The sequence below is a fragment of the Acipenser ruthenus genome, chromosome 2 (genome assembly GCF_902713425.1).
Source record: "Acipenser ruthenus chromosome 2, fAciRut3.2 maternal haplotype, whole genome shotgun sequence".
Classification (NCBI taxonomy): domain Eukaryota; kingdom Metazoa; phylum Chordata; class Actinopteri; order Acipenseriformes; family Acipenseridae; genus Acipenser; species Acipenser ruthenus.
This window is the reverse complement of record NC_081190.1, coordinates 98,070,207-98,192,102: the sequence shown is the minus strand read 5'-3', so window position 1 is coordinate 98,192,102 and position 121,896 is coordinate 98,070,207. Positions and strand designations below refer to the sequence as shown.

Below are 121,896 nucleotides of genomic sequence, written 5' to 3'. Positions count from 1 at the left end.
GGATGGCACTGAGCCTTCTTGTGTCTGACAATAGGGTCACAAGAGACCAACCTTCACAAGGGTACGGTATACATAGTATTTGTAGATTACCATGTGTCGGGTGTGTCAGAAATCGCATATATTGGCTTCATTTTCACTAGTCATCACTGTTATGCCTCGTTTCCACTGCCTTTCCCCAGGTGTAGCTGAGCTGGATGGTCTGGGAGGGTTGTAATTGGAGGTGGCAGTCTACGTTCCAGTGTCATTTTGTCATATATAGCTGACCAAGGAAGAAGAACAGGTGTGGCAGTAAAAGGTAATGTTGTTATTATCTTTAATCTTTTTGTATTTATTTTTCAAATGTGTTTTTTTTAAACCTCTACACTGCATATCAGTGCAATCGATCACCTGCTGCTGCAGAATGTCCACGATTTTGTCAAACACTTTTAAATTTCTAATTGTGCCCAACAGCTGGTCTTGAATGTGGTTTTTGCACAGCTGTAATTTCTTCTGCGTCCCATGAAGCAACAACTTTGTCGGTTTGTTTTGAACACAGCCTTCGCTTATAGCCACCATTGTTGAAAACAGTTTGTCTCTTTACCACATGCCTTTCGATGACGTACTTCCATACAGAACAGTTTGGCCCCGTACGAGATACAAAACTGTACTGTCTGAGGTGTAGCTGAGGTATATTATTATTATTTATTTCTTAGCAGACGCCCTTATCCAGGGAGACTTACAATTGTTACAAGATATCACATTATTTTTACATACAATTACATTATTTTTTACACATTATTTTTACATACAATTATCCATTTATACAGTGGGGTTTTGACTGGAGCAATCTAGGTAAAGTACCTTGCTCAAGGGTACAGCAGCAGTGTGTCCCCCACCTGGGATTGAACCCACGACCCTCCGGTCAAGAGTCCAGAGCCCTAAACACTACTCCACACTGAGTGTAGCTGAATAGCTGAGTGTCAGTGGAAACACCTTCCAGCTACACCTCACGCAGACTGTCCAGCTGAGCTATACCTGGGGAAAGGAGGTGGAAATAAGGATTATTATTTGTTTATTTAGCAGACGCCTTTATCCAAGGCGACTTACAGAGACTAGGGTGTGTGAACTATGCATCAGCTGCAGAGTCACTTACAATTACATCTCACCCGAAAGATGGAGCACAAGGAGGTTAAGTGACTTGCTCAGGGTCACACAGTGAGTCAGTGGCTGAGGTGGGATTTGAACCGGGGACCTTCTGATTACAAGCCCTTTTCTTTAACCACTGGACCACACAGGCATTAGATTGTCCAACCATTATCAAAATAAATAGTTCAGACAAATCAAACATGAAACATATAAAGCCTGAAACCATTCTTGTAAAATAAGTAATGTATTCATTTTGATCGTTACTATTAGCTTAAGAAAAATAAATTCCACACACTGTACATGCTCATGATAAGAAAATAAAAAGATACACGTGAACTGTCTATTTATAGATCTTTGCTTCATATAAAACCAGTAAGAGCTTAAACTATGTTAGTCAATGTGAGGTGTCTTACACATACAGTACACGATTACAAAGGAACTTAATTCAATGACAAACATTTCAAGTAGAAATATTGGAGACATTCATAAAGACATCTATTTGAAAGGTTTGTCATCGAATAACAATACATTTTAGTAATTTACAAAACAAAGCACTATCAAAAGCTAGTGAGAATGTCAGCATTTGATTGACATGTGGTGACATGCTGGGCTGCAGCAGAGGTCAGGAAGGCCAATCGGATGGGGTTCCACTGCATGAAGCACCACCCGCCCCTGTGGAAGGTAGAAGAGTAAGTCGTCTCAATCATGCATTCATTGCTCCACAGCTATGGCCATCACACAAAGACTCCTGTTGTCTGGTGTTGACGTCCATGATATCTCATTTATTTCTCATAGACCCAGAGTACCCACAGCTTGATGTCTCTTGAGCATTTAAAGAAAAGTCACTTTGGGGCTTTCCGAATGAACAGTTTATTAAATAGGAGCACTAAACCATTTCATTGGCATCCTGATAGTCTGATGTATCAAGTATTTGAGCTTTATGAAAGACATCTCACGGGGGTGGGGGGTAGGGCAGACCAATAAACCACAAGGGAAATAATGTATGTTGTTTCTAAAGTATCCCCCACCCCCCCACCTAAAGGAACTGTCACAAATATTTCAAAATCCTATTTTCATCCTCTCACTTCTAAAAGCTTACTGTGGAATACCATGATAAATCATCCCTTTGTTTCAGCGTCTCATTTATGGTTCAGCTTCGTAACTTTAAATACCTCTGAAAGTACAACACTGGTGCGTTGGTATCTGTGTCCTGAATGAGGACATATTGAACTCTGTTATTGACGTTTCTAGGCTCTCGCTGTCAAAGAAATCACAGGGGACCAACACAGAAGAGAGGTTAGAATTTTTACTAGCAAACACTGTCTTAAAAAGTGGGTTTAACTGCACTCTAACTCTACTTACACTGCAGTTCTAGCTCTCTGAGACAGCTCTCACCAGCTGTCCTCTGACATCACCAGCAGTACCATTAAAATCATTATGGTAACAGGTTGCCTTGACATCCAGATTCATTGAACAGCATTTTGGAAATGACAAGAATGTATTTTGTACTGTTTCTAGTAATCCGAAGAATCCCGACACAGTGTCTGTGCAGTGAATTGGTGCCTGGGAAATGCAGTCTTATGTTTTAAGCACGCCACACAGAGCAGGCAGTATATGCAGGTATTGTGGTACTTGTATGAGCTTGTCAAGAAAAAAAGGTCAAGAATCTGAGGGCTCTTTTTTAACATATCAATTTGCAAGTCTGCTTCAGTCACTTACTGCACTAAATATTTTATCCAGTTTTAGACCTGGTTACTACATACAGTAGGGCTTTTTTTACTCTCAATGCTTTTTAGAACTATACAATTTCAATTCTAAGACATTCAAGAAACATTGCTTTCAAAGCTTGTAAATGTATGACTATGGCTATAATGGCTATAAGAGAGCAGGTTTAGAGCAACTGGATTCCGTTAAAGTGTTAAGAACTTTCTTTAAAGTAGGGTTCATGTTGGGTAAAGGAGGGGGAACTGCAGGTGAGTAATGGGACATTTTTCTTCCAATCCTATTTGCTTAAAAATATATATTTAAAAAATACACATCAAAAGGCATACAGTATATTGAAAGGGCTGTGTGTGAAAGCCAGATAAAGCAGTTTGGTAAATGATAAGTTTGATAAATGATAAATGACATACTGTAAGCAGAGAAACTAAAAGGAAAGGTGTTCTTGTGTAAGGTATCAATAAAATGTCTTCATTGCAAATACCCAGAAGCAAACAAATGTTTAGAAAATCCCAAACGCAACCCGTTTCCAGTCACATTTAGTTTTAGCCACATTTCTCTAGTGTCTTGGGTGGCAGAGCCTTCAATGAGCATCACTATATCTTGACGTAGAGTGAGCAACTGAAAACTGGCACAATCAAAGTGTTCTGCAGTTCTGGAACTACACCAGATAATAGGATGCTTGTATGACGCAAGTTCATAATTCATGCTGATTGCGACTGGAGAGTTTATTGACACCAGGGTAATCTGCTCAGGGTAATCAGCCCCTACGGGGTCTCTAATATATGTATCTGGCACATATCTCTCAGTCCGTCATTTCATCTGTATCAATGTGCTAGTGAAACCCTACTGACGCAGAATAATAATAATAATAATAATAATAATACTGTAATAATAATGATCTGCGTGTGTCGCACACTGCCTGATTGTGTGTGTGTGTTTGCATGTGTCGTTCATCGTGAAAACAGGATTATTCTAATATATTTCACGTGAAATGAGGAAGTGTGGAAAGCTTCTTATACCCACAGGGGATTAATAAGGGAAACGCTGCAGGAAGAAACAGGGACTCGGGTCAGCGCCGGCTCATTTTTCTTCTGCACGGTTTATGAGGGGCCTGGGGAGCTGGGGAGCCAGGCTAAGGAAGCTATTCAAATCCCCCAGGAATTGTAAATTCGTAGTTAAAAAATGCTAAGCGGAAATCCACCTGTGCTGGAGCTGGCCTTAGTAGGACTAAACAGATGGTGTTCTATATTATTACTGCATCTGTTAGGACCACTCCTGTAACATTATTAGTATTATTTATATGCCCTGTACTAACGTGTCATTGACGCATTGACAGGAATTTGTTTGTTTGTCTTTAGAATGAAAGGAGGAAATGCTTGTTATTGTCAGTCGAGGGAGATTGTGAGAGAATTACCATATGGTTGATCTAGATCTACAATGAGATCAGTCAGTTCCATAGGTCCTAGAATGGGGTTTATTTAAGCGATAGCTACAGGGCACATCCAGTGTACTAGGAGATAGCAGTCTTCCATTTGAATAACATCTGAAGCAGTTTATCCTAACGAGGGAGGCAGCTGCTCTCTGGTTACAGCTATTTTGTGGCAAGTGCTTTGGTTTTTGAATGTGCAGTTTCAGCTTTCATGTCAACAGAATCAGTCATTCAGCAGCAGGCTGTGCTGCGAATGAGAGCCTTTGTGATGTTTGTCCTATTGAAACTTTATCCCGCTATCGCAAGAAACCGGATCTGGAATCCCAATGGAGTTAATGGTTCAAGGAGAATCCATGTGTCATATAAAACCAATTCTATATGTGAAATATTTACACACTAAGGAGCCTTCACTCTCTCCCTCAGTGTAGCAAAGAAAACACCCAGTTGTGATAAGACTGATTCATAATAGTCCCTTTTGTAGTGACTGACTACGCGATTGCAAGAGGTAAATATATTTCAGCTGTAACTACTCTCTACTTCCGATCATTTCCTGGTAGTCACAAGATTTAAGTATGAACCAACCAGTAGCAGTTTGGATTGCAGGACATAACTGTCATGTAATAACATTGTAATAACTGGTTCATTACATGGAAATGTGAACAGCATTTTGTTAACATTGCATTGTATGATTTGTGTCATACGTGGTAATACCATGACACATGTTATTTCCATGTAGTTGCACACTTATTCCACCAGTAGTTATCATTTAAGAACATTATTATTATTTGTTTATTTAGCAGACGCCTTTATCCAAGGTGATTTACAGAGACTAGGGTGTGTGAACTATGTATCAGCTGCAGAATCGCTTACAATTACGTCTCATCCGATAGACGGAGCACAAGGAGGTTAAGGGACTTGCTCAGGGTCACACAATGAGTCAGTGGCTGAGGTGGGATTTGAACCGGGGACCTCATGGTTACAAGCCCTTTTTTTAACCACTGGACCACACAGCCTCCTATATACAACATTTGTAGTTATATAGGTATTACCAGGTTATTACATGGCTATGTACACCATGTAATCTGGAGTGCTACCAACCAGCCTTTATAAATGTGAGGGCCATTCTTTCCCATGCTGTGACACTCGTCAGAGAAGATCAGCAAGCGCAAAGACTGGTAGCACTGGATGCATCCATTATCTCCCCATTCTGTTAACAATGGAACAATTCCTCTAGACCACAATAATAAATATAAACTTCCTTAAATTGGCTGCATGTACCTAAGCATATCACCTGTGACCCGGTGTAATAATTCTGATTTTAGTGGGGATCCATGCTTTTGTTTGTTTTAAATATATTCATATTTATTTTAAAAGATTAATTTCACTTTGTACTGTAGCCGTTAAGACATTAGTAGCGATAACGAACTTGAAAAAAACGGTCTGACAAACAGGTTATCTCCTGGTCCAAATCTAAGACTATACTTCCTACAATTAGAAACTATTGCTACATACTCTCACTGTGTCAGATTTAGACCTTTCCCTGAACTTTGAAAGCTTCTGAAGCTAACAGGGGCCACCTTTCAAAAAAAATGCCAGCTGTGTACAGCTGAAGATTAGGAAGGATCATCTTCTTGGGTTCGTTCACAGCTGTAAAATGTTGCTCCCAAATGCCTTTTGGAGATGTCAGTAATGGAGAATTAAGTTTTAAGCAATATTCTGGAGTAATATTCACATTACATTGTGCCACTGGGCAGTGGTGGTGAAGTGGAGGGTTTTTACTTTTGTTCATAAAAATGCTAGTACTGTATTTAACCCTATTTCTATATTCCTGTATTCTCTGTTATCATTCCAGTGTGGATCATTCAATTATAATTGAAAGCCCATAAAAGGTAAATAAAAACAAGGCCAAATTTCAGTGCTCAACATTTAAGAATGAGAGGAGGCCCTTTGGCCCATCAGTGCTCTTTCCACAGTCCACAGTGTCAGATAACCCATTCCATACACTCAGTCGCAGAGATCATCCAATGCAATGAAAAGTACTATTCACCAAAGACGCCTGTCCAGAGAAGCACACAGTATGCAGTAAGTAGCACTGAAAAACCCCAACTGGTTACTCAACAGAGGACTCATCCTCAGAACCTATTGTGAAGTATCTTCTGCAACACACTTCACTACTGTGAAGTGTGTTGCAGAAGATACCATAAATCAGATGTCTCATTTCATGACTTTTGCAGCTGTGACATATTTAAATATGGACTGAGTTTTTCACTGAATGCATTCAATCGTGGTGTGGTGAGAACTACAACGCAGCTAATGCAGGAGGTACTGGGTTTTTAAACATTCGACAAAAATTGGCTATGCCTGTAAATCACACACACAAAAAACCCAGCTGTTCACTGAGAATGAGATGATTTCAGTATGTACAGAATGTACACGTCAGGCGCGTGATTATCTCATTGTAGCCATTATAACTTCCAGTCATCAGGCTCATCCATTGACACCAGGTGTTACGTCCCAATGGAATTATTATTTTACTAGCAGAGATATTATTCCAGATAAAACCTTTCCGAGACGTCGGACAACAGCATTCCTTATCAGTTACATGGAATATTATATTAGTATGTTAAATGAATAGAAAAATCAGTATAAAATGAGAAATTGTTAATTCGTCCAGTATGCTATGTATACCAAAGTGGAGGCTGGGCGCAAACTGCTGACCCTGTGCATCGCAAGCGAGTGCCTTAATTACAATGCAAAAGAGCCGGGCTCGTCTGCATTCATGGTTTTAGAGCTTTTAACCTCCTCTCATCTCACTGTCAAGGGACATAATCCGTACCTGCAGTACATCACACAACACTGCCCGTTACATAATATATATTTGAATAGCAATGTTGAGGTTAAGGTTGTAGATGCTCCTAGAAGTGGGGATGTTTCTGGGGGATTTAGCACTGGACAAGTCAACAACCTGGAACTAGTCATGCATCACAAATCATAAAGATGAATGACACAGTATGATTTATTGTATGTTTCTCCATTCCTATTGCTGCTTAGTTAGAGGTCCCAATTGAAATGAAACAGATATTATTGTCCATCCCAAATGACTTCTTGTAAACAAGCAGTCTTGGGTCCTTTAATGAATTCCAGTGTCAGTGAGATGAGATTAAAATCTCTATAACCACGAATGTAGACGAACCTGGATCTTTTGCATAGTGGTTAAGACACTTGCATGCGGTATGCAAGGTTGCGTCTGCCCTGTTACACCTATATCAACTGTTTCTAACTATTTGTTTCTTATTACAAGCTGTGATGAGCTGCTTCACAGACCCAGGTTTGCAGTGGTGGATAGAAGGACGCAGAGGCATAAGCTTTCAGCAAGTGCTTGGCTTTATTGAAGTGGCCCAGTAGCCTTAGTCACACATAACAAAAGGCAGGCAGGTTTCAGGCATAGATGCCATATACGTTTACCAAACCCTGGACACTAAGGCCTAGCCCAGGGGTGGAACCTGTTCTCTCACACTCCTCCCTGCTCATGCAGACCTGGACTCAGTAGCTACATGTAATCAACTCCTACTAGAACTAGAACTGAACTCTTGGCGCGCTCTGTGCATGCCCATTTCGCTGAGTGGTTAACTATAGGCTTACAGATACCATAATACTCTTAGTATACAGCTATGGACAAAAGTTTTTCATCACCCTAAAATTTTAGGATTCAGACATCATTAAAAAAAAAACATAATTATATTAACATAGTTTAGATCTTTTATTTAACATCATGTAATCAAAGAAACTACAAAATGATATCACACAAGTCTACCGGAAGCCATAATAGTAGTACTTAGTATTTGCACTGTATTCCATTATGTTTTAAGACTTCTTTAATCCTCTCAGGCATGAACTCAATGAGGCACTGAAGGGTCGAGTTATCTTTAGACGTATTATTTCAATTTACATTTTATAACAGACTGGTATATATACTTGAGATCACATATTGTATATTATGAAAGGAGGGTAGACGCACATTTTCGACGACAGATGAAGGCAAAGTAATCTTACAAACTGAAAGGCATTTTGGTTCTTGTAAAGGTGAAGTTCCTATTTCCACTAGACACGTATGGCAGGTTCTTCAGAAAATGTGTCACTAAATGATGAGCCAATAATAATCTACTTCCTCGGAGGCCATCCATGTGCTATAAACATTTGATACATTAAGGAAGTGAAAATATTTAGACTTTGAAAGGACTATGAATATCTCATTCATTCTTTAGAATGACTTACAGGAGGAAGAGGTAAAGTTTTTGACCCCTTTTGGCGCCCAACAATGTCCGGATTCCGCTCGTCAGCAAATCCTTGGTGGTCACCGTGCATCACAACTAACAGCTGCCCGTTTGGAACAAGGGCCATCATTTTGTGTGAATGAATCAATGTAAACTCTCAGGATTATCACGATTACAATGTGTTTGTATCGGGTTACATAATGAGCAACAGAAATGCACAGCCTTTCCTCAGTCTAACACCGACAGCTGTGGCTGGTTGAGAATCATAAATATCTTGCATTCTCAGGAAGGTTGAAAACACAGTGTCCCCTATGCACACGGGCTCTCTTCTCCAAGGGCTAATGCTCCTTAAGTGGGTGTTGTGTGAGGAGACGTTTAGTGGACCACAGGGGCTGAGTTCCTGTTTCCCCAGCTGGAACCCGCTGTGGCCAATCTGCTCCAGAAAGAGAGCACTAAGCAGCATACTTCCCTGTTAACCTTTTTCTGGGATTACTCGCATGGAATCCAGCCCTGTGTGCCTTTTCCAGATAGCACTGTGTAGGAGGTTATTTATTAATTTATATACAGGGTGTACATTAACATCCAGAACTTCAAGCAACTCAATCCCAAATTCCAAAGGTAAACCTTTAACAAACTACACTGTAAGACGTTAAGTAGGGCTACCGATTTTCCACGATCGTGGAAAAAAAAAGTTGAGTTAATTCATCATGTTACTTCACTCACGTGTCTCTGGCGGCTGCACCAACGAAGAAAAAAAAATGCAATGGTTCAGTCAAAGACAGAGCTAAAATCTGATTATCTATATGAGATACTATTCAAGCTTTGCTGTCATTCGATTGATCATGTACGAGTCAATACCGTTAAGATCATGTTGCCAGTCATAAACACGTAGAGAACAAGAAAGCAAATAAGATGTCAGCAATGGCAAAGCACTGCATTCTTCTATGCTGAAAAACTAACAGCTAAGATACTGCGCTCAAGACAGAGCTTTCCTGAAGTAAGCCACATTAATTGCGTATTTAATTACCTGCCTTTAATAAAGATATAATTAGCAATGCCAGTTAGCAGGCCTTTCTTAATTAAATGATATGATCTGACAATAGAGAAACAAGCTCAAAGCTATTTTTTTAGCTATACATTCCTTAAAGGAAACTGATTGCTTTACTGTGTGGGTATAGTTACTAAACTACACACCATTTGTTTCATAAAGACATTCTGGGAGACACCTCTCTTGTTAACTCTTGCAAATAACAAGGCAGAATTAGCAAATGAACAATTGGGAAGATTAATTATGCGTTTACATTAAAAGGGGCGCTATTTAAATTATAACTGGTAATACACAGCAGTGAACCTGTTTAGAGCAGTCCACGCCTTTTTTTTAATCAGTTTTTCATATTTTATCCTAGTTATTGTAATGCAAGTAAAACGCTAAACTTAATTTGTGAAGTACTGTAAATACGATTACTCTCACATGACATTGCTGGACTGTTACTAAACTGTTTAATAATGTTTATTGTAATTATAATGTCAGCAATAAGATAAACAGGTCTTTTCAAAACACCTTCATTTGTAGACAGTGTTAGTGGAAGACTAAATATTATTCTGACAACAGTGCTGGACATTTGTTTTCTAAACTGGTATAATATAATTAGGTTTTCCTGCTTATTTTAATGCCATCAATGAACCAAGTGCTATTTATAAACATTATGACAGGTTTGAAGTGTCTGCAGGCACTTTAATTACTATTACAGCAACAAGAGTCTTATTGAAAATCAGATAAAGTCTTTCGGAGACTTGTGGTAATATTTATTCATTAGCTTATTTTAACTATCAACTTTATATTTATGTTCAAATGTCATGTTTAATTATCAATAAGTTGACAAAAAGTAGTGACAAAACTGAAAAAAATAGAATTGGCCATTTTTTGAAAATAAAATAGAATTTGCTATTCCCAAGAATGGAAAATCAGTAGACCTAGTTAAGTAGAATTTTTTGGCTGATGCTTTTATCGGTGTTTAGTCGTATCTGTGATAGACAATGTAAATACCTGTTTCTCTTCTGTCATACAGGCCTTTTAGTGGGGTAGTATTTTTACCTAAGGGTCTAAATTACTTTGCTATAGTGTCCTATACTATAGCCTGTGGGGTTGCAGGGTGTAAACACACCACAATGTGTTTTACACCCCATTCTGAAAAACTGCCCCCAACAAAACTTGTGAGGTGTTTGTTTTTGGTTGTATTTTTAATAGAAATTAGAAAAATAAAGCTGTCCCTTTATAAACAAAAAAAAAAACATAAAACATAATGTTTTATGACTTTTCCTTCCATAAAGCCAGTCACTGTATTGAGTCTGAAAATCTGCTTAAATGAACTGGAGAGCCTCCAATCAGCAATCTCATACATGGGACCAAAACCAGAGTATGAGATGCAGCAGTAAATTCAAATCCAAATTAAAAGCTGTACAAAAAAGTGGAAGAGCATTCTTTAAAGACAGAGGAATGCACTGCAGGCAATGCTGGCAGAGTTTGAGAGGTGCTACTGTTGTCCACGTATTGTAATGATTCTGTACTTTAAGAGTTTATTAATAAGAATGGGTGCCCCTCCCCTCTGGTTATAAAGGTTGGTTTCTTACCCAGAATGCCAGACAATGACGTTGACGCTAACTGTGAGAAGGATAAGCTTGTCTGGACTCAAGCCGGGTACAGACCCAAACATAAACAAACCCTCTACACTGTATTTACAGAACCATTGCAAAGTATGTTGAGTGAACTGTATGCAACTCTGCTCTACTGTGTTCACCTAAATAAACATAACTCTGCTTCCAAGTTTTCATACAACATTATACCATTGTAAGAAATAACCACACAATATACACATTAAATATGTAGGCTTTTTCTGATAAACACTCACCCTGCACAGGGCGGTGTGCACATTTTTCTGTTCCAGTTAAATGGCACAAGCCCTTATTGTTTCATCAGCCGTTTGTTACTTTCCATTATGCAACCCTTGCTTATGTGCCCCTTTAAATGGCAGAGGAGTGAGAAATCATTGTGCGATTTTCCTGTGTTTAATGTAAAGCTTTTTGAACCACTGTTTAACATGGCCCAAATTTGTGAAACATGCAACTCTGCACATACACACTTTACACCCACACTGTTTAATAAGACCAAGATGAACTGGTAACCTTGGGCCCGGTTTTTGTTTGTCACAAAATGTTATTGCTTTAAAAGCTGTTTCCTATTGCAACTTTTCTACTGAAAAACCACAAGCCTGTCTGATAAAACCAGACATGCAACTTAGACTCCTGCTCAAAAAGCTATTTGTGATTGTATGGGCAAATCACAAACTTCTATTTAAATGACACAATATAGTAACAGAACTCTACCTCCTATCAGAGGGGGTGGTCGGCTTTGCTTGCTCTGCTATTGGTATGAATTATTAGGCTACACCTCTTTTGGGTTGGAACCCCACATCCTGTGGGATGTAACCAGTTCTGTATATCAATGGTTGAAACTATTGTTTTGGAACTCAAACACCACCTGTCAGGACCTGTAAATTGACCTGGAGCTCTATTGCACAGAAATACCATCTCTGTACCAGGGCAATTCAAATACCATCTGAGACCTGCAGGTTTACGTACTGTATTGTTTTACTTTGTTCCTGTTTTACTGTGTTCCTGAATAAACTATTTTGATTGAAAGTACCTGGCTTATTATTTTTAAGAAGAAAACGAACCTTACACCATGATCTCCCTTTCTGTAATTAGTCCTGTTTCATCACCTTACATATTCCTTCAACTCTTAAATAATATTTATTTGCATATGCCCTTTATTGTGGGATATTTAACTGAAATATTATTTTCAACAAAACTTAATAATATCATTTACGCTTTTTATGTCGAGTTGCTTTGATTCTACCAAGTTTAGGTAAGACTTTACATTAAGTGTCTCTAATTACTGTGTATTCACCTAGTAGTTACTTAGTAAATACATGTCTATGTACACAGAATTACAATGTTAGTATGCATAGTTACACAATTGTGTCAGGAAAGGGTTAGGGTTAGGGTTAGAGGTAGGGTTATATAGTGCAAAAAAATGTACACATTATGGAAATTGTAACTATGTATAATCACGTTGTAATTATGTTTAAGTAAACATGTATTTACAAAGTAACTACTATGTAAATGCACAGTAATTAGAGACACTTAATGTAACGTGCTAACCCAAGTTTAATTAGCAGTCGGTACTGTCAATTGCATGAGTTCATCTCATACATTATATGGTGATTTGAACCATGCGAACCTCTGTGTACAATTGCACCGACATGATTAATGAGGGCAGTTGGTGTTCAGCACAGAAAGGAATCTGTTTATGATCGTCTCAGGGTACCTCACAGAAACAGCTTCTTTTTGTTTTGTGAAATTCCTGAATGCTGACTGTCTAGGGGGGGTTAATGGTTTGACGATCCAGGGTGCTTATGAGAATGAGTATGAGCAACAGTCTCCTTTGTCTTTTATCAGATGCTCTATCGGCTATGCTTATTAACCAGAATCATAAAATTCTTGACATGCTTATAGCTGATGGAGTGATGGCCCAGTTTACTAAAAAGGCGGGTGGTCCCACAATCAAGTTTAGCACTTGAGGTCGTTTTCTTAACTAGACTACAAGCAGTCAATTACTGTACATATTACCCTGCTGTGTTTCTGGGCTTGAGTCATGTGCTGCTACCCTCCTGCAAACCAGGGAGAATTCCAAACTACCCACCTGCAAACCAGGGAGAATTCCAAACTACCCTCCTGCAAACCAGGGAGAATTCCAAATTCTGTGATTCCCGGCCAATTCCAGAATACCTGAAAATCCTGGGGATTGTGTACAAACAAACCTATTTGAAGTAAGAAAAAAACTATTTCACAAACTGCTGGTTTGGCAGACCCTAAGCTAACCTTCATAAGGTCCAGTGCTAAATGGGATCTGTGTAACCAGCCGTAACACATAAAACCCCCCAAAAAACTAGTGTAGTCTGCATTTGTCCAAGATGGTGCTGCTAAGCCTGAGTACATTCCCCAGGCATTTTGGTATGTGAGCAGAATACAAGAAAAGATTACTTAAAACAAATACACACACTTTGTATACATTTTTTTGTTAATGACAGATTGTATGCTGAAATGGTTTGATTCAAGATGCAGGACAAATAATACTGTTCTTTTTTACATTGAATATTAAACATCATGGTTGGACAAATACAATTCAGATACGCAGATTTCCGTAAATCTACCAGCCCCAGTGTGGATGCCACGTTGTAAAAATGGTTTGTAGTATCTTGTACTATAGTATCATGACATAAGCTTCAGTTAGCATTAAGTCGTGCTATGTAAATATGAAAATAATGTGTGTATTTACATGGCGGTTTTAATCCCTTTTAATGGGTTACAGTAGGACAGTCATTGTGCTGCTTCCTGCCCAAAACAACCATAACCATAATAATAATGGCTGTAGGCCGCAGTCAGTAGCAGGACTGGAGCATCAGGATACTAGACCCCTTTGGGCCAGAGTGAAAGCTGTGACCACGTTGCAATAGAAACACATTTTCTACATTGGAGAGCGATCCATGAAAGAAGGGTTTTGTCATGATTTATTGAAGACAGAATGCTGACGACAGAAAATGTGCTACTAGAAACTCTTCCCTTAACAAAAAACACACCCATTCAGTTCACCCTGGAATACTCACTGTGCCCCCTGCTTTGCTACAGTACAGTGCTGTGCTTGGATGAGTCAGGCTTGACATTTATCTTTGGCACAGCCACAGCACCTATCATCTCTGTCCTCCATAAACAAAAATCCTTGTGGACATCCCATTGAGGCCCCCTGTGTGGCAGAGTAAATTGAGGTCCTGACATTTCCAGAGACTGGAAGCTGCCACATACAGTAGTGCATAATAGTTTTTGACACATTCCTGAATGCCATAGTGTTCTGTGTTTGTGATATATACCTGTACACATGACCGGGCGCCAATTAACCCCATCCCTGCCAACCACCACCAAAACACATAACACCCACACTTTATTTACAGGCAGCTCTCTGCCACTATATATATATATATATATATATATATATATATATATATATATATATATATATATAGTACGATTGTTGCTACAGAACCATATACTATCCATAACTATTAAACACTTAATAGTTATAGATACTAAAAGAAACTTAATAAGTTTAATGACAAATGTTATGACTAGTGTTTAAGTCTTCAAACCCTATACTAGTATACATTACAGTAATTGAAGCATGCAGTACTACCAGTTTCTTGTAAGGGTTTTCACTTCTCTGAAGACTTCTAAAGGCCAAACTGTTCTCCTTTGAGTCCATTCCTCAGTGGAAAGATTCAACTTAAATATGGAAATTGACAGCTAACATATGGCCACATTAATATTTCACTTAGCTCTGTCAGGACTGTGTAAACAGCCTCTCTGTCAGGATACATATCATTCAATCGCTAAAGGCAGAGGCTGTACCTCTGAAGCAAACATAAATCCGTTGGGCAGCCAGTACAAAGTCTGTCTGGGCCCTAGATTTTAATTTAAACTGTTATAATGTAGCTTAGAGCATCAACACTCCTAATCTTCCAGCTCGAACTCTATGTTTGGATTCCCCCTGGGCTGAACGAGAAGTAACTTGTCAATGTGAGGACTTACTAGAAGCACTTCATTGTTCCATTTATTAAGTGAACCAGTTCCTGCGGTTTTATAAAGGCGGCTGTAAGATTTACAGTAACAACATGCATAAAAAGATGAAGAAGATAGATAAATAAAAAATACATAAAAAACAACAACACTGACTGGCAATTGCTAGTGAATGTAACATTGACTTACAGCTATAAGTCGCCTTGGATAAAGGCATCTGCTCAATAAACAAATAATAATAATAATTGACCACATTGTTGGAATCTGGTAATCCTCTGAACTGTATTTAACATTTGGGTTTCCTGCTTCTGATCTTATTATTAACACTCATATGCAAATTATAAACCCTTTCATGATGCAAATAAGCAAATGCATTTGGTAACGTCATAAGGTGCAAGTTATTAGACTAAAAGGGTTGTGATACTTTGTTACTGGCTCAGCAGCTACATCTCATGCTACAGTATTTATTAATTTCAGGAGGGGATGCCTGCCAGTGCACAGATGCCGTTAAATAACTCAGTAAACAACACTATTTCAGACTTTCTTTTTTCACTAACCAAGGCTTCATAACATCAGAGCCACCACCATCTGATTTACTTAATTGTTTTTCACTGCACCAGTGCATCTCAAAGAAAGCTATTTGCTTCAGCTCAAAGCTTGGAGACCTTTGTTAATGGAACCCATTCAACCAAACAGTACTGCAGTTGCTACTACTGAAGCTGTGGCTGGGTTGAAGAGCAAGCACCTTGAAACTGAATTTACTATATTTTCTGTCCCCTTATTTTCTTATGCTGTTTGCAATCATTCTAAGTAGTTTTTATTATAATTACTTTTTTTATGTTTGTGTCAATGTTTTTTCACCTGAGTTCAGGAAGTAGCTGCAGTTCATTTCTAGTTGCCTGCCATATAAAAATATAACTTAGACTAAATCAGCCACAGTGTCATCATTGAAGTAAGAGCCAGCGCCATCTAGTGTCCTGCCACTTTGGCTCAAGGTGCCTTTTGTTTTGCTGGCAATACACAACAGTGCTCTAGATGGCGCTGGCACTGGCACTTACTAACATAAAGGCACTAATAATAATTATGGTTTCACTAGTTCCATAAGCAGTTTTAATTAGGGGTGGTAAGTGCTGTGTTGTAATTGCATTATTGTATTAGTTAGTTAGCATTATTGCTAACTAACTAATATTAATTGGTAACGCATTCTACATACAAGATGCTGACAATAATGTAATTAAAGTCAAGTTAAATGATTCAAATGATTTTGCAATTTTGACAGTATATTTCGACTCCCATTCCAGCCGACAGTTGCAAAATCTACACATCATTATTTTGTCACTGTCAACTGCATACATCTTCTCGCGCTAAAATAATTTGCAGCGTTGTTTAATTGTTAATTCCCAAAAGAACAACCCGCTCCAAATTATACAGCTTCCGTTTCCCTTCAGACTGCGTCTATAGTAATGGCTGAACCTTGACAACTGATATTTATTTAAAGTATTTTTTGTATAAACCTCCCAATTTAAAAATATAATTCTGTTTGTTTTATAATGATTTTTTGTTTTATTTCATTTTATATGTTGCATTTTGTTTTATGTTGTGTTATTTGAATTGCAAAAAAACAGTGATAAAGTTATTTGGTAACAGAGCTAGATTAGTAAAACCTTAAAGATGAGACTTTCAAAACAGTCAGAATTTCAATGGCTGGGGTTTAGTTGAATCCTCAATTACTTTTTGATATTCACAATAATAAATTAATTCTCTGGAAAATTGACATTTTGTATAACAGTAACGCATGCAATAGTAGTTTGAAAAATGTCTGTTATCCAGTTAATATTACCACATATTGATATGTAAAAAGGCTTTTAATTTAATGCTGCAAGCACCAAGGCTCAAAGAAAAAAAAAGTGTTTTGTAAATTGTAAGTTTACATGCTCTTAAAATATACTGTATTTATCTATTGCTCTATGTTATCTCTCTGTCTGTCTATCTACATGATCTTACTATCTGTCTGTCTATTCACACACTGTATATCTGCCTCATGGCTTCAAAGCTCCGCTCAGCTCCATTCACAATGACAGAATGAAAGTGAGAAAGTCCCCCGAGGGCAGTGGGGAGTTCATGGCCGGGAGGTCGGATGGTCAAGTGTCCAGATTATCCCCCGCAGCAGGTGTCGGATGTTTGTGAAGGGGGACTGCGCTGAGGGTAGCAGAGTGCCAGATGCAGTAATTGTTCACAGCTGGGAGGGGGGAAGGGAGGGTTGCCTTGCTAACCCATGGTGCGGACTGGAACCAGAGAGCTGGCAGAGGAAGGATGGCAGGAAGGAGGTGCCGCCCCCTTTAGCTTGGTCCTGCACTCAGGAAGTCATGGCTCAATGGGTTCTATTCACTGGACCCTGCTGGATCACTAGAACTGAGCAACAGTTGTCTGGGAGAGAGAATCGAGAAGACCCCAAACAGTGATGTGCCAGGGCGAGCCTTTCAAAGTGTTTGGAAATCATAATAAATTCACTGAAAGCCTTAGGCATGGCTCAGGAGCTGCAGGCCCAGAGGACTAATATCTGTCTTGTAGTTGGTTCATAGTATGTTTTTTCTAACTAGCCTAGTTCTAAATTCTAAAATGTGTTAATTGACTAATGTACTTTTTTTTTTGCTTTGCTTCACATTGGCTAATTGTTTACATCTATAGTCCTTCTAATAACATTACTCTGTATTCTATAACCTTGAATTCAAGGGGTTTCTAAGCAATTTTCTAAAATAGACCCCCGTTCATTTTTGGGGAGATGTGCAATATCTTTTCAAGAGCAGCATTATCTCAGTCTCCAGTTCACAGAAGTGAGCTTTTCAAAATAACTTGAAGGTCTTTTGAATACTGGCATGAAGACAGAGAGGGCACAACAAGGCAATCGGGAATGGAACAAAGTTGATTATGTTATCAGCACACTGTTACTTTACATCGACTGTGAGTCTCAATTCCTGCTCCAGTGGTGCTGAAAATAGAAAACAACTCTCCTCCTCTGGTCCGCTCAGTCATGCCACCCACCCTAAGACTCCCTCCACCAGGCATGCTCCACAGACAAAGTGAGAGATGGTGGGCAATAAACAGCAAGGTGGGCAATAAACAGCACGGTGGCTGACAGTCGTGATTGGAGCCTATTCACAAGTGTTTATGTTTAGGGACAACTTGATTCAAACATGCACAAAGTCATGAAGAAGTGATGCAATTGTTTATTTATTGTAACAGTGCTTTGATTTTACTCTGGATAATGTCAGGTTGACATGGGATTCAAAGAGGATTTGCTAGATTTGATTGAGTGTAGAATCGTTCAGCTTCAAATTGTTTCTTTCCACGCACTTTCCTTTGAACTTGCCTGCTCATTTGTTTTGGATGCCTCATGGCATTGTACTGGTTTCCAGCTGGTGAAAATGATATGCTACAGTACATGCGGCCAGAGCTGTCCACTACCAACATTCAGAGCACTGCATGACCGTTCCTTTGTTATCAGTGCCCAAGTTAGGGGTGAATGACCCATGTAGACTGCTTCAATAGAAACATCAAAAGCACCTGCCAACCACATGCCCGCTATCAGACATCTTGTAGACTTTGTCAGATCTGCTGTGTTGCCCATCATGAAGGGAACAGGGAGATGCAGCTTCAAAATATTACAATTACACATCTGATGATTCAGTTATAAGACGGGCAGCCCATTTATACAAAAATATGAGCTGTATATTATTGCATATGTCTCTCTAAAGTAAGTCCTGTGTGGTACAAGCAGGGGTTAATTTGTAAACAAAAATGTACTGGATCTTATAATTAAGAGGGATAGAATGTTTGTTTCTATACCTAGTATACTGCTATGGATTTACAGTAGCATCCATATATACTTCAAGTTCTCCTCTGCTTGTTGGTTTCATGTCTTATTGTTGGTGTTGGTAGTTGCATGTTGACCTTTGCCTAGCCACGTTTTAACATCATCTTCAGGTTTGTACAACACGTGGCGGGCCGATACTCTGGTGAACAGAAGCGACAAGCGTTCGTTTTTTGGCATTTCATTATAGTACAGTACACTTTTGTCACTTTTGTCAGGAAAGCATTTTTTTACTGTACACGTTATGTATATAAAGTTATTTTTTACAACAACAACAAAAGAAAGTTTACTTTCATGCATCATTTGCAAACTGTATAATTCTCGCCTGTCTGACAAAAAGGTACCGGATCTGGGATCCAGTTCTGTAATGTCGTGACTCCATTCCATTAATGTTTAGGTTCCAGTTCACAGTTGCCGTTTAACACTGTTAGTGATGCTACTATAGAGGGATATATGTGTAACAGATTAACACAGTAGTTTTTGTGCGTGTCATTATTTTGTCTGCATCGCTGTACTGCAGGTGCGTTCTGGCACAAATGAACCCCGCAGTGTTAGTATTTTTTATTTGCTACCAGAGTAATGTCTCTGCTTGTACAAAACATGCTGCCACTCCTCTTGGGTTCACACACTAAAAGTGTCAAACTTTGATGATTTTGTAATTAAAATAATGACCAGCTGACAAAAGACAACAGCAGGTCCTGTCTGTTCTTTGTTTATATAAGCAGTGGGGAAAATTCTGGGCCTGTGTATGTGGAAGCATTTTACTCCTAATGGTGCGTAATTTAACAGCAAATAAGTCAATCATGCTTATAAATTACACACCGTTTAAGATGGGTTTCAAACTGCTGCATTCCGTAAAGTAATTCCTTTGTCGAATTGTAAGATAAAGTTCAAACAAAGGTTGGCTATTTCATATTTTTCCAAAACGAAGTAAAAATCAATCCAGGATCCGGAAGCAATTAATTTCTACTGGTGTTCTCTTAATGGTGAATTTTTGTTTCACTGTTCAAAATAAATTGGGTTGATCACCCTATACCCCACTGGGATAAGCCACAACTGGATTTTCTTTAGACTTTTATGGTTATCCTTGAATAGGGTACATTGAATGCAGTTTTTTAGGAGGACAAACTCAATAAATTTGAATTTCCACACACCCACAAATCTGAAGACCTAGTCTAGCAGCTGATTTCTTGAATAGGTTCGTGTTCACATCCACATTTTATCATTCCACTAATAGTCAACAAAATATGTTTTGGTTAAGCACAGTTAGTTCTATATTGTTCAGAAAATCAGGCCCAATGAAGCGGCCACTGGCATCTGCTAATTACTGCTTTAGATAGTTAACTGTCGCGAGGCAAAACAAAGAGGTTTAATGAACCAATATGTTCCCTTTCTCAGCTTAAGAGGTTACTAGTTTTTGTTTTTTGTTTGTATTTATTCAATTATTTCAACAATTTTGAATGTCTATGACCACTCACTGAAGCAACTCCCCACAACAGCTCAGGAGAACTAAAGGTCAGAAGGGATCTCGACATCGGATGTCTGCAAGCTGTCCAGTAGGAGGCGCTGTTGTGCGGTGCAGAGATTCATTCTCTGTTGATTTTGCCTCCTTAACCTACAGGAGCACCAGAGCCATTGTAACAATCCCTGTGAAATCCTAGTGAAGAACTGCAACTTGGCCTAGCAGTTTACTTTTATAAAATGAAAAAAGAGAAAACGAAAAACTGTACTTTTATTTGCGTTAAACGGCAATTTCAGTATAATAATGATGTTGAACTACACCACAAGGCTGCCCAAATAAAAACCCCAAATGAATTCCAGTTGGTATTTTTGGCAATGAAACACTGGGCTTTGGTTCTGGATGGGCAGCTGGTTTTACAGCTTCAGTCAAGACTTTTATTTAAGTGTTTTGGATTTCGGAATCTAAATTAGGAGAAAGTGTGATACATAAAGCAAGCTAGGTGAGTTCAACCCCCATCTTAAACACTCGATGATGGCATTTGAGAGACACTGAAACACACAGGTAAATCACCCTGTCCTGTATGGTATTTTCTTTCGAGCATTTTCACCAAACAAGCTGCTTATCGTCTTGCATTAAATAAATCCTGTATCCTTGCTGACTGGTAGCAACATCTGCTCTCAGGTTCCTGGGTGTAAAAGAGGAAGCTGGCTTGGCTATGGGATTGAAGGACGCCCACTGAACCTTCAGTTCACTTGAGCTGTGCGGGGAACTGCTGGGGTGAGAGGAAAAAAATAATTGGAAATTCTAAATTAGGGAGAGAATTGAGGGTAAAATTATAGAACACACAAAATTATCTATCTATCTATCTATCTATATATATCTATATATATATCTATATATATATATATGTATATATATCTATATATATATAAAATATATAAAAACTCAACGGCTATTGCAGCAGTGAAAAAAAGCTTGAAACAGGGTTGTGGCAGAGCAGGGCTTTGTCCTTATAAATATTGGCAGGGAGGCCTCAGCTCCTCAGTAGAGAGAGGTGGTTGAGGAAGCAACACAAAATACCTACTTGCTTCCTCAGCTACCTCTCTCTACTGAGGAGCTGAGGCCTCCTTTTATGTCATGTGGCTGGGTGCTAATTGATTACTAATGATTCCCACCTGACACAATAAACTTGGGCAGGGAGGAGAATTTAACCCCATCCCTGCCAATATTTACAATTTCAGACTTGGGTTTTGTGACAGAGAGAGAAGGTAGTCGAACTGCTAACCTCCCTCCTGACCAGAAAAGGCTATGTGAGGTGGGTTGTATGCTTCCTCCTAGACTGGTTGACTCAACGGTAGGTGTAAACCGGCAGTCGGCCATCTTAGAGGGGTCGTGCATCTGTCCGTATGAGAGGGGTATTGCTGCAGAACGAAGGCTCCCACAGCGTAGCTCTCGCAGGGTTGCTCACACAGGGTAGTGCTGCATGCGCAACTCGTAATAGAGTCATCATTATATGCTGAATTTAGGTAGTAAAACAAAGTTTATTTCATAACAATAACCTAACCCTAAACCTAAGGTTCGTGGGGTATTGGCCATGGATCACCAATTAATTCTCACAGGGTAATCACTATGTTCAATGTTTTCCCCCTCCCACACCCTGTTTATCGTCATGTGGTAGCGGTGTTGAGGGTGAATGAAGCACGACGGAAATTACAAGAACTACCCTGTGTGAGCTACCCTGCGAGAGCTACGCTGTGGAAGTATTCATTCTGCAGAGATATACTCTTGGTCCGTATGCAGAACGACCTCATTGCAATCAGCTGTGGTCCAGGCAGTGATTGGATAAGCCCTAGCACAGGGCTGATCGAGGGGAGGAGATGGGTGAATACTTCCCTTTACACAGATGGGTGAATACTTTCCTTTACACTGACTGAATAACAAGCTGGAGCTCTGTATGTTTTGTTTTGTTTTTGTTGTTTATTGCAGAGTACTGAGAGCCAGCATCACCACCCATTACACTGGAAATGCACTGCACAGCACAGCACGACGAACACCACACCGGAGAGCACTTGCAGTGCACTAAGCAGACAAGGTGGATTATTATTATTATTATTATTATTATTATTATTATTATTATTATTATTATTATTATTGTTGTTGTTGTTGTTTTGGGACTGCAATTCCTGCCGTATACTCCTGGTACAATTGATGGTAGAGTGGGCAATTATTATTTAATTATTTACAAATAAATACGGACTGTTTTGGGAGATTGAAATATTGTTTGGACCTTGTTTATTTACACGCATCACTCACATCCTGACAGGTTTACTTTAACCTTTGCTGCTCATTTTTTAAAGGTGCTTAAAAAATGAAAGTGGGAGGAATGTTCTCATGTTGTGTTCTTTTTTTGGCTTTCAGTTTTCAGGTCTCGTCTCATCTCGGTTTCCTTTATCCCCGCCTGAGGTCATTCAGAGCTGCCTATGGTGAGCGCCTGTGCCAAACATGTGTTTAGTCCCTAACCCAGTCCTAAGGCAGTGTTTGATAATCTCAAACTTGGCACTCGGTACTAATGACAGTACTCCAAACTGGAACTAGCAGGGGCCTTCACATGCTACACACTCCCTGCCCTGGACTCATGCTGTTGCTTCAAGATCAGGCAATTAGTGCATGGTGTCCTTGCAGCTATTGAGATTAAAACAAAGATTCTCCTGTGTTGGAAGGCCAGAACGGTATGTACCTGGAATAAGAGAACGAGCTGCATTTAGGACAGAAGGTAATCTTCAAGGTATAATGTACAAAATAAAAATAGAAGAATGCATCACTTCACACTGACGGCACCATGACATACAGTCTAAAAAATGCTAAGAATTGGATAAGTGTAGTAGGCTGAAGGCATGGCTGCAAGTCAATGTGGGCCAGCTCACGTTGCAACTGACTTTGCTATACTGCTTCTGGTTCCAATTGCGAGCCACTTTTCAGGAGAAACAATGACCCCCACCCCCTCCTCAAACTCAAACTGGTGATGTTGCAATTCATTCTGGGTCTTAAAGGTTCCCAGTGATTCATAATCAACACGTCTGCTGAGTGACTTGGTAACCTAAAGTATAGGTTAAGGTTAACTTTATCAACTTTTAGCATTAAAAGCAACCAAGGCTTGTGTTTCCAAGAAAGAGAAAACCCTGCTGCCACAATTTAAACAAATAGCTGTGTATTTTTAGCAGCTGCAGCAGCACTTGGTCAACTTTGAATCTGTTGACGCATTTGTTCCAAGTAATTGGAGCTTGAAAGTATACTTTTTTTTCAGATGGGTGAGTGCATCCTGAGAACAACAGTACTACAGAAGAAGACTATTGTGGATTTGTTCAATTATTAAAAAGTAGATAATTGATAAGTTAATGCAGTGATTAAAGCTACATACTGTACAGCAACTAGCAAAACGTAGCATTCATCCTCCTACCACACCTATAAATTCAAAATTAGAGATATCAGTAGCATAAAGAAATTAGACCACTATGAATTATTAACTATATGCACGATATGCACCTGTGAAAATGTAAGTTAGACATAAAGACAATTCCTTCATATACCCCCAGATTCGGATGCACTCAATAGCATGACCAGACCAAGTTTCACCAGAATTGAATCAGTGCTTCGCACACTCTTAATAACAAACATACTGTACAGACAGACAAGCGGCTGGACAGACAGACGGACAACCTCCATAAACCTACAAATTATGTTGCGCTCACTAACTAGAGCTTATCCAGATTTCTTCGCAGTGAGGCCTCACTTCCAGTTTACTTACGTGGATACACAGAGACCAACAATTATCACATCTGGTGCCAACTAGGCCAGCCTTGCTTGGCTCAGCAGCTGTTTGGAAAGTGAAATCACACATCGCTGGTTGAAAGCTGCAATTATAACTAAGGCAAGAGATTGACTTCTTAACTAACAGGTGTGGGTGTAGCAAAGCTGAATTACATTCACAAAGATGCACTTCAATATAGTTTTGGTTCCTTTTCCAACAAACTTAAAAAAACCATTCCAGGGCTGCGCGGGACCTCAAAATCTCAATGTATACAATTGGAGTCATTAGGAAATGGAGAATTTCCTTCGCAGTGCATAGAAACATTGGGCTGCAGACCAAATCAGGTAACCAGAAGATTGCTTGAGGAAAAATAGTTGATCTAATGGCTACAGAACCTGTGTGGTTAGCTTAATTATAGAAACCCTAATGGACAAAGCTGCAATTATTCTCAAGAGGAAACAATTCATTAAACTGTTAAACAAACCATGCTGCTGCTATTTGGGCAGGCTTTTATATCAGTCCTAATATTAGTTTATGTTATTATTTTACAGATGTTTTGATGCAAGCTGGTCATTGATGCAAGGCTTCCTGCTTTCAAAGAGGCCCTAGTCTGTCTACATGCTGTGACAGGGAGATTTGCTGATTTATTTAAAAGGTTAACCCGGAAACTCTAGCCCAGGGAAAGTTAACAATTAAAGGTAATTTCCAATCCGACGACTGCCACTGTGAAATCCATTCTATTTCCCCTGCAATTAAGGAGCCACTTTTCCATAGAAAGAGATTACAATCTGTATACAGTTTAAATTTAAACCTCCATGTCTCCTGTATTAGTCAAAACAGAGTTCTTGCAAAGTAAAGGTTGGTTCATACTTCAGTTTCTGGTCGGAGTGGAGGGTCTCAGACCCTGTGCGACAGGTCAGAATGACGTGTGTCCGTTTTGGAAAGTCGTACAGCCTTTTCTCATGCGTCTGTGACCTGAAATGTTAAAAAATGTCCACATTTGCTGCATGGTCGGGGTGATGCTGCACAGCTTTTATAGCTGTCTGCACCTGATGTATCGCATTCATCTGTGACAGAAGTATGAACCAGCCCTAACACTTTATTTGAAAACAGGCAGTTGCTATGCGTACGGCTGCTGTACATATTAGAAGAATTCTATTTTTCCGGCAATGTGTCACATGACTCGAAATTACATCATTATTCTCCTGGAAGGCTAGGGGGTAGTTTATTAATACGGCTACAGCAGCTGGAACAATAATATGCGTACAACTGCTGTACATATTAGAAGAATGCTGATGTGCCACACTATAGCTACAAATCTTACATTGAAGCGCCACCTGATGATGATACAAATGTATACACATGGTGTGTAAATGGTGTTTATTATTTATCACTCAAAGGGATGTGGTAATAACACATTTTAATAAAGACTTAAGTCATTCAAACAAACATATTCTGTAACTTTTTTTTAATAACCCAATGCCAGGCAGTTGTGGATTCTTTGGCATCCCAGGAGCAGGCAGTGGTCCTGTTGGTCCCATCAATAATTTATCTATAAATATGTTTACAATTTTAATTATGAAAGCTCAAAGTCGGCAAAGACTTAAAAATAAAATCCAAGATGGCCGCTGGATGAAAGTTAAAGCAAAATTTGGTCTGTAAAAAAGTATTTTTAACACGTTTACATTTTTTGTGTGTGTTTTTTTATTTCAGATATGTTTAAGTTAGATGAAAATCAGAAATTATGTCTGCCCACCCTACTGTAAGTGGATAGCTACCAAAAGCCAGGACTGTGTCTTAGCTAAGTCGACACCATCTCACTCTCTCGTCACACTCGCACTCTTCCCAACCCACCCACGTCACGCGAGCTCCACGTCCCATGTGACCACCTACGGGAAAAATAGAATACTGGGCATTTTTACCGGTGAGCCGTACCTAGAGATACTTTGTTTAAAATATGAACAACTTTGTAATGGTGTACAATAACAATGATTGGTTTTTAAGTGCAGTGAACTTGGAGGGAAAGATTCTAAATTCTAAAATGAACAACTGGGTAGGCCTTGTTTATTAGAATTCACTTTTTAATGAACTAATCATTAAAAATAACAACAATATGTTAGTAAGATATTTTTTAATAGTTAACAAAAAAAGTGCATGCTGCATCTACTAAAGGTCAAAGCACCCATAACAAAACATACCCTATGATTCATTAGCTTTAATTTGAATGTAAACACTCTTTGTTGACAGTGTGTTTTGGGGTAGATTGTCACTACATTTCTGTATCCTACTATAACCTGACACATACAGCCTGTCCCATAGGGAAGGACCGGAGTACTGCCTTATATCACGCGGTAACTCAATACAAGCCAAGTCTAGCGCTGGGATCCGGCGGTGCAGCGAGAACAGAGTTCCCTGGATGGGCTGGTCTGACAGTTCTTTCCCAGGATTCAAGGGAAGTTGGCCAGCCAGGAAGGAGGCGAGAATCCGTTGCAGTAACGCATTGACCCGGAAGGGAAACAATGTGGCAGCTACAGATTGGAGAGGCGGTTGCACTCGTTTATCAAGGGGTCATGTGTGACAGCATAAAAGGGGACAGAGAATCGTAATCTGTTCCTTTGCATTTGGTTTTTGCATATAAACTAAGAAGGACTGTGAGAGACCCCGAAAAAGAATGCAGTACTGTGAGTGTTTTTTTGTTTGTTTGTCTGTGTAATGGAATTATTGGGAGAGAGCTCAAATTGCAGTTCCAATGTCGTCGTCCCCCCCCCCCCCCCATTACAGAAATTCTGAACGGCAATTTGTTGTAGCCATTCTGAAGCAGTGACATTTGGTCTCATTAAAAAAAGAAGAACTTAGCCTTGACCTCTTTGGTTTCTGTCATATTGAAATGCTTAATTCTGTTCAATGCACCAAATGGAGACACTTTGTAAATATACTCAGCCACACAGCCCATGTGTTTAGAAGACTAGAAATAATTCAAACCCAGCTTGGCATCACTTGAAATGGTCCTGAGCCACAGCTATTATAATGACTATACTTTCTAGCACCAGAATGAGGTCACTCGGCAGACGTTCTCCGTCTCTCCACTTTAAACAGCTCTTTTGGATGCTCTTTTCCAGCCAGTGTTGTTCAACTGTTCAGTTAGGAAGAGCACATTGAAATAGAACCGCACCACTTTCAGAAAGAACAATGGTGAGGAAATAAAACATTGAAAAGGTAAATTGTCAATTATTTTTGTAAAATAAAGTAACAAAAAGGCACTGTTTCTGTTTACTGGTTTATAATCACAATGAAACCCTGATTATTGGACATTACCTGATAGTAGTTGATGGTAGTGCTTACCATTTCAACGTGGTCAACTATGAGATGGCAATGCCTACTAGGGTTCTATGTATATATATATAGAGAGAGAGAGAGAGAGAGAGAGAGAGAGAGAGAGAGAGAGAGAGAGAGAGAGAGAGAGAGAGAGAGAGAGAGAGAGAGAGAGAGAGAGAGAGAGAGAGAGAGAGAGAGAGAGAGAGAGAGAGAGAGAGAAAGAGAAAGAAAGAAATAGAGTTGTATAGAGAGTTGTATAGGGTGCTGGGCATTACAAGCTGATATCCACCACAAGTGGCTTTCTGGTTGCTCTGACCTTGAGTGGGACTTTTACCTTACAAGACTCTATACTATATATTTTATAATATATAGACAAATAAGAATAATTAAACTGAATAGGAATTCAAAGGAGACTTACAAATTGAGTAGATGTATAAGTTACAGAACACCCAGCAGTGTTTACAATAAATACATTATTCTACCTTACACACAGAGACCAGGGGGTGAACTCACAACTGCTGCTGCACTCACAATAGGATCTCGGTTTTATGTCACAAGGAGGTTAAGCGACTTGCTCAGGGTCACACACAGTGAGTCAGTGGCTGAGCTGGGATTAAACCAGGAACCTCCTGGTAACAAGTCCCTTTGTTTAACCACTGGCCCACCAAGCCACCTTTGCTATAATCCTGTGCTGTATGTACCTCACTTAAAAGAAGAAAAAAAAACGTAATAGCTTTTGAAAGTAATATATATATATATATATATATATATATATATATATATATATATATATATATATATATATACAGTACTGTGCAAAAGTTTTAGGCAGGTGTGAAAAAATGCTGTAAAGTAAGAATGCTTTCAAAAAAAGACATGTTAATAGTTTATATTTATCAATTAACAAAATGCAAAGTGAGTGAACAGAAGAAAAATCTACATCAAATCAGTATTTGGTGTGACCACCTTTTGCCTTCAAAACAGCATCAATTCTTCTAGGTACACTTTCACACAGTTTTTGAAGGAACTCGGCAGGTAGGTTGGCCCAAACATCTTGGAGAACTAACCACAGTTCTTCTGTGGATTTAGGCAGCCTCAGTTGCTTCTCTCTCTTCATGTAATCCCAGACAGACTCGATGATGTTGAGATCAGGGCTCTGTGGGGGCCATACCATCACTTCCAGGACTCCTTGTTCTTCTTTACGCTGAAGATACTTCTTAATGACTTTTGCTGTATGTTTGGGATCGTTGTCATGCTGCAGAATAAATTTGGGGCCAATCAGATGCCTCCCTGATGGTATTGCATGATGGATAAGTATCTGCCTGTACTTCTCAGCATTGAGGAGACCATTAATTCTGACCAAATCCCCAACTCCATTTGCAGAAATGCAGCCCCAAACTTGCAAGGAACCGCCACCATGCTTCACTGTTGCCTGCAGACACTCATTCGTGTACCGCTCTCCAGCCCTTCGGCGAACAAACTGCCTTCTGCTACAGCCAAATATTTCAAATTTTGACTCATCAGTCCAGAGCACCTGCTGCCATTTTTCTGCACCTCAGTTCCTGTGTTTTCGTGCATAGTTGAGTCGCTTGGCCTTGTTTCCACGTCGGAGGTATGGCTTTTTGGCCGCAAGTCTTCCATGAAGGCCACTTCTGACCAGACTTCTCCGGACAGTAGATGGGTGTACCAGGGTCCCACTGTTTTCTGCCAATTCTGAGCTGATGGCACTGCTGGACATCTTCTGATTGCGAAGGGAACTAAGCATGATGTGTCTCTCATCTGCTGCAGTAAGTTTCCTTGGCCGACCACTGCGTCTACGGTCCTCAACGTTGCCCGTTTCTTTGTGCTTCTTCAAAAGAGCTTGGACAGCACATCTGGAAACCCCTGTCTGCCTTGAAATTTCTGCCTGGGAGAGACCTTGCTGATGCAGTATAACTACCTTGTGTCTTGTTGCTGTGCTCAGTCTTGCCATGGTGTATGACTTTTGACAGTAAACTGTCTTCAGCAACCTCACCTTGTTAGCTGAGTTTGGCTGTTCCTCACCCAGTTTTATTCCTCCTACACAGCTGTTTCTGTTTCAGTTAATGATTGTGTTTCAACCTACATATTGAATTGATGATCATTAGCACCTGTTTGGTATAATTGTTTAATCATACACCTGACTATATGCCTACAAAATCCCTGACTTTGTGCAAGTGTACCTAGAAGAATTGATGCTGTTTTGAAGGCAAAGGGTGGTCACACCAAATATGGATTTGATTTAGATTTTTCTTCTGTTCACTCACTTTGCATTTAGTTAATTGATAAATATAATCTATTAACATGTCTATTTTTGAAAGCATTCTTACTTTACAGCATTTTTTCACACTTGCCTAAAACTTTTGAACAGTACTGTATATATATATATATATATATATATATATATATATATATATATATATATATATATATATATTGTGAGCGGGTGGGTGCACACAGAGAAAACAGACAGGAGTTTCCAAAACAAAGCACGTTTTTATTTCAGTATTTTATAAGGCTTCCTCCTATACTGCAATGTCAGCTGCGTTATCGAGCCGTGTCCATAACAAAAGTAAACAGTTCAAACAAGAGTTCAAACAAAACAAAACCACCAAAACAAAAATGCCGACGTAAACCAACTGGACCAATAACCACGTCCAGTTGGTGAATAGGTCATTCCACCTGGGGTTTGGGCTTCTTCTACCCTTACTCTGCAGTCCAGTCTTTCATGGATCCCAGCAGCGGACAGGCCGTTCCCCGTAGCCCCTGTAGAGAACAGGGAATTGCAGAGGCAAAGGACCACAACGTTATCCGGCACTGATTCCTGTTCTTCTATTCCAGTCTTGTGGTAGATAAGCCCCAGAGGTTCTCAGGCAGGAAAACAAAACAAACAGCCCACCAGACTGCCGGCACATGCTCCCTTTTACCAGCCAGGCATTTGGCTGTTACAGGCTACAGGTGTGGGCCAATTAAGGCCAATGATAGTCTAACAATAGTCAAGCCAAAATTGCCTACCTAACCACACCTGCAGCCTGTTGGCCCGTTAACTCCTGGTGTTAAACTTGTGAGCTGGCTCACAATATATATATATATATATATATATATATATATATATATATATATATATATATATATATATATATATATATATTAGCTCAAAGAGCCAGCTGCCCTATAACCTATAACTGTATATATATATATATATATACAGTTCTGGTTTCACATTGAATTTACCTTCATTATGTATTACATTAGTCCTGCATTAGTCTGTACACAGTTCTCAGATAAACAATAAAATAACTTTCTTAATTAAAATGCTGCAGCATTCAGTTTTATCGCCTAAATGAATATCACTGTACCTGGCTAATCTCATTTAAGTCAGTGAAAGCTTAAATTACACACTTGGAGGTTCCTTCAAACAGTCCGCTACTGTGTAATATCATCGAAATGGTGTACTTATGTTCACAAGATGGATTAAACAGAGCTCTGGAGCCACTGGATTTAACCCTACCCTGTCCTGGATTTGACTGTTGTGATCCATAATAGTGCATTGATTAGGCAGTGACATACCTCTGGAATCTTTCATGGCTATGAAACAACCCACAATGGCCAATTCTCAAGTCGCCACTGTAATGCACACTGGAGTTTTCTATATCTTTAAAAGGAGTTATTTGCACCTCTTATCTCTCATTAACATTATACATATTACTCTTTTCTGAAGATTGTTTGGTTCTTTGTTTATATTTTATACAACAGTTGGGGATATCAATGCTATAGATGAAGAGTTGCCGCTGCTTCCTGATACCTCATCACGCCAGTTGTTAAGATGCAATCAGATCACATAACCTGCTACAAAGGTACCATGTTGTAGCTGTTTATCTATTGTACTGTATTTAAAATAACATAAAAAATATCTGAAGAATCAAAACAGTCTGAGCACAGTAAAAGGGGAGCCAGTTAAATGATAAGAATGTTAAAATGATTCTCATGATTGATATGGGTGTGTAACGGGCAGTGTTGTGTGATACACTGCTGTTACGGATTCTGTCCAGTCGGTGAGATGAGAGGAGGTTAAAAGCTCTAAAACCATGAATGCAGACGAGCCCGGCTCTTTTGCATTGTGATTAAGATGCTCGTTGCGGAGCGTAGGGTTGCTGGTTCTCGCCCAGCCTCCACCGTTATAGTTGCAAATCCAGACAGCAGGTGAAATTCACAATTATCCCACTGAAATACTGACAGATGAAAGGTTTGCTGGTCATTGACCAACACAAAAACTTCACATTTACTTATTCAGTAAATGTCACCCTCTTGAAAGACATTTCTAATCATAATGGCTGGCACTGGCACATGAAATCAATGCAGCTCCTAAATCCTCATAAAGCTCACTAGCATAATTGTTTGCTGCCATCACTGGTTCATTAATGTGGATGTACTGTATGTGGATGTCACTGTATAAATGGTAACTGACACATTGACAAGCTTAGACCCACACAATGAATCCCTCATTACCTGCTGCAAAGCACCACTGTTGTTTTTAAAATAAAAAAGAACAAATAAAATGGACAGACTGGTTTGTTTAGTGTTTATTTGAAACTTCCAACAGCATAGGTTTTCAGGCACAGGGATTGATATTGAAAGTAAAAAAGCATAAAAGCTGTCGCCACAATCGAGCTACCTGCAATTATGTGGAATGTGACACACACACCCCCCCACGATGCATTCAGAAAGAACATTATGCAGATTTCTAGTTGCTGAAAATAACAGTTATGAAGACTATATAAACAATGAATATAAAATGTTAAGCTTGCTCGTCTACAGCACATATATTTTGCAAACAAAACAAAAAAACAAAAACAATAAATTAGATATATATTTAGTTTCATTTTCTGAAAAAAAGTGTGCACAAATGTGCAATTTCAACATTGGAAACAACATTTTAATGCAGTAGGTACTTGGAATGTACACAATTTGCTGGATTTCATAAGAAAATACTGTGAAGAAAATCTTTTTTTAACTATAATTTTACAAAACAAAATAAAGATCAAACAGCTATATAAAATCTACACTATGTAAATCAATCACAACTTCAAACTATAAATTAAATCTGTCTATGTAGTAAGCGCTTCATGGAACTATAAAATACTTTTAGAAAAAATAAAATAAAATAATAAAAATGGAAGATGGGTTGTCATCCCAGTATTGCTAATATACAAACTTGACATAGGAAAATCAGGGTGCAAGGATTATCTTTGTTACTGTGATCCAATGGCACTTAGCTTCAATGGAGGAGGAACAGCGAATGCTAGTTTTAACAAGCATCATTTTGGGTAACTAAGAAGAAGGCTATATATAATGGGATTTCAAAATGTCTATGGAGCATTAAAAGTAAGGGATGCTGCCCAAATTGAATTCTATGGTTTTGGGGGGGGGGGGGGGGGGTGTCGGATAAGCTTCCTCAGCACGATTGTTAGTGTTCCCACCTAAACACAAATCATGAGTTAATATTGAAAATAATTAAGGCTCTAACTAAATCGTGATGAGATCTTCAAAAAATGCAGCTCAATAGCAGCCAAAGCATGAAAAAATCTCTAAAAGAAAGTCTGCAACAGTTAAAAAAAAAGAAGTATGTTTCTAAGTGCTATAGACCATGCTTGGCAGTATCTGATGTCTGGGCTCACTTTTGTGTTCCAACTTCATTTACTGTGACATACAGTGCTGTAAATGCACCGGTCACTCTACAAAGTTTACTGGTCTTGATTTTGTGTAAGCGATTTACTGTAAACCATTTCTACTTATACATGTATATAAAATTGTCATTAAAAAACAATGCTAGTTATTTCACGTTTCTGCCATTTCAGATCGGTATTGTATGAAATAAGAAATTTAAATGCTGTTTGTGTGGCTTTTTTCATTACCTTAATTAATAAGGCACTAGAACTATATTTCTGTGTTTTTGTCATGCTTTATTTTGAAGCTTTGGCTATTACCACAGCTGAATTGAAACAGGGTTTTTCTGGCTGCTCCAATAGCAATTGAAAACCTACTGGTTTCACATGCCAAAGGATATCAGCTGCAGAGCAGTGATGAACATTTTATTCCACAACTAATCAAGGACACTTATGCAAAAGACTTGGATTTTAGTCGTCTAAAAAATCAGCTGAGAACCCTGCCGGATTTGATTCATGTAACTAATAGGAATGTTTCATCATTGCGTGACAAAAGTCACAAAAGTCAGCTGAGAGAAGCTTCTCATGATGCTTCTTGATGAACTGAACATGACTAACGTTGCTAAGGAGTTTATTCAGTTAATGACAGGCGCAGTCAGTATTTTGGTATTTAAATGAATCTGTGAAATATTTCATTAAGCAATAGAACCGAAAGAAGAGGGCTTTAAACGAAAACTGATCTTCACTTCAGATACCTCCTACATGAAAAACTGATCTTCACTTCAGATACCTCCTACATGAAAAACTAATCTTCACTTCAGAAACCTCCTACATGAAAAACTGATCTTCACTTCAGATACCTCCTACATGAAAAACTGATCTTCACTTCAGATACCTCCTACATGAAAAACTAATCTTCACTTCCGATACCTTCTACATGAAAAACTAATCTTCACTTCAGATACCTCCTACATGAAAAACTAATCTTCACTTCAGATACCTCCTACATGAAAAATTAATCTTCACTTCAGATACCTCCTACATGAAAAACTAATCTTCACTTCAGATACCTCCTACATGAAAAACTAATCTTCACTTCAGATACCTCCTACATGAAAAACTAATCTTCACTTCAGATACCTCCTACATGAAAAACTAATCTTCACTTCAGATACCTCCTACATGAAAAACTAATCTTCACTTCAGATACCTCCTACATGAAAAACTAATCTTCACTTCAGATACCTCCTACATGAAAAACTGATCTTCACTTCAGATACCTCCTACATGAAAAACTAATCTTCACTTCCGATACCTTCTACATGAAAAACTAATCTTCACTTCAGATACCTCCTACATGAAAAACTAATCTTCACTTCAGATACCTCCTACATGAAAAATTAATCTTCACTTCAGATACCTCCTACATGAAAAACTAATCTTCACTTCAGATACCTCCTACATGAAAAACTAATCTTCACTTCAGATACCTCCTACATGAAAAACTAATCTTCACTTCAGATACCTCCTACATGAAAAACTAATCTTCACTTCAGATACCTCCTACATGAAAAACTAATCTTCACTTCAGATACCTCCTACATAAAAAAGTGAACATGGTTTATTTTTACCTTAAAAAAATGTAAAACATGTAAAAGAATAAAAGTACCTGTAACTTTTTATTTTTTAATTAGGAGTTGAGTGCACGTTCGTGTACTTGTGTAAGTTGAAGTTACCATTAGGTGCTAAAAAGCGAAAGTAAAAAAAAACAAAACCAAAAAGTTTTAGTAATAAAAAATAATACTGTGTTGATAAAAAGGGATCTCACCATAGGGAAAGCTTTTACCTTTCTTTAAAAAAAACTAAAAAAACAATTAAGCCTAGAAGTGCCCAACATTTCCTACTTCAACTAAAAGGCTTTTCGAGACTAAACCCCCCAGTCTGGCACACAATTATGGCTGTGTTACATTCAAATAATTTTAACCTCAAAATGTTTTAAATCACCGCCCTGCTCCCTCCTCCAGATCAAATCAGTCCCAGGCACTTTACAGGCAAGAAAACAGGCTAATTAAATTGGACTTGATGGGGACTGTACAGTCGTATCGCTGTGGGTTACTTTTAAGCGTCAGAGACTTTTTAAAAGCAGCTTGTCTCCAGGATAGTTTTACTGTGACATGTACTATTTATTTATTTTTGTGCCATTTTCTGGTGGAACGATATTATTATGGTACGTCTAAAAATATGCATTTTGGTTTGACAGATGTGACCGCAGTTGAAACATTATCACATTTCTGGCAAGGCGTTGGATTAAGAAATTCTCTCTAAATTGCGTTGGTTTCCCTGTAGTTGCCATTTACAGGACCCTTATTGGAGCCATGAAATAAAACAAAAAAACATAATCATTGCACCCCATTTTACGTTAAACTGGAAACCAGATTCTGTGATAACTCTGCCAAAAATATAACTCATAAATAAACACACATCATTCAGAGTCGCTAGTCTTTTTTTTTTTTTTTTTTTGCTTTGCATAGTACTTGCTTAAGTAAACCTCAAAGCTTGTCTTCATTTCAAAGAGAAACACTATTGAACAGTGGTTAAATCGTAAAGGAAGTATGAAGCCGAACAGCCAAGGATGTTTTCTATTGATGTCCGGTGCACGTTAAACTGAGGGAACACAAAGCCACTTTTTCAAGAACAGTGGCTTGAAACCTAATTCCAGGACACTGGGAGACCTAGTTTAAGGCAACTTTGCTATATCAAACCCCAAGTCTTCCCTGGTGTGCCATGCAGTGGCCTGAAGTTCCAAACCACAACATGGCTTTGTGTTCTCTCAACTGTTGAACGCTACCTTCTTTCTCTTCCCTGGGTACCTAGTTATTCTGTGGCTGTATCGTGTTTCTTTAACCACCGTTGTTGCATTACGAAATCCAAAACTTCACCATCCACTGCAATCCAGGATAACACTACAAAAGTTCAATTTCCTGTATTTTTTTCTTATCCATATAAAGAAACAACATAGGTAATTTTTTTTCATACATTCTTTTTTACCTGTAAACAAACTGGGAGAAAAAATATCTGAATGCCAAAAACAATATCCTGTCTCAGTTCTGTTGTTAATAAGTTAAAAAAAAAAAATAATCAGAAAAATTAAGTTGTTTACAGTACCAAAATTCTATGCTAGCTATTTAAACCTATGAACAGATATGTTAAAAGTCTATAAATAACTTTACAAATATACATGTTAATTATTCAAATAATAAACAAAAGACTTTGAAGATTACATTTTGTTTTTACGTGACCACATCATCAGTATATCCTAGATTGCAATGTTTTATGCTTTAAGTGATTTAAAAATAAAAAAGAATGTATATTTATTTTTAAGTACACTGCTGTTCTCAGCAATATGATACATATTTGTATTTATATATTTACAATATAAACCTTTCAGATATAAGTTAAAAGGCAGCAGCCTTAGTGTACCATTGTTGGTCCTACCAAATGGTGGAGGCAACCTGTTGTATTTCATAGCAACAAAAGTCTCCCAAATGCTTGTAACTAAAAGGAACATTAAAAAAAAAAAGAAATCCACCATATCTTAAAACACTCAATCAGAATCTTTTCAGTATATATATATAATCTCTTCTTTTAGTATTACTGAATGGGGTTTTCAATTTACAGCATAATACTGCTGGAAAGAAGTTTGTTTTGATCAGCAAGTGTTAAAAACGTTCATTTCTTTATTTCCGCACTCCAATATTGAGAAGAAGAACTCTCCTCTGTACCAGTATTCGTCAGCTGACTTCAACACACTATTCTCCATAACTCATGGAAGTGAGTTTAAAAAAAAAAAGAGTAATGAGATGGTGAGTCAAGTCTGTGCTGCTTTTTACTGAACCCTGATCAGTGTGTGCAGATTGGGTCGCTGCAGCAGTGCGCACATACAGGTATACCATGTTTAGACTGTTTCCATTGACTGGCTCTAAGTCTCTAAATTCCATAAGGCTTAAGCCCATCAGCCTTGAAAGGGGTAATCTGCACCTTCACACATTAAAAAAAAAACAAAAACATTTTGTCTTGTCATACAGGAATAATTTCTTGCAGTTTCACTTCTGTCCTTTCTTTGAGTTTGTAGGCACAGAATGGTTTTGCTCTAACACTATCATTAAAAAGCTAGAAGTGTGTATATATATATATATATATATATATATATATATATATATATATATATATATATATATATATATATATATATATTGATGGGCGAAACAACAAAAAACCTCAAGACATTGTTAAATAAATCTTGCTACAGAGTCAAAATAGTTCCTTCAAGCCAAACAGTGCTTCTCGACTTTGTATACAGCATTTCGAAAAAGAAAAAAAGGTAAGGCTCAGAAAAGTTTCTTTAAAACTACTGTTCCAGGTTTGTTGTTGTTGTTGTTGTTGTTGTTGTTGTTGTTGTTGTTGTCGTTGTTTCCTTCTTCATAGTAATGTGTCCAAAGGCACCAGGCCAGCGTTCTGGAATATCTGATTTCTAGGTAAAGGTCAAAGTATTCAAGCCCGGATGACACCGTTACACTGCTGGTGTTTGGGAAGACAAGGTTCCTCAGGAAAGGGCTCATGGGTGAAGACTGAATCATCTCCCGAGGAGCAGGTACTGCGAGTGTCCTGGCAGGCAGGTGAATACTGCTCGAACACTACCGACAAATCAAGGTACTCCTGCAGAAAACATTGATTGATTTTCATCATTAATGAACTGACAGCCCAGCCCTGTGATCAAACTAAATTATAATGGGCCTTCATGCAGGGATATAACCGTGCTCTGTAGGCTTGGCGTTTCAATAAGGCATTCAAAATGTTTGTTAAAAAGCTGTACTAAGGACATCCCACAAGCAAGACAGGACTTCAATTAAGTTTTTTGGGGGAGAAATCAGATCATCAAGATTAATAGCCATAGATAGCAGCGTGGTGCTAGCTTGTTCCTAGGCTGCATAGGGATAAGCTGAGAGTATGTTATCAGCTCACCAGTGTCTACTAACAACTGAATTTAGGAGCATTCTCAGAGAGCTAGCATGTTTAGAAACAGACCTTGGAAACCAACAGAGCACTTTTATAAAGATGGTTGTAGAACCGGTTAAACAGAGCTTTTCATTTTGAAATAGAACATTCATTTTTACAGGGCATACTTTTATTAATTACATTTAGTACATTCAGGACCGATCTACGAGTTACTTCAGATGCATGGGTGTATATTTGCTTCATCTGGGTTAGTGATTGAATTCTAATTATCATTAATGATAATTGCGTAACATAGCATAAGATACACTTTCTGAATAATAATAAAAAAAATAACAATAATAATTCAAAATAAACTGTTTGCTATCCATATCGTCAATCAGCTGACCTATCTCAATCTGGGCTGGACAGCATGTACTTACATCGGTGGACGTCATTGTGAGGACCCTGTCATGGTCCTCCACCAGCTGTTTGAAGGTTGGCCTTTGTGAGGGAACTGCATGCCAACATTCTCTCATTATCATATATCTAAAAAACAAGAGGTCCTTGAATTATTATAAGAAAAAAGGCAAACAAACAATGTATTTCTTAACCCTGCTTTGTTTCCAGAGCAATCCCAGTATGTCATCACTGAACTAGTAATCACCCTCCAGACTGGCCATACGAAAACGCTGATGATAAATGCATTTGGCACTACGGCCACACTCAACAGGGCAGCTTTAGCATTGCTTACAGAGCTACAGGTGGTAACTTTTTCGTATGACTAATTCCTACACTTGGGTACTGTGTTAAAAAGGAGAACACTGAATTTCGTGATTTTTTACTTAAATCAATTCTAAATAGGGTGCTCCTTATCAAGCTTAATTCTACAGATTCATATTTCAATAATGCTTTGAACCCTATTGCACATCAAATTAAAGTGGGTCTTATCCTAAACCTCTGAACTGTTGCATTACAAGAATGAGCATAGACACAGTAAACCCAGCCTAAGTACCCCCCCCCCCACCCCACCCCTCCCCCCTTTGTCCTGTAGTGACCTGGAGCTGCAGTACTTACAGCTCGTGCGTGCAGTTTGCTGGCTTGTCCATCCGATGGCCTTCCTTTAAAAGCTTAAATAACTCTTCAACAGGGATTCCGGGGTATGGGGACCCCCCCAGAGTAAAGATCTCCCACAACAGAACTCCATAGGACCAGCTGGGAATGAAAGACAGAGACAAGAGCCTTAAATTCAATGTTTTATTTATTTATTTTTTCTTCCATGTGCATCCATGCATGGCTAAAGTAGTTATCAATGGCGTGACTAATTGCCCAAGCTATTTTAGCTAGTTACTTGGTGATCAACACCCCCACTCCCACCCTCCACCCCTCTCCCATGAATGAAAGAGAAAAGGCTCGGCACAAAGTCTATGATTGAAATGACCGTTTAATCAGATAGGTGGCAGGCCCTTCTATTACTAGTGAGCTCTTTGTTAGGTCCCCACACTAGTGCTGCTGAGCAGAGCTAATTGAATTATCCACACTGCTTCAGTGGACCAGCAAACAAGAGTCACAGGCTGGCTGCACCACTAATTGTTCTAAACGGATACCTAATATTGCTTAATAATATACACCCAGGCATACATGAATTATTGCTCAACATCCAAGCTTGTGTGTGCATACATACACTTATTTCACCTATTTTTTCATCAATATTCCCAGGGGTTAATATGCTGGGGTAATGTGATTTAATATTGAAGTTGGAATTTTACTATGACTCAAAGAGTTCTTCTGACACCACAATACAGGTGTGCTCCTTCCAATACACACAGTTGCATCTGTCTGTGTCTGTTTCTGTTTCTGGGGGACCGGGAGGTTAATGAATGGCAAACTGGGTTAAATGCTCTAAATGGAGTGGGTACTTTTGATCTCCTTTTAATTAAGCCCCTTAGATTCCAGTCTGTTCTATAATGACATTTCGAAATGTGTGCCAGTTCTCTCTACAGGTATTTCCTGAAGATCTAAAAGTCATACACACAAAAAAGTTTTGATGGCCAGATTCAACAATCTGTCTATTAGGTGCAATCCACCCGATTGAAAATGAATTACCAACTGTTCCTTCTCTCTACTGAGCTCAGCTGGAAAATAAACGGGATGGTATTAAAAGCCAGACTATTAAAAGAAATTATGATAAAGCTTTGTGCAGCTAAAGTAGATCACTTCTACCTAAATGGCAAAGGACAGTGAGCTGACCCCAAATCTCTCCCGGGTAAAGAGACATAAAAGCCTACTCCTCTGCACTACAAAGCAATTGGATTACAAACAGTGGTGGAACCTATTTAATAACACCAGCCCGCGGTGAAACAAAAGATGAATGAGGCTGTTACAAAAAAAGCACTGTTTAAGCATGTGTCTTCCCACTGACGATATTGAGATATTCAGTTTACCATGAACACTACCATTTTTATTTAACAGCACATAACATTTTTTAATCAAATGATGTTTGACACCGACCTACCCCCCCCCCCCCCCCTCTTTTTATGGTCTTCTAAAAAGTTTTAATCAAAACTTACACATCACTCTGGTGAGTGTAGACCCGGTCAAACAATGCTTCTGGGGCCATCCATTTCACAGGCAGCCGACCCTGTAATTAGGATGACAAAAGGAGTGATCTATCAGCATGCCCAGTCAGCCTCCGTGGCTCCAGCTCAATCCCCCTCTCTAATCCTGTTTTAATATCTCTTCCTAATGACCACATCTGTCCACCGGGCAGCTGCATTAGCCCAGAATCACGTTCATTTCACAGCAGCTCAGCATCCCTAACACCAGCTAACAAAGTAAACAGCCAGTGTGACAGGAAATAAACTTTAGAGACTGCTTAGTGGTGCCAAAATCCTGACTCAATCGTTTAAGTGGTTTTAGCAAACTGCAATGTACAAAGAAACTGACAGAAAACTGGAGCCTGAAGTCCTTGTGCATTGTTCAAGTGCTGGTCTTTATGCAGTTTTCCTTGCTTTTACCATCCTTACAGCAAGCATTTAGCATGCTTCACCAATGTCAACCGTGGTTTTTAACTTCCTTTACCATACTTATCTGTGATGCTGATGTACCAAGTTTGCCTGCAAATGTTCTTGCTTTTGCTACACTTTGCTATTATTTTATCACAACAGTATTATTATTATTATTATTTATTTCTTAGCAGACGCCCTTATCCAGGGCGACTTACAATTGTTACAAGATTATACATTATTTCACTTTATACAGATATGACATTATTTTTACATACAATTACCCATTTATAAAGTTGGGTTTTTACTGGAGCAATCTAGGTAAAGTACCTTGCTCAAGGGTACAGCAGCAGTGTCCCCCACTGGGGATTGAACCCACAACCCTCCGGTCAGGAGTCCAGAGCCCTAACCACTACTCCACACTGCTGCCCCAGTATACCACAATATACATTGTCATAAGGGCTAGGACTGGAGATATTGTGAGTGGTCGTTTGGTCAATTATATTCTTTCTCCTTTTTAACTGAGAATTTATCTCTGAAATGTTTAATTGCAAACTATCACTCCGATAAACATACTTACATTTGTTGTCTTTTTGTAGTAGTCGATATTATGTACATCCCTGGCCAGGCCAAAGTCTGCAATCTTCATCACGTTGTCATCTGTTACTAAAACGTTTCTAGCAGCCAGGTCTCGATGAATGCACTGTGAGTAAAACGAGAGAGGGAGAGAGTTTAGCAGCGCTGAGCATGCATGGAGTACACAGTACAGTGGATTCACTTCACCCCTTCATGTGAACACTAACACATTTACTAACCGCTGCATGCTAAATTGCATGGATCCGGAAGCAAGGAGCCTGTATTGGGATAGTAGGCTTGATGATCATTTACCTTTTGGGATGCCAGGTACTCCATGCCTCGGGCCACCTGATAAGCACAGGATACCAAGTCTTTGAAGGTGAGCTGCTCGTCTGGGATTTTGCAGGTGTCAAAGGAGTAATCCATGCCAGGAGGACGTCGTGCTCTAAGATACTCTCTCAAGTTTCCTTTAGATGCGTATTCAACCAAGACGTACAGCGGACCTAGTAATAAAAAAAAGGAATCAGCTTTTAAATACCACATGTTGTTAATATATATGTCTTAAAGTTGTGTCCGCCATGCAATTGTTACCAGCGTTGGTTCCTTACAAACACTGTAAAAAAAGCTAGTCTATTAAAAGTCACTTCAGGTCAGTATTGCCAGTTTTAAGTTGCACCTACCATCTTGAGTACAGGCTCCCAAGAGGTTAATAATGTTCTTGTGTTTTCCGATCATTTTCATCATTTCCATTTCAGAGACCAGGTCAGAAAGATCCTTATCAGTGGCATCGTCTAGTAAGAGGGGAGGGCAGGAAAATAAAAAAACATTACCAAAATGAAATTAAATATGCTGTAAGTGCAATTGTATAGGTAACAAAGACGTCATATCTCTTAAGAAATGAAAAATACAAATGCTCTTCTTTTAAAGATACCTTTAAGCATCTTCACTGCAACAGTGGCGGGCTTGTTTGGCTTGTCTTTGTCTATCCCAATAGCCTCTGCCATAACCACTTGTCCAAAGCAGCCCTCTCCCAGCGGTTTTCCTAACGTCAGCCTGGAAAAAAACAGGTACATGGGATATTTCAGATGACAGACAAAGTGGTACAAGAAGCAGCGTACAGATTGTTGAAAGGTGTAAAAAACATTTTGTAAAATCCACGACCCTACTATTATTTAGTACTCTTGTTTTCCTTTCTAGTAAGATATTTATTATTAATATTTTTTTTTAAACGTCGCTGAAGGTGAAACGTTAAAGAGGATCCCTCTTGTCTATGTTGGTCCGCAGGTATAACAGTCTCCGAACACTCTGTGCTAGACTATCTCTCAGGATAAATATTAAACTGTGACAGAGCTAGCAGAATTCTAACTGGAAAGGGATGCTCTCTTCCCAGCAAAGAATGCAAGTGGGACTATGAATAGGTTTGGACCAACATGGAGAACACAGCAGAGTGCTGTACCTTCACAGACTTGTCAAATTAATTGCAAAAGGTAAGTTTAACTGCCAGTTAAGTGAGAATTGCCAGGTCAAGCTAATAGAGGGTAAGAACATTGACTTTAAATGCATAGAGGTGGTCCCTCACCTTGTGCGCTGAAATTCCCACTTTGGATCAGCAGGCAGCTCCAGCTCCAACACGTTCGCCAGCATTGGTCCATCACTGGATGACAAACGAGCGATTCTGACCAATGGGGTGTTGGAATTCATGGACGAGTTGGACTCCAAGGACACCTGCTTGAATACAAAGAACAGAAACTGTTATGTCTCTGAAAGTTGACAGATTTACTTCAACTAACTTGACTCGCAAAATAAACCACCCAAAAAACAAAGCGCTTCTATTAGCAAATTTTAAATATCATGCAATCAAACTCATTTTGTAAAGAGTTTTTGCAATGGCCTTAGTTTTAGGCTTTAGTTAAGGGTTTAACCAAGTTAAATGATGCTTTACTAAAAAACAAAATGAAGCAGTGTAAATGCATATAAGCATATAAGTGGAGTAGTGGTTAGGGCTCTGGACTCTTGACCGGACGGTTGTGGGTTCAATCCCCAGTGGGGGACACTGCTGCTGTACCCTTGAGCAAGGTACTTTACCTAGATTGCTCCAGTAAAAACCAAACTGTATAAATGGGTAATTGTATGTAAAAATAATGTGATATCTGTATAATGTGAAATAATGTATAATGTGATATCTTGTAACAATTGTAAGTCGCCCTGGATAAGGGTGTCTGCTAAGAAATAAATAATAATAATAATAAAATATATGGAGGAATTCTAAGCTCTTCAATGTTGCCATTTCAGATCCCCAATGACACTTACTGACAGAGACATTGCTCCTATATCCACACTTCTCCATCTGCATTAGTACCTACAACTGCCTGCTCTGAATCTGCTTCCTTAGTGCCTCATCTCTAATAAATCCTGTTTGCTACCCCCCATCTGAAAACAACCACTTACCACAGTAAGACCCCCTTAATGTGCAATAGTGAGACCCCCTATAGACTCACTGCACCTGAAGATAAGAGCCCCCTCCTGCCCAGCACAGAAGGGATGCAAAGCTGTGACCTTCTGATACAGAGGGTCAAAGTGATAGTGTGGAAGTCTGCCTCCTTGGCCAAGTAAACAGATCTTATCACTAAAGCCACTCACATTTTTTATAATGCATAGACTATTTAACTGTTTCTCCCCTTTATCTGCGACCCTCTGGTGTTAAGGAGTCCAAATCCCTTTTGTTGGAGGTGGGGGTGGAGGGGGGGGGGGGGGGGGGGGGGGCTGTTACTTATTTATCAGTAATACCATTTATATATATACACGTGGTGCCTGATGTGATACAACTGTGATTAAGGTCACATTCTTGGATTATGGTTAAATAGTGTATTGCTGATTGGTATTTAAAACTTTTAAGCATCCTATTTGAACAGGAGTAGAAAAAGTAAATTAGATAAAGTAAATATTATTTGAAGTCATCTTGTATTTATTTTGAAGGGATTTAAAGGGATTTAAAAATGTATTTGGTTGATGTACAAAGGTTCCCAGTGTCCCTATAGACAGGTCTGAATGCACAATGTGTACCCCAGGTACTGCATCTAGAGAATTATAGGACAGGAGAAAGGCTGGCATTCAAAGGAAAACAAATATTCAAATATTTAATAAAAAACTAATTTACACATTAGCCTTAGTCTTAACAGAACAATGCTGTATAATTATACAGTAAAAAAACTGCTAAAAAGCTGAAATGACAGCGAGGAAAAAATTAATAAATCACATGCAGACAAACAAAGACAATGCCACCACCACCACCAACACCACCACCACCACCACCACCACCACCAACACCACCACCACCACCACCACCAACACCACCACCACCACAGCAAACAGGAAGTGAAGGTCTGCAGTAACCTTGTATCTACTTTCTGTTACCTGTCTCTTGAGGGGGAACTTGGAGAGTTTCTGAACAGTAGGAGCGCTGAGGGTCTTCTTGGTGGACATTCTCATTCTGCACAGGATGACGATGACGATGGTCAGGATGAAGAGAACACAGCCTGTCACGTAGATCAGGATGTCAGCGTAGACAGAGCCCGAGTCGTCCTCCTTGACCATGTCTTCCACTGTGGAGAAAGGGTGGGGGTCAGCGGAGAGCACTGGACAGACATGATGATAATAAACTACCTGACTGCAGCAAGGCTAAGCTCTTAAATCTAAGCTTAGGCTATGGCTAGGAGGAAGATGACAAACTTTTATCAGGTGATTATTATTATTTGTTTATTTAGCAGACAACTTTATCCGAGGTGACTTACAGAGACTAGGGTGTGTGAACTATGCAATTAAATGAATACATTTTATTTAAAAGCAGTGCGATTCTCAAGGACATGCTGCTACAGTATCAGAAATGTTCATGTTCAGTGAAATATGGTGTGCAGTTACCACACAAAGTGGATATTGGGGGCAATGCTAACACATCTTAGGTCTTATTTTCAAAGCGTTTACTCCAGTCTTTAATTAAAACTTGTTAATTTTTACAAAACTAAAACCAAACAACTAAGTAATATATTTCAAGTTCTCTTAAGCACATGCAATGTGTTTTATATCTCAGTTTGTAACATTAACAGGAATGGAGGAAACGCTTTGAAAATAAAGCCCCTTAGTTCTTACTATATAGCAGCTTAGATAAGTGGCACCGCCTTTGAGATAATGATAGTTTTTGATTTTCATTGTGTCCTGGTGCTGCGCGTGGAATTTAGGTTCTAACACTAACACTTGATTCTGAAGCTTGCTGAACTGCCTAACCTTACAGTACTTTTAATCTTAAATAGTTAACTGTACTACTCTGCAGCTCTACTGTTGCCAATCCACACATTGCTGCTGCTCATAGCAGTACATTGGGCTTTTGTGTTTTTCTAGTTTATTAAATGTGAAAATACATGCGTACAAAAACTTGCAAATAATGACAAATGCAATTTATGACAAATACGAGATATTCCAAAGAGGACATTTTGCACAAAAGGTAGAATAAGCCCCATCACCTCCCCAGTTATGTATTATTTTCCTAGCCATCACAGCAGGTCACAGTCAGTGTCCTATGAGAAGAGCAGATATAAGTGCAAGACTATAGCTATATCCCCCTGGGAAGTCATTAAAACATGCATGTGTAGGAAACAGCACATTTCAATGATCCAGCTCTAATTGATGTCAAACTGTTGTTTGCAACACTTTGTCTGAAACAGTGGAATTTGAAGCTGTCACTCGCTGGGTTGTCATATAAAAGAGCTGCAGTAATTAATGGGATGAGGGTTATGGATTCCTTTCATTTTTTAAGTCTTGGCTGCAGTTGGATTGCATCCCTCGTGGTTAAGTGTCCTTTATGAGTAATTAGTGCTGTCATTTGAACCACTAGTATATATTATATTATCTGTCTGGCAAATGGGCTTGAGTTAGATGAACCCCCTGTAGCGCCACCAAACTCTTCCAAAGATTCACTAGGCATTCAGAAATGAGTTAAAAAGAGCTGTTATACAAGTTGAATTCAATAACTCAATACGGGTTTCACAGATCGTATGCTGTTGTTTAGTGTTTCAGATGCACGCCTTTCAAATCAACCCGAGTACCAAGTAATCTAATTTCTCCACCCAACATTGATTACAATTAGAATATACAGTACAGGCAATTATACAATGCAGATGGTTCCATGTAGTATGGAACAGTGACTGTGACCTGCATGTGGACAATTTTAAAAACAATTTAAAAAAAGGACATCACGTAAAAATAGATAGATTTTAATAGCGTCCATTTGTCGTAATAAGATTCAGTGCCGACTACTCTGCTTTCTGTTGTGCTACATGCTTGGGTGATGCTACATTTTCCCTTCTGTCTGTCTAAACCTGCAATGTGAAATGGCTTTGAAATCAAAATGTTTTGATAGCAGTAATACTTATAAAATAGAAGTGGTTGAACAAACCTTTTGTTTTTTTGATCTAAGAAACAGATCTATGACCTTGTTACCCGATGGCCCAATTAAAGAAAGATTGATAATGCTTCAACTTATGTATTTTTAAACATTAAAAAAACATTATAACATTAAAACAAACAAATGCTGGATTTTATTTAAATTCATGTAACAATTATACAATCTTTAAAATGTACAAATTGCTACTTAGAAATTTAACATGAAATCATATATAAATAAAATGTGACTTTGTTTTTTAAAGCATTACCAAATGATTTACTATCTTTATGAAGCAAATATTCCAAAAGAAAAGCTACATCAATGTAAAGAGAAGGAAATTAGACTGCCACTGCATAGCTCTTCAATCAAATCTGAGTTTTAATTTGAGAAGAATCAGATTCCCCTGAGGTTGGAACCTACTAAGATGATTTAAGTTCACAGTAAAAACTGCAATGGACCAAACTGCTATGCAATTGGGAGTCTTTAACCCCCTCCCTCCTGATGTGTGTAAAAAGAAGGCACAGACAACCTCAGAAGTGAAAACCCCTTGAAACGAGAGACCCAGGCAGACAAGAGGAAATACCTGGTACCACGGACAGCCATGCAGAGTGGTGTGTGAACCCAATAGAATTCCCAGCCAGACAGGTATACTTCCCGGCATCCTCATAAGTAACATTGGGCAAGAGCAGGATTTCTAGTTCCTTATCCGTTGTGTTAATACCTGCCGTCTAGGAGAGAGATGGAAAGGGGAGGAGAAGGATGAGGAGTGGAAGGATAGTAACAAAAAATATGAAAGAAAAGTAAGCCAGAATATCCCAAATGACTTTTTTGACACCACAGATCCCCTCCCCAAAAAAAGCAAGAATGAAGCAGATTTTTTTAATGCATGTAGTCTCCTGTAAAAAAAAAAAGACCCTCTTTCTCCATGTTGTGGTAACCTCGAGTGTGCACCTCTCCCAGGACACCTGCATTAAAGCAAAAGATCCCTTCACCAGGCTGTCTTTATCACTCTGTCCCATCACAAGGCATGCAAGCTGAAAGCATTGGATGAAAAATGTCCAATTTCTTTGGAATAGGTGGTAAGCACTACAGAACAACAGAAGGCTAGTTTTGAAAGAGAACAGACAGTTTTAGGTTAAGAGATAGGCTTTCTGCAGCAAAACATCATTGAACTGAGTTGTGTTTAGTGTCCAGCTATCCAGATATATATAAAAAACAATGTTTTGAAGAAACAAAAATGTGTTTTGCTGTAAAATGCCCAATATGAATAAATATTTGAAAATCAAGTATAAGGATTACGAATAGAGAAGCAGAAATACGTCTGATCTTAGAAAAGGAAAAGCAGTGGATCAGATAATAAGGGTCCAACTAATTTCAATAAAACATCTCAAATTTGATATGGCAATTATAGTTATTTTTTGTTACTATGGGATATTTTTCAATGGCACTTATTTCCATCACAATGCTCAAGAAAGAATACTGTTTTAGTATAATGTTGGATTATATCCAGTATATTCTATATACATAGAATATATATGAATTATACCCTGTATATGCTGTTAGAAATGTATGGCATACTCTCCAGCCTGTGCGTGCATGAGGGCCTGGGACAGAGTTCTGTGTTTACCTGGTGTCGGTTTGTGAATATGAAGCCAGAAAGGCTTTTCGGCGAAGCCTACGAAATTGGAGGCTCTACACAGATACTCTCCCACGTCCTGCTCTGTCACATTGTACAGAGCCAGCTTAGCATCAGCTTCAGCCTTTTTACTTATCCAGGACTGCAGAAACAGATACATATTTCAGTGAATAATACTGTTCAATAAACTATTCACCGTTAACTCTGTAGTCACAGTCAAGTCAGGGGGAAACTCAAGGGTGCTGTGCCTAGGAGAGAAGAACTACACGCACTAGAGACTGTTTTGTAGGGATAGGATATCAAAGTATCCTGGCTGTTGTAGGCAATAAGGGAAACGTTGAATTTATTTTCTGGCTGTTTTTTTAAACAGAGGTAAATTGCATTTCTCATGCCATATGCTGTGTGGGTCCCCTTTTTGCATACAATTGTCTCAAAAACAGTCACATGTGTAGGTTTTCCTTTTGGCCTAACACCCTTGATTCTGCTTTGATCCAAAAACAGACTACACTTGTAACACTTAAGAGGTTTTATTAACCACATTATTATTATTATTATTATTATTATTATTATTATTATTATTATTATTATTACTATACATTCATTTATTAAACATTTGCATCAGATGATAAGAAAGCTGTGAATTGTTTTTTTTTCTGTTTCTTGCAGAAATCTAACTCCAAGACGCTTTAGTCCAAACCGACAGCCAAAAATCCTATATAAAAAGCTTTCTTCCTTGTATACTGCACACGAAACAAGTCATCAAGAACTGTTTAAAAAGAAAAAGCTCCAAGCCAATGTTGTTTCAATTATCTGGGAGTCCAAAATAGAAGTCTGAGACAAAATATGAGCAGTCAGTGGTCTGTCTCTGCTGCTGACTCTGCCCTTCGTGAATTGCTAGTAATTTTTTCCATAGATTTTCGGGAGACTCTTCTCTACTAAATTAAGCGGTGCATCTGAATTAAATGAATTTCAGACTGCTAATGGGGTTGCTCAAAGCCGCCACCAAGGCGTTTCAGTTATTTCCAAACCAGATGTTTTTATTTTCTTTCAGATTGGAAAGCCGTGCTTGCTTCCCCTAATGAACTGCTTATGGAAGCACAGAAATACCCCCTCACACTATATTCTATTCTACAATCCATTCCAAAATAATCTGGGACTTCAAAAGTACACAAGCTAAAACTGGTATTCACGTGAGTCTGTGTAAACACACATGGCTTCTTTTGGGTAGTATCTTCATTTGTGCAGTAAAGGGTTATAGGAGTACAAAAACAAGCACTTGGCTTTAAGTAAACTTTGTAAGAAAGCGTTTAACACTTCTTTATCTAAATTAGGATGCAAAAACAAAAAATGCTAGTTCCTGTGCCTGAGCGTGAAACTGCAGTATGCATTATAGTAAATTATAGTTGAAATCAAGTAGCATCACTGTTTGTACTGGAGCACTCCATGATTTGGAAAAATCCTCATCTGGCACATAAATTGCATTCTTCTGCATATTCTGCTCAAATCCCTAGCCCCTTGTTCAGCATGGTCCCTTCTGATAAAGGATTAATCCCTGTTGTGTACTACCAAAGGGAAAAGCTTAGGCCTACTTCCCCGACCCCATGGTTACAGGTATTTATCTCGTGAACTCCAACAAAATCCACAAACAAAGGATTTAATTATTTTCTGTTTCAAACAAGAGGCTACAGGGGACAGGAGTTTTTAAACAATATAATTAAAGTGACACTGCAGTCTCATAATGACTTTATTGACTGAAAGGGTAAAAGACTAGTAAAATAATGTTTATACAAACATTGGATTCGTTTCTTTATCGCAAATTATCTGAATGTGAACTGTACAACCTCAGCGGCAAAAACAAACTCAGCAGGACATTTCTTCAGATCATGATAGCTGAAAAACAACCCTGGGTATTTACAATTACAATTTAAAGAAAACACAGTACATCATATTAAATAGTTTTGTTAGTTAGAATACAGGTTTACCCATTTCACATGTATCAAAAGTGAACATTGCCAATATTAAGCAAATAAAGCAACATATAATATAACTTTGGACAATCTGAAATTACAATCCCTCGTCTGGCAGCCTAGGCAAAAAAATCCAAGAGTGAAATGCGTATTTTTAAATTTTAAATAATTTTTTTCTTTAAAACCAAAGTAATCTATCCTGCCCCCATGGGCATTTTTTCTTTTTAACCACGCAATTTTATACATTTAGCAATCGTAGTTAAAGTCCTTGGCTTCTAAATGAAAAGGATTCTTTCTTTTATTTTTTTTTTAATCATTTAGCAAAAGCCAGGTTGAGAAAAACAAATTGCTTATCGCTCCCAGATTACATTTTAAAATAAACGTTTTTATGTCGTCATATAACACAACTTAAGCGCTATTTACCACTTACTTTCAGTACGGTGACGTAGGGCACTCCGTCTGACCCGTATTTGCTGCCGTTGACCTCTATGTGCTTGAGCCACTGGATGTGGGGCTGGGCGTCGCTGTACACTTTGCAATGGAACTCCACATTGCTGCCCAACACCACCGACTGGTTAGCGGGTAACCCAGCCTGCAGGATAGGTCTGTGGGGTGACCTCTCTGATTATTGGGAGGAGAGAGAGAGAGTTAGAAACACATTTCTATCTTGGTCCCTTCATTTGGGTAATAGTGGTGCCATTGTTTTGATCGCTGGTTCCGCTGATAAGGAACTGATTTGATTGTGTCAAGTCAGCAGTCCTCAGAAATGCAATCCAGCAATGTATTGGTCTTACCCAGGACGTCGAGCTGGTATGTGTGGCTGAGGCTGCCGTGCTTGTTCTCCACTATGCAGGTGTAGTTTCCCCGGTCCGAGGGAACCACGCTCTCCATCACCAGGCTCCACTGCTGGTGCCTCAGCTGTCCGGAACAAACAGGGTATTAGAAGAAAAAGGAATCATTTATTATGACTGCATAAGTTCTTCATTTGTTTTATTTATTTATAATTCATTATCAGGAAAACGATAAACAAAAGTAGCCAGCTAAGATTGTGCCAGTAAACCACACACACACACATACATACAAAAGTAATGTACAATAAAACTACAATTATAAAAACTCCTGTTCAAATAACATCCTGGAGCTTTTAATTATTTTCCAGATTCATTAATTGCTAGTTTTGCATCATCAGAACAATTTTGCATCATCAGTACAATGGTCAACGTTATGACAAATGCAGACCAAAAAAGAAATAATAAAAAAACATGACTTTCCAATATTTTACACCACTATTTGACTGAAGAGAAGTTTGTTTTACTTATACACTGTAAACCCCAAAGTCATTCTAAATAAATTAAATCAAGTTACATGAACTTAAAAATTCAAATTTTATTCATAACACTCATCCATTTTAAGTTAGTTGAACATTCAAATTTACTTTAGTTGTTCAAACGTAAATGGTTTAAGTAGTATCAGGGGACTAGATTCCCATCAGCCCTTGCAGGACTTGTACAATTTATTTTTGGAATTGTTTGTTGTTTATTGTGTTGTTGTTTTGTGTATGTGCGGTTGCACAAGTGTGTTGTGTTTGCTTGTCTCTTGTGCCCCCGCCTGCTCCCTTACATGTGTTCTCCTTGTGTTGTGTGTGGCCGCCCCCGTTCGGTGGTCAGTCTGCGAATGTGACCTCCTCCCTTCTCCTTCTATCTACATCTCTGTATCTGCCTGGTTCCAGCCCTTGTAAATGCTGCCATAAGCGCATAAGCAGAAGTGCTGCACTGGCAGCTAATAAAATAGCTTGTTGATTGCACATGCTGTTGCCTCAGCTAACTTTTTAATGTTTAAATGAAATAAAAATGTTCAATCTAACCTGACTATTAAAAAGTAAATCTAACTCAAATTACATTACATGAATATGCATGTTATGAGTAGTCAGCCCCAGAGAAAGTTGTTGTATCAAAAACTAAATGAGTAGCTAAACTTAATTATATTAAGGCACAGAGTTTACTCATTTTTTTTGACAAAACCTGACTTATCAGGGTTGACAGTGTAGCTACTGTACACTGTTGCAATATACTGCACCAACCCAAGTTATCAAATTCCAGTCTGTGGATACATACAGTATGTAGTTATGAGTCCTTACTATAATGCTTGTGTTTCATGCAATTAATAAAATAATTTTTGTACAACTTTCTATTAACCCTCTGGAGATAATAATAATAATAATAATAATAATAATAATAATAATAATAATAATAATAATAATAATAATAATATGAAATTACTTGTCTAAGATGGCATCAAATGTCACTGTTATGCGGACGACACACAGGTTCACTTCTCCAGACATGGAGTTATCAATATCTTGTCTTACGCTTTGTCTAAGTGACATCAAGAACCGGATGCAGCTACATTTTTTAAAGTTGAATCCAGACAAGACTGAGGTAATGCTGGTCGGCTTCTCACATCAATTAAATAAATACAGACATTTTAAGATGTTGTAGACAGACTTGAGACCCAGCCTAGCACTAGTCTACAGAATCTTGGTATTATTTTTGACCAAAACTTGGCTTTTGATGAGCATATTCGTAATATTACTGATGTTTCTTTTTACCATCTACGTAATATTGCCCGTGTTCGCTCCTGTCTTACTCAGGCAGATGCAGAAAAGCTGATTCATGCCTTTGTTTTTTCTCGTGTAGACTATTGTAATGCTTTGTTTGCTCGTGTCTCAAAAAACTCTCTTAAAAAATTATAATATGTCCAAAATTCTGCAGCTAGAATTTTAACTAAAACCAAATTCACGGATCATATTACTCCATGCTGCATTGGCTCCCAGTGGAGTTCAGAGTAAAATTTAAAATCCTATTGCTGACTTTTAAGGCTCTGCATGGGTTAGTGCCAAGCTATATCTGTGAGCTTCTGGTACCATGTACCCCAATGTGCAGTCTACTTAAGGTACCAATAACTAAGCAATGATCTGTCGGGGACAGAGCCTTTTCATGTCTAGCCCCAAGGCTGTGGAACGACCTCCCGAAGGTCATAAGGGATACTGACTCTGTAACCACTTTTAAATCTAAGTTGAAAACACATTTTTATTCAATGGCTTTTATTGTATGAACAAATTGTTATATTTTATATATATATATATATATATATATATATATATATATATACACTGTATATATATATATATATACATATTATTCATCGCTTTGAGATGCACATGAAAGGCGCTATATACTGCCTCATTGTGTGACCCTGAGCAAGTCACTTAACCTCCTTGTGCTCCGTCTTTCGGGTGAGACATAATTGTAAGTGACTCTGCAGCTGATGCATAGTTCACACACCCTAGTCTCTGTAAGTCGCCTTGGATAAAGGCGTCTGCTAAATAAACAAATAATAATAAAATAAAGATTATTATTATTATTATTATTAGAACTGTGCTACTTATTAAGCACTTTCAGCAGTTATTGCTTGGCTATTTAAGGTATTTTCCACAGTGCTAAAAGGGTAAAGCAATTAGTTTTTAACATTGTTTGATTAATGCTGAGCTCTCAGCATAAGCAATAAGGTGATTAAATATATCTAAACTATTACCGGGTGTCCAGCACGCTGTATCTAAGTAACAAAAACAATTCCTATTTCTGTGGTTACACAGCTATGGACCATTTATTCTCATAAATTAATAAGAAATTGCGTAGGTGGTCTGAATTTAAAAACATATATCTATATATTTGTTTAAAAATAATATTTTTTAATACTTTTTGAAATCCTAATGTATTGTACACTATTGTGGATGTATTTCTATAGGTCTTGATCACAATGTAAAATATTATTAAATAAAAACAAAAAAACTATGCCATTACTAAACAGCAACACTGTTTCCAATGACTGCTGGATCTCCTTTAGTTATAATTTCAATATCTGTATAAACAATTGGGCCAAAGCACAGACTGCACCAAATCTTGTATTCCTGAAAGCAGTACTTCAACCTAGACATTTTCCATGAGTGGGAATGTATTTATTTCACTGTATTAATTCTGGAAGACTTCTTGGATTTCTGTTTTAATTACCAACATTCTTGGCTCATTGGTACACCTTCTCCAGCACTCATGAAGTTCAACGCCAAGTCTGTAACCCAGTGTTCAGACTGGTATTACAGTTTGAGAGGGATAACCCTACACCACTGCATTACCCTGGGGGGTTACTTAATGTGTAAACAGGCATTATATGATATTAAAGATTCCAAAAAGGATTAACATGTTAATGAGCTTATGTGGTACAAGTCATAGAGGCTTAAAACTAAAGGACTATAGATTAAGCAGCATGGGAAATGTGGTGTATTGGAGCTTTCAAGAATGTCAGACTCCTAATGTCGGCAAAATAATTAGGCTCTCAGCCTTATTCAGATCGCTTGGCCCATTAAGTGAATTTATCCCTTCATCAATCCAGGTATGACTGTAACTTTAATAGGGTTTAATGTGACCGTACGAGAGGAAACGGTAAGCGACCCATGGATAGTGAGCTAGGCTGGTCATTAGACATCTGTGTTTAAGGGGTTCTGTTTAAAGTTTATTTTCATGTTTTTCCCAGATCCTGGTCTGTCTGCCACTGAATTCACCAAACAGGATATTCTTTTATTAAAAGCAGCCCATTCTTTTTGAAAGTGAACGAGACAGAAATAGAATCATTGGGGCTACAAAGAGAAAGAGAGAGAGAAAAAAGAAATCACACGCACACACACACACACCACACTCCCACCCACACAGAAGCGCTTTAGGAACTTGATTCAAAAGTGAATCCAGGCAAATGTTTTGTTTAATATAAATTCAAAACTGGATTGTTGTGTGCAATTTACAAAGAAATGAATCGTTATCGTCTAATCCTTCCTTGCAGTCTGGGTCTTCAAGGAGCGCAAACGGCATGTAGATGTCTTTGTGCAGGTCCTTAACCATGCAGCTCTCTAACAAAGACATCTTCTCCATGTGCTAGTAGGGACAAAGGGAAGCTTCATGATCTGTCATGTTTGCTCTACTTTATGTCTCACTCACAGATTGGTCTCCTCGACAGAACCCTGCACCCTTAGACCTACCTGCCTGGTGATCAACTCAAAGTATATAAAAAAAAAAGTTGGAATTTATCTAAATCATGGAAGATCTAAATAGACTTTTAAATCATTAAACGGTATGTGTGGGTCCTCTTTAGTGAGTAAAATTAACAATTTGGTCATATTTTTAAAATATGTTTTAGGTTGCAAATTGTAGAAGTACAGTGAGATAAAATATGGATAAACCTATTTTTTAAACAGTTTCTGCTTGGTTTACTCCGACATATATATCAAGCAGCTAATAACTGGTTCCCTGCTTTGTCCATCGACTACATTTAAAACCATTTGTTTGTGATAAGAAAGGAATATCCTGTCTCTGTGTTTGTAAGGCCACAACAGTTTTGCTCCCTTATCTAGAGTATTATTTTTACGCATACAAACCCTACAGTATGCACTGTATATACGTCCCAATCAGGTTGTGTTTACAGCCTTTGCAAACTATTTTAATTACCTGGAAATGTCCCTGTGCTTCATGCTACTAACCATAACATTGTCTAGTTGGTGGAGAGTCATTATCAAGACTAGGATAAATATTTGATATTTTAGATATACACACATACACCAAACTGTAAAGGGATACTTTATACCACACCTTCAAAAACTTGCTGTTTGAGCTATTATCCTTAGCAGAGCTACTAAAGAGTTGTACCAACTGCTTTACTAAGCTCTGGTTAGTAGCTTGAACAGTATACGACCCTTAGTCATAAATTATTAATTAAGTTAAAAATATAAGAAACAGACAAACGTTTCCGGCAGTGGCATATTTTGTTCAAGTAAGACCTCCAAAGCCATTGTCCAATTTGTCAAAACCACCCATCAATACACAGAAAGACGCAAGTAAACTTATCACCCCAATAGGCCTTCACTACTGCCACGGTGATTGTCTCAGATGACAGGTTTTGTCCAGGGAAAGTGAAGCCTGTCAGGCAGTGGAGTGACCCTAATCCTTTTGGAGTGACACAGGCCTTGTCAACAAATCACATTAACTCTTCTGCCATGACAGAACTGGGGGTAAAGGGCACTCATTACTCTGCCAAGGTCAACATCGTGTATGTGGGGAATGCTAATGATTTCAAAACAGTGTACATGTGTGGGGGCGGGGGCGGGGGCGGGGGGGTTCCAGCAGACAGATGATCAATGTGCTAACATTCACAGAAAACCTTATGAAAAATAACTTCTTATTTTTCTTTTAGATGATAACAAAAGTTATCTAAAATCATAATATTTGTTCTTACGTAAGTGTTGGGTGGCTACCTCTAATCAAGTTGAGAGTGTATTTCTCTCGCACTCTTTGCTTTGTCAGTCTGTTATACAAAGAGTGCAAGTGAAAGTACATTCTCGGCTTCATTCTCGGTAGCCACAATTAAATCTAAATACAAAACAGACAAAACCCTGATATTAACATACTTATTCCATTTATATAGAACCTATTGTGGTTCAAACGTTTAGAATGCTTTGTTATTCTGAGTGTGAGATTACACTCTCAGTGAAGTTATAAGTAGTGTTCTGCGTTACCGGTTTATTCCGAATTTTACTGAAAAATTCCTTTTTTTTTTAACTGGACATCGGTTTCTATTGATTTATACCCCATTTTTTCTATTATTCAATATTATCCCGGTACTATTTAATAGGAAATACACAATAATTTGATTCAAATGCTGTTTTATTTTGACTCCAACATTGTAATAAGCAGCCCTACACTGTATCCTAGGATACAGCAGATGTTTAGACATCAGAGGATCAAATAACTGTCACTTCACTAACACACTATCACCTGATTATGTTGGAATATCAAAGTCTGATTATTATGGCAATTACTGGGCATAGTAACTACTACCTTGATCATAAACTAAATTGAAATACTTACACAAAAATATAATAGTTTTAGTGGATGAGGAATGGGAAGAAAGCGTAAATCAGTTTATGAATATTCAAAAGAAAACAAGTTTTGAAGTATACAAAAAGCAAAAATAGCAGAAGTGGGTCAGATGAGGCAGAGGATACATAGCGCTGCAAATACTGCTGCATTGAGGTACATGTTCGCACTGACAATAAAAGAACATACTGAAAAATGAAGCAACACATTAAACTAAAACAATAAAGTGAACCAAGAGACAAACAATCCATTTAATAAAAGCTTTAATAAAAAGAGAACGACTGTGTTAATGAGTTTGTCAGAGCGCTGTGCTTTGCTGGACAGCCACTGTTCATCAGCTAAAACACTGCCGAACACCGACCATCTTAATCGTAATAATCATATTTGACAGAAAATGCCGATGCTTTAGTTGGTAAACTTACATGGAATGCATTAATGGAAATGGCCAGTGTGATTTTTTGACTCGTCTCACGATGGCTTGGTCCAGTTCTGTGAATTTTAATTTATTTTTATGATTTCAAGGCTTGTTTTGTGTCATGTTCATACCTTCTGTAGATACTGTTTCTGTCAGCAGAGCAATTACCCAAACATTTGCAAAGTACCAGTTAACCAGTTCAAATGTGGCTTCGACTTGCACAGATTGTGCTTCATCAGACATGCCAGGGACAGTAAACCTAATAAGAAATCAGACCTGCTACACATCAGATTCAACATGTTTCAATTAAAAAACATTTTTTTGGCGATTTGATCCCTATTTTAATATAAGTAGAATAAAAGATAAGAACCGAAAACGCAGAACACTAATTATAAGTAACTCCTGCTAATAGGTTCCAATAGGGACGTGACTAGGGGGCATGAAGACATTCCACTTATTCCTGAAACTCTTGTCTAGGGTTGACAGCTGAAGATAATGATATCTCTCCTTTAACTGCTACCCAGAGAAAGTCCAGACTGCATCTGTATTCAGAGGTGTCTTTCCCTGTTCTTTCGGCCGTGTTTTATCTGGTCTGGGCTGATCTCCATGGCAATGAGGTAAGTAATGGGTCAGCTCCTTCAAGGGGGTCCCTTGGAGAACTTCTGAAATGGTATTTATGTTTGTAAATTACTGGGTGTTAACAGTTATGAACAAACAGCATGTGGTGAACTGCGTCACAAATAACTTTTTTTCTTTATAAAAAAACACCCAGACAGAATACTACCTTAGCTGCTTTTTATTGAATTTTTTATACATTTTTTACTATTGTGCACTTTTAGAAAATTACTGTGAAGGACATTGTGAGTGTGTTTTATATGCTTGTGGAGACAGGTCTAGAAATAATTCACCGTGTGAATGCCATGTTGCTGATTCAGGGTTAATGAGGTGTTACCTTGTGGCTGTTGACTCAACGCTGATGAGTGAAACTGAGCCCAGCGCCGTATTTAGCTAATGGGCTGGTGTGTAACTATGATGTGGCTTTCCAACAATGCCTTTTGCACTGCAACCTCTTTAGTATGCTGGGTGTGAATAGCAGAATAAAGGGTGTGAGTAGCTCAGTGGTTAGAACCCTGGTACTTGCTTGTGACAGATCCTTAATGATTTTATTTACTGGGTTCAGTTAAATACTGTAACTAAACAATATGGTCAGAATATGGCCCTGGATTTGAACTGAGGACAATCTCCACCTGCCAACTGAACATCTGAATGATTGAGAAAGTGAGTTTAAAGGCTCCCAGATCAGAAAAAAAGGTGAATTTGAGCAAATGTTTAGTAAGTCGGGTCCCCTAGAGCGCCTGTCTGATTCCAGGGATATTTAAAGCCCTTCAGTGACTGGCCGCTAATCTTTTTTGACCTTTACTCTCAGCCCTCATGTGACTGGGTTTGACCTGTCGACTTCTGATCACTGACACAGGGGTGAGGATTAGCGTGAGGCTGCATGACAGGTTTGGTTTATTAGCAGTCTAATAATGCCTCCTCTCACCTTGATGCCTCCTATACGGTGCTCCCCCCTGAACTCCTTGCCGTTCTTCAGCCAGTGGATTGCAGGTATCGGGTTCCCAGCGGCCTGGCAGCGGAATCGCACCGTGTTGGCAGCAGGAACGGCTAGGAGCCTCTTCTCCATTCGCTCCGGACGTGTCCAATATGGAGCTTCTGGGGCAAGAAATATGGATCAGTTCACAAACGTTTGTCTTACAGCAAGTGGGTCAAAATATGTACAGTAGTATATATGGCAGGTCCAGCCTCTGCTCTTCTATTTTATTCTGTGCTATTGTAGATTGTACACATGGAAAGTCATTTTTATCATTATATGTATTTTTTCTAGTAAATCGTTTTTTTGTGAAGCCACAGTAAAAGACATCAAGCGAAGTAATCAAAGCGTTTGTCATGCTATCTTTCACTGGTGTTTCTCATTGGCCTGTCAGTGTGGAATGTGAATATCAATGCTTCCAAAACCTCAGATAGACAGAGCAATTTTAAAGAATTGATAGAGAACTCACTCTGACGTCTTCTATGATATAAAGTCCAATGTTGGTTTGCTTACGTCTTACTGACTGAAAAAAAAACAAGTACAGTTCCTCCAACTGCTGTGTGTTTGCAATATCAGCTTACCGTTAAGGGAGAAAAGGGTACTTTAATTACATACCCTGTATAAGAGGTCTGGGGAGAGATCCCCCACTGTGTGCAAGCATTCATTGAGAATGATTAGTGTTGGCTGAAAAATGTTTTTTTGCCATTTTTTAAACTAACAAAAGTCCATTTATTCCTGAGTCTTCATATACTAGGGTGTCAGTAGCATGCTCAAGTATAAAACCAAGTAACTGTAAAGAAAACAAGCACCCTATTAAAGTAGCTCTTCATAAGTCGAAAGGTTTATTCACAATTCAATCTGAAAGTGAACCATGAAGGGTGTGACCACATATAACATACACTCGTTTGGCTAGAATGGGAGGTTTGATTTCTCAGGACAACACTTTATGCATTTTCCTTTCCAGATATGCAGAATGAAATAAAACCAACCTTGTTCACTTAGTACTCTATATGCTGCCAACACACAGTCCCACCTTGTCCCTCAACTGTATACATCTACAAATCCTCTTAGGTTACCTTGGTTACAAGCCAGGCTAGACAGTATACTGACATAGTAAGCCAGAAATAATTCTTCTTTCTATGACATTTTAAGACATTGTTTTTGAGGGGGGTAAAATGAACAATAAACATGAATCCCACATTTGTTGCTTACAAATATTTGGGCTGTACTCTGAGTATTAAGTGATACCAGTTCTCTTCGGTATGGAGTTACAGCAGTGAGAAGTCCTTCCTTTTTTTTTTGGTTTCTTCTAATGCTCTTTTCAGTGGTAACCTTTATTAAGTTGTCTCATTTTTCGCACTGGGAGGGGCTGGAAAGGAGAACTCACACACTACCACATAGCTTGAGAAATTGTTGTCCTGTCATGTGATGTCTTTCTCACCCGGCATGGGGGCAGCAGTGTGAAACAAATTAATTTTTCACAGCTCTGAAGCCTCCTTGATAAAGCCAGCGAAGGCAGCAGACCTGCGTTAGGGAAGATGTGTCTACAACAAGCCCAGCGCCATTTCTTTCAAAGCTTGAAAATAAATGTAAACTCAAAGACCTTTTCTGCTCTGGTTTATTCCTTATTTTGTGGCATAAATGGAAATACCTTCTATTCCTAGGTGCTGGGCATGTATGGAATCGTGATTTGTTACAAAATAAAATACAGTGCACACACTCACACACTGGAGCCAGTGTAACATACCCTTTTTACATGCAGATACTGGTTTAGCTCCTAAACGCAGAAAAAAAGAGTTCTCTCAGAGTGGGGTTTCACTGCCAAAACGGTCGCTCTTAGAAATTAATCATAAGATATTTATTTTTATTTCTTAGCAGACGTCCTTATCCAGGGCGACTTACAATTGTTACAAGATATCACATTATTTTTACATACAATTATACAGATGAATTTTTACTGGAGCAATCTTGGTAAAGTACCTTGCTCAAGGGTACAGCAGCAGTGTCCCCCACCTGGGATTGAACCCAGGACCATCCGGTCAAGAGTCCAGAGCCCTAACCACTACTCCACACTGCTGCCCCTAGAAGGCTTCTAGTTGAAGCGTCTGTAATTTTATTGCTGATATTCTTTTTAGTGCTATTGATACCACTAGAAACTGTTTGCTACACAATATGCTGCAGCAGTAAACCAACAACTTTAATGTCTATGTAATACTTTAGATTTGACGGCAGCTGTGTGTGTTGTTTGGAACAGTATGCTGCAAACATTTAGGATTTCTACCTGCTTATATGAGAAACTGATTAAGTGTTTTACGCAGCAGTGCCTATATCATTATTCTGCAACCCACCCACCCCCTGCAAAAAAAAAAAAAAAAACATAAGAAACTATGAAAATGGTGTAATGTTTTGCGTGAAGTGGAAGTCTTTTTTTCATGTGTCTTTCAAACGTTTCTCTTTTAATTGGGCTGCAATAAGGGAATCATTAAAGCCAGAAGCTGAACTGCTGGTGTGTGCTGTAACTGCTTATAAAGTGTCAGGGACTCCGTTGCAAGGTAATATAAAGCAGCTGAACTGGGTATTTCCACTGTCGATCCCCTTAAAAGGGAAATATTTATCAACTATCAGTTGTTTCTACACCATGTGACGTGAAGGCAAGGATGACGAACTACCTAAAACTGTCTTTCCCCAAGACCTCTGAGCAGCAACTCACTGCCAACATGGTGAGATTTAATACTAGTGAAACCAAACATTTTATTAAATAAGGCCGCAGGGAGTGAGGTTATAAGCCGAGGGAAAGAAAGATTACAATAACAAAAGACTGGAAGGTGATTATATATATAATTTTATTTATTTATTTATTTATTTTTTTATAGAGTGGTACCCTTATTTGTTCATGTCACAGTTTCTTTCAGATTGGCAGTTCACTTAGTGGGCAACATGCCTGAAGACTGTTATAACTCCACTGCACCCCGCCTGCTACAGGCCACAGATTAGAGTTAAAACATCCTGGATCTCTTAAAAACAGCTGTAGCTTTGTATGGAAGTTCAGGAGTGACAAAATCACTCGCAGATGGTCGCTGCACCTTAAAATGACATGTATTGTTTGTTCAAGGATTTGTTAAAGCTTGGAAAAAAAATGAAATAATAAAAATACAATTGCTAACAATATCATAGATATTACATTCTGTTAGCCTTGGGTATGTGACTGTCAACACATGAATTTAAGGAAGCACTTCAGTATCTGAGGTATTCTATTTAGATGTGCAATACAATATGGGTTGGAAAGGTGCATGGCCAATACTGTGTGGGTGGCAGCTGTAACCCGCTGTACTGTAGTTTGTTGGAGCTGTAGTTTGGCCTCAGCCACATTAACACTCCTCTAGGCTATACTTTCACTTGATTCAAATTGGATGCTTTTCTGTGGGCTGCACTTCATTAGAAAATTTATAGCAGTAATTTACAAATAGTTATTCACCACATGAACAGTAGCTATGAGCTCATCCTCCAGAACTGGTGTATGCTGCCTTATTTTAAAACACACACCAAGCAAGTTAAGTGGTGGACACATCTTAACCAGCCTGATGCTCATCACAGCTCAAGGGACTTCTCTGCCTGACTTTTGTTGTACACATATTGCATCACTGACAGTCATGCATGACACTTGACACCAGCTAGAAACTCAATTGAAATATAATTAGACAAAGATATACATATTAGTAGATTCGATTAGTTTACTGGTCTGCTGTTTTGAGTGGAGCTGTCTTTCGCAGACCTGCATACAGGTCTCTGGTGTAGAAACAGAACGAAAAATAAATACAAACTTTTTGCAAACTTTAGGTGAACTGCAAAGCTTAAATGAGTAATTTCAGCAACCCAAAGAGATTTTGAAAATAAAAATAAAAGAAACACAGTAGTAACACTGTCTCAGCTCAATTTTGAGGTATTTGCATCTGCTCCAATTACTCAGCCAGCTTGAAAAAATATGCAGTTCATAGCCATTTACTGGGACTAATTAGCAGTATTGGGACCCATTTCACGATTAGGCCTTACCATGAAGTTTTGCAGCAGACAGAATCAAGAATAATTGTGTAATTTGCCTAGCTGACGCCTGTGAGTACACAGCCAGATTTAATTAGAGATTACATTGGGTCTTTGAAGGGGCACAGTCCAGTCTGCTGGGACACAATGTAAATAGCAGATTCAGTAAAAATTTTACATTTTGTTTGTGTTGTTCAGCCAGAAAAAACAGAGCTGTACATAACTCAGGCATAGTGAAGTACAGATTAAAACATGTTAGTGTTCCAACTATTTTAATGATGGAAATATACAGGGGGCTTTGAGAAAGTTAGTGAGAGCTACTTGTTTTTTCAAGGGAAGCTGAGAACTTGAGAAGCAGCTGAAGTGCATGAAAGAGCCACACTTTGTGTGCCAGGTAAGGTATTTTTGGTTTTCATACAGTATTACTATAATGAGTGAAAATTAATGTGCAATACTACTTGTATTGCTGGGCACGATCACCACTGTGAAAATCACCCTATTTCATTCCTTTAATCTACAGAAAGTATATGAATAAAAAATAAAAAATAAAACATTCAAAATGATAGAAATAAAGAATGTGATCATTTTAAATAAATTCCAAGAAACCTTGTGAAATTATCAAGGATGAATTGCGTTAAACTGCAACTTATGATCCAATAAATCAAAAGGTAAATATTAAGACATCTGTGGCAGATGTCTACCATTCCCTGACGTGTCACATGGTGTCAGCAGTAACAGGCGCCTTTGTAGGTTTGTGCAAAAGAGGCACTTTACTCACATTTACTAAAGCTTCGGTGTCACATGTACCATAACCTGCTTAGCAGGGACCTGTTTCTGAAAGCTAATTAGAAGTGGATTAGTGGACATTAAACACAAAACGGCTTTATGTTTTTACTAATCCCTTCTTTAAAATGCCAAGGCCCTGTGACAGAAGTGAAATGACTGTCACGAGGAGAGGCTTATAATATTATGCTACACAAAGTTTTTTTTGTTTGTTTTTTTTCATTTGGCAAACATTAGTATACCTTTTACTGTAAATAAAGAATGGAGAAAATAGTGTCTTGGTGTAAAGGCCTCATCATCTCATACTTATTTTCTTATCGTGTCTCTATATTCCAAAGATGAATTAGAGTGGAGAATTTATCAGCATGAAGCAAGAATCCTTTCTTGAACCCTGTATGTTTTCATGTCTGGTGTTTTTACATGGGACCTGCATGGTTTTAAGTTTTTGTTTTTAAGGAGCTTTATGGAGCAAGGGGCAGAGGTCAATGTGACATTATAGGAGTACACTGTGTTTGTGAAAGAGCGCTTGAGAGAGAAAAAAAGAAGAAAAGAAGATCCTAAGAAATTATCCTCAACAAATAATTCTGGGGGAGCTTTCATCTTTACCTTTAAATGACTGCTGAATAGCGATTATGTGACTTAACAGAAAATGAATTACTAAACATACTACAAAAGAAAGATGCTCCAAACTATGAACTGGATAATGCAGCAGTCAGCAAGCCAGACAGAGAGCTGTACGCCAAAAAGATTTTTGATTCTATGTTTATGTAATTTATATATATTTATTTATTTACTTATGCTGTATCAGCTATATTAAAATATATATATATATATATATAAAGTCATATTTACTATCCAACTTTGCCTCACTTATTTTCTTGACCGATTCATATATTAAATATGTACTGCAGACTCATAGTGGAAAACTAAATATCCCTCGGGAAGACTGTTGTTACCTCCAGGGTACCTCCCTCAGCCTGCGGCTTTAGGCATTACAGCCCCCTGTCGGTAACAATAGTTTTCCCCGAGGCAATCATTTTCCACTATAGCCCTCTTCTCCAGTCCATACTTACTATATATATACTGTATATATATACACACACACGTTTTTGTTTGTTTTGTTGTTGTTGTCGATCATTATCTAAATTGTACTTGCTTTGAGTTTTGTACATGTTTTACTCCTATATTATATTTATGTATACTCCTAAACTCATTAATAAAGTTTTATTCTGAAAAAAAGAAGATCCATGCCCCAGTTTGTCCTGGCCATGTATCTGCCTGTGTGTTATGTCTTTGACACCCTTTCACAGAGCCCTCCAGGCAAAGGAGCCTCAGCTTACTCATCATCCATCACTTAGCACTCAACAACACTCTCGTAAAACACTCTGCTACACACCCCATATATGTGTGTGTATATTATTTATTTATTTCTTAGATAGATATAGATATATATATATATATATATATATATATATATATATATATATATATATAGATATAGATATAGATATATATACACCTTAATGCAATGAAAACTGTTTTCCCATAAAAAATAAAAAAATACTACATGTTAAATGAACACACCATTACCTGAGTCTTCTGATTCTTCATCGTCGTCTTCATCATCTCCTGAAGATAAGGAGTCTACGTTGAAAAAAGAAAAAAAAAAAGAAGTGGTTACAACAGGTAATTATTTACAGAGAAAAGCTTCTAAAGTCATGTGATCACTGATGAAAGTATTCGCCGAAACGCTTGTCTGCTTGAGCTTGTCTCTTATAACATCTCTCTCAGAGATCATAGCATTGTAGAGGCTGTCTTACACACAGTATATCATTACCAACAAGTCTTAACAGATTTGTGGCACTGTACACAATCTACCTAAATGCCAGATAAATGTCATTTTAAATGGTAATTGGCTTAACCTTTCAGGATTTAGAATCTTAGGAGCATTAGCTGGGAGCTATACCTTGAACTTGCAACAATACTCCCTCTCATAACTTTATAGCATTTGTATTCCCACTTTGGCTTTTCAAACCTCCAAACTTAATCTCACACACAATTGTTATTTCAATCCCAATGCAGACTAGGGACTCGTTATCAATAATAATAACATGCAGCGCACAGGAAAATCTGTCAGGGGACAGTACCACCTTAACATGTTAATTGACCGAGCCTTTGAAATCCTACTCACTGTGCTTAAATTAAAGCTAGATGTCAGTGACGGTTATGTAAAATTCACTAGGATTTTACTTACTGTGTGACATTTTTTTTTAGATCTTTCTGTTACAAGATACATATTTTATTTTGTAATTTTCTTCTTTAAAAAAAAAAAGAAAAAAGCTTGTTCTGAGGGGACAAAAAGGTTTTTCACTGAACAAACGTCCTCTTCCTACAGTTATAGTAAATATATGTTCCTTCAGTCTTTAACATGAGTTAAGTAAAACACCCGGAAAAACAAACAAACAAAAAAACGAATTCGACATAAATATGAAATGTGGAAACAAATAGACGTCTGTATTTTAAAACTTCCATCATGGGGAGATTTCTGATGTAATTATCTTTTTAAATCATATAACTGTTCCTAAGTTAAAGAGTCCAGGGTGTCTTTGATCAATGTTGGTAAAGCCTAACTTACTTTGGCAGCATTCCCAAATCATGAATGAAGGCAAAGTCTCTTAGTCCCTGCCACCCCATCTGTTTTCAATAATAAAGCGTTTCCAGATAATTGCTTTGTAATTAGTTGTCAATAATAGGCTCAGTCGGTACCTTAATTTTACTGAAAAATGGTCAAGCTAAAGATTCCTTAAGTAAACATCACCGGAATAGGCCTTGAACATATATATTTTTTCATGCAGTTGATTGTTTATATGTGAAATGAAATGGCACATTTTTAATACTTAAGAGGTTTCAGGGAGGTCCCTGCTAATGAAAGAAAAAAACATACAAACAAACAAAAAAAAAGATTGAAATATTGGCAACAGCAACTATGGTACCCTGTTTCCTGTCTATAGAGGTTTTACACAGAATAAGATATATATGTTTTTTTTTACATCTATGTAGATAGTTTCAAACAAGGAATGCAGCCTTTGTGTAGAAAATACCTATTCGTTCGTAAATGTAAAACATTTGTAGGCATTTAAGGTTAGGTCTATACAGAAAAGAAACAAACAAGACAAATATGCCGGTATTTTACAGGCGTGTAGCTTTGATTTCTACGATTTCTTTTCACAGCATCTGAACATCTGATGCTCTCCTAGTTGTTCATGTTTCACTACACATAATAATGCTGTTGGCCAGACAAATGGCTTCTGGGATATTGGTTTACAGAAAGGTGTGGTGTGATATAGAGTAGTTGCAGGAGACGGCAGTATCTGATGTCACACTGCATTGGTAGACATCCCCAAGGCACTCTCTCAGTGCATTAGTGGTCTCTCTAATTCAATTCACATGGGTCTTCAGTAGTAGCACTATTTAAATGGAGTGGCGCTAATTTTATTGATAACTTCAACAAACACAGCTGATTAAGTCTAATAAAATGTCAAACAATGGTTGGGAAAGCAGATGTTTTTTTTTTTATTTCTTCTTCTTATTATTATGATAATAGTAGGAAAAATCATTTCCCCCAAATCATTACTAGTACTGTTTCAATGTTTTTTTTTTCTTTTAAATTTAGTAATCGCCTAAAATTATTTTATTTTCTCTCAGTTTGCCAGATCCAACTTTTTTTTTTTTTAGGATCAGCTCACCGCTACTCGGGAGCGCGAAGATGAACACACGCTGTCCTCCGAAGTGCGCCGTCAGCCGACCGCTTTTGCACTGCAGACTGCAGTTCACTGTGCAGCCACCTCAGAGCTACAGCGTTGGAGGATAACGCAGCTCTGGGCAGCTTACAGGCAAGCCCGCAGCCGTCCGGACAGACTACAGGGGTCGCTGGTGCGCGGTGAGCCGAGGACACCCAGGCCGCCCCCTGGTAGCTCCCGTCTACGGTTGGAAATAGAATAGCATGGATGAATCGGCGACCTCCAGGCTATAGGGCGCATCCTGCACTCCACTCGGAGTGCCTTTACCAGATGTGCCACTCGGGAGCCCCTGTACTGTTTCAATATTAAGAGGATCTGTAGTATTTTTAGTATTTGTATATATTTTATGTGATTTAAGACTGAATGGGCCAACGATTCTGAGTTGTGTTTTGATAAATATAAATTTAAATAATAAACCAGTCTAATTCCAGATTCTGGTTTTAAACACACAGTGGGTCATTTCAATTGATCCAAATGGTGGCAGACCAAAACATGTTATTGAGGGGAACTGAAAGGCATGTAGAAAGATGAGGCATCAAATCAGCTCACCTGTTACTTTGACAGTGAAGTTGCTCAGGACGGTGTTTCTGTGTGCTAGCCTGCAGGTGTAAATCCCCGAGTCTTCGTACGAGATGTTGATGATTCTGAGCTGCCTTGCCCCGAAGCGGGTCCTGTTGCTCGGAACGACCCCGACACCATCCTTGAACCAGACAATAGACTGGGAGGAGCCTTGAGTGCTGCAGGACAGGTCGAGGGTGTCGCCACTTCCCAGCACAAACTCCTCCAGAAACGCTGTTTCGCTTGACAAAGAATCTGAGGTAACAAAAAAAAAACAAACAACAAAATACTTGATTTTATAAATCTGTGGAAAGGGAAACTGGAATTGCCGCCATTTACTATTTTAATTTACACTCAGACCTTTATAGCAGAAGAACGCCTTGTCTATGAAGACCACTTTTAGGGAGGTCCCTTCAGTGGTTGTTATGAACTGGATTTTCATTTAGATTTAGATTAAAGGTATTCTATATTCATTTCCCCAGCATCTCTCAGCATGGAACGAAAAATGCAAGTAGTTTAGGGCAGCACTGTGAGAATGGCATACTTGGTTCCAAAGAGGCCCTGTTACCATTAAGCGGTTGTATGGGTGTGAGTGTGCGTGAGTGTGTGTGTGTGTGTGTGTGTGTGTGTGTGTGTGTGTGTGTGCGTGAGTGTGTGTGTGTGTGTGTGTGTGTGTGTGTGAGTGTGTGTGAGTGTGTGTGTGTGTGTGTGTGTGTGTGTGCGTGCGTGTGTGTGTGCGTGCGTGCGTGTGTGTGCGTGCGTGCGTGTGTGTGTGTGTGTGTGTGCGCGTGCGTGCATGCGTGCGTGTGTGTGTGCGTGCGTGTGTGTGTGTGTGTGTGTGTGTGTGTGTGTGCGTGCGTGCGTGCGTGTGTGTGTGTGTGAGTGTGTGTGTGTGAGTGTGTGTGTGTGTGTGTGCATGCATGTGTGTGTGTGTGCGTGCGTGCATGCGTGCGTGTGTGTGTGTGTGTGTGTTGATGATGTACTTTGAGCTGAAGTTCTTTGATTGCCCTAATGAAATAAGTGATTGCTTTACAACATGTATCAGAAAAAAGAAACTACATTGAAGGTTTAGAGAGTATCGTGTTTCAGATAAATATCGAGACAACATAGATGAAGTTTAAAATTACCAAAACTCCTCTAAGAAACAGGAATATGCCAAGGCAAAAGCAAGAAGGCTCCAGTACATCTACTGGTGTGTGAAAGAAAGCAGCTTCTGAAACATGTTTGCTTCAGCAATGTTAAACGTCCAAGGCGGTATGAAAAATGTGATGTTTCTCAAATAGTTATGTTTACTGTAAAAAAAAAAAGAAAGAAAAAGAAAGCATCTAATGTTGATGTTGGACTGAGAACAGCTGGGCATTGTGGGCTCAGACCATAACCATGGGCACCTTCTCATTAGTCATTTCTGACAGCTTCGCAGTGGCTAGTGATGAAGGTAAAGGCTCTCCCTTGAAAACGCAATCTCAACTAAACATGCACTCATAAATGAACCCTGAAATTAGACAATCCAGCCTTGTGGGACATAATACATATTATACGTTATAACTTACCAACAAACTCACACAAGCACTCTCTACTGTCTATTCTCCCCATGGCTGCAAATGCTTAGCCTTGAGATGGCATTTAATTAGGCTTTTGTTACATGCATCAGTCCCATGGCGTGTTCTGGAAGCATAGTACATAGTTCTACAGTACCTACCAATATTCTAAAAAACAAATGACTTTTAGAGACAAAAAATGTGTGTAACGCAGTGTGTTTATTTGTGTATTCATGGATTTATTTATTTGCTGAACCAGTGATTCCCAGTGGGGTACAGCACTTCTTGTACTTCAAAGCCAGGGTGTGACTAAGGCAAGCACAAGGAAGCTAAGCAAATTGCTATGTCTCAGTGGTTGAATTGACACACTATTATTCCTAGTAGGCCTATTCTTGGTAAGACGAATTTCTAACTGCCAGTGGCATCACAGAACAGATAGGTTACCCATTCAGACAAGGGCAGTTACAAAATGTTTGAAGTAACTAATACAAATTATATATGATTATACTTGTAATATAAAGCTATTTTTCCATCCTGCTTCATAATCTGCCAATCCAAGTTATGGGCCAATTTTCTGTCCCTGGAGTACGAACAAACTCTGGTATGAAATCTTCTGGTTATGCAGTGCCGGCAATGTGGAATTTCAATCCCCTGAGAATGGAAGCTATCACTAATCTGAGTCTTAGTTGAGACAATGTAGACTGCTCCAAGGCTATTTGAAAATATTTGATTCCCCTGTGCAACTGTTAGGAATGCAGCCAATTTTTCATCATCATCGTGACCAAACTGCAAATAACACTTTTGGATAACCTACATACATACTGTACATACACACACACACACACACACACACACACACACACACACATACACACACATATACACTGATAAAGGAAGGAAAGAAAAATGACTTTCTTTTTTTTCCTTCTGAGAAATAAGGTAAAGTGTTCTTGGAATAAGTCATTGTTACACCCAACTTTGTAAAAAACAAAAACAAAAAAAAAACAGTGAATGAGCCCCTAGCAATCTATCACGAAGCGTTACATATTACCTTCAGACCTACATAATGACACCCTTTATTTGTCTGCAAAACAAACAGCATTTCAAGCCAGCATTCAACTAGTGTCAACTTTTACTTGCTGGTCCATGGTGGAAATAACAAACCTTACTCTCTTTACAAACTAACATCAGCTCCTACAACCAAGGTTTGCCAGTCTGAACACCAGAATGGGCTTCTAGAAATAGAAATCAGTCACATGCTGGAACTCTGTTTTTTTAGGAATACTGTGCAGTGTTTCGTTATTTGTTTATCACTAATGAAGCTTGCCCAGTAAAGCAGCAAACTTTGAAATAAATAAATAAATACAAACTTTTCACTGCTTTATAATTTAAACACATTTTACTTAATACATTCACTTGTAAAATACTTTTTTTTTTTACTTGATTATAAACCAAACTTGTTTATTAAGAAAAATTGTTGTCTATAACAACAAATCATATTTTGAGATCTGTTCCATAATTAAGTTCTTTTGATTTTGTTAAATGCAGCTGTCCATGCATTCTTTTTCAGGCAAGACACTAATTCAGTTTGTGTTCACTTTGATGAAAAACAGACTAATATGCAGTACAGTAGCTCTAGGGGTTAGAAACATGCCAGTGACATAACATCGATCCCAACATATTGACTTGTGCTTAAACCTCACCAGTTCTTGTGGGACCAGAGCACTGGGATTGGCTAAAACAAATAAAAATGTGAATTTCAACAGCAACACAACACTTAAACACTGTGTAGACCTCTAACAGAGATAATTCATGTGGCTCTATACGTTTTGTATGTCTTTGTACTTCCATGTAAGACACTGAAACTATTTCATTAGTAGGGCTGTGTGGCAGTCTGGCTCGCAGTGGTGATGTGGATGACGTCACGGACCAGGAAGTAACTCAAACCAAAACAGTGGATGGGCGGTTGAAGCTGAGTGCTGGTGCACTCAGCGTATTTAATAAACAAAACAAAAACAAAAGATTTAACAAAACACCAAACCAAAGGGCACGAGGGCCGAACGAATAAACAAACAAGTAAGTTTCGTGCTGGATACTCCAGCACGTTTTAGCAATTGTTTTCTTCCTCTCTCTCTCCCGTTCTCCACTCTCGAACACTCCACACCCCGAGTGCATAGTGCTGCTGGTTTATATACTCTGGCCGAGGGATTTAACTAGTTGGTAATTATCTTATTATCCCCCGGCCAGAGTCTGCACGTGTTTGGTAAGGATGCATGACTGTCAGCTAGTTAAATAATCAGTAGCTGATCAGCCATGCATCCTCACGAGGTTTTTAAATATAACAATAAAAGACGCGGCGCTTTTACCCGCGCCGCAAACAAAAATACAAATAATAATAAATAGGGGCGGGACACTCCGCCACAGGCTGTCTTATGCTGAAGGAGTTGATGCAATGTATATATATTTAGGGTTCACTCAAGCAACCAACTTAAAGTTCAGTAATTATTGCACGCATTCTGGGACCATTTTTATTATTTTTTTTAAATGGCCACTACTGATATTTGAAAGGGTTTGTGATAACTATTCAGGTGTGCATCACCAGATTTCAATATATTATTTATAAAATACATAAATAAAATAACCACAAAAAAATCCCAACATGGACCTTTAGTGGTCCATGAGGAAAAGGATTGTGAACATACTATTGTCTTGTTCCCAGAAATACAGGTGTTTTTCCCAGTGAGGTCCTTAAAGGTATACATAACAATCACACACACTCACATATTAAGAGCCAAATCCACCACACGCGCACACACACACTCACACACACACACACACACACACACACACACACACACACACACACACACACACACAGAGCCCAAAATGCTTTCAAAGATGCAGAATCGCAGGCTGTGCCTGACATAAGCCCATTAAGCACTCTTACAAACATGCAGATAAATGACACCAGTGATAATCAGGCAGCTACTTAACACCAGGAAAGAAGCTCAGCATGACCCCAGGCACATAATCTCCCCCCCCGTCACAAGAAGTCGATTCACCAAACCTTCTTAATTAAATGTTATAGAAATGTATTAAGGAAACAGCTTAAGACTAGTTTGAGGTCCCTGGGGGTTGGCTGCTAAATTATTGACAAACTGATATACCCCCCCCCCCCCCCTCTCCCCTTCCCCTTTTTAAGCAGCTGGATGCTCCAGTGATAAGAGTGCGTCAGATCCAGTGAATGACAGCAGCACTAAAAACTCAACGATCTGCTGAACCCTGGCCAAACTTGTTTTTATGCTTCCTATCATGCGAAATTAGTTTTCATTAAATAATACCTGAAGACAAACTAATATTTCTGTATTCTATATAACAGAGGTGGTCAAACCGCGGCTCTCGGGCAGTTTAAGAGCAGCTCCCAATGAAATGCTGGGTGAAACACCCTTTGTGGCTCGAATCAAATAAACAATACCAAAAACAAAAGAGAAAAGGTAAAAATAAACACAAGTTTATTATTTTTGTTCTCTGTATTCATCCATGTTTATTATTCTTTCTTCTCTCCCCTTCTCTCTCTTCAGTTTCTTTGAGCCTGCATGTTCACTGCGAGGGCATTTCGTCACATGATGACCTTTGACCAGTGTTGCCAGATCATGAACAAAAAAAACTCAAGTAAAAAAAAGTTAAAAAAAAAAAAAACTCTAGATTTGGACCGAAACCCTCCATATTTCTATTTTTACAACACTGATATGAAATAATGGAAAAGGGCTAATATTGACATTCCTATTGTTTTTTTTGAATAAACAAAGTTAAATAATATGCAAATGATCAAAATACTGTGATTGGCTGTAAAAATGCGATTACTTTGGTGATTACTGAGAAGAATATAAAAATTTAATAAAACCTGAAAAAAATCGTAACAGATTTATTTTTTAAGATTATGACTGGAGTTACATGAGGTTATAGCATCAGTAAGTGCATTAGTATTGCAATAAAACTACCCATATTTCCAATTTGTTTAATTTTGTAATGATTATTATTCCATTCAATTCTTCAGCAAACCGAGCGGAAGTTAGAATCAAGGATCGGGATCTTCAGCACGGCTCACGTGGCTCACGTGGCTCACAGACAAACATGTGCTGAAGCTTAAGGCCTGTATTCGTTAAAGGCTCTGCACAACCGGAGTTGAAAGTTCAAAATTGAAAAAAATTAAATAAAATCGGGAAAATGTTTTTGAAAGACTGAAACTTTCAGCCGTATTAGGAACATAGTAATCATAGTTCAAACATACTTTTAATTCAAATACAGCAGATTGGTAAGATTTTCATTTGGAATACAGTAGTTTTAAAAACATTTATAAAGACTAAGGTGTCTGCAACTACATGTTGTCAATACTTTGAATTAACTTTTGAAAGCCTCCTCAACATCCCAAGCTGATGAGTATTTCTTCTTATATGGTGGAGCGATTGTGAAAAACTCCTTCTCTTAAGCACTTTCAAGCTCTAAAGCGGAGATAGAACAGTGTAGTTTCCTGGGCTTCGTAACATTGTATATTTTCTCCTGGGGTTGCGGCGTTTTCTTACATTGGCAGATTATATTTCACATCCCAACCACATCTGCCATGTTTGTAATGGGAGGGCTTGGGAGGGTTTGAATTCATTATGAACTTGTGAGGATTTTAAATTATTAAAAAAGAAAACCCTTCAGAAAAACCTCTTAAAATCCATATTCACCTATAAAAAAAACTTTGTTAAATTCTTACCTCCAGAAATCCCTGAGTAAGGAATAAAAGCCTCTAAATCTGGAGGGAAAAACCTCTGAGTGAAAGCCAGACGTGCAATTGAAAGTGAATTTCATAATTTTGAATAAAGTGCTTGTTCATTTCGTGGAGACAATGGCACTGAGCAAACCCTCCACGAGTAATAAACAAAAGTATGAGGATTTAAGCCAGAATGGGAGGAAGAGTTTGCTTTCACTGAAAACAGTGGTAATCCTCTGTGTCTCATCTGCAACAAACTGCTTGCACACTGCACTCTACAAGGCGAGCAACCTCAAACATCATTATGAAACAAATCTTTTCAACTGAATATCCTCCTGGATCAGACTTGAGGAGAAACAAGCTAGCCTGTTTAAAAGCACGCCTCAGCAGTCAGCAGATTCTCCTTTTGGCGTTCAGTAAAGAAGCTGATGTAACGACTCGAGCGCGTTTTTGTTTGGCGTGGGTAGAGCTCTTCGTTTTCGGTTTTTATTTTTGATCATGTGATGTCCCTTTAAAGTTATATTGAGCCGACTTTCTTAATGAAACTCTTGGAAAAGCCTTGATTGTAAAACTTTTTTTTTTCTCCCGCAACTTGAATCAGACGATGATTCTGTTTCATTGATAATGTAAAAAAAAAAAAAAAAAGGCAGCTCCTTATATTTAATTCAAACCAAACACAAAAAGCGAGTTCAGTTGAATTGGTTTTCCCGTATTTAAAATCTTAATGACTCGTTGCAAAAATGTTATAACCTGTTTTGCAAATAATAGTTTCCTCTTAATTACGATTTAATTAAATAAATTTAACTGCACTCGCTGTTTGCATTCGGTTTGAATTTAAAATAAAGAGCTGTCTTTTTTTGGACATTATGAATGTAACAGAATCACAGTCTCAATCAAGATACGGGAGATAAAACTAAAATGAACTTGTTTCACAATCAACACTTTACCAAGAGTTTAACTGAAGTTAGCTTAAAAAAAAAAAAAGGGTCAACACGTGATCAAAAATTGAGTCCAAGGCACGGAATATCGCTCGTGCCAAACAACCTTATTCAGATGAATGGATCTTTTTATAAAACTGGAGTGTTGGCGCTAGACTAGAGAATGCATGTTTAAATGTTATATTGCAGGTCTAGAATTAATATTATATATCTTGCGTCTCGTCATGATCAGGCACTGTAATCCCTTTCAAAATAAATATAGTGCATTTCTCATCCACGAAGCTCTCAACAGTATAAGTGCATAACTCATACAGTACAAACAGAAATAATAGAAAAACACCATAGTGTACATTTAAAGTTTAAACACTGTAGATTTACTGTACAATACAAATTACACAGAGACTGTAAGGCTCTGCAATGTTCTCCCTTGTTCTTGTGTATTTTGCTGTCATCAAGAGAGAACAACTACTGTACTGCACAGAGCAAGTGCAAGATTCTGTTATAATGTTCTAGAGAATTATAAAAATACTTAAAACAATGTTAGTATTGGTCGCACACATTTCATGTTTTACAGTGTGTGTCTTGCGGCTCTCGGCCATATGAAAATTTTGGTATGTGGCTCTTAGGGGCAGGAAGTTTGGCTACCCCTGTGTGGCAAAATGCCCGCCCCTTTTATTATTTATTTATTATTATTATTATTATTTATTTCTTAGCAGACGCCCTTATCCAGAGCGACTTACAATTGTTACAAGATATCACATTATTTTTATATACAATGACATTATTTTTTACACATTATTTTTACATACAATTACCCATTTGTACAGTTGGGTTTTTACTGGAGCAATCTAGTCAAAGTACCTTGCTCAAGGGTACAGCAGCACTGTCCCCCACCTGGGATTGAACCCACAACCCTCTGGTCAAGAATCCAGAGCCCTAACCACTACTCCACACTGCTGCCCTATGTTTATATAATAATAATAATAATAATAATAATAATAATAATAATAATAATAATAATAATAATAATAATAATAATAATAATATAAATTGTATTTTTGTGCAGAGGGACGAATGCCGTGCGATGTTGTTTGTTGTTCGAGACCGGCAAAAACGCCAGACTCATAAAGTGTAGCTGGTGGGGATGGGGTTAAATCCCCATCTCAACAAAGCCTGTGGAAATGTGGCTGGAGCCTTAATAAGGTAATTGTTTAAATGGGTAATTAAGGCTCCAGCCACAATATAAAATACCCACTCCAGGCTTAGAGCTAGGGAGTTAGAGGAGAAACTATAGAGAAAGAGAGAGCGAATGCTACCGTATTACAGCGAACAAAGGTACTCATTTTTGACAAGAATTGTTAGTGTGTGTGTTATTTTGCTTTGGACATTGTGCCCTTTTCTTTTGTTTAAACTGTTTGTTTATTTTTGTTTACTATTAAATATGAGTGCAGCAGTGCCGTTTTGCCCGTACCATCCTGTGTTGTTGTTTCGTTTCCTGGTCTGACATCACCACCCACACGCACCACTCTAGCCATCCATGACACCCTGCTATATAATTTTACTTATAAATGTTATGCAATTACACACACATTTTACTTGTTCACTGTAGATAACAGTTAATTATCAAGTCTATGGTGACACTTACTGTACATTTAAAGTAATTTGCCAGGACGACAACTCAGTGAAGCTCAATTGATCACAATCTATCCTTTCTTTTATTTATATACAGACGACAAACCATTGAGAACTAGCTATCATTGTAACGGTGACCACACAAAGGCTGCAATACAGTCTTGAATTTGAAAAACAGGACCTCCATGTTCCCAGTTCAGGGTTAAAAGTGCAATGCCAAACTACTAGGTGTCATGTGACTTGATTGCTTCAGACCTGGAGACTGAACTGTGTACAAGCATTCAGCAATAATAAAAACAAGCCTGGTTTTCAAGAGATGTTCCTTCAAAGTAAGATCTTCATTCACTTCTGTCAGTACTGGCAGGTGCTTATCTGTTGCTCTGGAAGAGACACTAAAGCCCAGGCAGGCATCCTGCATGTTGTCATCTGTCTGCACACTTGTACAAATTACAGCACATGCCTCCTTAAAGACTTCCTGAAACAGCATCCCACCGTAAACAAGGAGCTAACATGGCATCTTGCCGTTATCACCCCATTTCCTGCGGCCTTCCAAGTGCAGTCCAAAATCAGCACTTTATTTAAGGAACCGCAGCAGGCTGCCAGTTATCTTGTTCAGTGTTCACCAGTGTTATCAGCCACTTAGCCACACTGCGAAGGACGAAGAGGTGGCTGGAAGCGAGTAGCTTTCGATTGTAAGCTGCTGAGAGGCTGCGTGTGCGGGGCTATCGCCAGTCCTGGCACATTCGATCCATCTTAAGCGGTGCCAAGGTCAGTACATGAACAGCGACACCTGGCTATTTGAAGAAAGAGAGATACAGACGACTCTATTTTTGGAATCAAAGAGGCACTGGAGATTTCGTTTTGGAACAGTTGGTTTTTTTCTTATTTATTTATTTGCATTTATATAGCACTTTTCATATAGTAGTATCTCAAAGCACTGTACAGTACATAGTAGAAAATCAAACCACAATGCATTTGTGAAACATATTACACATCTACCACAATCATGCCATTTAAATAACATATTTAAACAGTATAATAAAAATGTATGTATGTGTATAATAATAATAATAATAATAATAATAATAATAATAATAATAATAATAATGCAATATAAATGTTACATTAAAACCCACTAATACAACAAAGCCATTTCTATAAAAGTAAGTTTTCAGTCTTGACTGAAAAACTGTAATGGTCCCAGCTTCCCTGACAGGTTATGGACAGCTTCCTTGACAGGTTATGGACAGCTTCCTTGACAGGTTATGGACAGCTTCCTTGAGCAGGTTATGGTACTAGAAGTCCTACTAGAAGAGCAGCTACTGATTCACACAGTATGTAACTTTATATAACTGTTTCCTGGGTTTAAGTTTTAACACTACATTGCTATGGGCTAAACAACATGCCTTCAAGTCAAATATAAAACTACAAATTCTGGTTTTGCCTTAGTGAGGAAGAGTACCCCCCCCACCATCACCACCACCTCTCTGTTCTCTGAAGTTTAAGATCTCTGCTGGAAGTGAACCAACATTGCTGAGGAGCTCAGACTCAGAGAGAGCCAAAGAGAGCTGACACACTAATGAACATGCAGGCAAGATGACAGCTGTAATCCCAGCTCAGCCCCTGACCCGATACATGACCTCTGGGCAAGCCACTTGACTGATTTGTCCCTCTACTCTCCCCAGCTGGACAATGAGGTGGATGCAGCAGAATCCACTCTCCAGCCCAACTCCTGAAATCATGAGACTGCTTTCAATTGAGATGTCAATGTTTGTGTTTAAAGGAAGAAACAACAACAACAACAACAACAACAACAACAACAACAACAACAACAACAACAGACTTATAAAGAACTTCATGTGTGAGACAAAAACAAGCCATTAATAAAGCATGAAACAGAACTCGGACACCAAACTGTCATCTAGCTGTTTAATGAAAGCAGTTTCATTTGCCCTGTTGTAAGCAGTCTTTAAAGCAGTCTTACATGAAAGATTTTGACCTTGAAGAACAGAGCATGACCTTAGCTAGCCATTATTATGCAAAGACCATGTATGCCAGAGCGGCGTTATCTAACACCCCAGACAAATTTTTCAGTTTGTTTCAGTTTATATTAATATGTTTCTCCCCTTTCAGGAGCTTCTCAGAGTTACATGTTACCCCAGAAGAAGGCTAACTGATTTATTCTGGATTGAGGGAGGAGGGTGGGGGAGTGGCATATGCTTTGCATTTTGGATGATAATTTTCAATATGGCGTTTCTCAGCAGCAACCTCATTGAAATGAAATCAAATTTTAAAAGGTGGGTTGATAGAATTTTTTTTTCAAAGGGTCGTTTTGTTTCTTTATCATAAGCTTCGTTCTGCACACAGCAATTTGAATCCAGTTAAAGGAGCAATCAATCAATCAATCTTTATTTTATATAGCGCCTTTCATAGTGAACCACCATCACAAAGCGCTTTACAAGATGCAGTAACAACAAGAAAATCCATAATACTTTAAATACAGAGAAATGCTGTATTTAAGCAAGGGCTTTTGAGGTCTGCCCTTTAGATCTGGAATATTTTGCAGTTTGGTAATGTTTATGAAAAAAGCCCTGTGTTTTGCTAAAGTTAGGTGCAACCAGGACTAGGTAAATAATATAAAACATGCTGCCCCTTGTCACATTTTCTATGCACCAGTAGAGAACTAGTGACAAAAAACAATATACAAAGGTAAATTGGTTTTGTACTAGCTTTGTAAAATACCAGTGTTATTTTCAGACCAATAGTGCAAATTGCACTCTGGAGTAAAAAGCTCTTATAAATAGGGGCTATTGTGTAACATTAAATCCAATGTTGTTATTTAAATTATGCAATTACACACAAATTACAGTAATTAGCAGTTACCTTATTTAAAGAAATTGTTTCAGCAGTTAAAGTTCAGACAGGGTATCCACTGCACTTAATGTGCCAGGACTGTTTTATTTATTCAGTGTTTTGGAAAGGGGCAGCTACTTTAAATGTGTTTTTATTTTTTGGATTGGGCTAAACAAGTTTGAACTGAGAAATACAGAGGAACTAAACCAAATCGCCTTGTTTTCCACAGTGATTCTGCAAATAATAAAAATAAATAAATAAAAGAGAAAGTTAGAACAAGAAGACAAGGTGAGCAGAAAAAACAAAATTATTCTTACGGGTTCTTAACAAAGTTAAGTTATTCTGTGATATGAACCTTTGTACTAGAAAAGGATTGGCATCAGTGACAATTATCCTTCTGTTCTGTCTGTGATGTTATTAAAATTACCATGCAGGCACACTTTCATTATCCTAATCACAATCTGCTACTCCTTATAACAACATGTGTTTTAAAAAAGCGTCACGAAATGACATTGCTTTTTCTAATTATGCAGTAACAGACCACTTTTGCACAGCTTTAATGGTTTTCTGTAAAACAACACGCATATAAATGAGCTTTTAGTAAACGTACAGAACCCACAATGAATGGAAAGTCACACACACAAACACACACACACGCACACACACACACACACACTCCATTCCATTCCATTCCAGAAGTTGTTACCCACACCAGTCGTACACAGGTAGTTCCTAAGACAGTTCCTTGTTCATTTCTATAAGGTTCTGCCTCTGTCAGTCTGTGCTCGTAAAGACCTGGGCTGAGAGTCTCCACAGAGCTACTCTGACCATCAGTCCTTATCTCTTCAGTTGTGTCATTATGCTTTCTTTGGCACAGCCTTGGGGTTCTGGAATGCCCTTCTAGATTCCATTGAGTCATTGTCAAGCCTTTCCGGGTTTCAAACTGCTGTTCAGCGTCACCTGTGCTTGAGTTGAACTTGTTTTAGTTGTAATGAAATTTAAACATACATATCTTTATCTTTTAATATATTTGTGTATTGTATGTATACACATGTGTATATGTGTGCTTTTATTGATATTACTTGGATATATAATAATTGTTATTATTATTATTATTTATTTCTTATCTGACGCCCTTATCCAGGGCGACTTACAATTGTTACAAGATATCACATTATTTTTACATACAATTACCCATTTATACAGTTGAGTTTTTTTACTGGAGCAATCTAGGTAAAGTACCTTGCTCAAGGGTAAGCAGCAGTGTCCCCACCAGGTATTGAACCCATGACCCTCCGGTCAAGAGTCCAGAGAACTAACCACTACTCCACACTGCTCCACACTGCTGCCAAACAATTGTTGTATTGTTTGAGTATGGTCTACTTAGTTCTCTCTTTGTATTAGTGCTACACTATTGGGATGTACCTGTGCTGGCCCTGTGGGCACAAACTAAACTAAACTAAGACCTGCACCATCAGTGACCTAGGATCACCTGACGTTCAGATGAATGCTCCAGAGTTTCACAGCTATGCAGATTCTTAATCCTATCCCATTTGGATTGCTCTCACTTAGTGTGTGCGCCCTAATCTCCATTTAACTAGCCTCAGCCGGATGTAAATACCTCTGAACAATGTCTATAATCCCAGCTGTCCCAACAAGTGCACACTATCAAAAGAGTGCAAACAAAAAAAAAAAAGATTGTCACAGCAAGTGCAAGAAAAGAGGTTTTGTGTGTTGTCCGTGTTACACTGCATTTTCTAGAGGCACAGGGCTAAAGATAGTTACAAATTTACAAACAATATAGATATAACCAAAACTAAAAGTGCCTGTCTTTAGCCAAAGAGTCTTCAGTCTTTTCAAACCAAGGTCTGGAACCATGTCTGCATTAAGTCAGCATTAATTGTCATTCCAACAACGAGTGGCCTAGTTTCATATAAGCATCACATTGTGAGAGTCTCCTGGAAAAAAAATAGAGACCTTGCCATTTCTCTTGCATTTTGCTCGGTTTTCCTATTACAGTATCTGTATAATGTAATTGCTGGCATTTCTAGTTAAGAAGTAGAAAACAAAACAAAAAAAACCATATATTGTGTTAGAAATGATGTAGTGAAAGACATTAACCAAGCAGTGCCCCACCCACTTCCTGATGCTAAAGTTACAAAGTTGTCACCAAAAGAGAGCCAATCAGAAAGAGTGAAAACAGGCCGGTTCGGAATGCAAATATCTAGAACTCTACTTAGTAGTTTTAGCTGCTGTCAATAAATATATATTTTTAAATGTACCACACTGCACACTCTGGTATGTAGATGTGAGCTTATCTCTTAGTGCAAACACTGATGTCCTTGATTTTCTTTAATCTAATATAACTGTAAATCAAAGGGAGGACTATGAGTAAAAAAAAAAACGGTACTGGAACACAGTTGAGGCATTGCTATTTAACTCAAATATCCAACAAATAAATGAGTCTATCTTTCACCGTTCCAACCCAGGACTGAATCAAGCCCTGATTCCTCTTTCTCATGGCTGTGCAGGGGGCTGCCCCAAGTAAAGTTCTGATTGTCTCTAACCATTTTTTATAATGTTTGATAATTTTGCGTCTCTGCAAGTTTGTTTAAGTACACAAAATTGCTGAAGTTCAATTGCATCAAGCTCTTCTTTTTTAAATTTAAACTCTACGTGAGACTTTCCATCATTTACAGATGAGTCTTAACTCCCTCCATTGTTACCTTCATTACATACCTTGTACAGTCCTGCATTTTTATTTATAGTGTTTATTTCTTTTTATTTCTAGTTCCTTTATTATGTTATATTTTATGGTCAACTGACAATTAAATTAAAACAAATTTAAAAATAAACTCATCAAGAGCCAGAAAAAGTTTTTATTTTATTTTCTATTTATAAAAGAAATCTCTAATGGTTAAAATATTTATAACCACTTCTAAATATTTTGAATGTTAATTTACAATTCTATTTGTGCAGAAGATGCAAACTTAAGATAGGGAAACTCTCCTGCAATTGCTTTCCCCAGCTTACACTTCAAATAAGAAAACTCTCCCGCAATTGCTTTCCCTAGCTTACACTTCAGTAAACACTTCCAATCTTGACACCACCAGCTGACACAAAGTCTTTTATTTCTTTGACAAAAATGGCAAGGAAAAATATAATAATGAAAAGCTCATTGAGTTAGAGCAGTTTAGTGGTGAAAACAGATCACCAGTAGAAAGTCATATCCAAAGCTTCTCTACAGGGATCCACAGTGATGAGACCCCCCCCCCCCGCTTGAGCTCCGCAGTTTCATTACACTCGTTTCCATTTGTAGACTTGTAGACTGGTAGGAATGCTGTAGAGCGTTAGTCTGTTCAGACCCTCAGCACAAACAGCAAAATGATGGCCTTCTGTATTAAAAAGCCAAGACCTTCCCTCGCACAACATTTCTGGATTTTTTTGTTGTTGTTTTTTGTTTTTGAAATGCATTTGGGAGTTTATTTCCCCTGCTATATTTAATCAGTGCCAGCTCAAATGTACTGGCTACTCTGTTCAAAACTCCAAGCGACTGCTGGTTAAAACACAGAGCTAATCCGGGGCTATTTACTCTCGCAAATAATCATATTAAAAACTCAAATATTATCTGCTATACTCTGATAATGATAAATCAACTAAGAGACAAACAAATCATATTATTGACTCAGTTCCTCTCATTTTTAACAAACACCTACCAAAGATGGACTAGCTGTATGCATGAAATCAAATTATTTTTACATAAGAACCAGAGTTAAACATAAAACAATGTATTTTCGTAACAAGAAATACAATATTCCAATGCCCTTTTGCCTTCAAAACAGTCTATTTGAAGATGTCAGAAGCCACCTTTGCAGGCTTACTCTTAAAGTCCATTCATACCTGTCTCTGTAAAGAATCTTACACACCATTCAACCGCAATTGTGTCAAGGTGCTTCCCTGAACCACTGATAACTAAGCAAAGCAACTCTGATACTGAAAACTTAATGAAACAGAGGCTCCTTTGATATCAATTTAGACTGGAGTTGTCAGAGAAAATAGCAGACAGAATCTGATTGTGAGTAATGTGGAGCTGTAAGGTAGCACATGCAGAAAAATTGATGAGTGTCAGAAGTGTTATTACTGGGGTTTTGAAAACGCTGAAATGCAAAATAATTTTTTTTGTGAAAACGAGGTATGAGAGGTAACCAGCATCTTGTTAACAAATCCAGTTAGTAGTAAGTATGAGAGCATACATTTCTGGCCAGTCGTGCAAGGAAAGAAGACCATGGGAAATGGGATACTATATCTCAAAGAGCTTTTTTTTCCTTTCTTTTTTTCCTGGCAACAAATAACAACTCAAGAAATAAAACCACCACTTGGCTTTAATATTAGACAGGTCAACTGTAAACAAAAACGGTTTCTCCTTCAAAAGGTCTTGCAGAGGAACTGAGAGAGATAGAGAGAGAGAACTCTACTGTCTACAGTGCCTACCTGATTTGAACAATAACAATAATTAAGAATGGAAGGTTCTCCTTGTATACAGATTACCTCTTCTTGAGCTGCCTAAAATGTTCAGACCGTGAGCTTGAGACAAAAAAAGAAAACAAAACAGGCTTTATTCATCAACTACAGGCCTGCATGTGAATGACACACATTCAGCTCTGCCCTGCCTCCCTACTTTCATTCATAAAAAAAGAAGAAAATATACATTGTTCACTCTGCAGTCAGAGAAAGGGGGGGGAGTGAAGCCCAGATGAGGCCCCTTGTGTTCAATTTGGATTTTATTCAGCCCACAATCCGCCATCTGCCTTCTCCCTGCCAACAGCAGAACACCTCCCTGTGGAGATGTCTCAAAGTTGTGGTCACAGAGAACACCTCCTGTGAGATCTCGTTCGCTGCTAACATACACGCCTCTGCTCCAAGGGGATGGATGTGTTTAAAAGGAGTGTACACTACGGGTTGGGCAAACAAATGCAATAGCTGACAGTGGGCTTGTTAAGGAAACAAGCCTTGTGAAGGAATGGAGAGCAGAGACACACCTATGAAAACATCTTATCAATCCTGGTTGAAAGGGCAAGGTCTTTACCTTCCCTGCAGGCCAAGTGCTGTTACAGGAAATCACCCCAGCCGTTGCTATAGAAATGTATGTTCTTTTTTTATGGTAAGGCTAACGTTTTAAAGTAACTCTAAATTCTGTCTCTGTTTAGGTGTATTTCAATTGCCTGTCCTTTTGAACGCCCAACAAGGACCCCACATGCTAATGAAAAAACGCTTCAGTACAAGGCATAAAGGAAATTTAAACTCATTAATGACTTGGTTTATACTTTGACAGTATACTGGACAAAAACCCAGGACGTGCTAACAACGCTTGGTAAAAGAGTCTACAATAAGTGGTGGGTGTTGAATATAATTAATATAATTACACACAAACATCAAACATGATTTGTGATTACATTTCAAATTAGGCTATGTTCAATGCATGAGACATTCTACACTAATTAAAATGTAACATACAATCAAGTGCCTGTATGACAAAATAATGTTGTTTTCAGAAATCATACCTTCATAAATACAACAACTGTATGCAGGGGTGATACCCATACTTTTAAATACAACACATCTATAGAGGAGATGTGTTGTATTTAAAGTGTGATGAAACGTGGTTCAGACATTTTGTTAGCACACGTTATTGAAAAAAAAAAAGATATAAGGAGGCATGTCTGTTTGACTTGACATACGTAAGAATGTCAGAAATTCCGTTTTTGCTTTTATCTCGTTAAGGGTTCATCTTTTGTTATTAAGGATTGCACAGACAGAGATTTCATATTTTTTATGTTTATGCTTACTTTGCTTGCTTTGTTTTGTTTATGCTTATTCCAGAAACACAATAAAAAGTATTTACGAGGTGTAACCCTAACATTTCTGAACATACACAGAAGCCTTGGTAGAAACAGCACTCCAGGGGAAAAGTAGAGCACACCTCGCTTTCACTTTTATAAAAAACAAACTCATCAGCACAGGCCACAGGAGCAGGGCTGAGAAGTCTCCCTGTAAATCAGCTCATTTGGGTTGTGAAAAATGAGCCATGGTGAGTTACATTCAGAAACTGGTGTTTTATTACAGCTCCTTTAATGACAAAACAACCCCTGGCGTGATTTATAGTATTAAAGAAGTGTGTGTGGGGGGTGTCCTCTCCTCCTAACCCCCCCCCCCCCGCCCCCCCCACACACGCACACGCACGCACACACATAGTCACCCAGGGCCTCTGTAAAGCAAATTTACAGGGCTGTGACATTTCTTGTTCTCCAAACCCTTTTCTGTTTTATTTTGTGTACCCCTTAACTACAAATTGCCAGTGATTGAACTAAAAATAACTAAATAGCTTCAAAAGGGGCCTCTGACTGCACCTTCTATAGTGTGAAATAATTCAATTCCACTCTGTAACCTTATTATTTTTAACACTTAGCAACATAATTGCCTTTCTTAAAATCAATGACCATTTTACTGCCTTGTGTTTCCTATTTAAATGATGCCGATTCAGTATGGTGCATGAAGCTAGTGCACTGCCATCATTAAACTAGCGTGATGTCGCCATGTTTATACTATCTCCACCTTGAAAACTGCCACCTTTTCTATTATAAGTCAAACTCTGCAAGTCATCAAGCACCTGTCAACCAGCTATCTTTTCCCTGCTCCAGATCACAGATTAAGAAGATGAAGCATGTCAAGTTTGGAGACAGCAGTTGGTGGCCATTGTTACTTCAGTAACTGTTTCACAGCTAGGAGTGGACAACCTTGCTAACATTAACAATTTACTCTACGACTGCAACACTGTGGTATTGGGAAATGGTTGCAAATGTGGCTGCATGTGCCATCTAGCTTTTTAAATGTTCTGCCATGTCTAAATATATTACATTTATTTAAAGTAAACCCCGAATGATTTGTAAAATAACCCAGCATTTCTCCACCCCACTGCCTGCTCCCACTGCTCTTCCATCTGTGTTTCTCTATACTGAGTGGGAGATAGATTACCTTCCACTGATTACAAATAGGAGATTACAATACTATGACATCTGCAAACTGGCACTGCTTCACTTACCTGTGATGGAGAGAGATTGTCATCAGATAAGAGATTAAGAGCTAATTTGACCTTGTTCTGCTACCAGTAAAATAACTCTTCACGGTGCATTACTTAAACAGAAAGAGGGGTACTATTCCAAGGTTCCTACAACAAATCACTATGTGTTGTTTTTACACATCACAATTGTAGTGCAGCAAAAAGCAGGACTTGAAAAAAGGAGCAACACAATAAAGAATCTGGGGCAAATCCAGTTGAGGGGTGTTTGCGTACAGCATTATTAAACACTATGCTAACTTAACCAACCAACACCTGCAAGGACCAGTTTGGAAATCTGTCCCTGTATACAAAGAATTATGTTTGAATAGTTATGTTAAGAACTTTTTACAGTGGTATAGCTAATTCACTGTGCATTGGGTTGGAATCCTGGTACAACACATCACCTCAGGGATGGAAATAAGACTCCTATTGCATAGCAGTTTCACCCATTCCAGGTTTCACTAGCCAAGCTTGATTAGCCACAGTGTATCAGTAACAAGCTAAGGTGTGTCTTATTAAACAGAGTATAACCAGGAATGGATCAGACTGCTATGCAATGGAAGTATTATTTCCATCCCTGAGGTGATGTGTTGTACTAGGATTTCGACCCAAAGCACTGTGCATTAGCTGTACCACTGAGCTACTGCCTCCCACTCCTTAAATATAATTCTTTGTACAATAGGAGTCTTATTTCCATCACTATATCTTTTCATGTCACACGTGCTGGGCCTGATTAAGTTTGATGGGGCCCTAGGGGTGCTACAGTTTTGGGGTCCATCATCGCATACTCAATTCCTTCCCTTTACTGTTTTACCACCACCCATGCCTGATATCAAACACTCTATTGTAAATTTACCTTGGTTATTTCAGTTCCACTTTTTAAAGGTCATATACCAATTGTAAAGCTGAATCAACGTTAAAATGAACAAAAGGTCAAGTCATGTGATCAGGCAGTCGCTGCTCCTACTGAATAGGGCTTGGTAAAACAGCCCTGGTGTTCCAATCCATACAGTCACATACTACTTATTTCTATATTGCATTCGAAATTCTATATATTTTTGGAGCACCTTAAAATCCTAGACCCCGGACCGCAGCCCCTAAAGCCCCTGCATTAATCCAGCCCCGGACACATGGTCTCTGAGTAAAAAGACAACTGTGCAGACTGCATACGGCTGGGGAGATTGCAGCCTCCCTTAAACGACTCCTCCAGTCTTACCTGAGGGTCTGTTTGTCGTCCTCTCCTCAGGCTGGGCAATGGGCAGCCTGGCTGCAGGAATGCTGTTGACAGTCACTAGGTAAAAGCACAGTGTGAACCACAAAGCAATCATTCCTGTAGAGGTGGTGGAGAGAAGTCGACTGCTACAGCCCCATCCAGCTTCAGACATCCTCCGGCCGCATGCTTCTCGTGGGCGGGAGGAACACTTTCACCCCTTGCTCTTCTTTCACTTGCTTTCCTGTAAGACGAGGTGGGGAGGGAGATAGGGGTCAGCTCTACATCAGAATCAGAAAATTAATACTAAGCTTGAACGTTGTAGAAGTACAACTACCTCATGCCACATTTCAAAGGGTTTATAACCAGTTCTTCCAGGATTGTTTTAAAATTAGCTTTTTAATGGAGACAGTGATTTCACCTTTCACCAAATTCTTTTTTTTTCTTTTTTTCGCATTCAAAACAGAGGATGAACACAAGGCTACATATAAAGGCTCTGCAATAAGATTTGTACTGTAACGTTTTTGCATTGTACATTTTTTTCCCCCCAAAAGTCTTGTGGAAGGTATAAACATTGAAATTCAAGAGACCAACCCCAAGCACATAACTGCTATTCTGTTGGCTGAAGAGTCTAAAGTGGTTACTATCTCACAGGATGTTTAATCCTAGTTTTACAGCAGTAAAACTTTTCAGAGTAACCTACAGAATATAATCCAACAATTGTATTTAAGGCAACAGCATTCAGTAAAGTGTACTTCTAGGATGACCTACAGAGGATAACATTTCCTGACTATGATTTGCCCGAAACTTCAGCTCTTATTAACAGCCTTACCCATCTGTGTTAAAGCACTTACAGATCCTAACCAGGTTTATCAAACTAGACAGGCACTTGGTGTAACAAACATCTCTATCTCTCCAGGTTGTTTTCACAGCGGGCTCCGTGATGTTACACATTTGTTTATCAATTTCATCACTCAGTGACTTGAGTCAAGCAGTATTTTTTTTTTTTTTTTAGCAGCCAGAGGGAGTCTTTATCTTCACAGAACAATTTCATCTGAAACTAATTTTAATGCTACAGTGTAACACAATCTGGATTTTCCAAGAATAACAGGATACATTTATCCTGTTCCAAAACCTCTGGACTGATGGATTGGTCTACTTCAGTTTTATAACAAATCAACAGTTAAAGGTAGTGTTTCATTATTATTTATTTATTTATCTATTTATCTATTTATCTATTTATCTATTTATCTATTTATTTATTTTATTTTTATTTTTATTTTTATTTTTATTTTTATTTTTATTTTTTTAAACAAAACCTAGAATTACCTGAATCTGTTTTGGTTATATAAATTTTGGATTAACCGTTTTCATAACTGGTATAATCTGTTTCAACAAATAAGCTAAAGGTTACAAAAAAAATAAAATGAATAAATACAATAATAGTGAAAAGTGCTGTGCTTTTGAGAACAAAGCAATGGGACCATTTACCCCAAAAACAAGACCCAGCAAATGCTTGGATAGAGTTCAATAGAGATTAATGAATCACTAATATAAGTCACAAGTTTGCTTTTTGATTACAGTAAATTTGAGTAAATGCGCTGTTGCGCCATTATTATAAATGAACAAAATAAAAGGTTTAAACACAAAACACTTGAACAAAACAAAATGGCACAGTGGCCAAAACAAACAGACATGGAACCAAACAAACAAGTATTGTGCTGGTGTATAACCAGCAAATGTAGCAATTGTTTCTTATTTACATTCTAAGCTTTACTTTGCTTTACCTCCGAACACACTAACCCCAAATGAGTGATTTGTGCATCAACAGCTCTGCCGGGATTCAATTACTAATTAATCATTCACTTGAACCTCGGCACATGAACTAATTTGTGCACTTCCTGTGCCCACATACTAATACACATTGTATCTGCATGTGAAGAGATTGTGCAATCCCCGTGCCTAAATACAACTATACATTTTAAATAACTCATGCTACATAACCCCACATTATACACTGTGCACCAATACACATATACACCAACAATAACACACCACATAAACACCCTGGGATCCTTCAAGAAGCTGCTTGATGAGATTCTGGGATCAATAAGCTACTAACAACAATAAGCCACTAACAACCAAACGAGCAAGATGGGCCGAATGGCCTCCTCTCGTTTGTAAACTTTCTTATGTTCTTATGTTTCTTATGGCACCCCACCACAGTGGGCTTTTGGTGAAATCAAGTTTCCAGTGGCACGCACACACAACAAGGCACACCATTTGTCTTTCCTAGTTGTGGCCGAAAAGGACCATCTGCCTTTCCAGGATCCATGCACTGGGGCTGGCTTTGTCCTCTAATCAGCCTCCCACCTGGAGCACCCCCAGCAAGTGAGGTCAGGAACCCCAGGGGCTTTCATTCTGACAGGTTCACTTCAGAGGGGCAGGAGGATCCCTACAGATTAATGAGAACATTGGAGGGACCAGGTTGCATCTATAGCACACACAGCAAAAACTGTTCCAGGTACTGACAAAGCTGAAATTCTCTCTCTCTCTCTCTCTCTCTCTCTCTCTCTTTCTCTCTCTCTCTCTCTCTCTCTCTCTCTCTCTCTCTCTGGTCATAAAATAAGAAATTACAGTAGAAAATACTTGCTTGGCCACCTTGTTACTGTTCTTGCTAGTTCAAATGTTTTTTGTGTACACAGACCAACTATCACTGTACACAGGTACTGATAAGCACAATGCTTCTCAATTTCTCTAGCTGATAAAATAAATATATTTACAAACTAGCGACACAATAGTCTCTCTCCACTAGTTGTTAACTTTGGCTTTTGATTTACAGCTCAATTGAAATAAAGGAAGAAAAAGGCCATAAATCCATAGGAGAATACGACATACTATTCCCATGTTTTTCTACAATCATGCTTGGCACTGTGAAAATTGTGGTACATTGATAAGAAGGATACAAAATGCCTCAACATTTCACTATTTATTTTATGAAACAATATGGGGAAATAATGGATTTAGAAGTCTTGTAATCTTTAGTCAATATGTAACCACTTTGCATTATAATGACAGCTCCACGGAAACTGTTTTTTCAATAGGTTTTACTTTCACTCCACTGTTGTCACAGCAAATGAAAATAGATTATCCTGTAGCATACAAAGCTACAGTATATGCATGAGACAAATTATTTTCTACCTGACTCATTACATTATACTTCAAAACTAGGACACGTACCACATAGGAATACAAAGCAAACTTAGTAAATTCAATGACAACCATTTCCACTAAAGTTTTTTTTTCAAATATCTTCAATATTATATCACACATGGTTAGAAAAAAATGTATTTAAAATCTATAATGCCACAAAGGATGGAATAATAGAATGGATTCTTGGGTCAATATTTCAGTCTAAATAAATGAACAATGTATAGCCCTGATAAATGTGTGTTGTTAAGAGCAATGCATTTTGTTGGACGCAGGGACAGGGACAATGTTTTTGCTGTCGGCGTCTAAGCTAACCCTGTTCTTAGCTGAACTCACTCTCCCTTGATCAGATCAAGAAGAGAAGTAATTCAATTAGCAGAGGATTTCACTACTTAAACCTGGGATATTGCTAATCAATCTTAAGTGACCAATGGAACACACAATCCAAGTAACAATCACACACACACACACACACACACACACACACACAAATGAAAATGTAATTCACTTTCCAGTTCAGCCTGGCATCTGTTTTAAGATGATTTTATTGTTCATAAGCATTGCTGGTAATCTGCGACCACGACACAGTAAAACATATAAAAATAATCACGTCTCTGTGTCTGTGAGTTCAAGATGTTTACAATTTAAACATCAGCACTTTTTTCAATTCAATTTTTTCAATTCAATTTTAGTCCAATTTAAAAAATGTGTTGTGCCTCTGTTTATTTTAATGGATAGCAGCTGAAAAGCTTTGTATTTATGGTTGCAATAGTAATTAAGAAACAAAAAAGAAACTAAAGCCAACTGTCCATTTAAGCCTTTTTTTGGGGTCTTCTGGCTTGTGTTGTTGTCTTGTGAGAATTGATCTTGGAAGCAGCTGCAGTGAGAAAACTTAATTAAAGCAACATCCTCAGAGCTGTCACTCATGGAAAGTTCCAGAAGAAAATCGTTATATCTTTTTGGGCTGTTTTGTAAAAATAATAATATATATATATATATATATATATATATATATATATATATATATATATATATATATATATATATATAGCTCTGGAAAAAATTAAGAGACCACTGCAAAATTATCAGTTTCTCTGGTTTTACTATTTATAGGTATGTGTTTGGGTAAAATGAACATTTTTGTTTTATTGTATAAACTACTGACAACATTTCTCCCAAATTCCAAATAAAAATATTGTCATTTAGAGCATTTATTTGCCGAAAATGACAACTGGTCAAAATAGCAAAAAAGATGCAGTGTTGTCAGACCTCGAATAATGCAAAGAAAATAAGTTCATATTCATTTTTAAACAACACAATACTAATGTTTTACTTGGCTTGATTCATGCCAAAGCTGCCCGATTCCAGCCTTGCTGAAGCACCCCCAGATCATCACCGATCCTCCACCACATTTCACAGTGGGTGCGAGACACTGTGGCTTGTAGGCCTCTCCAGGTCTCCGTCCAACCATTAGACGACCAGGTGTTGGGCAAAGCTGAAAATTGGACTCATCTGGGGGTGCTTCAGCAAGGCTGGAATCGGGCAGATTTGTCTTTGTGAAGGACGCATGAATCAAGCCAAGTACAAGGTTGTCCTGGAAGAAAACTTGCTTCCTTCTGCTCTGACAATGTTCCCCAACTCTGAGGATTGGTTTTTCCAGCAGGACAATGCTCCATGCCACACAGCCAGGTCAATCAAGATGTGGATGGAGGACCACCAGATCAAGACCCTGTCATGGCCAGCCCAATCTTCAGACCTGAACCCCATTGAAAACCTCTGGAATGTGATCAAGAGGAAGATGGATGTTCACAAGCCATCAAACAAAGCCGAGCTGCTTGAATTTTTGCGCCAGGAGTGGCATAAAGTCACCCAACATCAATGTGAAAGACTGGTGGAGAGCATGCCAAGACGCATGAAAGCTGTGCTTGAAAATCAGGGTTATTCCACCAAATATTGATTTCTGAACTCTTCCTAAGTTAAAACATTAGTATTGTGTTGTTTAAAAATGAATATGAACTTATTTTCTTTGCATTATTCGAGGTCTGACAACACTGCATCTTTTTTGTTATTTTGACCAGTTGTCATTTTCTGCAAATAAATGCTCTAAATGACAATATTTTTATTTGGAATTTGGGAGAAATGTTGTCAGTAGTTTATACAATAAAACAAAAATGTTCATTTTACCCAAACACATACCTATAAATAGTAAAACCAGAGAAACTGATAATTTTGCAGTGGTCTCTTAATTTTTTCCAGAGCTGTATATATATATATATATATATATATATATATATATATATATATATATATTGATATAGATAGATAGATAGATAGATAGATAAGATAGATAGATAGATAGATAGATAGATAGATAGATAGATAGATAGATAGATAGATCGATAGATATAGATATATATAGATATAGATAGATAGATATAGATAGATATAGATATAGATAGATAGATATATCGTATGATCTATTTCCATCGGTGTTATTGTTTTGTTTAAAGTTACTCTGCACAGATAATCTGGTGGCCTATTGAAAAAAAGTCTTACAAAAATACATGATGCCCAAACTGGCTACTGTTTATGCTTTACACTTTATGCTTTAGTTAAAATCATAAATACCATGGAGCCATGAAACAGGCATTAATGACTATAGGTATGTGTATGTTGTATAAATCACAGTTTTGGTCTGCCCTGGTCATTTTATCTTGTGATGGATTTCCTCTATGTGGATAACGCTTCCACACAGCAAAGACTGCTTCATGGCTTAGTCAAAGTTTACCTAAATGCAAAGATTTCTTTCAGTGCCAAGAATGCCATACTGTTAAAAAAATAAACTGCTGTAAAAAACCTGGCTGGAACAACTGCACTGGATTACAATAACGTCTCAACAAGTCACAATTGTAATCAGTGTTGCATGACTACAGGCAAATAGCTTGAAAAAAAGTAAAATCTCAAATGAGAACATTTTAACAAAACAATATATATCAGACCACAATGGGTTATGTTATGACAAACAGAGTACTCAAGGAATGCTTACATTAAAACTTTCACTCTTCATACTGTTTGCCTTATGCAGTGCTCTTGGTTACAAATGTCACTGTGCTTGCAACACAAACTCTAGTTTCCAGTACATACTGTTTCTAAAGCCAAATGAGTTCAAATTTAGACTGTAGTATTCATCTTAGCTACATTGTGAAATAATTTCATAAAGACACAGTCTCACCTGGGGTCATGACTTTATTGCATTAGTGCTCAAGGTATCATCTTGTTTGTGGGTTTATTAGCTTTGATGAAAGCACTTGGTTTCAGATGAGACCACACATAATACCACCTACTTAAAACATATATTACAAAATCCCTTTGAGAAAACTACTACCACTGGGACCAAATCCTTATGGAAACTTAACTACAGTAGCCTAATTACTGCCATGTCATAATACTGTATACTACTGTACTACATTAGGAGTGTAGGTTATGTTAAATCATATTCAATACTGTAAATCATTTTTATCAGGTGAATTGAAATCTAAATACTGAAAAAATCTGAACTTCTTACTGACTTAAAATGTATGCGCATTGCTTAGTCTTTTCTAAAAGCTTTTTATTATCATAATACATCATATTTTCATTCTTCCATGAACACTCCTTCACAAAGTTCGTCTAAAATATTCATTACAGTCGTGCAGCTGATTCCGCCCATCTGAATTTAATTCACTTCTTTTCTCCCACGGGAACGTTTGATTTTTTTTTTTAATGACAGGATAGATACAACGTTCTTTAAACACCTGTTTCCACACGTTATAAAACCTTTTAACAAAAACGTACTTTCGGGTCAGTGTGCCTGTGAGCTGTGTAATGCAAACTGAAGTTGACAAACTGGCGGCCGTGAATCGTCCTAATCCCAAAGTGTACTTACTGTACGCATTGAAGCCAAGAGCTTCCTTTTTATATACATCTAAAGATTAGATAGAGGCAAGATAACAATCTGAGTGGGCAGTTTGTTCCCCTGTGACTAAAAGTGGATATGTGGAAAAGAAACGTGTATTTGTGTTTTCTTTTTGTTGTTGTTTTGTTTACATTTATGGTAGGCTATATGTACCATTACTAAGGCGTCATAAAATCAAAATGTGTGTGAATTACATTTATCCCACTGCTGAAGAATTTCTGATTAATACATTTTAAAATATTTGAAAAATATATCTAAAACATCAACTGGATCAAAAGCATATCTATACCGTCCAGTACCGTCCTATGTGTTCAGAAGAGAACGGGTAAGTAATAGCTACAGTTTGATATTCCGCCGCAAACTAACACCAAAATGTTGCCTGTTGTTTGGCTTCTTGAGTCACAGGCACTGAATTAGAACACCTATAGTTTTGTGCTCCATAATCAGGGAGTACATCGAATTTCACACGTTCAAAATCCGATTACAGTAACACTGACAACTATATGTGGCACACGCTGAACTAATTAGACTGGAGACTTCAAGTTCCAAGAAAAGAATCTCCAGCCACACATGAAACAAAAATTAAATCCAACTGAAATTACTGTGTTTTGATTGATTCTCATTTTACTACCATCGGTGACACACTTGTGGTTAAAGTAAAAACCAAACGAAGACTCACAAACTATTACTAACCCCTAAATAAGGTCGGTTGGTTGGCATCTTTTTATGACATTTGGCCATTACGGCTTTTTTGATTTACAGTATTAGGACATCGTTGATCTACGTGACTGTCCCGATTATATGTAACGCGGGTAATTTAATATTTTACTCACAGCAGCTCATTTACGATCAAGAAATATTATCAATAAAATGACCACTGAACAATTTACCATCATAAAGGGGTAAAGGGTTGCATGGCATTATCGCACAATAGTTTACAGAGCTGCAAAACACATTGCTTTATAAATTACACGTAAAATGAGAAAGGTTGAGTAATCATACTGACCCGGAGTTGACCAGAATAATCTTCTAGGCTAGATCCACTTTTGTTTAAGCACAATAACTGTTTGCAGTTTCTGACAAAATTCCTTCCCGGGTGCTTTGAATGAAAATACGTTGAAATCGTTTCAGTGCCAATTGTGTCGTGTAAGAAAACTTCGTAAAATCCTTTCCTTCTAAAAAAAAAAAAAAAAAAAAAAAAAAATTAAAGTCGGAAAAATTGAAGAAATATATCCAATCTCCTTCTTCAGTTTGCGTACCAAAATTTAAACATTTCAGCCGCTCCGCAAACAACCCTCCAATTTAGTTAACTGTTGTTTACGTTTATTTGTATAAAACAATTCCCGCTGGAGCTATACAGTTGTCCCTCTATGTTTCAGAGATGTGGCTGTATAAACAAGTATAGGCTGCGATAGAGGATAACGTCCTATGCTTGCCTGTGCCGCGGCTTCTCTGAATGCCCGCCTTGCTTGTGCTAGTACTAGTATAGCTCCTTGGAAAGTGTCAGAGTGCTCTGTTATTGGTGTGTGGAATCTTGGCTTGAAGACCTGAACTGGCAACGATGTTCTTCATGTAGCAGATGAAAAAAAATTAGCAACGATCAGATTTCAAACTCCAGACCCGCTCAGTACAGAGTGCCCTACTTGTCACAGCCCTCTTGAGAGTTTAAGGGAGCAAGCAAGAGAAGATCTGGGAGAAGCATGGGCGGAGGTAACCAGTCTAGCGCCTCCCTCACTCGCTACAACTTCGAATAATTCAATCACACTTTAAATAAATGTTTAGACTTAAAGTATTTAACCCATTCCTTCCTGTAATATCAGTTCATCTTCTAAATCATGCATATCTTCTTGATATTATTAAGCGTCACAAAAAGTGTACACATTGAATTTACCCCCATACGTGTATAATTTAATTTACACTTCAGTATCTGAAATGGTCTTTTATATAGGCTACTATCAGAAAGTAGACATATAGAAACTAATCAATAGAGGCTGACTAATTTTTACGCAACACTCCGATAGTTACAAATGAGTATACCGGTATCCAGATGTATCAAGGTTATTTTCGCAGTAGATATTCATTTTTGTTAGACGTAATTGTGGAATTGTTATTAAAAGTTAAAAATCAGGTTAATGTTAGCAAATATACGAGTCTACTCTTCTCAGCCATTCTTCAAAGATGTGCACATTTAGCAACATAAAATCGGCCACTCATTAATATAATCCCAAACCGTTAGGCTATATTATGCATGTATTCTGCATGCTTTGAACAAAACCCCAAATTGATTATATGACAATTACGAAATGATTTATTCAGGCATGCTGTTCATTAATCTCTGCTGTAAAGACCAGAACCCCACGTCCACTTTATATGATATACACGCCTTCTTGCTCTGTATATCTTACATTGTTTAAAAGGGATCTACTCAAGGGCATGGGATAAGTAGCATACATAAACCAACGTTAACTCAGCGTTATAGGCTACATTCATTATAGCATTGACAGAAAAACAAACTATTACGCTTTTCATTTTTTTCTCTCTGCTTAATATTCTACATATGCCTTCCGCCTTTTCGGGGTTAATTTAAAATAATTTTTAATAGGCGCAATGAAATGTGTAATAATCGGGAATGTGTATTAATCCACAGTGGGGCAGAGTGTGAACACAAAGCAATGAGTTTGCTGATTAACATATTTTGTAAGCGAGAGCCCTTCTTTTCTCAGGCCCATGGGCAGATGGCCCCCGTCTTTCTGCAAACACGTTAACCCCTGTTCTGATCATATTTACTCCAGCGGCACCAAAGGGAATACACATCAATTCAGCAGGGTCTCTTTCAAACAAACCATTCCCCCATTCTACTCCTAGCAAAGAACACTCCATGCCTGCTGGTGATGCACAAACACTAGAATAATTCCAGACACTGTTATTTGATTACACGGTTTATTGTTTTAAATATGTGGACAGAAAATTACATACATGTGAGTTAGATATGGATTCGAGACCCCAAGACTTTCATTCTTTCTTTTAGTTTTTAAATGCAGTTCTTATTAATAATTACTGCTGGTAGAACATCACGCCAATGGACTTTGAGAACCAAAGCACTTTAAACTAAGAACAGATTACAGCGTTAATCCGCTTTCATAAGCTCCTATACATGTTCAGTTGTTTAGGTTGATGTCAAATAACTTAATTGGCTGCTTTCCTCCCACGGACAAATATTAAAGTATAGGTATGTAGCATACAAAATCACAGCTCATGTAACCACAATCAAAATGAGTAATAGTTGATGAGTAGCCAACTTAAAAAAGGAACTTCATATAAATTGTTACATAGTTATTTGTAACCTTCTGAGCGCTGATGATCGTTTCTGTAATGTAATAGTTATTAAAGAATGCGCCTGTAACAATATGCAACGCAGTGTGTCAATGCAGGTTCAGGACAGTGGTGCTGTGTGATTTATTATTGTGACTGTGCTGTAGGGGGTGCGCAAGCGTCTTGTTTGAGTGGGTGAGTGGGTGAGTGTGCGTTTGTGTTTGCTTGGGTGGGATAAGCCATTTATTTGCACGAGCTTAAATAGATTTATAATATTATCTGAGATGAACACACCGCAATACAAATAGCATTGCAGGGATACATTGCGACATATATGTTATTTGCTCAAATGCAAAAGGGAGAACTAAGAGAATGTGTCAGTGCATCACGTGTGAAATAACATAAGAATAACATATTTTGATTTTATTTGGGGATATTAACTAAAACGAGGGCACAGCTGATTTAATTGACTGCTCTATACAGGGAGCTCAGAATGACTACTGTTATCTCTATCTCTTAATCATTCCGATTAACAGCAATGCATTGCACTTTAACTAGGTTTAATCGATGTTGGTACTTTTTATTGATACATTTTAAACAACAAGCTTAACACACACCATGTAACACCATTTAACACCATTTGGGGTTAACCTGGAGAATCCTTACTCCAAAATAATTACAAATTTTACAACTACGGTATTTTCAGGGGCCCGTAGCAGACAAAGACATCTACAGTGGGACTGGGACTGAATGCTCTCGAGTGAGGATTGGGAAGCAAACTCCTAAATCCCTGCCCATGACAGGTTTACAACCCGCCAAACAATAGACAAAATCAGAGTACTGATCAGTGATGATGAGTGTCATTTAGGATGCTTGGGAAGTTAGGACTCTATTGGCCCCCCTGTCGCTCCAAGGAACATTAGCTCAATCTCGCCCACCCCATTTAACACCAAGTTCCAATCTAAGGGAACAATCTATCTACTTATATGATCAGTCATACCGCCAGCTACCACGGTTGCCAGGTCCGCTCATAATAAACGGGATTGGAATTTTTTTTTTTTGAGAGGCAGTTGGAATTTGAGTCGCGGGTTTCAATTTGCATAAACACCCACTCTAGGGTTGCGCTTGTTTTGGGGTTATTTTGAAAGCCAGTGACGCTTTTTTTCTCGTGAGGCTTGCCAACACTGCCAGTTCCTCTGTTCCATCTACACACTTAGATGTGGAACCACGAAACCGATGCAAAAAATAAATCTAACCGTGTCAACTTGTCTCCTGAAGAGACCGTTTTTGTATTGGGAAAAATTATGACATCACTGTCAAGAATCAAGACCCTTTTAAATACCTGAGTAATTTAAGAAAAACAATGTTCCTGACTGTGACTCGCACGTTATAGCCAAGAACCCCCGCTCCTATTGAGAACTGAAAATAATACTTAAAATGATAAATAAATAACTAAATAAATAAATAAAACGTATTGCCCGTTCCGTAATGCAGAGAACGCACACGCACATGGCTTTTGTGGATAAATTAGTATACATTGATGAAATTATACTTGATTGATATGCCAACACATTGACAGTATTTACCCCATAATAACCGTTTTGTTTGTATTTGTACTGTAAATCGTGCTGGCCACGTTCAAATAGGCATACTTTTTCAGTGTGCACAATAGTTTTAGTTTATTTGCAGTTTGTCTCGAGGCTAACTAAGTACAGTACTAAAATACACTTTCTCGAACATTAAAGAGAAAGAAAACGAACTCACTGACTAAACGCTTGTCATTGAACGTGTCGAGTTACTTTTAATATTTCTAGGCTTGGGTTTAAAACGAACATAAATAAATAATGAAAGTAATCAAACAAATATCGACACACTTTTAATAATTAATGGGAGGTGGAGGACACCTGTACAAACAGGATACAAAGTGTGTAAACATAATCTTAGAATGGAAGTTTCTTTTAAATAACAAGAAGGGAGAGGCAATAGAAATGTTGCAATATACTCAGAATAGGGCGACGTGGAGGGCTTTATGGCCTAATGATTGTTTGTGTAAACCAATTAGTGGTGTAAAAGTGGTAGGATCGTGCCACTAATTTAGTAAAATAAGCTGTAAAAAAGCCTCAATGGGTGTCATTTCTCCTGTCTGTTTTGACAGGGCAGCTTTATAACACCACAAACGTTGGTGCATTAATTTAGGTAATCATTTGAGATGAGGCCAGCCAACGCTTTACCCAGGCGAGTCTGCGCATTGTCAGGAAAATGTACCCTTTGTTTATACAAAACGTCCTTTATTTACAGTATGGATATAAGTAGGCTTTTGGACACACAACTGCCATACTATCCACACCACACCGCAAATAATAACAATGCGGTACTAAATTGGCAATTGAATACATCCCAAATTAATATAATTTTCCAGAAAGTGACAGTATGTGCTGTTATTATTATTATTATTATTATTATTATTATTATTATTATTATTATTATTATTATTATTATTATTATTATTGACAGACCCAGGTTAACCTGTTTTATCTGATGTCTGTCAAATCGTTACCTCTCAAAGCTCTCCGTGAAGTCACCCCCCCCCCCCGACCCCCGCACTGCAGAGTTCAGTTCCACAGTTACTTTCTCTGTGAAGTTTCTGTTGAAAGGGCCAGTCTTGCTTCTCCACTCGAAGATCAAAGGGTCTGTTATCTGAACGCCTGCGAGCTACACTATCTCACCGTCCCCCAGCGCCTTTCTCTTCAAACAAAGCTGATACAAAGCTAGAGGGCATGTCCTTCTGAATTTTTTTTTTTTTTTTTTTTACAAATCAAACAGTATTACATTTTTATTATGATATACATACACATACAGTTTAATACAATATTTTGTTGTCAGTCTGGCTGTATAAATAAGCTTCAAATACCACCTAGCAACAAAAATGCACCAAATCTTTATTTTATTTAAAAATGACAAACGTATCCCAACAGCCAATTTAATAAAATAAAATAATAACCAAAAATGTTTTTTTAGTTAATTATGGTTAGTTAGTAAAGCATGGAAACATTCTAATTTTACTACTTCATTTATAATACATATCTATATTAAAAGCTTCAAATATAGGTGGATTTAATGGATGATAAATATAACTAATTACAAGTGATCAACTTTAAGTTTTAGTGTAATCGCTACAGTCACTTTTAGAGGAGCAAACCAGAAAAGGTCATATATGGTAGATATGCCAGTAAGGAGAACGTGGCATTATGATGTTGAACAGACAGACAAAAGTAAAAAAAAAAAAAAAAAAACACCCTCACTGCATTTAATGTCACTGGGCAGCTGCCCATATGACTGACCTTTAACCTCTTGTAAATCAATCTGCAGTTACAATGTGTGCCTGGTTTGCAAAGAAACCCACTTCTGGTTGTCAGTGATGTGAAGCAACTGTAAATAACCTTGTTTTATTTTTTAACGCACCCTCATCGGAATCAGTTTGTTGGTAAATAAAAGTACAGGGTAGTCCCTTGATAGCGATCAACATAAAAGGAATATAAAATGTTCTTGTAATGGTCCCAATAGAGTCACGGGATCTTTAGATTGTTTATTAATAGTGTCCTTAATCAGGAGTTGGTTGCACAAGGAAGGACGGTGCGGGTAACTTTATCTATTTATGAGAATCTGAACATTTACAGCACGTTAACTATATACTGCGTTTGGTATGATATGATTTTATTCCAATGATAAATTTTGATACTGGAAAATATTTTCTGATGTGATGGCATACTTTATCTACTGTAGGACTGTGGATGAGTACATGAGGATTGCACACTTTGTTTTCTGCTGTCATTGTAAAGATAAAAGGCTGTATATTATTATTATTATTATTATTATTATTATTATTATTATTATTATTATTATTATTATTATTATTATTATTATGCGTAGTAACTTCCAAATTATTGTTTGAATTATTTTGGTTGAATGAATTTCAAAGTTTCAGGGAAAATAATTTAATATATACACATATATTAAAGCCACTGGGCCATCCCATGAAAACGTAACATTTACACTGGATAAGTCATCACTATCAAGTGGGGGATAGTGATTACCCACAAATCTTGTGGCCCTTGCCATTAATCTGATATTGAAGATTTAAAGAGTAAGTAGTGGGGTTCCAGAAAATATAACGTTACACATCCCCACGTTTTGCTACAACTGTTTAAATAATGTACCTGTAATTGTTCTTTTCATTGTTAACATCCTGACAACTTTTTACACTTATAACTTTAAAGTCTGTTTAGTGCACTCGGGTTTGAGATCTGTCCTCTAAATCACTGCAGGAAAAGCGAATAAAATAAAACCAAAAAAACATAACAACAAGTGCTCTGGCTTTTCTATTCCATACCATGGATCATTACTGCTGTTACCCGTTTGACTTTAAAGTTATAAGTGTAAAAAGTTGTCAGGATGTTCACAATGAAAAGAGAAATCACAGGTATGTTATTTAAACAGTTGTAGCAACACATGGGGACGTGTAATGCTATATGTTTCAGAACCCCGCTACTTACTCTTTAATAAAGGTGCCATTTTCATGGGACATATATTGACATATATTGATCATTAAAAATGAATTAGTGGGGTGGTCATGTCTTTTAGTCAGTCTACAGTTGCCTTTACACAGTGCATGCTGGAGAAAGTTGAAAGTTTTAGTTTAGGTACAGTAGTTTACATTGATATTATCTGTAAGAGTACGTGTTTATACTAGCAGCCTTTTCAGCTTAAGTGGGTTCACTTGTCATGTACTGATATCCATCAAAACATGTACTGATATGTTTCTTAATATCTGATGGACACCCAGCAATACCACTAAGCAGTAAATTCACCAGGGCATTCTCAAAAGATGTGTTAAAAAACAAACAGAAAAAAACAACCCAACTAAACAAAAATAAAAAATGTGATCTCCTCGTTCATTTCGTTTAAGTGTAGTAATGGATATGTTGTGGAAGGGGGTGGGGGGGTGGGGGGTCAGTACAAAACCTCGGCAAGTATCAGTTGTTTCACCCCAAACGCAAAGTAAAAAAGTACACGCTAAAGTACTCATCTCTGTTTACATCAGCTTCCTGCCGTTTCAGAAAAGATTTGTAAGAGAGTGAAAGCAAGCTGATTAAAGTAGGTTAGCTACATTTACACTTAACATTTAGGGAAAAAAAAAAAGCTTAATCTTGCCGATTATAAAAAAAAATTGTAAATCTGTTTCAAAGTTTGTAATCCCCTGATCAAAATATCTTTGTTGAAACAAAAAAAAAATCCCAAACAGACCCCTGATGGCTTAAAAAATGGCCTGTGTAGTTTAAGAATGCATATTACAACTTTGTTCCATGGCAGATAACAGCAGGATTAGCGATCATTAACCAGATCCCCGCCCTCTCAGGCATCTCTTGTCAAGACTGCATGGAAACAGGAGATATACAGAGTTAGAGTGAGGAAAAAATAATGAAACTTGGCTGTCTTTCGTTCACCTTTTAAACCTCATAGTTCATTGTAGACATGTTAAGCCGCTGGTTGTACAGACACAACTGATTCAACAGTGTAATCTAATCACAGAGACCACAAAGTCAAAAAATATATCAGGTAAACAGCGATACATCAATGCATCATACAGTTTAAAATCAGGCTGTGTGTCAGCTATGAGTGTCTGTAGAGGTGGCTGGCTGCCTGCCTGCCTTTTATTGAATCTACACAGCCCAGAAATCTACTTTTTATCAGGTAAAGGTGGTGACTGGTTGGTTTCTGTGTACTGTACAGTCAATATGGGCGCTGTAGACTTGCAAATCGTGCAAAAGTGCTAAGCCTGTTTGGCAAAACTGATGGTAAAATAATCGAGTAAAAGATTTTGCGGGGGAAATAAAGCTCCAACATTTTTTGACAAAACCAACAAGGTTATTGACATAAGTTACAGTGGCTTTAAAAAGACCTCTGAAAAAATCAGCAACAGTCAGATCCATTAATCACTGAACCATTACTGTTCCATTTATAGAAATGACTTGGATACAAACTGCAATGATGGTAAACCAGGGAGTAGGGAATGTATTAAAGGGAATCAGACCTGCTCTGTAACTGGACAGGCTTAAAAAAAAATAATTAAAACATGTGCTTGAATGTACTGCATATTTAGCACACAAATTTAGGATACAAGTACTAAATGTGAAAACTTTGAAATATATTTTAGAGTGGACTCCACTTTAACAGTGTCTAGTCAATGTGAAGATAAAATAAAAAAGGCAACCATAGTCAGAAATGCTGCTAAAATGATATTATTCTCTACTTGGATTATTGTGTCTGGTTCTGGCCAAAATTTTTTTTATTATTGCACTCGAGTAGCTAGAGAAAAACATCCCGGCTAATCCCGGGCTTAATGACATGAACTGTGAGGGCAGGTTAAAATAGTTCAATCTCGTCAGCCTAAAAAAAAAGACAGGTAAGGAGAAATTGTATTCAGGTTAATAAACTCCGAAATGATGTAGATAGTTAACCCAAGTCACTCATTAAAAATGAGGACTTCAAATTTAGGAGTAGGATAAGAGGGCACAAATGGACGTTTATCTGTAGTAAGTTCAGAACAGAAGGTAGGAGCATTTATTTTTATGCAGTAAGTTATACATTTTTTAAATAGTAATATCTAAAGCACTAGGACCATTAAAAAGCGAACAGCAGTCAGATTTGGCATGTGCGTTGCTAGCCAGGGATAAGCCTGTTCTCATTCTCAGCATTTTCTTTTGTGTTCCATTTTTTTTTTTTTTCATAGAATTTGTTACATTTAAAGAATGCAATCTTCAGGTTTCTGGTGCCAGCACAGCAGAACAGACGCCATGATTAGAGTCATTCTTTCTTTATTTATTTAAGGAATTTTGAAGAATGTAAAGTGGTGCTGGTGATGATTGATGAGTTGACAGCACTGGTGGCTGAACCTCTCCTCATACCCACAGAGTAGCTGCTGGATCAGCAGTGTCAGTGCTAGCTTCCACCCTGCCCATCCCATTCTAAGAGTCACCTGTCACCTGTGCTAGACCACATATGGCCCAACCCAACAGTGAAATGTTTTGTCTTTGATTTGAGTATCCTTGCTGAGTTATTTCAACCTGGTCTATTTGTTATTTTCTGTAATAAGATAGAATAGAGGATCATATATAACACAGACAGTAGGACAATAAACAATACAAAAACAAACAAAAAAGAAGATTTTAAAATCAAGTTTCATCCAACAACGCCTTTTCTGTGACTACTGTAAAAACAACATTACCAGTCGTGATACTGTGGGTAGGAGTTATACAGTACATCATTAACATGGCATTAAAAAATAGATTATTTTTGTTTCACACCCTTGTACATAAATAATGTAACTGTGGATCAAACCCAGGGCCCCCGATGAGCACCCAGGTCCCCAGCCAGCAATCACTAGTTAATTGTAATATTATTATTTTAATTGATGATAGCATGCCTACATGTTTTGTTATTTCCTGTTTGTCAAGTTTTTGGAATAGTTTACATACACTTCTAAGAAAGAAAGATCAAACTGTATTTTATGTCACGACCACACAGTAATTGTAGAGTAATTGCTAGGAGTCCTGAATAGGATAACATTTTAATGAGCGATCTTGTCTGCAATAAAATATCAATGCCCTTTACTTAAATTAGATATCCTTATCTCAATTTTGTTGATTTTCATTTATAGGTTCTATCATTAAATGAAATCAGACAATGGCATTGGTTAATATTTATTCTTAAAAGGTGTGCAAGGAAAACTCCCAAATTCTGCAGTCTAACACAGATTAAAGGTAAAGTTTGTCAAAAGAAAATCCTTCATTGTATTTGATATTTATTTATGCATATATTTTTTTTTAGCTGGGTGTTCTAATGGATCTCTTGAGTCATTTATTGCTCACTGAGGTGTCAGTGTTTAAACAAGTAAGCTGCCTAATGAGCACAAAAACACTAAAGCAGATTGCTGTCTGGATAAATAGTCCCACGCCTGTTTTAAAAAAAAAAGCTTTATATACATAACGAATATCATATGTGTCTCTTTTACAAAATTCAGTGATTATGGAACTGCCCGTGGTATCAAAACAATTAAACTGCTACAGTCTGATTAGTTAAACTAATTAGTTAAACGTTTCAGCTTAAACAATGACAAGTACTGTATATGCTGTGTAATGTTGGGACAGTTTCAGTGCACATTCCTGTCAAACGAGCTTAAAAACCTGTTTGCAGTTTTTTCATTCTGTGAAAGTAACCAGCCTTTATAGTATGACTAGAGATACCATCTGACGTAGCAGAAGAATGCTAGTCATCTAAACAGAGAGAGGGGAGGGGGGGATAAGCCTATAACATGTGACCCGGAAAAGTATTTTTGCTTAATGCTTACAGACGTGCTCAAATTTGTTGGTACCCATACAGCTCATTGAAATAATGCTTCATTCCTCTTGAAAAGTGATGAGATTAAAAGCTATTTTATCATGTATACTTGCATGCCTTTGGTATGTCATAGAATAAAGCAAAGAAGCTGTGAAAAGAGATGAATGATTGCTTATTCTACAAAGATATTCTAAAATGGCCTAGACACATTTGTTGGTACCCCTTAGAAAAGATAATAAATAATTGGATTACAGTGATATTTCAAACTAATTAGTTTCTTTAATTAGTATCACACATGTCTCCAATCTTGTAATCAGTCATTCAGCCTATTTAAATGGAGAAAAGTAGTCACTGTGCTGTTTGGTATCATTGTGTGCACCACACTAAACATGGACCAGAGAAAGCAAAGGAGAGAGTTGTCTGAGGAGATCAGAAAGAAAATAAAGGCTACAAGACCATCTCCAAGCAGCTTGATGTTCCTGTGACAACAGGAATATTATTAAGAAGTTTAAGGTCCATGGAACTGTAGCCAACCTCCCTGGGCGCGGCCGCAAGAGGAAAATCGACCCCAGATTGAACAGAAGGATAGTGCGAATGGTAGAAAAAGAACCAAGGATAACTGCCAAAGAGATACAAGCTGAACTCCAAGGTGAAGGTATGTCAGTTTCTGATCACACCATCCGTCGCTTTTTGAGCAAAAGTGGGCTCCATGGAAGAAGACCCAGGAGGACTCCACTTTTGAAAGAAAAACATAAAAAAGCCAGACTGGAATTTGCTAAAATGCATATTGACAAGCCACAATCCTTCTGGGAGAATGTCCTTTGGACAGATGAGTCAAAACTGGAGCTTTTTGGCAAGTCACATCAGGTGTATGTTCACAGACGAAAAAATGAAGCTTTCAAAGAAAAGAACACCATACCTACAGTGAAACATGGAGGAGGCTCGGTTATGTTTTGTGGCTGCTTTGCTGCGCCTGGCACAGGGTGCCTTGAATCTGTGCAGGGCACAATAAAATCTCAAGACTATCAAGGCATTCTGGAGCGAAACGTACTGCCCAGTGTCAGAAAGCTTTGTCTCAGTCGCAGGTCATGGGTCCTCCAACAGGATAATGATCCAAAACACACAGCTAAAAGCACCCAAGAATGGATAAGAACAAAACATTGGACTATTCTGAAGTGGCCTTCTATGAGTCCTGATCTGAATCCTATCGAACATCTATGGAAAGAGCTGAAACTTGCAGTCTGGAGAAGGCACCCATCAAACCTGAGACAGCTGGAGCAGTTTGCTCAGGAAGAGTGGGCCAAACTACCTGTTAACAGGTGCAGAAGTCTCATTGAGAGCTACAGAAAACGTTTGATTGCAGTGATTGCCTCTAAAGGTTGTGCAACAACATATTAGGTTAGCGGTCCCATCATTTTTGTCCATGCCATTTTCATTTGTTTTATTATTTACAATATTATGTTGAATAAAAAATCAAAAGCAAAGTCTGATTTCTATTAAATATGGAATAAACCATGGTGGATGCCAATTACTTTTTTCAGTTTCAAGTTATTTCAGAGAAAATTGTGCATTCTTCGTTTTTTGTGGAGGGGTACCAACAAATTTGAGCACGTCTGTAATTGTTATGCTCATTTACACATCAGGATTTTCCTTTTGTCTCAGTCCAGATCCCACCACAGAGAACTGCAAAAGGATGAAAGAGAGCATCCTGTTTTAAATTAGTCAGTTACTGCTATTTTTAGCGGCTGCTATACTATTTCTGCACAGATTTGGCATTATTGTTATTATTATTTATTTCTTAGCAGATGCCCTTATCCAGGGCGACTTACAATTGTTACAAGATATCATTATTTATTTATTTATTTATTTATTTTTTTAACACATTATTTTTACATACAATTACCCATTTATACAGTTTTTTTTTTTTACTGGAGCAATCCAGTTTAATTAGTTGTGTAATTGTTGCCACGTCTTTTTTACTGCAGTATCTGTCAGTGTTTTTTGGTTCCTGCTTCTGACCTCACCACGTAGCCACCCTGTCAAAGACCAATTATTATTTTTATTTATTTTCCCCCAATTTGGAATGTATAATTATGTTTTTTTTCCTCACCGCAGCTAGTCCCTATACAGCACGGACGTTCTGAGGGTGTGTGAGCGTCCTTCGATCTCATCAGCCTAAAGCCAGAATTGCTTTTATGCCAAGCAATCCAGAGCAGAGGTAGCGGGCTACCTATCCCGGAGAACAGAGACCAGCCCTGCTTTTTATCCACTCTGAATGTGCTCGGTGTCTGGCCAGTAGGGTTCGCTCTTGCGCGATGAGGAGAAGCAATCCCTGCCGGTTTCCCATCACCCACCCCGGGAGCATCAGAGCCAATGTGACGCCCTCTTCGGAGTCCCCAACAGAGTTCGGACTCTTTGAACAAGCCGGGACGCAAACTGGCTCTGTCCAAGCTCCCACCGGGGACCCCTTGTGCTTCAGTTTTTAATGCCTGTGGGGGCGTTATGGTTTGAATATAGTAGTGAGAGAATTGCTTGCCTTGACAGAGCTAGCCAAGTTGATTTACAAACCAGTTTCATTTCGTTGTGGCAAAAAGCATTCAACTATTGAACACTCAATAGTGCTGAATTCACATGGAAAAACATTTCTCGTCAAAACATTTGTCATTGAATTTTAATTTCTTATACTGTTAAGTTAAAAATCAAATGTCATTCATTTTTTTAGAAAATCAATGGACTCATAATTGCAGGCTACAATATGGGAATTTTGCTGACGTTATTAATTCATTCATACTTTACTAATCATGTTCAGTATGATTTTCCAATGCTTTTATGGAAAATGTATTTTCTTAACTTTTAATTTAGGAAGGTTGTGCAACATGTTAACTGGTTCGTAGAGGATTTGATTTGGATAACACATTTTTGAAAAAAAAAAAAGTTTTGGATAGATAAATTGGATACTTGATCCCCTTTGGGTCTCAATGAGGAGATTGATTGGTCGATGTTTTTGAAATAATTAAATAACAATGTATCGTCAAGGGGGAAAGAGATGGTTTACCTTGACGATGCATTAATTAAATACATAATGTCAGTGATTGTTCTAATCATGAATTGTATAATCTGTTGTTTATATTGATTCTTGTTTTTAATTGGTAATTATGTAGTGATTTGAATCACCTGTGTAATGTAGGAAGGGTTAAACACTCCATACACACTGAAGATGGGCGGTAAGACCGAAACATGTTCATGTTTATTAATATGTTTGTTTTAAATTAAATAAAAATAAAAATAAAGATATTTTGAGTGCAGACTTTTCGCTGTTTTGTTTAACTGCACAAATAGAGAAAAAGAAAAATAGAGAGATTGTTTGGCAGGTGAGATTCGAGGGTCCGTTGAGGAAGTTAATCTAAACAGTGGTAGATCTAAATAGCACCACCCTTTCGGTAAATAAAATAGAGACTTTTTTGTGCCAGGATTCTCGTAAACCATTGTATCATTTTTCCCCTGGTTTAGGGATATTCTGTTGAAAACACTGTAAAATGCACAAGGATTACTGAGCAATGCATGTCTTTGAACCCGCTTCTGTTGGAAATGATATATTTTAAAAGATATTTGGTGTGAAGCATAGTGCTTATTCACAAGGTCTACCTACTAGGAGTCAGTAAATGAATCAACCCACTATTTCCAGAGTGAGCAGAGAACTAGAGCCAACTGCTTTCTTACCTTTTGAACCAACAAGGAGGTTTATTTTTCCATTTTTTATTTTAATTGCACGTCACGTGGGATTTGCACATAGGTCCAGATTGTATATCCTGCCTTGACCAACAAAGATGTGTTTTATTATTTGTTAGGCGGTGAGGGAAAGTTTATTTTTTATTTTTTTTAGTTGGGACACTACACTAGTTCACCAAAAGAGCATGAATGGACTGTAGATATTTTGAAGTAGCACACCATCCATTTACACTGTCAAGGCAATGGCAACTTAATTTTTAGGGGTTAAAAAAAAGCCCCCCCCCCCCTCTCCCCCCTCTCCCCCCTCTCGCTCTCTCTCTCTCTCTCTCTCTCTCTCCCTCTGCCTATCCACTGAAAACTCTGTGGGACAAAGCCACCTCTCGCAGAAAAGCCTTTCTGGAGGATTAGACGCCTTTGTTGGCAAAATACAAATTACACGTCTTTGAATGATATCCCCTCCCTCTCAGCTGGGCTCTAATCCCAGGGGGATGGGTTGAGCCGGTTCTATTATCTTGCACAGGGATGAAGAGCTCAAGGACACATATGTAATTATCAGCACCTTTTCAGTGGGCCTGTCTTTTTGAGTTCTCAATTAAAATTGTCTACTGTTTTTTTTTTCTTTTTTAAGCTCTCGGAGGGGAAAGAAGAACAGGCATTACTGATAGTTATTTCTGCGCTTCGCTAGCTCCGTTCATTGTATTTAGACACAATATGTTAAACACAACTCTTTTATAGGGCTAGTCTGCACGGCGTACCACTCAATAGAACAATTACGCCATCAACCCTATAGGGAACAAAAAAAGTTATATTTTAGTTAATTAGTTTGAGGTTCAAGAGACTGCTACATACTGCAGTGAACAGGATGTAAAAAAAGGTCAAACACTTTTATATCACTTGTTATGGTACAATTCTTACTATTTACAGAAGTGTTATCATGTCTTATCTTTCATTTTTTGGATGTATTCAAAGCAGTGTGCATTGTTCAGTATTTACTGAATAATGCTGTGTTTGATTTGTAAAAGCATTAACCTTTCCCTTGTGAAGGCTACTGTATGTTAATCACACCTCTGCCATGCCTTAATGTTAATATTGCAATTAATTTATTTTACAGATTACTGCTACCTAGAAAAAGAAACATTCTGCTCCCCTGTTTCAGTGAAATACATTGGGTCAGATTTAGAAAACTTTTGCTCTAGTGTAGACAGTTTGCATAAAGTCCAAATAGTCTGAATTATCCAAACGCAATTTGTGTCTCCTTATCCACTCCAATAATATTCAATGCAACCTTTTTTAAACACTCAATTAGAGGAAACAAAAAGAAGCATGTCTGAGAAGTCTGGGTAATTGCTTTTCAATAATAAACACCAGCCACTCTAACTGTTGTTCAGAACTGTGAAACCAGCAGCTGCACAGTACACACAGTTTTGGAGACTCTCTTTCTCAGAGGTTTTAAAGCACGAATATGTTAAATCAATTACATTTATATGTGTTTCTTTTGAATATATGCTTTTTAAATGACAGGGTATACATTATTGGGCAATTATATAAACACTGAGAGGACTATTGCAGAGCGCTTCAATTCACTTTAATTCAAGAATCAGAATACAAGCCAGCTGCATGTTTGCAGAGCCCACCTCCAAGGTTATAATAAACTCGCATTAAACCTCCTGTTGTGTTAAGAGTTGTGTTTTTCACCACCACATCAGAGTAATCCTGTCAAACCAAACACTGGCCTTAATTCAGCACATTCTCTTTATCTGTATACTTAAGCAGCTTGGTTTGGGAATGAAATACACCAGTTATCTTAAATAATGCATTCTTCCTCCTGTTGTTTTGAATCACTTTGTAAATGCCGGTTTCTGCTTCAGTCATCACCTCCTGGAGATTTTTTTAAAATTTTAGTGCCCAATTATTTTACCCCCGATTTACTCCCCAATTTAGAATGTCCAATTATTTTTTCCCCTCAATGCACCAATTCCCCACACAGCTTAGGAGAACCGAAGGTCCAGTGGGCTTCCTCCGATCCCACGACCAAGCCAGCTTCCTCTGGAGGACAAGGTGTCTGCAGGTGTCTGCCCTTGAGCTCACTAGGCACCTGGCAGGTAGGGTCCGCTGTAGCGTGATGAGGAAAAGCAGTCCCTACCAGTTTTGCCTCTCTAACCCACGGGAGTGCCACAGCCAATAGGACGCTCCCTCCAGAATCCCCAGCGAAGACCGGCGACTCCCCTGACTGTATGACTCACCCTGCACATGTTCTCTCCCTTCAGTGGATGTAAGAGATACATGCTGCAGTGGGACATATTAATGGTTACACTGGACTTATAAAAAAGAGCTTGAAAAGGTCACAAGGATGTAACGACTGAAACAGAAAATGATATACAAAGTGAATCTAGTCAACAAGAAGAATACATTAGTTAAGATAACTGGGATATGTCACACCCATAACAAGTTGCTCTTTAACCCACTTTATCTCTTGTCGGAAGGGACAGCAATATGTTAAATATAAATCTTTGTAGTTGGATCCAAATGACTCTTGGTAAATGTAGGGTCTCGAGAAATATATGGGGGGTTAGTCTGTCTGCCTAAGGGATTCTACATTTTAAGAGAAAACAACACTTGTTACAAAACTGCGGCCTGGAGTTTGTAAAGATAGGAATGCAGACGTGAGTGACTGGAAATGTTTGTAACAGAAGCTGTAAGTTCAAGGTGTGATGAAGTGTGGGGCATTGTGGTCGAGGGCAGGTATTTTGGGCCACAGATTATGCGCAGCCTATACCCGTTTCAAGGAAATGTAGTCCTGCCGGTCTGGCACAGCAGTACTTCAATTCCCAGGAGGCCACGGTACCGATGGGCAGCCATTTTAGATGGCATAATTGTAAAGTAGGTGATTGTGTAATTGATTCAACAGCTGCCTTCAATTAAACAATTGGGAGCCTTTTAAAAAGGGCAGGGTCAACCTGTTGGTTGAGGAGAGTTTGAGAGTGAGCTGTGAGCTCAGTGAAGGTGGCAAGAACTGAGTCTTTGTGCAAGGTAGGACTTAAGAGTCCTGGTGTTTTGGAGCCGGTAAGCAGCTTAGCTGCCCGGACTATTAGTTAGGGATACTTACCTGTATAGTTAGTAATCCAGGAGTTAGGCTTTTGTTTGTTTATTTTGGATGTTTTTTGAAGCACTGTAAATAATAAACACACAGGTACCGTCCTGTTTAAACTGCATTCCTGGAAGTTCGACTTTTTTCATGCTAGAGGACAGTGTAAAAGGTGTGGAAAAAGTGACAAACATATCAAACATTTCCAGAGTTGTCACATACTCATCTTTAACACCTAACCTACTTGTGGGTTTTACTGGCTTTAGAAGCTTAAGGCATGTGAACCGTAGCACCCTGTCAATTACATTGGCAGTAAATGGGTTGGTAATCTGCATGCAGTAAAACCAAAAAGGAAACGTTGGATAAGCATCAAGTTATAACTAACCCTCAATAACACCTTAACACCCTGATTGACATTGCCAAAAATGTGAGACTTTGACACAGGAATAGCAAAGACCGAAGTTTCTCTGGGAAAACTTTCCTTCGCACTGCGTTAACTCTTGGAAAGGTTTAAAGATGGGCTAAAACTTCGGAACAGCTGTTCATATTTCAGAATGCGACTTACGTTTAAGTTAAAAGGAACATTCTGCTGCATCATTGTTACAGAGAGTGAATGAATCAGAGTCAACAATACTAGAAGCCAGTGCCTTATTGCGGTAGGCGATGTGTCAGTCATGGACTGGAGGAGACGTAATTGCACTCGCTACTAAAGGGATGTGACTGAAGGTATATCAGGGGATGTGGCCGAGCGATCTGTTCCTCTGTTATGGTTACAGACTGACCGAGAGGAGTAAAAGAAACTGTGAGTGTCTGTCTCATTAACTGTTGTTATTTGTCATTGTAGATTGCTAGATATCCGGGAGCTGCCGCTGTTAAACCAGCATCAAACCCGGACTGCACTGCACCACTGTAATCACTATTAACGTGTATTCACAACACCACTTGCACCCGGATCACTCACTATTGGCCTGGTGACCCTGTAGGTGTTTTAAAGTGTGTGTTTGTTATTATTGTTTCGGGACTGAACCCCGTGGTTTTGACTGGCTGTACAACTGACTGTTGTGTATAGTCTTTTTAGTTAAAAGCAATTAATAAAGCTTCGTTTTCACCATTGGAACTGTTGTTGGCCTGTTGTTGTTAAGCACTGCATCACCTCTACACCTGTGCACTACAAACCACTTTGCCACAATCATGCATTAAGGAAGGAGCTCAAGGGGAGAATTCACCTCAAGGTTTCATTCCAGCCAAAATGAGTGCGTCTTTAGGGTACATAAAATAGCCTTTGCTCACCTGCCTTGCTAAAGCCTTGCAAAAAAACACAGGCATGGACACCTCGTTTGACGTCCAGTTTTCCTGGTCCATTCTTTACTAGAATGTCAGTCGATACAATCTTCTTTCTGTCTGTCTATCTGTCTGTCTGTCTGTGTCTGTTCGCACATCCATCCATCTGTATGTCACATGTTCATGTTTCTGAATATCTTGAGAATCGCTCATCCATAAGTATAATTTATCCTAAGTTACTGAGCGTATCATTCTTCGGATACTGTATGGAAGCGTGTGGTCGAGCAGCAGTTGAGTGGCGTGTGTATGGGCAGCAGTGTGGAGTAGTGGTTAGGGCTCTGGACTCTTTACCGGAGGGTTGTGGGTTCAATCCCCAGTGGGGGACACTGCTGTTGTACCCTTGAGCAAGGTACTTTACCTACATTACTCCAGAAAAAACCCAACTGTATAAATGGGTAATTGTATGTAAAAATAATGTGATATCTCTATAATGTGAAATAATGTGATATCTTGTAACATTTGTAAGTCGCCCTGGATAAGGGCGTCTGCTAAGAAATAAATAATAATAATAACAATAATGGTGATGTCACGGACCAGGAAGTACCAGAAACAAAACAATGGATGGGCGGGTGAAGCTGAACGCTACAGCACTCAGCGTATTTATTAAATAATAAACAAAAGATTTAAACAAACAACACAAAACACAACAAACAAAAAGGCGCGTTGGCCAAACAAATAAATATTGTGCTGGTGTAAACCAGCACGCTTAGCAGTTATTTTTAAGGTAAGTTTCGTTTCGTTTTCTCTCTCTCCTCGCTCTCACGCCTAATACACTCTCCTCTGTACACTCTCCCCCTTAGCACGGACAGCTGGAGGTTTTTATATTCTGGCCGAGGGGTTAACTAGCTGTTAATTATCTTATTTCCCCTCGGCCACAGTCTGCACGAGTTTAGTATGGATGCGTGACTGTCAGCTAGTTAAATAATCAGTAGCTGATCAGCCACGCATCCTCACAAGTTTTTTAAAATATAAATACAAAACAATAACAAATACGCAGCACTTTGACCTGCGCCGCAAACAAAAATACAAATAATAATACAAATATATATATATAGGGGTGGGACACTCCGCCACAGGGCATCTATCCTTTCATCCAGTATCTGTATCACACAGTTACATGTTTGCATGTATCTGGAGAATCGCTTATCAAATTGTGAATAAACATTTCATGGCTAATTCTTTTTCTCTGAATTCTGAATTTACAGCTGTGGTGTGCTGACATACTTGCTGTACCTGACTGTTGTACTTTCTTAAGTTTTTTAGGAGAGGCGGAAGAAGAGAAAGAAAAGCCAGAATCGGTACACTAGCTGTGCTGCCGTGAGTGTTTTTAATTCAGAAGTAACGGCCCATTAAGGCATTTCCTTGTCTTCCAATTACTACAATGCATAACTGAGCATTCTGAGGGGATACAGACAGCAACAGAGCAGGGGGTCATGCCAGAAGGCAGTGACTATAGCAGAGGGGTCATATTGATCTTATGACGTTAGTATACTGCTCATTTTTTCTTAATGTACCCGTCTATCGTTTTGAACAATACATAATGTTTACAGTCCTTTTTTAGAAATCAGTCAGTTCATTTGTCAGTCAGATCCCAAAAGGGCCACCCTTGGGAATATTAATAATGCTGTTTGGAAAAGTCATAGGGCATTAGGAATAACTTTAGTTTCCCTTTGGTGTTAAATTTTATTTAAAATGAATGTATATTTATCAAGTTTGCCTTAGTGTTGCATTACCTGTTACACTGCATTTAGGAACCTGGCAACAGGTTTAGTTTGCTTCCGGTAAATGATTGAACACACTGCACAGAGCTGCACGATTTCTTTAAAATGTTTTCAACAAAAAAGATACCAGCTGCATCAAAGATCAGAAATATTTCTGCTAAAGATCGCTCTGTCCAGTACAAGAAGGGGACATTTAATATGCCTGTTGTTCTTTTTACATTTATTTATGTTTTTATTTTGTTTTACAATTCACAAATGGTGAAAACAGAAATTCTTTAAATGGTGCACATAATAAATGTAATATTCTATGATTTAGCATTTACTGTTTTTCAGGTAAGCAGTTAAATATTTAGGAACACTTGTATAATAACTCTAGAGAAAATTATCAATTTTGAATGTGACAACGCTATATTTTTTCAGCTTTAATAAATACTGGATTACTTCAATTTGGCGCCGCAGCGTCTATTTTAAATTGATCAAAATGACTGCGCCCTTAAACGAGGGCGGCGATTATACGAGGGCAGCCTTTATTAATAATACCATGCTTTACAAACGCTGCAATATTTTATTAAATGATTTAAGGCATTTTAGAAACGGCGCCATGAGAGGCTCCGATCTGCAGCACTATACTCTTGTGTTTTTGGGGCTTGAATACAGTACATTTACTGACAGTTAACAAGAGCCTATTAGGTGGGAGTTGGGAGGTCAGGAGAGTACTGTACCAGCAAATCAGAAGTGTGTATTGGTTACTATGGGGCGGGACAAGAAGAGGAGAGAGAACGGTAGTTGAGTGAGTGTGATGCAGTTGTTTTTCTTAACGAAAAATATTGTTAAAACTAAAATATATCCTACTCGGTTTTTTTTCTCACTGTAATTTACCTGCTTGTTTGTAATTTCTCTGTAAGAGAAACCGAAACTAAATCTTCTCATAGATAGTAAGCAAGTTTTTTTCTATATATATATATATATACACAGTCACCTCCAGGAGGCTGTGTGGTCCAGTGGTTAAAGGGCTTGTAACCAGGAGGCCAAACCCACCACTGGTGTGCTTGGCCAAAGAGCTCTATTTTTGTCTCATCTGACCATAGCACCCGGTTCCAATCGAAGTGCCAATGCTGTTTAGCAAACTCCAGGCGCTTACGTTTGTTGGTTACTCTCAATAAAGGCTTTTTTTCTGGCAACCCTTCCAAATAGCCTATTGGCATGGAGGTGGCGTCTAATTGCAGATTTGGAGACTTGGTGACCCCAAGATGCAACCAAGTTCTGTAATTCTCCAGCTGTGGATTTCCCTTTGCCTCCCGAACCATCTGCCTCACTGTGCGTGGGGGGAAGATACACTTGTGTCCTATAACAGGCAAGTTTACCACTGTTCCAGTAGTTTTGAACTTCTTAATTATTGCCCTAATAGCATTAAGTGGTATATTTAGTTTTTTAGCTATTAATTTGTACCCATTGCCTGATTAATGAAGGTCAACAACCAATTGTCTCTTTTCATTTGTGAGTTATTTGTCATTCCCCATTGTGATGGATGACAAATGGATTTCATATGCGTGTTACCTCATTTTTATACCGCAGTGAAATAGGAAGCCATGGAAGGCCACAATACAGTTCCTTAAGACTGAGATGAACTTAAAGAAGTAGAATGTTAAGCAAATTTAATTTTGTTGGATTTTATTTATAAGAATCTTGAGGGGTGCCAATAATTCTGACACCTATCTTTTTGAGAAAAAATTGTAATACTTGTTAATAAAAAACTTTTTCTCTGAGCAATTGTATTAGAATAAAAGAATATGGTTTTCCCATATATTTGAGCATAAAATATAGCTCATTACCTGTGTTGTTCATTTTATACATCCTTTTTTGCTCATCTGTATCAAGGGTGCCAATAATTTTGGAGGTGACTGTATATAATTGTACAGGAGTAAAATTCCAATTGAATAAAAAACAAAACAACTAAACCCCCTATAAGAAGATATCTTCAGCCAGCTTTCGGATAGCGCTTAGAATGACCAGCAAAGCTCTAAGTTCCTCTGAGTTCCGAGGTAAACAGACAACCCTTGTTTTATCCCCTGCTGTTTTGGCACTGAACTCTGCTGGAAAAAAAGGAACGTGAAGGACTGCCTCCTGTAAGTAGTTCATCTTGGGTTGTCTGTCGGGACTGTATTTTAAAGTAACATTTGCTTACTAAGGTGGGTGTACATTAGTTTGTATTACATGCTGGATTGAGGTTGCAGTCTCTTCGGGGGTGTCATGTACACAGGCAGAGTTGCTTGTTTCTTTCTTTATTTTTTGAGCAGGGGTAGAAAAAAATACCTTTATGTTTCTTTATTGAGAGCGGCGTTTATTCAAGGGCGGAGTCTATTAAAAAGCTGATATCTGAGTGAGGCGTTAATTCGAGGGTGGTGTTAATTCGAAGTAATATAATATGGTGGTATTATGTTTAATCGTGAAATATCTTGAAATACAGTACCTATTTTTAGCACGCGAAACGCTGTGAAATTAAAAATGCAGCCCTTGTCATGGTAATCTACTTTTTGTCTTACTGATGGCTGTATTTTTTTTTCTTGTTACAGTTATGGCTTCTTTCTTTCAAACTAGCTGTACAGTATATGCATGCATTTTTTCCATTTAAATTAATTATGGCTTATACCCACATATTGTCTGGCACATTGGCTTGGCTTAGACTACTGCAACTCCCTCCTGGCCGGCCTTACTGCGTCCGGCACCTGTCTGCTCCAGCTCATCCAGAACTCCGCTGCTCGTCTGGTGTTCTCTCTGCCTTGCTTCTCCCACACTACTCCACTTGTCCGCTCACTCCACTGGCTCCTGATCACCTCTCGCATCCAGTTCAAGACTCTTGTACTCGCCTACCGATGCCTTGACCAGACTGCACCCAGCTACCTCCAGACCCTCCTCTCTCCCTACACCCCCACCAACCTCTCCGCTCCGCCAGACTGGCTGTACCTCCCCTACGCTACCCTGCCTCCAGAGCCCTCTCCTTCTCCACCCTCACCCCGCAGTGGTGGAATGACCCTCCTACGGATGTCAGGACTGCCCAGTCCCTGACCACCTTCCGGTGCCTCATCAAGACTCACCTCTTCAGACAACACCTGTAAAACTCAACTCTTCCCTTCTGGACAATACAGCACTCTGTCTTTAATGCACTTTAACTTGCACTTATCTGCTCCCTATTTTACTGTATTTAAACCTGCACTTAACCCAATCTGTAGTAATTTGTATTTCACGTGCACTCGTATCAAACCCTGATGTAACTATCAACACTGTTAACTACTCTTGAACTGCCCCGATATCAAATCGTACAGTGTTTTGTATTTGCTCTTACTTGGACTGAAATCATTGTATTTTGTATCTTGCTCTTAATTGTATTTTAATTCTTGATATGTGTTTTTTGTATACAACTGTAAGTCAACCTGGGTAAGGGCGTCTGCAAACAAATAAATAAATTAATAATAATAATAATAATAATAATAATAATAATAATAATGATAATAAATCACACCTAAAAACTGAGTGGAAGCCATTTGATCAAAATGTCACCAGATGTTGGTCTTTTCTGGCAAAAAAGATGATGATTACAGCTAATGCCATATTATGGGATATTTTAATATTTATAAAAGGCCCATTTTGAATGGTTCATAGCTTTACAGTGGTATACCATGGTAAAACCAGAGTAAATTCTAGTATAGTTCAGGCATATCACCTTTATGGACTTGTGACAGAAGCAGAATGATTCTTGGTGTTAAATCTCCCTCACGACCTGTGAGGGCGCTAAGTAATGGGAACAGAGTACCCTGGACTGGTTGGTCTGACGATTCATTCCCAGGGTTAAAAGGAAGTCGGTCATCTAGAAAGGGGGCAGAGCTTCGGTGCACTAACTCATCGACCCGGAAGGGAAACGATGTGGCAGCCGCGGACTGGAG

The 121,896-nt window shown here is 38.2% G+C and overlaps 1 protein-coding gene and 1 long non-coding RNA gene across 9 annotated transcripts; one reads left to right on the top strand and one right to left on the bottom strand.

Annotated features, from left to right (window-relative positions):
* The first annotated feature begins 22,522 nt into the window (after nt 1-22,522).
* On the top strand, nt 22,523-25,832 carry LOC131705351 (uncharacterized). The gene is made up of 3 exons (XR_009310326.1): nt 22,523-22,665; nt 22,992-23,056; nt 24,933-25,832. It is a non-coding gene; the product is annotated as an uncharacterized LOC131705351 (long non-coding RNA).
* Nucleotides 25,833-32,282: 6,450 nt separating this feature from the next.
* LOC117409079 (fibroblast growth factor receptor 3-like) lies at nt 32,283-98,034 on the bottom strand. 8 transcript variants are annotated; one of them, XM_059004475.1, is made up of 18 exons: nt 97,377-98,034; nt 89,217-89,449; nt 69,150-69,418; nt 66,385-66,444; nt 59,932-60,101; nt 51,788-51,911; nt 51,424-51,614; nt 49,018-49,168; nt 45,368-45,555; nt 43,533-43,681; nt 42,885-43,006; nt 42,634-42,744; nt 42,266-42,456; nt 41,958-42,080; nt 40,943-41,013; nt 39,450-39,587; nt 38,816-38,921; nt 32,283-38,096 (listed from the first exon to the last, which is right to left on the bottom strand). In XM_059004475.1, the coding sequence occupies exons 2-18, from the start codon at nt 89,378-89,380 to the stop codon at nt 37,932-37,934; spliced, it is 2,493 nt and encodes an 830-aa protein (XP_058860458.1). In that variant the 5' UTR covers nt 89,381-89,449; nt 97,377-98,034; the 3' UTR covers nt 32,283-37,931. The 8 variants fall into 8 exon arrangements, with proteins under 8 accessions (XP_058860458.1, XP_058860459.1, XP_058860461.1 ...); XM_059004476.1 differs by having other exon boundaries at nt 43,533-43,678; XM_059004478.1 differs by lacking the exon at nt 49,018-49,168 and adding an exon at nt 47,974-48,118.
* Between the last annotated feature and the right edge of the window lie 23,862 nt (nt 98,035-121,896).

Excerpts from the sequence above, each read along its gene's own strand:
- LOC117409079 (XM_059004475.1), bottom strand. The coding sequence starts at position 89,380 with ATGTCTGAAGCTGGATGGGGCTGTAGCAGTCGACTTCTCTCCACCACC. Across the intron at positions 66,445-69,149 it reads CTTCACTGTCAAAGTAACAG|ACTCCTTATCTTCAGGAGAT; the intron begins GTGAGCTGATTT and ends TTTTCAACGTAG. Across the intron at positions 42,745-42,884 it reads TGCAGTGAAGATGCTTAAAG|ACGATGCCACTGATAAGGAT; the intron begins GTATCTTTAAAA and ends CCCTCTTACTAG.